The 144,179-nt window shown below is 41.8% G+C and overlaps 1 protein-coding gene across 4 annotated transcripts; it reads left to right on the top strand.

Annotated features, from left to right (window-relative positions):
* The first annotated feature begins 65,285 nt into the window (after positions 1-65,285).
* On the top strand, positions 65,286-139,155 carry HNF4G (hepatocyte nuclear factor 4 gamma). Of its 4 annotated transcripts, none has more exons than XM_069957452.1 (11): positions 65,286-65,484; positions 83,915-83,987; positions 120,183-120,354; positions 121,482-121,576; positions 122,804-122,910; positions 125,452-125,607; positions 131,650-131,737; positions 131,830-131,982; positions 133,233-133,469; positions 135,770-135,892; positions 137,146-139,155. In XM_069957452.1, exons 2-11 carry the CDS (start codon positions 83,975-83,977, stop codon positions 137,262-137,264), a joined length of 1,263 nt encoding a protein of 420 aa, XP_069813553.1. In that variant the 5' UTR covers positions 65,286-65,484; positions 83,915-83,974; the 3' UTR covers positions 137,265-139,155. The 4 variants fall into 4 exon arrangements, with proteins under 4 accessions (XP_069813553.1, XP_069813554.1, XP_069813555.1 ...); XM_069957453.1 differs by lacking the exon at positions 65,286-65,484 and adding an exon at positions 74,178-74,246; XM_069957454.1 differs by lacking the exon at positions 65,286-65,484 and adding an exon at positions 98,657-98,805.
* Positions 139,156-144,179: the final 5,024 nt, after the last annotated feature.

The raw sequence follows: 144,179 nt of genomic DNA, 5'->3' as shown, positions 1-144,179 counted from the left end.
AATCTCAGAATCAGCCGGATAGGTAAAAGCATCCCGAAGTTATTAATGAATAAAGTGACACTGGTCAAATTCATAAAATTTGCTCCGGTCCTTAAGGCCATTTCAGGCCCGGTCCTTAAGGGGTTAAACTGAATAAAGCAACTTAATCAAAGAGAAACAATAAACAGCAGGATATAAATATACCAAAAGAACATAAAAGAGATGTGAGAGACATTTAACTTAATTTATTATCATTGTATATAGCTCTTGTTATTGTTTAGTTGTTTATTTTATGTTTTTTTGTTTTGTTTATTATTGATTTATTTATTCATATTATTACCATTTCCTAATCTTTACTTATTACTTATTATCTATTATTTCCATTACCATTTCTATCATTTCTTATCTCTATTTTTATTACTATTAATTTTTATTTATTATTATTTTTTATTTTTTATTTTATATTTATTAATCTCTATTTTATATTTTTTATATATTTTTTATTTTATTTTTATTTTTATTTATATTTTTAATCAGGTTTGTGTATTTATTACAGTGACTACAATGTATTAAAATATTATGCCAAATACCCAAAAATAAACTAATGTGATTATAGTAATATAAATAGATAATCCAAAAACAAGAATTATTCGTATATATATATATTATTTTATCTATTGAAGAATTGCTATAAATATCAGCATGGAATAAAAATAGAATAGATCACCCCACAGCAGATACATCTATACAATAACCAATGAAAATAACATGCTGATACGCAAGTCCACACATTCCCGTGCAAAAGGTGAATAATAATAACAACAAAAAACACTAAATAAAAAAATAAAAAACTTCAAAATAAAAAATACAAAAACAAAACAAAAAATGAGCCAGAGGCCATAGATACACAAAAGTTACCTATTATGGCAAATAGTGTGAGATCTAAACCATGACCACAGGACACTAGTGTCTGTCCCAGGGCTCCAGGGTGACGTGCGCGCCGCTAGCCACACACCAGGGGTACGGATAAGTCCCGGCATCATAAGGGAATAGGAAGGTGAGGCTAATAAGGAGTACCAACAAAAATATAATAAGATAATATGTATGAGACATTTTAATATACATGATAATAATGTCAAAAAAATGGACATAGAAATAAGTATGGACATAGGACACTGGAAATACCACCTAACCACGAGAGCCGGGAGAGAAAATTATAATGAGAGCTCAAGTGTCTTTTCCTTACTCGACGTATTTAAACAAATAGTTCCCAGGTTATTCGAGTGCACAATGCTAAATTTTTACAGTAATCGAAGTCCAAAATCAAAAAGGATCAGAAAATCATTGTATATAGAGATGGGTCCACATCAACAAGTGGATAATGAATAACCCTGCGGGCCAAAAATATTGATGGTAATGCAGATGGACCTTCAAAAAACAAGTTGTTACTAAATGTTCCCAGCAAGGGATTCCGAGTCAGTGTGAAATAAGGGCATAGGAGGAGAAACCACGGGTTTGCTTCCATAGAAAAATGAGGATCTTGTAGAGACATAAATCCACTTCTGAACCGAATAGCAACTAGCCGGACAAATGGTGATACTAGGAAAAACACACAAAAGAGAAATAAATATACAATCGTGAAATGATGGTGAGTGAATGGGTGAGTGAAGGGCGAGAATAAGAGTGAGGAGAAAAAAGAAAGGAAATAAGTGTGAAAAATGATGATGGGATGCCTGTAGAGAAGTGTGTGTATAAAAGAATAAGAAACAAAATATGAACATGTGAGTGTATAGAAGTGTCGGAGAGTGTCAACGTAAGTGTGTGTGTGTGCAAGTGTAAGGGAGGTGAGATGGACGTGTGGAAAAATAAAAGTGAAAAGTGGCACAGCACGGGGGGGAGGGGCAGTTGCATGTAAAGAAGAAAATATGTGTATAGAATGAAAGAAAAAAAATAATAAATAAAATATAAATAAAAATAAAAATAAAGATAAAAATAAAAGACAATAACAAACAAAATAATAAACAATACATAAAGGATAATGATGTAAATAAAAAAGTAAGGGAATAATAAAAATGTAAATACAGAGCGGATGACATACAATAGAAAATAAATAATTATTTGTAAAACCCGCTGTAGAGTAATTCCTCATTCATGCCCAGAGGTTTCAAGCTGTTCAACTTGTAGATCCACCTAGACTCACTTTGCAGTAGTCGCTTGGTGATGTTACCACCTCTAATCCCTAGATGTACATTGTCCAATCCTATGACCCGCATAGACGTATAGTCACCTTTATGATAGTTCCTGAAATGTTCAGCCACCGATGTCGTGTCCGGTAAGGGTACCACAGATCTGGAGGTTTTCCGGATATTGGAGAGATGATGTTGGATTCTCTTCCTTAATTCCTGGGATGTCTGACCTACATAGATCATAGGACATGAGCACATCAGAGCATAAACCACATCCCGTGTTCGACAATTCGTATAGTTTTTGAGAGTTACATGTTGTCCATCCACGGGATTGATAAATTCCCCTGTAGAGACCATAAGAGGGCATATATTGCATCTCCCACACGGAAAACTACCAACCAAACGGGTCCCTCCACTTGTACAACCGGTTGGGCGTACAAAGTGACTTTTAGTGAGTCGATCTTTGAGGTTTTTCGCCCTCCTGGCTGTAAGTAGGGGTTTGGTCGTTAAGTGTGGAGTCAATCTTTGGTCAGTGAGTAGGATGTTCCAATTCTTCTGTAATATGCCATATACCTCTTGCCATTGATTATTAAAAGGAGTGACAATTCTTACCTTGTTCTCAGCAAAACGTGTCTTGGGAGTGAAGAGTTGTTCCCTCTCCGCACCCCGTGCTCTGCGGTATGCTCGGGAGATGATTCTCCGTGGGTATCCGCGGTTCTCAAAACGATGTGTCAGGTCCCTGGCATGCTCTTGAAAATCCGTATTTAGAGAGCAGTTCCTTTTGACACGGAGAAATTGGCCCATCGGGATTCCGTCCCGTAAATGGCGTGGATGGAAGCTCTGATATTGTAAAAGATTATTGGTTGCTGTGGCCTTACGGTACAAAGATGTCTCAATCCGATTATTGCAAATTCTCAGTTCCAAATCCAGAAAGAAAACTTTTTCCTGTGAAAGGGTAGATGTAAGACAGATGTTATAGTCGTTGTTATTGAGTATGGATATAAACAAGTCACATTCCTCCTTCGTCCCTGTCCACAGGAGGAGAATATCATCAATATACCGGAACCAATTAAGTACCCGGCACTGAAAGTCGCTCATGGGGTACACGTGTGTCCTCTCCCAGAACCCCAAAAAGAGGTTAGCATAGGAGGGCGCACATCGTGCCCCCATGGCTGTGCCAGACACCTGTTTGTAAAAGATGTTATCAAAGATGAAGTAGTTCTGGCGTAGGATGAAATTCAGTAAGTCCAAGATGAAGGTATGGTGTTGTTCCTCCTGGGAGTTTTGGAAATTGAGAAAAGATGCCACTGCACTCACCCCTTGTTGGTGATCAATAATGGTGTACAAAGCTTCAACATCCAAAGTCACCAGCCACGTGTCGTTCGGGACTTCAAGCTCGTCCAGGCGTTCCACCAGATGCATCGAGTCTCTCACAAAGGAAGGGAGTGCTGATCTACTGGGATTTTCACGCACAACCATCTCTAGGGTTTACAGAGAATGGTCCGAAAAAGAAAAAACATCCAGTGAGCGGCAGTTCTGTGGGCGGAAATGCGTTGTTGATGCCAGAGGTCAGAGGAGAATGGGCAGACTGGTTCGAGCTGATAGAAAGGCAACAGTGACTCAAATAGCCAACCGTTACAACCAAGGTAGGCAGAAGAGCATCTCTGAATGCATAGTACGTCCAACTTTGAGGCAGATGGGCTACAGCAGCAGAAGACCACACCGGGTGCCACTCCTTTCAGCTAAGAACAGGAAACTGAGGCTACAATTTGCACAAGCTCATCGAAATTGGACAGTAGAAGATTGGAAAAACGTTGCCTGGTCCGATTAGTCTCGATTTCTGCTGCGACATTCGGATGGTAGGGTCAGAATTTGGCATCAACAACATGAAAGCATGGATCCATCCTGCCTTGTATCAACGGTTCAGGCTGGTGGTGGTGGTGTCATGTTGTGGGGAATATTTTCTTGGCACTCTTTGGGCCCCTTGGTACCAATTGAGCATCGTTGCAATGCCACAGCCTACCTGAGTATTGTTGCTGACCATGTCCATCCCTTTATGACCACATTGTACCCAACATCTGATGGCTACTTTCAGCAGGATAATGCGCCATATCCTAAAGCTAGAATCATCTCAGACTGGTTTCTTGAACATGACAATGAGTTCACTGTATTCAAATGGCCTCCACAGTCACCAGATCTCAATCCAATAGAGCATCTTTGGGATGTGGTGGAACTGGAGATTCGCATCATGGATGTGCAGCCGACAAATCTGCGGCAACTGTGTGATGTCATCATGTCAATATGGACCAAAATCTCTGAGGAATGCTTCCAGCACCTTGTTGAATCTATGCCACCAAGAATTGAGGCAGTTCTGAAGGCAAAAGGGGGTCCAACCCGTTACTAGCATGGTGTACCTAATAAAGTGGCCGGTGAGTGTATATAGTGAGACATCTAGTGAAAGGAGTTCAGAATACACCTTTACAATCCACAGAACACTTTAATAGCAAATACCTTTGTGCCGAATTACATATAACAGAACAGTAATGGCACACCTAATCTGGGACATTGAAGACATACTAAGGTATTTAGATATGAGGGGCAATAGAGAGGAATTGACACCTAATTGTTTAGACTGTAGAGGTCACTGTAGCCCCACACTTATCAGTCAGGGTGTAGAAGTTGAGACAACAATGCTGGGCCAATCCCTCACTAATGTAAAAGTGCACATTGAAGTGCCATACAGGAATGTACTGTAGGAAGAGGTAACTGTAACTGTTTAAGAGGTTTCGACCCATTTTCATCAATATCATATGACACAGAGGTCAAGACGGTGATAAGAGAGGCGAACAGTCAGACTAGATGGGCAGAGGAGGCCAGTCGGGCAACTTGTAAAGGAACCTTTAATTAGTTTGTCCTTTACATTTTCTTTATGTATTTGAAATAGCTGATGCCTTCACATTAAAAATTTGTCCTCTAGACATGGTCCTACTCTAGCATTTTCACACTAGCAATGGCCTCTCCTGGTCTGAATAAGCCTACAACTGGGCAGATAGGAGCCAAATGATCTCTTTTTATAGCAGTCTTGGGACATGGGTGGAGTGCAAGCCAACAGGAGGTATTCCCCCCCCCCCAAAAAAAAAGAAGGAAAAATTGGCAGCACATCTATGACTCTGATCACACTGCAGGTTGCATGCTGCCTGTGGCTTAAGTACAGACAAAAAAACACAAAAAACAGAAGGTGCAACAGCAACCCAGAGGTGCTTAGCAAACTATTTGATCAAACAGAGTGTACCATGTCGCCACTCTTTTGATCAAATAGTTTGCTAAGATCCTCACTTTTTAATATCTACAGAGCAGGTGTATTTGCGGTGAGCCCCTGCACCTGTGGGTTGCTGTTGCACCTTCTGTTTTTTTTGTCTGTACTTAAGCCACAACCAGCGTGCAACCTGCAGTGTGAACAGAGTCATAGATGTGCCGCCAATTTTTCCTTTTTTTCGCATTAAAAATATTATTCCTAATTCCACCATATAATTTTTGTGTTATATAGTGTAATATAATTTCATACAACACATGTCTATATACTAGTAGCACTAATTTAATAAGACATGCTATTTCAGTGGTCTCTAAAATAGATATGGTTGTCCTGATAAATATGAATGTCAATTACATGTAAGACTGAATCATTCTGGATCTCCATGTTCTTCTTGTGCTAAATATTTAGTAAATGCTTTGGTTTGGTATAGTAACAAGAACAAAAAGGGATCTGTGAGTTATGGAACTATTGACTGGTACATTGGTGCAAGTCCGCTGTTATGCAGTCTGTTTATTATGATGTGCACGTGTATAGCCTACACAAAGTCTCAAGCTATATAACCTATATTCATTGAAAGCCAAGGGACTTGGTTTGTATTTTGGTTACCATGGGAATGTTCCCACATAAAGGGTAAGTGTGAGTATGCATAGCCGCCTTCGGGAAGGTGTCTCTTTACTTGCTTGAATAATTCACCAAATTCTGTTTTCTTAGTAGGTTTTACATATGGTGCCCATCTGAAAGGTGTTAAAGGAGATTACACTTTAGCCTGATTAGGCTGTAAACTCTTGCTAAACTAGGTGAAGTGCAGTTGTAATTTTAAGGTGGACATACATTAACGTTTATATACTTTATGAAATATCACATTGCCTAGAAATAGGAAACTTATGCACAGAATCATGTTGTGGAAATAAAAACAATTTTGTATATTTCATTCTTAACCCTTTGAGGACCAGGCCCAAAATGACCCAGTGGACCGCGCAAATTTTGATCTTAGTGTTTTCGTTTTCCCCTCCTCCCCTTCTAAGAGCTCTAGCACTCTCAGTTTTCTATCTACAAGCCATGTAAGTGCTTGTTTGTTACAGGAATAGTTGTACTTTGTAATGGCATCATTCATTTTACCATAACATGTATGATGGAATTCCAAATATATTATTTATGAAGCTATAAATAGGTGAAATCGTAAATAAGAATGCAATATGGTAACGTTTGGGGGGTTCCTGTGTCTACGTAATGCACTATATGGTAACAGCGACATGACACTATTATTCTATAGGTCAGCCGGAACACAACCATATGCAGGTTACACAGATTCTCTAATGTTATATATGTATTTTTTTATGAAATCCTTTTTTTTGGCAATTAAATATTAATAAAATGGGCCTATTGTGACGCTTATAACGGTTTTATTTTTTCACCTACGGGGCTGTATGGGGCGTCATTTTTTCCGCCATGATCTCTAGTTTTTATTAATACCATATTTGTGAAGATCGGACGTTTTGATCACTTTTTATTGATTTTTTTAAATATATAATGTAACATAAAATCAGTAATCTGCGCACTTTTTCCCCTCTTTTCGTGTACGCCGCTAACCGATCACAATGACGCTTGTTATATTTTAATAGATCGGACAATTACGCACGCTACGGTATATTATATGTTTATCTATTTATTTATTTTTATATGTTTTATTTATATAATGGGAAAGGGGGGTGATTTAGACTTTTATTGGGGGAGGGGCTTTGGGGTAGTGTAATAGTGATTTGAACTTTTTTTTTTTACACTTTTGAAGTCCCTTTGGGGGACTTGTACATACAGTACTTTGATTTATACACTGATGAATGCTATGCCATAGGCATAGCATTGATCAGTGTTATCGGCGATCTGCTCATTGAGCCTGCCTGTGCAGGCTCAGTGTAGCAGATCGCCGATCGGACCGCACGGAGGCAGGTGAGAGACCTCCGGCAGTCCGTTTCAACGATCGGGACCCCCGCAGTCACACTGCGGGGGTCCCGATCGGTAAGTGACAGGGGACTCCCCCTGTCACTTACACTTAAACGCCGCGGTCGCGGCGCGATCGCGGCGTTTAAGGGGTTAATGACACGCGGCAGCGCGATCGCTGCAGCGTGTCATTACCGGTGAGGTCCCGGCTGCTCACTGCAGCCGGCCCCCACCTGCTGTGAAGCGCGCTCCGCTCCGGAGCACGCTTCATAGCGGGAGAAACACCCAGGACGTAAGGTTACGTCATGGGTCGTCTGGGGACAGACTTCCATGACGTAACCCTACGTCCAGGGTCGTCTAAGGGTTAAAGATGGCCCCCACATCCTGGACAATTTATAACTACGTAATCCATGAACTATCACAAGCTACTATGCAAATGAGGAACCTGTCCATAGCAAATAATAGCCTAGCTATTGACTATATTGACTCTCCTCTTTGTTCTGACTTCTTACTGCTATATAACCTTGTATAACACTTATAATAAATGAGTTCTGCCTTGACATTGTGTCAGAGTAGTTCTTTATATGAGCAGATAGACAACAGTCTGGTATGGGCTGGGTACCTTCCACAACAATCACTGATGATGAGACTATATGTAAATTCTAAATAAATGGTAAAAAACAACAAACAAATTATGTGTAAGAGAAAACTTGTATTCTCAGGCTATGTTCTGGCCAGGTCACGGAACCAGATGGTACTGTAGTACTGGCTGGATGATCTTTACTGCCACTGAATTCGGATGCAGGCCCATCTGCACAATAATTCCCCGCTGCATACTATGGAGCGAGCAGCCTGAGCCGCATGCTCCATTGTGTGAACTGACAGGGTTTTCTGCGGCCACAATTCATTGAACAGCGGACGCAGAAAACTGACACCTGAGTGTATTCTATGTGTATACACTCCGTCTGGGATTCCTTAGAAGGTACCACTATGTAAGTTCTATAGTAATCATGGCCGTTGTTACAACGGCCATGGTTATTACGAAACTTACGCAGTGGGAGCATAGCCTCATATTGTACACCCTAACCAGTATTTAGTAAAATATCAAGAAGTAAAACAGACCAAGAGGAATATGACTTTTATAGGAATTTATTTGTTGCCTTCTACCTTGGAGATGCAATGTCCCTTAATCCCAGCTACTATAAGTATAAAGATGTTGTGTGGCTGAGGAATCTCTTGAAAATGGTCTAATTCTGTACTTAGGTATGGAGTATACGCTATTTTGATTGTCATACTGCTAAACTCTGGTATACAGAGATATTATGGGCACAGATAGGTTAATATTTCTCTATATTGCTACTCATAGTGGTCACATGGTAAGGATGTAAGGAGTTTGGTCACATGACCTTCTTTCAGGCGGCTTCTACCAGATTTGTGGTCTGAGGGAGGAATCTGCAAGGTTTAACTCTTTTCCTGGATAGAAAAACCCACTGCAAACCAAAATCCAATGCTTTTTCCCCAAAGGGCTCGATCTACCTAGTCAGTCATGCTTTTATAAGAGAAGTATATGCACACCCAGCCTAGTTTTGTCCTGGCTTGACTAGGGAAGTAAAAAAACATTTATTCCTCTCTTCTTTAGTTTACTAAGCCCTGTAGAAAAGCCTTAGGTATGGTAAGTGCCAGCTCCCAGCAACATTTGCCACAAGCAAATAACCAAACGCCTGTTTATTACAGAGCACAAAAATCTTGCTCCAGTTACTACCGTCACCTAACACAGATCTCAGCAAAGAACACCCTTAGAACTCTCCTGCTTACACTTCCAACTCTATTTCCTAACCTTCCTTAGCATATGTCGTTCTCCAGCATACGTCCATCATGTGGGGGTCCTGTACAGCAGAATCTAGCCTAATTGGACTGCATGCACATATCTTCAGAGACTATCATTCAGCCTGGCTGCTTAAAGCATTACTGTCATTTGTACTGACCCTATGACGTGTCATCATATAGTAAAAGGTATAGTGACCACAGCCGATAACAGGCGTGAGACCCTCTGTAATCCAGAGATACAGTCGGGGGTACAGCGTCCAGTGTTTGAGCACTATAAGGAATAATTTCCTAACCCTGTGGCAACCCCAGGTGTCCTCTGTGAAAAAAACATAAGAACCCAACATTCCATTTTAGGGCTAATACTTTTTTTTCTTTTTCATTATTCTTTCTGTCTGCCTCTGCTGTGTGCCATATGCACGGGCAAATAAAAGATACGCTAATGCTTCGTAATTGCTTCGCTATTACGTATTTGACACTTTGCACGTGATAATCTTGTTCGTGAATGTTCGTGAATGTTTGTGAAAAAAATCACGAACAATATATTTTTTTTTTTTTTATGTTTGTGTTCAGGAGTCGAATGGAACATCGGGATGTTCGCTCATCAATAGTTTACAAGGTAGGTTATGATCAAAATAGGTCCCTTGGGGCAAGTACAATTCCTATAGTCCTATAGGTCTCTAGTACCTACACTGATCATGCACCCTGTTTACCTTGGCTCTAAAATCAATGTTCACCAATTTACACTTCATTTATTGTAATAATTAGTATATCAGCATTTGTGACTAGAGATGAGCGAACCTTGAGCATGCTCGAGTCCATCCGAACCCAAACGTTCGGCATTTGATTAGCGGGGGCTGCTGAAGTTGTATAAAGCCCTAAGGTTGTCTGGAAAACATGGATACAGCCAATTACTATATCCATGATTTCCCCACATAGCCTTAGGGCTTTATCCAACTTCAGCAGCCACCGCTAATCAAATGCCGGAAGTTCGGGTTCGGATGGACTCGAGCATGCTCCAGGTTCGCTCATCTCTATTTGTGACTGGTGTTATTTTATCTCTGTTCTAGCTGACATTATGTTCACTACTGTGTATTATATACATTCTGCACCTAGGTTCAATGAAAGAAGTTGTGACATCTGTGGGCACCAGCCCTAAAATCTATCAGGGTTGGATCAGCTCCTTCCTGCAACCCACACTTACATTTGACATTGTTTTATGTTGCTTAGATTAATGTAATCAGTTTCCAGCTCTCTGTAACTCAATGGAAGCTGGCACCTTTCCTTTAGCAGTCCTGCGGTTAATCATTTTTCCATTCATTACACTTGAGAAAAAAGATACCTCGAAAACTAAAAAAAAATTAAAATGCAGATTATTTTGGCTCCTTGAAACAATAGCATGTGGTTCTTAGTCAGCATTCCAGAGCAGGCAAAGAAAACACAACACAGTTACTTGAAACTTCAAGGAATGTTGAACAAGAGCCATATATTGACTTAAGGTGGTTACACGCAGAATGACATTAGAACATGGCTCTATTCAGACCTCGGCATTGTCAGAATATGTACGTTTCTACTTCAGAAGAAAAGCAAGCAAGCTTCCATATGGCCTGCTGATACATTGTTAATATACAGAACATAATCATTTGTGGTTTCACAATAGCACTCTAGTATCAGAGGGAAAAAGTTATTAGTTGTGGAAGACTTAAGTTGAACTTATATTACTTGTTACAACAAATTAAGCAATCAGCATTTAAAATAGGTTTTCCACTTTATTTGTTCCTGATAATTAACTGAACATGGGGTCTTTCTCATTCTGGGACCCCAATGAGCCACTGTAGACCTAGAACAGGTCCTCCAGAGTTATAATCTTTGTAGTTACCATACATCCTTAAAGGGGTACTCCATTTTATTTATTTATTTATTTTTCTTCAGTTCAACTGGTGTTAGGAAGTTATATAAATTTATAATTTACTACTTCTTTTTTTTAAAGCCTTCCAGTACTTATCAGCTGCTCTATGTCCGGCAGGAAGTGGTGTATGCTTTTCAGTCTGAAGATGGGTTCACACTACGGAATCTACGCTGATAAGTTCCGACGGATTCCGTCACTCAAGGTGTCGCGCATATCCACCTGTGCCATAGATACTATTCTATGGCCGAGTGAATTCCGCCGTCCTCTGAAAGAAATGACGTGAAAAAAGCAATGAAATCCGCCGGACCTTATCTGCGCAGATTCCGTAGTGTGAACCTAACCCTGACACAGTGCTCTCTTCTTTCATGTCAGAAATGATCTCAGAACAGTAGCAAATTCCCATAGAAAACCTTTACTGCTCAGGACAGTTCCTGTCACAGACAAAGGTGGCAGCAGAGAGCACTGTGTCAGACTGGAAAGAAGACAAATGGCAGCTGATAAGTACTGGAAGACTTGAGATTTTTAAATAGACATAAATTATGAATCTATGTAACTTTCTGACACCAGTTGATTTGTAATTTTGCTGGAAAATCCCTTTAATACATAGGGAGGTATAGGTTGAAGCTCCTAAACCCCAGTGCATTTAGAACAAGGTTCCTATCCAATTCAATATCATATCCAGAATTAACGTCTACCTACAGAATATGATAGGCCTTTGACTGCTACCTCTGCACCTCCTACAGTTACGCTCCCAATGGTCCAGATGAACCAATTAACTCAGACTTCTGTATTTATCTGGGTTTCCTAAACCAGACTTCCTCCTTAATGCATTTTCTTATTATCCAATAATATAATGTTTATATATCCTTACTGTATTTATATATCCTTACATTTATAAGGTAACCAGACTCCAGTTCAGAGAACGTCTAGAAGTAAGCAAGGGATGCCAAATTTGTGAAATGCATGGCTGGAATATACTTGGTAACAAAGCTATTGTTAGCTGAGCTGTACCATGTGAAACCCTTTGGAATGTAACATCCAGCTATTTGTGTTACTATGAAATGTTTCTCTTGTGAAGAATCTGGCAGACGAAACAAAAAAAAAAACTTTTAAATAAATGAAATGCCATTTCCTGGAACTAGATAGCAGGTTCCTATGAAAGAAAAGCCAATGACTATGAATATAATAAACATAGAGAACCACAGTATGTAAAAAAAAATAGGATTTTTTTTTAAATCTGGAGAGAAATATCAAAATGGCCATGACCATCCATCACCATAAGAAAGTAAACGTAGCTAAACAGAAAGTAGCATTCCTAGCAGTATATAGACCTTGGGGTCCAGCAAATTTCTCTTTGAAATAAATTCTTGTTATTAAGAACATCCTGTTCTCCCAGATTCTTGATTTTGGCCTTGGCATTGTAACCTTTTTCTAAGTGTCTAAAGTGATTTAGTAAAGAAATAGGTCTTGCATGATCACCATTGTAGGGTAGGTCGGGGCTATAAAAAAAAAAACAAAAAAAAACTTTTTTTTACACCACCTCATTAAAACCGAATAGGGGTTGTATTATATCTGTGCACACTCTTGGGTGCAATTAGAACATCAGTAGATCATATTATAATATTAATTGCACACCATGAAACAGTTATCTTGCTTCTTTCTTATTTTCCTATTTAATTCCAATATGTATACACAAAAATTGGCTCCGCAATTAGGCACATGCATTCTTGTACAACAATTCATCCATAGAACATAATAGAACATATACCATAACGGACGTTTCGGTCTAGTACGACCTTTTTCAACTGGTATCTGCAGGGTAAATATATATTGCAATGAGTATACCTTATATTGAAAAAGTTATACAATAGTCATATTTTTGTTACATCATAAACATATTATGGCCCAGAGACAGTTTTTTAAAAATAAATCGAAGTGTATAGATGGTTAGAGTGGCATTACAAAAATATCTCATATTTAACCATGTTTAACATATTTATCATCATTAGTATACAGAGATATTATACAGTTCCTCTATAATAGTTATACTCGTATACTCTTATATCACTATGTCTCAGTTATATGATCCATATGGTGGCTATTCAAGTTAATAATTAAAACACAGTGTCCGCCATGGTTTATTGTACTCACACATTGGTGGGTGGTAGGAATAAAGGAATGCCTGAAAAGAAAAATGAACATAGAAATAAGTCTCCTGTGAATGAATCAGAAGTACAAAGAAGAGAAAGTAAAAGGAAAAGAAGAGTCAAGGATATCTTGATCTGTATAAAAATGGTGTTGTCTTACCATGTGGATTAGATGTAGCAGTCGCGGCCGGAGCCGTCATTCCGGTGCGGCTTCCGGGTTTATGTAGGGCAAAGACGCGGTCACGTGACCCGTAACATGGTCGCATAATGCGCGTCCTGGTGACGTGTGCGTTCCTTTGTGCGTTCCAACTGGTTCTCGGCGCATAACGCGCGTCCTGGTGACATTTGCAAGGAACGATTTGCAAGGAAACTAGATCTCTGAACTCTATATCATCATCCTGTATAATGTTTGTATGTAGAATAACGTTTGTGAATCAAGAGTAATGATGGAAAATGATATATATAAAAAGAATAAAATAATAAAATGTAGTATGTAGATGGTCTGGTGTAATAAAATATTGTAAAAATAAATAATGAAAATTAGAGCAAATTATAGAAAAGTATATGGAGAAGAAGAGGTAAAAGATACCCCAAGACCACATTTAAAGACACCACGTGACTACCAACCCCACCAAGAGGATCCTGGAGGTAAGTATGATAACAGACATCCTGTAGGTAAGTATGACAACAGCCATCCATATGGAAAGTGGACAAAATCTACTCAGGTGGGGACGTATCTGGAGAAGAATTTTGTTTTTTTTTAGAAAAAAATCATAATTATTTCACAAGTTAATATAGAAATAACATTCTCTATTTAAACCTTGTGGTTATAATGTCTGTAACTTGTGAATCCAAAAGGATTCACGCTGTTTTAAAGTTGTTATAAGTTAATTCTATTGCCTCCTCTCCTCGCTGTTATAAGTTAATTCTATTGCCTCCTCTCCTCGGTGGTGGGAGACATGTTCCAGGACCTGATACCGTAGTTGTGCAATGGAGTGACCTTTCTCAATGAAATGCTGAGGGACTGGCAAAAGGGTGTTTTTGCATCTAATAGTAGACTTGTGTTTTGAGAGACGTTCCTTCACTCTCTGAGTAGTTTCACCTACATAGGCTAAGCCACAGGGGCATTTCAACAGATAAACTACAAAGCTCGAGTTGCATGTAAAATAGCCTTTAATGGGTATTTTTTTGCCTGTCTGTGGGTGCATTACATATTCTCCCTTTATTACCGAGGAACAGTTGTTACAAGATAAGCATGGGAAAGTTCCATTTTTCTGAGGCCTAAATACCATCTGCGTTTTGTGAGAACCTAATGTACCAATATCTGCTCTCACAATCTGATCCCGTATGTTGCGGGTACGTTTGTAGCACGTTAATGGCGGTGATTTGAATTCCTCTATCTGTGGAAAATTGGCATGAAGAATATGCCAGTACTTTTTTGTGGCTTTCTGTATCATAGGCATTAGAGGATATGTTGTAACACAGGCTAATCTCTAAGTTGTGTTATCCTTAGGTCTGGATGGCTTATTCAATTTTGTTCTCTCCCTATCCAATATGTGTTGGGGATATCCCCGTTGTCTAAATTTTATTGTCATTTCGTCAAGTCTCTTATCAAGTTTTATTGGATCAGAGACAATCCTTTCCACCCTCTTGTATTGTGATCTCGGTAGAGATCTTTTGTGGGACAGAGATGACAGCTAAGATAATGTAATAGACTATTTCGATCCATCTCCTTCGTAAATAAATCAATGTCCAAATTGCCTGATGCTGTCATGTGTATCTCTGTGTCAAGGAAACTTACTTTTTCAGAGCTGATGTGTTGGGTAAAGGATAGTTCAGGATATATCCCATTTATGTCTTGTATAAAGCTGTGTAGAGTTTCAATTGGACCGTCCCATATACAAAACACATCGTCTATGAATCTTAGCAATGTGTGCGCATGTTTTTGAAAAAGATTGTTCTCCTCAAATGACATCATGTATGCGCTGGCATAAGGTGGTGCCATGTTGGAACCCATAGCCGTCCCTCGTTTCACAGGAGACTTATTTCTCTGTTCATTTTTCATCTTTTCAGGCATTCCTTTATTCCTACCACCCACCAATGTGTGAGTACAATAAACCATGGCGGACACTGTGTTTTAATTATTAACCTGAATAGCCACCATATGGATCATATAACTGAGACATAGTGATATAAGAGTATACGAGTATAACTATTATAAAGGAACTGTATAATATCTCTGTATACTAATGATGATAAATATGTTAAACATGGTTAAATATGAGATATTTTTGTAATGCCACTCTAACCATCTATACACTTTGATTTATTTTTTAAAAACTGTCTCTGGGCCATAATATGTTTATGATGTAACAAAAATATGACTATTGTATAACTTTTTCAATATAAGATATACTTATTGCAATATATATTTACCCTGCAGAAACCAGTTGAAAAAGGTCGTACTAGACGTATAAACGTCCGTTATGGTATATGTTCTATGGATGAATTGTTGTACAAGAATGCATGTGCCTAATTGCGGAGCCAATTTTTGTGTATACATATTTGAATAAAATAAGAAAATAAGAAAGAAGCAAGATAACTGTTTCATGGTGTGCAAATAATATTATAATATGATGTAAAACCGAATAGGGATGACACATTGCGGTCGTCTGCAGCGATGACATAGTTGAATCATGTCGAATTAAGCAATTGTTACGTTATCAATACATTTTATTGTTCCTAAAACCAAGAGTAAAAAATGAACTCTTGGGCTCACACAGCCCAAGGCAACATATACTTGTTGGCTTTAGTGGGCCCTCCAGGTTGGCGCCAGCACCCAGCAAGTCCAGGTCCCCAGGAGGTTGTAGGAATAATGCCAGTAGGTGTTGCAAGAGTTATTCCAGGAGGTTTTTAGAAGTATAACCACCACCAAGTGTTGTACAAGTAATGCTAGGAGTAGTGATGAGCGAATAGTGAGATATTCGAATATTCGATGTTCGTACGAATATCCCGCGAATATTCGAATATTCAATCGAATATTCGATCCCATTAAAGTCTATGGGAACAAGTATTAGATTAGTGAAAAACATCTATTTGACCATTTGGAGGGTAAAACCGGAATCTGGGGGATTTGAACGCTTATCGAATATTTATCGAATATTCGCGGGATATTCGTACGAATATCGAATATTTGAATATCTCACTATTCGATCGAATATCTATTCGATCGAACAGTATTTGCTCATCACTAGTTAGGAGGTGTTGTAAGGGTAATGCCAGGAGGTGTTGCAGGAGTAATGTTAGGGGGTGTTGTAAGGGTAATGCCAGGAGGCATGCAGCAACCTGGGAGTCTTAGATACATGCATGCATGCTGCCCCTGCTGTGTCAGTTCCATTTCCATGGTGTTTCCATCACTTTCTGAGGATTTCAGCTGCACCAGCCACCCTCCCCTATGCCAATTAGGAGGCCCTGAAAAAATTTGCTAGTCTTCCATTCACATTAACCCCTTGCCGCAAAATGACGTTTGAGAAACGGCATGTAAAGCAGGTGGTTCCTGCTACATGACGTTTCCCAAACATCATTCTCTCCCTGCCTCCCCCCGCTGTCCCTAACAACGATCAGGCAGCGGGAGGAGGCTGTGTCACACAGTCTCCTCCCGCTGCCCCTGCCCGGAAGGGAGCCGCCCCCCCCTCCGGGCAGTTAACCCCATAGGCACCATGGTCCGTGGGACCCCAGTGTGTGTGGGGCAGCCTGAGGGAGATTCGCTCCCTCCGACCCCCCCTTCACACCCCGGAGCAGCGCAAGCAGCGGCCGCGGGGTGGGTGGGTGGTTTACCATAGCAACCCAAATGCTGCTTAATGCGTCTGAGCTGCTATGGTATAAGAAGATCAAGACCCTGCTCTGAGGCAGGGGTCTGATCGTATGAATGAGCTGTCAGAGTTCTGATCATGTGCTGTAATGTATTATAGATGTACCTGAAAAAGTTAAAGCACACACATACACAATTACATAAATAAATAAATAAATATACACATTGCCCATCCCCTTTTATAAATAAATCCCTCTAAATGAGATACATATACTGTATTTGGTATCGCCGCTTCCATAATGACCCCGGCTATTAACCTGTTACATTAATTATCCCGTCCGATTAATGCCGGAAAATGAAATAAAACAAAATGTAATCAAAATGACAATTTTTTGTTAATCCCACACCCTAAAAAATATAGATAAAAGCTATCAAAACGTCACAAGTACCCAAAAGGCGTACCACTAAAAACATTAGCTTATGCCGCCAAAAAAAAGCCCTCACATAACTCCATTGTCGAAAAAGTAAAAATATTAATGCTCTTACATTATGCAAGATACAAACAGTTTTCATAGTATAAATGCCATAAACTATAACAAAAGCTATATAAAATGGATATCACTGTAATCATACCGATATGACGAATAAAGATAACATGTCATATGTGACGTATAGTTAACGACATACAAAAAATGGTGAAAAACAGCTGCTAAATTGTGTTTTTTATTCATACCACCTCATAAAAATGTAATAAAAAATGATTAGGGTGCCACATGTAAATCAGAATGGTACCAATGGAAACATCTACTTGTCTTACACAAATATTTTGGTACTGGAAGGCCTCTGTGACATGGTGTAATGGCTAAAAAAAAACTGAAATAAAAAAAGCCCCCAAAATTTACCAGGTCTTTGTCATGTCTGCGGCCTGTGGTTGACTCAGATGACGCACATATGGGGGATTTCTAGAAACACTGGAATAAGGGAAATAAATATTGAGTGGAATTTCTCAGTTAGTATTTGCAGTGTTAGAGGAAAAAAATAATTAAAATAGAATATCTGCCAAAAAAATTAACATTTTAAATTTCCCCTCCAACTTGCTTAAATTTCTGCGAAACACCTAAAGGGTTAATTTACTTATGAAATGTTACTTTAAATACTTTGAGGGGTGCAGTTTTTACAGTGGAGGGATTTATGGGGGTAACTAACATTTTTGCGCAAATGTGTTTTTTTTTTTTTACAAAAAACTACTGAGTGTATCAACCAAACCACAAACATAAAGAGGAATATATCACGAAAAAAACAGTCTCAGAATTACCGTGATAATTAAAAACATCTCAGAGTTATAACTACATAAAGAGAGATAGGTCAGATTTGAAAAATAGGCCCTGGGCATTAAGGCCAAAACAGGCTGAAGAGGCAAAGGGTTAATAGATTTTGTTACTCAGAGTTTGTTACTCAGAGTTCGTTACTCAGTGAATTCCGGCCGCAGAAGGCCCTGTCAGTTCGCACAGTGAAGCGAACGGCTCCGCCTGTTTCCTTCACTGTGGGCTATAGGAAGCTCTGATGCGGGCGCGCGCTTATGCGCCCGCATCAGAGCTCTGCGGCCGGACAGATCATCCGGCCGGAACTTAAGTACCGGCCGCGATGATCCGGGCACAGAGCGGCCGTTCCGTGACCCGGCCAGGGTCACGGAACGGCCGGTCTGATACGACGTGTGAACATAGCCTTATACAGATCTTAGTTATATATCTAAAGGCTGGATTTGCCAAATTTGCCGAAGTTTGGGTTCGTAAGAACCTAAACTATTGGTTTGATTCCCGCTTACTGCAGCCTCGGTAAACAGGGTGGATACAGCCTTACGGACCGCCCGGAAAACTGGGATACAGACATTAGCATAGGCTGTATCCCAGTTTTCCAGGCGGTCCTTACGCTGTATCCACCCTGTTTACGGAGGCTGCAGACAGCGGGAATCAGAAGCTGATAGTTAAGGTTCATACGAACCCGAACTTTGGCAAATTTGCTCATCTCTACTCCCCTCCTGCCTGCACCAGACTTTTTGTTTTTACCAAACTTCTCTTTTAAATAGTTTACAGTGCCCTTTATATGTTTAGTTGTAGTTTGTCTGATAATTAAGAGAGTAGTTAGATAGGCGCTTACTTAATTTTAATTTCGAAAGTGAATATTAGCTGATGGGCATAATTTTACAGTCAGAAGATGTGAAGGTTTTACATTAAGCGCCATATATGCCTAATACACACTTCCTGACTGTATAATCATGCCCATCACCTGATAATCACTTCCATTATTATAATTAAAGGGGAACTCCAGGTAGAGGTTTAAAAATTAAACTTCTACAGAAGCATTACTTACCTGTCTATCCCAGTTTTGAAATTACCAAAAATCCATTTGTTTGGGGGGGTTTTGCTCTGTTTTGTGTTTCTGTTCTTCCTGGTTTGCCATTTCCCAGAATGCAATGCTTTCCCTCATGTGATCATCACAGCCCCCACCCATTACAATCAGTAAAATTAGTGCAGCAGCTGCTTCTGTTCGGTCAGAGATGGTGAATCAGTCAGCGGATTGGGTTATCCAGCCAAGCCCCCTGTGACATCACGCATGCCCCCTGTATGCATCATCAGCAAACACACACAATGTGAGACAGAGGCATGGAAGATTTGTCTTCTGAGGGGGGGGGGGGGGGGGGGAGATAGCAGCAGGAGCAGGAGACAATGTGAATTGGCACAGGGGCCATTTTTTTCACTTCCTGGATTTCTATCAGCTACCAGTGTGGCAGAACCGTGCAGATACAGTAATACATTGTATAGACACATCTATATAACTTTTAATGTACTTTTAATAGAAAACAAGTTTTTCTTATCCGGAGTTCCCCTTTAACATCACTTCCATCTGACTAATTCCTACATTTCTAGACAAGCTATAACCAACAAATCTCAGGAACAGGACATACGAATAAACTGTGAAAAGGTGAGTAATCAGGGCATCCAAAGCTATTTAAAGGAGTTGTTCATCAAATTTTTTTTTTATTTCAAATCAACTGGTGCCAGAAAGTGCCAGAAAGTCTATTAAAAAAAATCTCCAGTCTTCCAGTACTTATCAGCTGCTGTAAATCCTGCAGGAAGTGGTGTATTCTCTCCAGTCTGACACATTGCTCTCTGCTGCCACCTCTGTCCATGTCAGGAACTGTCCAGAGAAGTAGCAAATCTACATAGAAAACCTCTCTTACGCTCCAGACTGGAAAGAACACAACTTCTTGCAGGACATACATCATCTGATAAGTACTGGAACACTGGAGATTTTTTTTTAATAGAAGTAAACTACAAATCTCTGCCACTCTTTGGCACCAGAAAGGAAAAAAAATGGTGAAAAACACCTAATGAAAAAAAAATAAAATAAAAATAAAGTAAATTAATAATAAAATTGGGGGATGGCTACAGGTTCCCTTTAAAGGACAAGTGCCATGAAAAACTTTTTCCCCCCAGTAATTGAAGCACATTACAAAGTTATATAACTGTGTAATATGCTTCAATCACCTATCTGCCTCCCTTCCCTGTCTTTTCCCCCCTCCACCCCCCACCAGGAAGTGTCCTGACTCACACAGACCTGATTACTGTCGTCACCGTCACCAAGCTCTTCTCTCAGCTCCTTCTCCTGTTACACTAGCCTCCCCCCTCCCCTGCCTTGTCAGGTGACAGGCTTGCTCACCTCCGATTGGCTGAACAACTGCAAGCCATAACTTGTCACATCTCACTTGCTTATCTTCCCTCTGACTGACTCCGGCACATAGACAGCTCCCCCCTCCCCTCATACCCTCTCTCCTGCTGCCGTGGACTCTGTAAAGGAGTCATGTCACTAGAGAAGATAAGCTGAGCAAGCAGAGTCACCTGACAAGGAGGGGGAGGCTGGTGTAACAGGACCTAGAGCAGTCCTCCTGCTGATGACTCATCCTCACAAGAAGGAGCTGCCTGGTGACTGTGACGGCAGTAATCAGGTCTGTGTGAGTTAGGACACTTCCTGGTGGGGGGTGGAGGGGGGAAAAGACAGGGAAGGGAGGCAGATAGGTGATTGAAGCATATTACAGAGTTATATAACTTTGTAATGTGCTTCAATTACTGGGAAAAAGTTTTTCATGGCACTTTTCCTTTAAGATGTCGTACCAGATACAGCCCACAAAAGTTGCACTGTTCATATAAAGAAACAGACCTTTTGTTTTTCCTTATCTCAGTCAAATATTTTAAACCATTAAAGAAAAAAAATCAAAAGTATTTCAGGCAGAATCATGAAAAGAGACTAAAAGTCTGAAATTGTGTTACTCTCAATTAATAAGTGTAATGTTTTGCTGAATTGCTACAGGAACTTTTTCAAAATAAACCATGGAAGTTAAACATTTACGATATCATCTAGAAAACACATTGCACTTTCCTCCATTGGGAACACTGAGTTTTCATGCATTTCCTAATCTAAATGATCTAGCCTTATGCAAAATGTGGTGACTGGCTTTGCCGGCAAAGGAAAACATTTTCCTAAATGTCTTTATTAAGAGTTGATTATACTTCCTGTGAGCATTCGGCTCCTCCTGTTCACTTTAGCTGCAGTCTGAAGCTGTTTCGCATGAACTAGAATACGATTCCCAGGAATTGTAGATACTAATGTGACCTTTCAACTTAGGAGTCCCAACTTTCTTTGCTTACTTTGAAAAATGTAACTTGTCTCTTAATGTTGAGATTGTATAAACAGTCTCCTTAATTCCAAGAAATAACTGGGAGTTCATTGCTGAAAATGAAAAGTTTAAAACCGTTTAAAAGAAAAATGGATCTATCTGTAATAAAATGTTAACATTGCATAATATAATAATATATAGTAACATACAGCGGAAACATTGAACATATAAAATACTGGATGTGCAGTGTGGTTGCAGAGTAAGGCCATGTTCACATAAAGTAAGTTTAGAATTAATTACGGCCATTGTTGCCGATTGGTAACAATGTCCGTGATTAATTCAAAACTTATGTGCAAATCCGGAAAATCAAAATTCCCTCCAAATCGGGCTGTCAATACGCTTGTTCTGCAAAGCGAATTCCGGACGATTTGGTAAGGAAATTTGAAAAAAATAAAAATAAAAAAATGGCGGCCGCACATGCTGTCTGGAGCGTCACTGGGCAGGAGAAAGAGATTAACCATAATCCCTAACACCCGTCCAATCAGCTGCAGGCCCCTCTGTGATGTCAGCACCTCCCCCTCTCCCTCTATATAAGGTGGTTCGGTAACGGAGACGGCCAGTTGGCTGTGTGTAGAGCAGAGAGCAGGATGGCAGCAGGCTCACTGGAGTACCCCTTTAAACACAAAAGGAGGTCTCATTCTAACTTGTACCTCTTCATATACACTCACCATGAACACGTACCTTGGTCCTACTTGGTCAATGATTTCAGGTGAACCAGCGAGTACAAATAACCCTAAAGTCTTTTCATCTCCAATGATTAAGAAGATAATGGTGTGGTAAAATGAAAGCCGAGCTTTGATTTGCTGTTATGGGCAAAATAGGACAATCATACTGTAAGACTGCTTGATAAATATTCCCCTAAATGTCTATTTTATCTAAATCTATTGCTCCCTGTTATCAGCCATTACATAGTACTGTTCATCTAGAATAAACAGGTAGAAATTTTAGTGAGTTCCCTGCCCCATGACTACTATTTTATACCCCAAAGCACATATCCCCTTCTATCACCATAGTCAAGTCTAGGGCTGCTATAAAGGGGGATTCTGATTCACTGTAGAGATGATGTATGGTACCACATCTGTGGGGAGGTAGCATTGTTTGTTGCCATGTCCAGGCCCATATAGGCTGCTATAAGGCACAATACATATACAGACCTCTATAGCATCAATACAACCTTACAGCAGCCTATCTGTATCTGGAGACGTGAACAGCCCTGATCACAACCAACTCATAGAGACGTTTCATGCTACTTAACAGTGGAATATCCCTTTAAGATCTCTCTATAGAGCATCCAGTACCAACACAACCTGACAGACTGGCCGCACAGTCCACCCATCCTGTAGGCTGCAGAATAGCCAGACCCCCACCCCTCCTGTAGACATCTTTTGTGTATTCTCTAATTGTTTTCTTCAGGTGGTCCTGGCATCAGTCCCCAGCCGAAACATCTACATGGCCATCAAGATCATCACCAAGAAAGGGGACAGTGAAGAAGTCATCAAGAGAGATCGGCGGATATTCCAAGCGTCCAGAGACTGCCCATTCTTATGCCACCTATAAGCCGCACATGAGTCTCAGGAACGGGCTTGTATCATTATCTGTCCAGTGGCAGCCTCGAGAGATTGTTTAGGATGTGCGGCTACCTAGACTTCGACAATGAGAGGTAAGAAGGAGTTTTTTTTTTCTTTTTTTTTTTTTGGGGGGGGGGGATATTGGTTAAAGAAGGGTGTTATTAACCTTACTTCTTTCAATGAGATTCTACTTCTACACACAGCAGAGATGGTATGTGCCCTCCATGGACAGAACATCGTACATCGGTAAGTAGAATCCCCCCCCCCTTAGTCTGTATTCCCATTTTCCTGTATCACTGGGCAGATTTATAATGCTCTTATTTTATTGCAGAGACCTGAAGCCAGTGAACATCATGCTGGATGCAGACGGCCACATCTGTATAACCGATCTGGGACTGGCCGAAGATAGGGTGACCGCCTCCAGAAACATCAGTGGAAGGAACCAGAGGAGAGGAGAGTAACGCCAACTTACTCCCGGGATGACGTCAATTACATATTACCAAGCAGGACCCGGTAAGATCCTCCTCCTTTGAAGATATTTTACATTAAATTTTCTTTTTAGCTTGGGGTCTCCATCTTTGTCCTTGTCTTCTATCTTTGTAAGTGACCATGTCTCTGCTTCTCCTTAGATGGATAAGAAGATCTAGGCAGTAAAGGAATCCACGACCATCTTTATACACACAGGACACCTATCGCATGTGCTGTTATATAACTGGATGGGTCATTATGAACCATTCCCCTATGATAACAGAAGCTACTGAAGATACATGTTCATCAAACATTTTTCTCTTATGTCTTGGAGGATGGGTCCGTCCCAACTGATATCAGCTTCAATCCTCCTGACCCCTACCTGATGTCTGCTGCTGTGTCCCATTCATGATGGACCTCTGCCATCAGAATACTGCCCCAGGCCCTTGAACATGGAATCCTCCATACCTTGGCAGGCATCTACCATGTACTGCCCCTCTGCAAGGTGCTACCCTACGCACCAGACCATGGGTGCCTAATGGTAAATACGACCCTGCAGGTATACAGGACACTACAGGTATACAGGACCCCAAAACTATACACTACAGGTGCACGGGACCTCCACCAACTATATACTACAGGTATACAGGACCCCAAACTTTACACTACAGGTATACAGGACCCCAAAACTATACACTACAGGTATACAGGACCTCCACCAACTATATACTTCAGGTATACAGGACCTCCACCAACTATATACTACAGGTATACAGGACCCCAAACTATACACTACAGGTATACAGGACCCCAAAACTATACCCTATAGGTATACAGGAACTCCACCAACTATATACTACAGGTATACAGCACCTTCACCAACTCTATACTACAGGTATACAGGACCCCAAAGCTATATACTACAGGTATACAAGACCTCCACCAACTATACATTACAGGTATACAGCACCAACTATATACTACAGGTATACAGGACCTCCGTCAACTATACACTACAGGTATACAGCCCCCCCCAACTACACACTACAGGTATACAGGACCCCCCAACTATACACTATAGGTATACAGCCCCCCCAACTATGCACTACAGATATGCGAGATCCCTAAAAACTATACATTGTGGGTATACAGAACCCCTCCAACTATGCACTACAGGTATACACTAATTTCACTGATTAACTCAGATGAAACAATACCTTTAGCTTGGCCTCCTGGGCACCTTAGAAAAAATCTAATTAACACACTGACACTTTATACCCGGGCTGCGCCGGGTACATTTTCTAGTATATATATATATATATATATATATATATATATATATATATATATATTTATTTATTTATTTTGGTTCTCTTTTTCAGTAATTTGCATATTAAGGGATCTATGTATAGTAACTTCTGGTCAATGACGTCATTTATTTGCTTTCCTAAATAAATTTAAAAATCCATACAGTTAATTTAAAGTGTCTTATTAGATTCATGGTGTTGCTCTAAATTGTGTCTTCGTGCCATTAAAATTTTATAGCTTTTATTACAATGGAATAATTGCAAAGTACCTGAGACTGTTCTAAAGAGAGCAAAAATAAAACTCAGAAAATTTGTAAAAAAAAAAAAAAAAGGAACAGGCTTATGCTGCCATCTAGTGTTTTTCCTGAGCTTTACAGGCTAAGCTTTTTAGTTGTACTATAAGGAAAATATTTCTTGCTTCCTTTCCCTACAGAGCAGCCCACCAATTAGGACCCCCCCTTGCAGGTGGGTAGGTTAGATGGAACATTAACTTTATTAAAAGGGACCCAAAACTTTACTCCTTGTACCAGATGGTCTTATCCAGTGTTTTATTCCAATTTAGGTATTAGTACTTGTGAATATATTTTAAACACTTTTCCACATTTTGAAAATTATTACCTTCTGTCTTTTTTCTGTTTTATTTATTTATATATTTAATTTTTATTTTGCCTGTTTTTTTTTGTTGTTTTTTTTTTGGTTCTGTGCACATATCCAAGTATCATGGATGTCTTTATCTGTGAAAAAGATTTTGTCTACTTCTGAATAAATAAAATAAAATATGATCCTATGTCTTCATTCTGTACAAGTCCAGAGGTTTCAGAAGTTCAGTGGCCAGCTGTGTATCCACCTCCGATTATGAATGATTGAAGTTAGTTTCTCCTCATCTGATGAAGAAGAAAATCACTTCTTAAATAAAATTATCATAGAATTTTAAGGGGACCTATCACTTTCTCAAATAACACATGCTTAGGAAAAATAAAGCATTTCCTTTCACATAATAAATTGATGGCTTGAAGTGAGCCTGAAGTAGGGCTGAAGGCAGCAGCATTGGAGGGTCAGGCATTTTGATATCTCTGAGACTTCCTCTTTCTAAACTGGGAGAGTCCATTTTGTGGCTGTTTATAAATACTTCATGGTGGATATCATTATATTAGTAGAATATAGAGTCCTATATATTATGGAGCGGTAGGAGGAAGTTGGACAATGTACTGTAGGAACAGAGACAATACTGTCCATAGGGAACACTGAGGGTTATCCAACTACACAATCACATGTGGCATACCTGAAAACTTCACCTGAAGGACTACTACCCACAGCTACCCTGACTAATCCACCTATTCTACATTTATAGGTGCTACAAACTGTTCAATGTTGTGCGTTTCAGTGGTTCGGAGACCAAAAATTAAAAATGACAGCAGGTGGTGCACAGAGATCGGAGATGAACCTCTGCCGGATTGGATCTCCAGATTAGAAGAATGGCGTGTAGTGATCTATTCTGTACAGCAAGGGACATCACAGACCAAGCCTAGGGTGTCAGCGGTGTCTACACAAACCATCCCAAGGTACGTTGGTCATGAGCCAGACATCGAGCTACATGTGTTCCTCTCAACTCATGCCACCACTCCTAAAGGCTACCATCTATAGAGATTTTGACTATGGTGTGTGGTGGCAAGATTTAGAGTAGTTGAATCCCTCTTGTCTTCAGTCCAGTTACACTAACAGCTCAAAATTACATTGATTTGGTTGTGGAACCAGTGATATTGTCATTTCTTAGCAGTGTCCCCATGACAAAGCCGGGCTTCGTGTTACCTATGCTATTCATAGCCTAAAGCACTACCATGGCCTGAAGCAACTCCATGAGGCAAATCTGGGGCATCAACTGAACTACTAGCAGAAGATCTCAATGATTTTGACTTATCTATAGTATGTGAAGGTTTGTATGTGTGTGCATCTCTGCATTTGGCACTAGAGTATTTTGTTTTTATTTCTTTATAATGTACATATCATTACCATGTCTATCTGTCCTGTGATTTCCATAATTCCACTATTTTTTCTTCTTAGTATTGCAATTTCAGTGTTGAGAAGTATGGCCCAGATTTATCAATCTGTGCAAAACAGAAACTGGTGCCAACTTCTCAGAGCAACCAATCAAAGCCTAGCTGACATTTTACTAGAGATGAGAGCTGAGAGCTGAGCTGTGATTGGTTGCTGTGGGCAGTTTACACCAATTTCTGTATTACACAGTTTCATAAATCTGGGCCAATTTCTTTAAGAACTTTCTTATCTAGGCAGGGCTTCTTTCACACAAAGGTTCTACTCTTTGTTAATATAGACCAGTTTGTCCTCTGGTCCTCCTCCTAGAAAATAAATCTGAAAAGGAATATGCTGGAACTCCTTAGACCTGGGTTGGTGTGTTTGTGCATCCTTAGAAAATACAGTACTTCAGGGCAGGGCTGTTTCTAGGTCATTTTAACTACAGGGCGAATCTTGCTAAAAGCGCAGCAAAGTTATTCAACCCTTTAAAGAAAAAAATAAAAGTCATTCAGTGACTCACAGGTGACGTCTTCTATGTTCCGAGGCGTCACTTTCCTTTTCCTCTCCATCTGGCCTAGACCACCATGATGATTTCTTACAGCCACAGTTCATCTCTTTTGAACCTGCCAGACAAACATCTCAGGCTCTGCAATTTTACAACAACTTCTACTTTTTTGTGTCATGGGCAGTAAAGGTACGTGGGTTGCCCCCTGTATGTAGGATCCCCTGTTGTGCCCCCATATAGTAATAATGTCTCCTGCTGTGCCTCCATATAGTAATAATGTCTCCTGCTGTACCCCCATATAGTAATAATGTCTCCTGCTGTACCCCCATATAGTAATAATGCCCCCTGCTGTCCCCTCGAAGGTAGGAGACAGGAATGAGGTAGAGAGGAAGTCACATGGTATCCCCGGCCAAAGCTCGATGGCTATTGGGGTTACCATGGAAGCAGGGGACAGTCACGTGACACCAAGCCATTGCATCATCACACCAATAGGACATATAGGACCAAATATACATGAAAATGAGTGAATCAGCAGGCAAGAATACTGAGAGGGGTGACACATCACACAGTTTGCTGTGGACCATAGTTTTCCAGAATAGAGGCAATAACATATTGACTGACTCAGATAAAAAGTTACACTTTGAAGGAAACAACAAGAGAAGGAACTCTGTTCTGGGACACTGCAGTAATATCCCCCCTGTGCTCTGCTTCCTCCATGCTCCCCACCATAGTAATATTCCCCCCTGTGCTCCCCCCTCCCATAGTAATATTCCCTCCTGGGCTCTGCTCCCCATAGTAATATCCCCCCTGTGCTCTGCTCCCCATAGTAATATCCCCCCTGTGCTCTGCTCCCCTCCCCCTGCATTGCTTAACACACACACACACACACACAAAAACTGTATTCTGGAATACGGCGGGTCCCTCTCTCCTCTTCTTCAGCCTGCGAGGAGCAAGCTGCCGCCGCCGCCCCCGCTCACGTCTTCCCACTCCAGCAGGTGCAGTGATATGACGTCATTGCGCCTGCTCAGGGAGAAGATGTTTGCGGCGACCTGCCGGGTGCAGAGTGGTTCGGCAGGGTCAGCGCGGTCTAGGGGAAGGGGGGCGGAGCTGCGTTCGGGCAGGCGGGCGCCAGTCTTGCCCTGTAATCGGTCAGAGGGGCACAGAGGCAGGTGATGGGGAGAGCGAGTGGGCAGCCGGGGGGTGCGCGCAGCTCAGTGGGGCCGGGGGGGTGCCACCAGCGCCCCCTAGCTGACGGCACCCTGTGCGGTCGCCCGGCCCCACCCGCCTCTAGAAGCGGCCTTGCTTCAGTGATATTCCTACACGTTTATCCAGCCATCTGTATGGTGTGTCAGGGGAACCCTTGACACTAGTCCATCAAGATTAAATAATAAAGGGGTATTCCAAGAATAATTTACTTGTTCCCTATCCACAGGATAGGGGACAAGCAAGAGTTCACAGGGGGTCTAACCTTCGAACCCCCAGCGGTCTTCAAATCGCCCCCCCCCCCGCTTCTGTGTTATGAACAGAGACACGCATACGGCATGTGACCTGCGGCTCTATTCATTCCTATGGGGTGCCAGAAAGAGCCGAATAAGCCGGCATAGCGATATACTTGGCTCTCTATCCGGCGGTCTTATAGGAATGAATAGAGCTCTATCGGCTTATTCAGCTCTTCCTAACACCTCCATAGAACTAAATAGAACCGCGGGTCACATGCCGTACCTGGGCATGTATTTATAACACAGAAGCCAAGGGTCAATACGGAGATTACTGAGGGGGTTCAGAGGTCGGATGTGATCTCCTACTTGTCCCCTATACTGTTGATAGGGGACAAGTTAATTATTCTTGCAATATTGCTTTAAGGTTTTAAAATAAAGCTCTGGAATAATGCACACCACTATTCTAAAACTCTCCATTCACTTTCTGTTGGTTGGCCCCAGTGGGATCATGTGACCAAGAAGCGGCTGTATATATAAAGAGTATATTGCAGTGTGGATGTTACAGACTGGAATATCACACAATACCTCATGTAATATATTCCTCTGGGTTATATCTGTGTATGCAATGCCCTTCCACCTTATTACTAATTTGTCCCATATACCTACACACTCTGACACTATTTATTCATGAATTTCTAGAAAGAATAATAGAGGAACAGAACAATACAAAGTTCTTAGAGAGGGTTCTTCAGTATTGTTGAAGTAATTCACAGGGTATGTAAGAGTTTAATAGAAGAGATAATGGGAAAGCTGACAGGTCCCCTTTAAAGTCTTGTTACTGCTGTGTCACACAATGGCTGAATTTATAGGTGTTGACATTATGTTTTATTACAGGTATCACTGTGGAATGTTTGGCCTGAATTTATGTTATGTGTCTGAATTTACAAGTGTTTCTATATATAGCGGCCACAAGGATTGTACACACTCACGCTCAAGTATGCGAAAATCTACTGATATACATGTACATCTGTGGCACTTGGCTAGTGATTGAGCTAGCCGTGATGCCAATTCTGTGGTGTATGGCTAATGATGGTGGTTGTGGTGATACCAGTGCTTGTCCAGCACACAGGTGTGATGTTGGTACCTGTTTTTATATGGCCGGTAGTGTTCCCCAGATGGTCGGTAACCTGCTGAGTTGTAGTGAGTGCCTTGGGCTCTTGTCACGGTAGTCCTGAGTGGCAACTGACCCACCCGGACCGTTGGTACCGCCAACCACAGACAAGGGGAAAAGTTACCCAAGGTGTGCGGCTAGTGTGTATGGGTGCTGGTGCGTATAGAATCTGACAGGGTCCCAGTGATGTAAAAATAGAACAGCTTTACTGTCAAGTTCTTTAATATAACAATACACTTTTACAGAATAGATAAATCTTCACATAGACTTTTAGTGCTTGAGCTTGTGCTTGAGGAGGTACTTGAGAGAAATAAAAGAGGTAGATGTAGTGGTATACTTTATAGTATGATTACTTGTAGTTGTGTTTAGACTGTGGTGTGCTACTGGTTGATAGATGTTATCAGCTTTGTTGTACAGCTCAGCCAAAGATGATATAGTCGTGACGCCAGTGCTAGTCCAGCACACAGATAATGTTGATACTTGCTTTGTGTTGTGGCTGGCTGTAATGTTCCCCAAGTGGTCTGTGACCTGCTAGACTGTAGTGAGTCCCTTGGGCTCTTGTCACGGTAGTCTTGAGTGGCAAGTGACCCACACGGACTATCGGTACCGTCACCCACAGAAGAAAAATAATCCAAGGTCCCAGTGATAGAAAAATATACCAGCTTTACTGTAGTCTCTTAGTAGTACAATACACCTTTGCAGCAGATAGATAAATCTTTACACAGACTTCAGTGCTTGAACTTATTTGTGCTTAGGAGATGCTTGAAGAAGTACAGTAGAGTAGAGGTAGTTGTAGCGGTGCTTGAAGAGTTGAAAGTGTAGCAATTTACTCTACCGGAACTTGAAAGAATACTTTAGTGTGAAAAGTTACTTTAACCCGTGTATAGACTTTAGTCTGACCACCTTCTACCCTACAGAGTCGAGTGACAGTCGTGGTTACTTGGGTGAAGCTAAGCTCTCAGAGGTGTCCCAGTTACCTGCACTGTGAGATAGGATACATAGACCTTCTGGTAGCTTTGTCCTATCCAGGCTAGTTCCTCTTGTGTATCAGGATACTGCCCTGCACTTAGGCTGGTTCATGGCATGGGCCATAGTAGTGTTTAGCACTGCATAGTAGATATAGTATAAGTACTGAAAGAACTAAGTATCTCTAGTTGAATCTGATCACAGGTGTAGACTAGAGTAGACCAGACTAAACTGAACTGACTTGTCCTGGATAGGGGTCCGGGCAGAGGCCAGGCCCTAGCTTGGCTACAGCAGGGATGTATACAAAAAAGGCAAATCAGCTCACCCTGTATACGTAGGTATCAAGCACCATGCAGCATGAAGCACGGAGGAAAGTCGGGCCGACTCCCGATAAAAATCTGACCCTTTGTACAGCAGGGATGTCTGCTCTGTGTCTTCTTCTCCCATGAGAATCTCGGTAAGAACTGACACTACCACTCCTCCCACCAAGTGACTACTTCCTACAGGGCTAAGCAATCTAGCCTGTGAGTGGTTGAAAGGAATGTGTGCAGGAGAAAAAGTGATAGGCTAGAAGTACAGGCTAGAGCATCTACCATAGATCAGCAAATGCACATAGTACACATAAAACAGTAACTCATTCCTAACTTCAGTTGTGAAAACACATAAAAGCATACATATAGAAAATACTGACATCTAGTGGTGAAACTTTAAAGTGCACTCCATTACCACTTAACCTAGAGTAAGAAGCTTTTTTTAGAGGTGTAAACGAGATAAGGAACATCTATGGTGGAACACCTCAAGACTTTTGTTTGATGACCTTGTGCTCTACAGTTGCGAGCTACCCGTCCTTTCAGGGTACTACAAGCCCCAGTCATGATTATCTGGGTGTAGCTAAGTATCTGGGGGGGGGGGTCCCAGTTACCTGCTCTGTGAGATAGGATACGTATACCTTCTTTACAGTAACTTAGTCCCATCCAGGCTAATTCCTCTTGCCACTGCCCTACTCTGTGTAGATGTGTTCTCGGCATGGGTTAGGGTGGTCCTTGGTTACCTCTCACTTTAAAGTGCCTAGCACTGCATACTGAATGTGATAAAAGTAATAAAAGAACTGATTGTCTCTAGCTGTATCTATGCACACGCTCTCTCTAGACTAGACTCAACTGTCAACTGAACTGACCTGCTCACTTCCTCCCACACGGAGCTAATTCCTCCTACAGGGGGTGAGTGTGTGGAGAACAGGGATAGGTAGAAAAAGAGAAAGCACCTTCCATAGGTTAGCACTGAACACATGGTACAACGATAAACATTAACCTAATACTGACTTCAGCTGTGCATAGAAGAACATAGGCATATAGAAAACACTGACACCTCATCACCACTTTAACCTGGAGTAAGAACTTTGCAACAGGTGCATAAAGCACTTAACAGTGGGACGCCACATATCTATCTATCTATCTATCTATCTATCTATCTATCTATCTATCTATCTATCTATGTAGAAGATATTTCAGCAGCACTCCAGGATCAAAGTATGGTGCCAGCAGATCAAAGTAAATATGTAGCAGATAGTCCACAGCACTCAAAATGGTATTGTGCAAAAAAGTAGTGTTTTATTCCATCAAAAAATCTTTAGCAAATCAGTGCAACACACTAAATACCAAGGCGCAAAGTTTCAGCAAACAAACTTGGCTTGAAGATGGCGAAGTTTGTTTGCTGAAAAGTTGCGCCTTGGTGCTCTGTGTGTTGCACTGATTTGTTTAAGATTTTTTTATGGAATAAAACACTACTTTTTATATCTCCTATCTATTGATTCCTCCATTACACAACACATTGCAAAATCTAAGGTTTAGGCTACTTTTTGGCACAATCAACAGAATAGTTTTTATGCTTATGTACCACTTCACCTAGGTCATCTCAAGGTTATCTAACTCTGTCAACTACTATAGCAATATAAATATAACAGACTAAATAGTTTGTGTATACACGTCCTGTCATGTGACCTTCGATGCTATATTATAGTATAGTATGCTAAGTAAATGTGTTCATACAGTATGTGTAAAGGACAGTAAGGGCCCTATTACACCAATAGATTATCTGACAGATTTTTTTGAGCCAAAGTCAGGAATGGACTATAAACAGAGAACAGGTAATAAAGGAAAGACTAAGATTTCTCCTCTTTTCAAATCTATTCCTGGCTTTGGCTTAAAAAAATCTGTCAGATAATCTGTTGGTGTAATACAGCCCTAAGCCCATACACAGAAATCTAATGTCACTAGCATGGAAGCGCCAAATCAAGCAGAATAATAACACAGCTGCATCAGGTTAGAACACGTTGTACAGTTGTAAGTATTATTTTTTAAATAAACTTCCCCTTTCAAAAATTCAGAATTTATATCATAACAATTCAGGACATCTGGTTTATTGGTTCCCGGTGCACTGAATCGTCTCATTTACATGTGAAGAGAAATAAAGTTTTATCAGTAATGGAGCAGCAGAGCTTCTAAATAAAGCTATGACCGCAGTCCCTGTTTCCTGCCCTAGAATCTAGCAGAAGTTTAGATCCAACTTATAGCTGGCTCAACTTCCAGGCAAGGCATGAGCAAAACTGGTATATTTGAGTTTTTTATCTATATTTTTTCAAAACACTATCAATTTTTAAGACTACAGAAGTCCATTTGGCCACTAAGCCTAATAATAAGCTGACACTTTCTGTCCTTTAGAGAAATTTTTTTACTGCTATTAAAAATATTTTTCTTTCCATTGGTGCCAGAAAGTGCAAGAGATTTGTAATTTACTTTTATATATATATATATATATATATATATATATATATATATATATATAATCGCAATTCTTCCAGTAGAGAGGTTTTCTATGGGGATTTGCTACTGCTCTGGACAGTTAATGTCACAGACAGAGGTGGCAGCAGAGAGAACTGTGTCAGACTGGGAAGAATACACAACTTCCTTTAGGACATACAGCAGCTGATAAGTAGTTGAAGACTTGAAATTTTTTTAATAGCAGTAAACTGCAAATCTTTTTGGTGAACTAACCCTGTTATGTTTGTATGTGCAACTTTTTTTCTTCTCCAAGTTCCTGCCAGCCTGGCTATGGCCTGCTAGAGCAAAGAAGGGGTAAACTACTAAAGGCTAGGCGTCCACCTGTTCACCCTGCTGGGGATTATCTCTCTTAAGTCTCTCAAGTCTTTTCAGCTTCCACAAAGGCTATTCAAAGGGTGATTAGAGAAGTCACTGTAACGGTCCTATTACACCAACAGATTATCTGACAGATTTTTTAAAGCCAAATTGATTTAAAAAAAAAAAGAGGAGAAATCTCAGTTTTTCCTTTATTACCTGTTCTCTGTTTATAGTCCATCGCTGGCTTTGGCAGGAATATATAAACTGAGATAATCTGTTGTGGTAATAGGGCCCTAAGCTTATGTACCCTGTTGCCAGTTGATGGTTCCTTTTGGGGATAAGTCAAGGAGCCGGCTCTGCCCAGTCGTTCAAACCTGGGTACCTGTACTACTGGATCTGGCACTCTGTGATCTCTTTCAGCACTGAAAGATAACTAATGACTGTGAGTATGGGTATTCCTCTATATTCAAGTCACAAAACATGAGCCAAGGTTGTTAGAATCCCCAAAGCACAGTGTAGGGCTTATCTGAAGGGGCCCCCTCCTAGAAGTCCCCCTAGCCTCAACTACAAGTGTTACCCTTTCAAGTAACTATCGGAAACTTTCCACAACTTTCAAGTACTCTACTTTAGTATGTCTGCTACTGTAGGACTTCCTTTATCACTTAAAGTGACTCTGTACCCACAAGCTGCCCCCCCCCTAAACCACTTGTACCTTCGGATAGCAGCTTTTAATCCAAGATCTGTCCTGGGGTTTGTTCGGCAGGTGATGCAGTTATTGTCCTAAAAAACAACTTTTAAACTTGCAGCCCGTGCCCAACGGCCGGGGCTTAGAATGCCTATGCATTAGGCTAGCACACCCTCTTTGTACCTCCTCCCCATCCTTCTCATCATTAGGAATGCTCAAAGCAGATTGTCTCCTATTGATCAGCTTTGAGAACACGGCACATGGGCTGGATTGTTAAGGCACCTGTGCAATGTTCACTGCAGCGGAATAAGAAAAATCCTGCCAGTGGCATTCCTAATAATGAAGAGGGTGGGGAGGAGGGATGGAGGGGTGGTGCAAGATGAGGGCACAGATACTCTAGGCCACAGTCGTTTGGCACAGGGCTGCAAGTTTAAAAGTTGTTTTTTAGGACAATAACTGCATCACCTGCGGAACAGACCCCAGGACAAATCATGGATTAAAAGCAGCTATCCGAAGGTACAAGTGGTTTTGAGTGGGGGGACAGATTGTGGGTACAAAGTCGTTTTAAAGGGAACTTGTTTGCAACTGCTACTCTCAAGCGCATATTGGACTTTGTAACCTGGTCATTGAAAAACTACTCTATCTTTAAGAAGCTGCCAAGCAAATGTGGTCCCTGTTAAAGTTATCCTGGACTCAATTGCACCATCACACCACTGACCACCGCTGACCACCACAGAAAGTCACTTTCGCCTTGAAGCTGTGTCCATTACGTACCCGGCTCTTCCATCTGCAACGTTAGGGCCCGGCTGAGCGATTGCCTATATATATATATATATATATATATATATATATATATATATATATATATGTCCACAATAGAGCGCACTCCCAGTTCCAGTGCTGGAGTGCCTAGCAACGGAGATTGGATTAAATCTCCAACTAAATAAATCCAAGAATTTTGCGGCACATCCATATAGTTAAAAAAGTTGTGGTATTTATTGGTACATCAAAAAGCAAGTGCAACGTTTCAGTCTCATCTCGAGACCTTTTTCAAGCAAATACAAACAGTAACTCATATCCTTTTATAGTGTGTGGCAAATCATGATTAACAGGTGATTACAAGTGAAAAAGAGTGATACAAATCTGGTGCAAAAAATAGTGATAAATAAGGTTCTATATACTGAACAAATTATTATGAGATGTGATTACATATGATACACTCAGTGTGTTACACATTCATATGTGTAAAAGTATGGTATTTAAAAACAGACTGCGGAGATGGCTTCCACTTGTCACTGCTCGATCAGTAAGAGCAAAAAAAACAGGCATAAATAGCATATACACAGTAAGTGCCCAGTCTTGAATATCTGTATCATAGACTGTCCTGGAAAAGTCACTGTGAGATAATTCTCAGGGAAAGTCCGTTGTCAGAACGTCAGATTGTAAGAACGTCAGATTGTAAGAAAAACTGCATTGGTCCGTAGACGTCTGAATAGTGTTCAGTCAGGTCAGAGGGGTAAATCTCGGAACTCCTTCCTTTGAGTAGCAGGTTATCCGGCTTGAGAGCCAATGCGCCCCCGAACTTCAAAGGCACATAGCACTCATTACAACGTGTATCTCAACTAAGACCACAATGTGCCTCAGGAGATACCCGGTGAGGTCGCCCAAACCTATATGCTAAAAATTGATCACCCCTCCACCCACATAATATAGAACTGCAGAACGGCTGAATCCCTTGCTCAATGTGAACATGTTCCTACTGACTTCAGCAGTGATTTGCGGTAAGCCTCCTCCGCCGTGTTCCATAATATCTGTAATAAAAGAAAAAGAGAAAGGATATAAGTAAAAAGGTATAACAGAGCTACTAAGGCAAGTATTATGAGGTTGCTGGACACACTCCCACTATACAGCAAGTTATCATTTGTACATTTTAGTTGTTATTTTAAATTCAACATTAAGGCCATTGGGCTGGAGTGTATTTTATTTATGAATCCAGAGTAATTCCCTCTTTTTCAGCATAGTGATTCTGTCCCCTCCCCTCTTACGAGAAGGAATATGATCAATAATCATGAATTGTAAATCTTTCTCGCAGTGTCCCTTCTCTGTAAAATGTTTAGGAACAGAAAAGTCTTTTTTCTGGCTACGGATGGAATATCTGTGCTGGTTTAACCGTGTACGCATGTCCCAGGTTGTCTCACCCACGTATAAAAGCTTACATGGGCACCACAGCACGTAGATAACCCAGCTGGAAGTGCAGGTAAGATAAAATTTGATATTATAAGTCCTCCCCGTACCGGGATGTATGAACTGAGTGCCTTTCTGCATGTATGTGCAGCTCACACATTGTCTACATGGGAAACAACCTTTATTTTTAACCATTAAGAATGAATGTCCCTTTCTGCTGTCCTGTTTTGAAACATCACTCCTTACCAGTTTATCCCTGAGGTTCTTGTTTCTCCGATATGACATTAACGGTGGAGTCTGAAAATCAGGAATCATGTGAAAACTATTTTTAATGACACACCAGTGTCGTCTGATCACATCAGCTATTTTAGGAGATGAGTCACTATAGGTTGACACAAACGGGATTCTTCTAGAGGTTTCCCTGGGTATGTCAGTATGTTGACCAGTGTCACCCAGTATCTTGTTTTTGTGTCTTTCTAGTAATTGTTGGGGATAACCCCTACTCCTAAACTCACTAATCATGGTTTTGATTGTTTTTTGTAGTCTCTCAGATGAATCTGTGATCCTCTGTGCCCTCAACATCTGGCTGTACGGTAGACTCCGTACCATTGGACGTGGATGACAACTGTTGAAATGTAAGCACATATTCACATCTGTCTGTTTTCTGTAAATGTCAGTTTGTATATAATGGTCAGAAACTGAGATATTGACATCCAAAAAGTGGATTATGTCCCTTAAGTATGTGAGCGTAAATTTTATACTGTCTTCAATACTGTTCAAAAAGTTGTGAAGTTCAGATAATTCTTGTTCATTACCCATCCATATACAGCAAATATCATCTATGAATCACCACTACCCCAGCACTTGGCTGAACTGGTGGGATCCATAGATGTGTTGTTCCTCCATCATTGCCACAAAAGCATTAGCAAAAGTGGGGGCTACATTAGCCCCCATTGCCACGCCCCTCTTCTGAATATACAGTACATCATCAAAAGAAAAGTAGTTATTCACCAACACCAGCTCTAGTAACGTCAAAATGAAGCTGTGTGTGTCAATAGGTATGTCAAGTTTGTGTAGGTTATCCTGTATGGCTTTCATGCCACTGCTATGTGGAATTGCAGTATATAGGCTCACAATGTCAAATGTGGCTAATATAGCACCATCAGGTATAGTAAGTCTTTTCAATACGTGCAGGATAGGTAGAAGCCAGCTCACCGAAATGCTGCTGCGCCCGGTCCACACTCCAACAGGTGCTTGTGATTAGTCTCCAACGATACAGAGGACCAGCGTGTTGCAGGTGAATAGAAAACTTTTATTCAGACCCATAAGACCACAGATACATCAGTAGTGTTCACACACAGATGTCAACGTGTTTCTGATGCTATCGCATCCTTAATTATGACAATTGTACCTCAGTATGGAGCTGGATTTTAAACCCTAAGCTCCTCCTCTTTCTGATGTCAGCACATAATTGGTTACACATGTTATATGGGTAAAGTGAATTAGAACCAACATAAACAGTTAAAAAACAATGGGATACTTAATTCTAAGTGCCATTATTTACACTATATACATAGGGCTGGGTTACATAACATACATTTATCCATCCTTTAACAACATTGGATTCACTACGCATAGGAAATCCTAAGAGGTCACTCACGTCTAAATCTAATAGTGTAATAGCAACTCCGGTCTCAGATTTAATCCTTTAGGAGAGCAGGTTTCAAGCTGGGAAATCCAGAAGGCTTCCCTCTGTTGCAGCCTGCTCCTTCTGTCACCTCCCCTTGGTAGTGATGTGATCCTTTCAATCGCATGAAACCGCAAGGAATCAATGTTACCCTCGTGGTTGTCAACAAAGTGTTTAGACGCACCAGACAAATTTCTAGTAGTACTATGGTTCACATCGTATATATGCTCCAATATGCGTGTGCGAAGACGCCTGGTTGTGCAACCCACGTACATTAAGTCGCATATTGTACAGCATATCACATATACCACAAAGTCACTGTCACAGTTCAAAAATTGTTTAATAGCAAATTTTTGCTTATTCCCACTGTCACTGTGACATTTGGCTTGTGTGGCATACCGACACACACTGCATCTCCCGCACCTATAAAACCCTTTACATGAAAGCCATGTTTGTGAGGGAATATTGGTTCTCGGCACTGAGGGTGATAGAATATACCCTAGAGTCCTTGCACGTCGTGAGACAATGTTACATTCTTCTTTTAAAATCTCGTCTAGCACTGAGTCCGCCCGCAAGATATAGAGATTTTTGAGAATAATGTTTTTACACTGTTGAATTGTGGACTATATCTTGTGACTAGTGTTGGTTTGTTTTTTGTCCTGTCATGTTCCTGTTCATTATTCCTTTTTGTTATCATGTTGTTTCTGTTTTTACTGTCTGCTTTACTTCTGGCCCTTCGCAGGATCCATTCAGGATAGCCCCGGTGACGGAGCCTATCCCGACTGATGCTGCATTCTCTGTCATATGCATCATGTGTACTGCAATTACGTCTCATACGTATCATCTCCCCAACTGGGATTGATTTGATCGTATGGGGCGGGTGGCTACTATGAGCATGTAAAGTAATGTTTCCCGAAATGGGTTTCCTATGAGTTCTAGTAACCACCATTTCTTTTGGAATTCCCTCCAGTATGAGATCAAGAAATACAATCTGATTCTCATGGTGCACATAAGTGAATTTTAGTGACCACGGATTGGAGTTGGCATACTCCATGAACTGTGGTATGGCAGGTACAGGACCCCTCCAGACAACCAGCAGGTCGTCTATGTACCTGCCATACCACACAATGAACTCTGCAAATGGGTTGCTATGTGTATAAATGTACTTCTCTTCCCAATAGGCCATGGCTAGATTTGCCATGGAAGGTGAATGCTTGGCTCCCATGGAAACTCCGGCCAGCTGTAAGTAATATACATCATAACACTGAAAATAATTATGTGTCATTAGGAACCATGCCACCGATTTGATGAATAACTGAAAATTTTCATCATAGAGACTATGTCTCCTCAGATGGTGATCTAGTGCCTCCATTGCTAGGTTATGTGGTATCTTGGTGTATAATGACACCACATCCATACCCAACCAATGGAGGTCACTGTCCTGCAGAACAGCCCCCGTGTCCTTGAGGTAACTGGGGGTACGCTGGACCAGCGGCTGCAATAGATCATCTAACCAAGATGACAGACGCTCTCCCAGCGATCCCCTGCGTGACACAATGGGTCTCATCGGTGGTTGATTGAGACCCTTGTGGGTTTTGGGGAGACCGTACAGTGCAGGAGTAATCAGATCTTTTGGGCACAGAAATTCACTTTCTCTATCGTTAAGTACCCCTAGTGCTACCCCTTTCTAGCAGAAGTTCTTTTAACTCTGACTCAAACCTGGGTAATAGATTTGCAGTCAGAGGTAAATATGTGGCGACATCATTGACCAGCGCTAGCATCTGCTGCTTGTACACAGCTACATCCATCACAACTATCACACCACCTTTATCGGATTTCTTAATGACCACTTGGTCCATAGTTTTTAATTCTTGTATGGCAATTTTTTGTTTGGTGGTGAGATTGTTGCGATGGTGTGCAGATGAGGTTTCAGATAAAGCTTTCAGTTCGTGTATGACCCTGTCCTGGAAAAGCTCCATGGATGGAATTCTATCCTGAACAGGGTAATAACCAGGATTAGACATTTGATAGTTAGCATGGCGTCCTAACACATGTTCTCTGGAATCATTACTATCTAAGTCCAATAAATCAACGAGTGCCAGCTGCTCACTAAACTTGATATTACAAAATTCATTTGCAACATATTTTGCACCCACATGTTTATTAGAATTTTTCGACTCATTTTGCTCACCAAAAAAGTGTTTTTTTACTGTCAAGTCCCGTACAAACTTATTGACGTCTAATACAGTGGAAAATAAATCAAAATCTTTGACAGGAGCAAAATTCAGACCTAGCGATAGTACTTGCGTTTGTTCTGGAGACAATTCAACGCTAGAAAGATTAAGTACACTCACAGTCTCTACTTGCGGCGCTCCACCTGATCCTTGGCTTGTCTCTGTAGTGCGGCTCTTGTGCTTACGCCCCCCCCTCCTGCGGCGTTTTTTGTTGCTTTGCGTTTTTTTTTTTTTTTTTATAATAGGACGGGGCTGGCGTGACTTCCACACAATCTGTATCCGTCTGATCATTGCTGGTATCCAGTTCTGTGGAAGTGAAGCTCACATGTGCCTGGGAGCGAGTGGGAGTAGTGGAACCTGATGCACTTTTTTTCTTTTTCAGAATGGGCCTTGGTTTGGGCTTTTCACGGTCCCATCTCCCCCACTCGTAAACCTGCTCATGTTTGTAATCATAGGAATCACGTTGGTATTTACTTTTCTTTAAACGTGCAATAATGTCCTCCAATTCCTCGATGCGTTTATTAACCTGGTTCAGCATAGCATCATAGTCGGTGAGTGCGTTATATTTGACTAAAGCGTCTTTCAATTGTTCAAGCTCCACTTGTGTGCTCTCATGCTTCTCTTTCTCATATTTGATAATCAGTCGCATGAGATCCAACGAGCACCTTGTCAGTAAAGCATTCTACTCGCACACAAAGATCTCTGAGAAGACTGTGGTGGGGATTTTTTTGATCCTCAATCCACGAGGGATCATATCCCTTTCCAAGTAGGTTTCCAACATTGTATAATCTTAGTCTTTTCACCTTTTGTAAAAAATCACCTGTATCCTTAATATAGGATCTAGTGTCTGTGGCTAGAGGTCTGAGAATCCTGTCCAAAAAGATAGAGGCATGATATACTACAGAGTCCTTGCTGGAAACAATGGGTCTCCCTGGGAGGTTCTGCAAGCATAAGAGGGGAGGGGACAGAATCACTATGCTGAAAAAGAGGGAATTACTCTGGATCCATAAACTAAATACACTTCAGCCCAATGGCCTTAATGTTGCATTTAAAATAACAACAAAAATGTACAAATGATGGCTTGCTGTATAGTGGGAGTGTGTCCAGCAACCTCATAATACTTGCCTTAGTAGCTCTGTTATACCTTTTTACTTATATCCTTTCTCTTTTTCTTTTATTACAGATATTATGGAACACGGCGGAGGAGGCTTACCGCAAATCACTGCTGAAGTCAGTAGGAACATGTTCACATTGAGCAAGGGATTCAGCCGTTCTGCAGTTCTATATTATGTGGGTGGAGGGGTGATCAATTTTTAGCATATAGGTTTGGGCAACCTCACCGGGTATCTCCTGAGGCACATTGTGGTCTTAGTTGAGATACGCTTTGTAATGAGTGCTATGTGCCTTTGAAGTTCGGGGGCACATGGCTCTCAAGCCGGATAACCTGCTACTCAAAGGAAGGAGTTCCGAGATTTATCCCTCTGACCTGACTGAACACTATTCAGACGTCTACAGACCAATGCAGTTTTTCTTACAATCTGACGTTCTTACAATCTGACGTTCTGACAACGGACTTTCCCTGAGGATTATCTCAAAGTGACTTTTCCAGGACAGTCTATGATACAGATATTCAAGAATGGGCACTTACTGTGTATATGCTATTTATGCCTGTTTTTTTGCTTTTACTGATCGAGCAGTGACAAGTGGAAGCCATCTCTGCCGTCTGTTTTTAAATACCATACTTTTACACATATGAATGTATAACACACTGAGTGTATCATATGTAATCACATCTCATAATAATTTGTTCAGTATATAAAACCTTATTTATCACTATTTTTTGCACCAGATTTGTATCACTCTTTTTCACTTGTAATCACCTGTTAATCATGATTTGCCACACACTATAAAAGGATATGAGTTACTGTTTGTATTTGCTTGAGAAAGGTCTTGAGATGAGACTGAAACGTTGCACTTGCGTTTTGATGTACCAATAAATACCACAACTTTTTTCACTATACGGATGTGCCGCAAAATTCTTGGGATTTATATATATATGTGTGTATTTTTTTTCTTTATTTGTTTTTTCATTGAGTGCTATGAACAGAATTTTTTTTTTCCATTAACATGAAAATCGGCATAAAAAAACATAGCAAAACACTTCCTCCCCTCTCTTCCCTCTCTGCTTATCTGTTACATATCAGCCCACAGGAACCGAGGAACCTAGCAAAACTAACAATTATTGTTTTAGGGTTTCCATTAATTTAAATGGAAGTGGAATCCAGGCAGAAAACAGCTATACAATCTGTACAACAAATCAGTAGAAATTGCTGGGAAAAATGCCTAAAGTGAATAGTTAGAATAGTTAACAAGTGATTTCAGCACACTCTATGGAATCATGTATAGAAATAAAAAGACCATTTTGCAAAGGTTTTCATTGTCGAGAAGGGTGTGTTGAGCAAACAAGAATACTACCCAGAGATAGTTGCTATGGACACCTAATACATTTTTGCACAATACCTTTAAGGCTGCAGCTGATAAGGCAGAAGTTTTATTGCACACATCATAAATGACAATAAACGGAATATTTCTCAGATGTTGTTGTCTAATGCTCCAGTGCACAGGTTTAGGGGATGGTGGTATTAGCAGACAGCGCGGTCATGTGATCTTTTGTTGCTTTCATCAGTGTAAATTATCTCTGATCTTATCAGGATATTCCAAACCTTACTGTAGCTAGAAGGTCATATGTGGTTATAAACAGTATACTCAATCTAGAGTATAATAGCTGTAAAAAGAATATTAACATCATATGCTCCATTGAGTTATACCAGAGGTCAACTAAAAGGGATCTGGGTCCTGATGCAGTTAGTGTCATGGATCCTTTATCACCTTTAAGTGGCTAGAATTTTTTTATTTTTTTTGGGAGGGGGGTGGGGGTGGTTGTCCTTACATCAAACTGGCAGTGCAGAGCGGATACTGTATGCGTGATGGTGGTAATGGGACACAGTGCCTATTGACGTCACCAAAGAGGTTACTCCAGAAGTGTTATATGCCTGTGCTGGCTGCCAGTAAAGTTTAGCAGGATTAGCTGTCAATTATAGGACAGACAGGAAGGCAAACATATACTTAAGATAAAGAGATGGATATATAGATGGATGTCTATAGATAAATATCCGATTATGAAATATGAGGTGTGAAAAGTACCTGATATAATAAGATATGATAAACAAAATGAATCTGAAATTGAAAAAAAAAAAAAAAAACAATGTGTAATATGTTATTTATGTATGAAGTCACATACAGATGTGTCCTTTCTTAAAGTTTTTTTTTTTCATTTTGTCTTATATGATTGATGGCCTAAATGAAGCCCATTATTTCAAGCCCCACTCACTGTGTAGTATAGTGACTATATCTATTGATATGTATTGATGGTCATCAATAAATACCTATTGATGGTTATTAATCATTCTAGCCTAGAAAACACCTTTGAATTATCTCTATACAGTTGTGCCTTGGATTACGAGCATAATTCGTTCCGGGACCGCGCTTGTAATCCAAATTCACACTTAAACCAAAGCAAATTTTCCCAAAAGAAATCATAGAAATGCAGACAATTGGTTCCCCACCCCAAAAATAATGATTTACTATTCTGACATGTCATAACATGTAAAACAGATGAAACAAACAATCAGAAACAGCAGAATATGTGATATTATAAGTTACTGTACAGTAATGGAGAGGATGGGAAACACAAGGACTGACAGAGACAGCAGGGAGTATGAAGGAATGAGCAGGGCAGATGTGGGCACATACATGCTGCACTCTCTGTCCGGGGAGAGAGGGGTTACAGCTATGAACAGATTACCTCCACAGTCCTGTCCCCTGATGTAAGCCTCAGCCTGAAGTGGATCTGCTATGATTTGGAAGGTGAGGGAGACTTCTTGGGTCAGAGTACAGTGCTGTAGACCCCGCTATGCAGACCATGCCCCTCCTCCACTTACACTCCCATCCACTACAGGGAGCTCTTAAACCAAAGCAATGCTCTTAAACCAAGTCACAATTTTGAAAAACTGTAAGCTCTTAAACCAAAAGGCTCTTAAACCAAGTTACTCGGAAACCAAGGTACCACTGTACTTGACATTTTCGGAGATGTTTCGTTTGAGATTACCAAATTTTTACAACATGGTTTGGTGACACAATGTTTGTCTATCTGTTCACCCAGTGATTACTATAGGCCCTATTCCACCAACAGATCTGACGACAGATTATTTGCCAAAGATTTGAAGCCAAACCCAGGAGTAGATTTTAAAAGAAGAGAGATGTCAGTCTTTCCTTTATGACCTGATCTCTGTTTATAGTCTGTTCCTGGGTTTGGCTTCAAATCTTTGGCAGATAATCTGTCGTCAGATCTGTTGGTGGAATAGGGCCCTATGTAGATGAATCCTTAAAGTTTTTGATCAAACTAGAGATAGGCTATGTTCACACAACCTTAGATTTCAGTAAAGAATGGATGCTGATTGCAATGTAATAAGCATCTGTTCTTTACTGCAAGGGCAGCATTGCATTGAAGTCAATGCAATGTCGCCCGCTGTGTTCACACATAGTTATGGTAAAATAATACACCTGCCCATTATTTCCAGACACTGTGTCCGGACATCATAGCTGTTCACGCAATGTAACGTGCAGTGGCGACCGCACATTACATTGAATTGAATGGTTAATTGATTTGCGGCACACCTGACAGTGCCTGCAAATCAATATTAAAAAAAGAACGTTCCTGCAGCCGATACAGAGGTATCGGCTGCATAAACCCCATGAATGCAGCGTCCATTGCAATGCCAAGGACACTGTTAAACCAAGTGTGAACATAGCCATAGGGTAAGTGAGAACACATATGTATATAAATATTTATACTTTTATAAAAGATAAATATAACAATTGGACATTTGTGTTGTATATTACATTTATGTTTTAAGTACTTGACCCTTTTTGATTATTTGATCACATTATACAAGCCCATGTATCTCTGATTCCAAATACTTTTACATAAATTAATTGTGTAAGCAAAAACAAGAAACTTTGTAATATATCTTGCTACAGAAAAACACATCTTCCTCCCTTCTTCTTAGACTTCTGTGGGCAAGTGTATCATGATTTCTTCAAGCTGAAAATCCATTTTCCCTCACCAAGATAGATTTTATCAGTTGATTTTAAGTGAGTTAACACGGTGGCGGTGAGTAGGGGAAAGGGGTAGAGGAGTCTGGTGGAGTTACTTTACTGTAATAAGTTTCTTGTTTTTTTCACTGGTGATATTGATCAATGGAAAGTTTTTTTTTTTTTTTTCATAATCGGATAATCGGAAGTACAATGTAAGACTTGACAGTTGTGGTTGCACGGCCTCAGTGGATCAATCTTGTTTTCCCATCACATCTCACAGACACTTGATTGGATAAATGAAGATTATTCAAGGCCAGTCCAATTCCTAGAGTAGTTTGCCATGTTTCTCACACAATTTCTGAACACTTCTAGGCACATTAACCTGTTGAAAGAGGCCCCAGCCATAAGGTAATATCATTGCCATGAGAGAGTGTGTTTAGTCTGTACCTATGTTTAAGTAGGTTGTAAGTGTCAACGAAACATCCACATGACTGCTAGAACATTTGTATTTTTTGGCACAACGATAGTCAGAGCTAGTGATGAGCGAATGCTGTTCGATCTAATAGATATTCGATCGAATAGTGAGATATTCGAATATTCAATATTCGTACGAATATCCCGCGAATATTCGACAAATATTCGATAAGCGTTCAAATCCCCCAGCTTCTGGTTTTACCATCCAAATGGTCAAATGGATGTTTTTCACTAATCGAATACGATATCGAATATTCGAATATCTCACTATTCGCTCATCACTAGTCAGAGCATCACTTTGTCTCTATCATCTTGTCTTTTTTATCCTGGTACTATCTCTACCTCAGGTAAGTGACACACTTGAGCCGACCTCTACACTTTATGTAAAAGAAAATATGATTTAGCAGGCTAGGCCATGTTAAGATATTACTCATTAGTCTATTTTGGATGTTCTTAAGCCCATGATAGGGGTCATGATGGGCACTCTGATCTGCATCTACGCAGACCCATGTGCAACAAACTAGGATACATTTCCCTTGACTGAACCGGAAGAACTCAACCAGAAGGACTAGCCTTTCCTCTTTGGGTCTTCAGACCCCATGGCCTTCTGACAATTTAACCATTGTCCTTCAAAGGACTACTTTTGGTAGTTACTAACACTGCACTATATAAACATGTTATAATCCTTTTAGGATTATACATAAAAGGATCACACTCCAATTAGGCTAAACTCCATGTCCAGGGATCAAAATGACAAAAAGTGCAACAGGAACCCACAGGTGCAAGATCTTACCGTATATACTCCTCCCAGTGTACACACGATAAACACCTGCTCTGTAGATATTGAAAAATAAGGATCTTAGCAAACTATTTAACCCCTTAGTGACCGCCGATACGGCTTTTTACGGCGGTCACTAAGGGTCCTTATTCTGCTGCCATCAGCTTTTTACGGCGATGGCAGAGAATAAGGCTGCGGGTCCGGGAAGGCCCCCACCCCATCCCCCCAGCTACTGGAGGTAGCTGAGGGGTTGGGGCAGTGTGTGGGGTCCGTCTCGCCCCCCCTTACCGACGATCGCCGCTATTAACGTTATAGCGGCGGCCGTCGGTAAAGGGGATTACCGGTGCCGCCGCCGCTGCCTTTCATCTGCCTTTTATTAAATAAGTGTCCCCGAGACCTCACATCAGCCCCCCCTAGTAGGGTGATCACCCGGTGGCCATCATTTCCAAGATGGCCACCGCCATCGCTGTGAACAGACTAATGTCTGTTCACAGCAATGGAAAAGTTAAAATGAATGAAAGCCCCATGCTCTCCGCCACCGGAGGTAGCGGAGAGCATGGGGCAGTGATGGGGGACCCCTCTGTGGGGTCCCGGTACAAGCGATCAGCGGTATATAGTATATACCGCTGATCGCTTGTGCCACGTGCATCCCAGCACTTTTTATCCCCTGTCACCATGAATGATTGGTGACAGGGGATAAAAAGTGATGTGTCCTGTACCCCAAGTTGCCCCCCACCCCCCCCTCTCACCCCCCCTTCCCCATATACGTTACCTGATCCTGGAGCTCCTTCCTTCTCGGCGTCCTGGCTGGTTATGAAGTGCGCATGCGCTCCACAACCAGCCAACTCTGAAAATTTAAAGTGACAGAGACCAATTTGGTCTCTGTCACTGAACTATGATTACTGTGATAGAAAATATCACAGTAATTATAGTAATACAGTGAAAATGAATGTATAAAGTACAAAAAGTGACAAACATACAAAAAAATAAAACACACACTTTTTATTATAGTAATAATTGCAGTTTACTCCCAAGTTACCCCTAACCCCCGCCAGATTACCAGTAACCACTGCACGTTGCCCATAACAACTGCACGTTGCCCGTAACCACCGCACGTTGCCGTAACCACCGCACGTTGCCCGTAACCACCGCACGTTGCCCGTAACCACAGCACATTGCCCTTAACCACCCCAAATTGCCAGTGACCCCTTCCAGATTGCCCGTAACCACCCCAAATTACATGTACCCACCCCAGATTACCTATAAGAACTTTAGTTTATCTGTAACAATCCCAGATTGTCTGTAACCCTTCCAGGTTGCACATAACCCCCCCAGGTTGCCCGTAATCACGCCAGATTACATGTAACCCCCCAGATTGCACGTAACCACCGCACGTTGCCTCTGACCACCGCACCTTGCCTCTGACCACCGCACGTTGCCTCCGACCACCACACGTCGCCTCTGACCACGCCACGATGCCTCTGACCACCACACCTTGCCTCTGACCACCGCACGTTGCCTCCGACTGCCACACATCGCCTCTGACTACCACACATCGTCTCTGACCATGCCACGTCGCCTCTGACCACCACACGGCGCCTCTGACCACGCCATGACGCCTCTGACCACGCCACATTGCCTCTGACCACCCCAAATTGCCAATGACCCCCTCCAGATTGCGGTGCCCATGCCAGATTACAGGTACCCACCCCAGATTGCCTATAAGAACTTTAGTTTATCCGTAACTAACCCACATTGCCAGTAACCACCCCACGTTGCCCGTAACCACCCCAGATTGTCTGTAAGCACTGCAGGTTGCCTGTAACCACCCCACGTTGCCCGTATCCACCCCAGATTGTCTGTAAGCACTGAGGTTGCCCGTAACCAACCCACGTTGCCCGTAACCGCTCCAGATTGTCTGTAAGCACTGCAGGTTGCCCGTAACCACCCCACGTTGCCCGTATCCACCCCAGATTGTCTGTAAGCACTGCAGGTTGCCCGTAACCACCCCACATTGCCTGTAACCACCCCAGGTTGCCGTAACCACAGCACGTCGCCTCTGACCACTGCACGTCGCCTCTGACCATGCCACGTCGCCTCTGACCACGCCACGTCATCTCTGACCACGCCACGTCGCCTCTGACCATGCCACGTCACCTCTGACCACCGCAGGTTGCCTCTTACCACTGCAGGTTGCCTCTGACCATCGCAGGTTGCCCAGATTGTCTGTAAGCACTGCTGGTTGCCCGTAACCACCACACGTTGCCCATAACCACCACACGTTGCCCGTAACCACCCCACGTTGCCTGTAACCACCCCAGGTTGCCGTAACCACAGCAGGTTGCCGTTGACCACCCCATGTTGTCCGTAACCACCCCACATTACCTGTAACCACCTCAGGTTGCCCATACCCACCCCAGACTGTCCGTAACCACCCCACATTACCTGTAATCTCATTTTTTTATTTTATTTTAGTAACTGCGCTATTCTGATAACCATTACTAGCTGCGGTTTTGCTCCAGTAAATTGGCACGCCTTTCCTTTTGAGCCCTGCTGTGTGCCCATACAGTGGTTTATGCCCACATATGAGGTACCTTTTTACTCAGAAGAACCTGCGTTACAGATTTAGCAGTACGTTTTCTCTCCTGTTCCTCGTCAAATTGAGAAATTTCAAACTAAACGAACATATTCTTGGAAAAATTCGAGTTTTTCATTTTTACTGGCCAATTTTGAATACTTTCCTCTAATACCTGTGGGGTAAAAATGGTCACCACACCCCAAGATTAATTCTTTGAGAGGTGCACTTTGCAAAATGGGGTGACTTTTGGGGGGAATCTATTCTGCTGACACTACAGGGGCACTGCAAACGCACCTGGCGCTCAGAAACTTCTTCAGAAAAATCTGCACTGAAAATGCTAATTGGCGCTCCTTCCCTTCTGAGCCCAGCTGTGTGCCCATGCAGTGGTTTATGCTCACATATGGGGTACCGTTCTACTCAGGAGAACCTGCGTTACATAGATTGGGGAGACATTTCTCTCCTGTTCCTCGTGAAATTGAGAAATTTCAAACTAAAAGAACATATTATTGGAAAAATTTGAGTTTTTCATTTTTACTGTCTACTTTTAAATACTTTCCTCTAATACCTGTGGGGTCAAAATGCTCACCACACCCCAAAATGAATTCTTTGAGGGGTGTACTTTCCTAAATGGAGTGACTTATTGGGAGATTTTACTCTGCTGGCACTACAGGGGCACTGCAAACGCACCTGGCGCTCAGAAACTTCTTCAGCAAAATCTGCATTGAAAAAGCTAATTGGCGCTCCTTTCCTTCTGAGCCCTCCTGTGTGCCCATACAGTGGTTTATGCCCATATATGAGGTACCTTTTCACTCAGGAGAACCTGATTTACGAATTTTGGGGTACTTCTTTTTTCTTGTTCCTCGTGAAATTGAGAAATTTCAAACTAAATGAACATATTATTGGAAGAATTTGAGTTTTTCATTTTTACTGTCTTCTTTTGAATACTTTCCTGTAATACCTGTGCGGTCAAAATGGTCACCACACACCAAGATGAATTCTTTGAGGGGTACCCTTTCCAAAATGGGGTGACTTATGGGGGGGGGTTCTCTCTGCTGACACTACAGGGGCTCTGCAAACGCACCTGGCGCTCAGAAACTTCTTCAGCAAAATCTGCATTGGAAAAGCTAATTGGCGCTCCCTTCCTTCTGAGCCCAGCTGTGTGCCCATACAGTGGTTTACACCCACATATGGGGTACCGTTGTACTCAAGAGAACTTGCGTTACAAATTTTGGGGTGCTTTTTCTCTCATGATCCTTTTGAAAATGAGAAACTTTAATCTAAACGTACATAATATTGGAAAATTTTAATTTTCCATTTTTTTACTGCCTAATTGTGAATACTTTCCTCCAGCCCCTGTAGGGTTAAAATGCTCATTATACCCCTAGATTAATTCTTTAAGGTGTGTCGTTTCCAAAATGGGGTCACTTATGGGGGTTTTCAGGATACCATACTTCTAAATCCATTTAAAAAAAGAACTGGTCCCTAAAAAAATCAGTTTTGGAAACTTTCACAAAAATGTGATAATTTGCTGATAAATTTCTAAGCCCTAACACCCTAAAAAAGTAAAATATGTTTACCAAATTATGCCAGAATAAAGAAGACATATTGGTGATGTGACTTAGTAACTAATTTATGTGATATGACTTTCTTTTTTTAGAAGCAGAGAATTTCAGAAGTTCATAAAATGCAATTTTTTTTAATTTTTCATGATATTTTGGTGTTTTTCACAAAAAAACACACAAAGTAGTGACCAAATTTTTCCACTAACATAAAGTGCCATATGTGACAAAAACAATCTCAGAATCGCTAGCATATGTTAAAGCATCACTGAGCTATAAGAGCATAAAGTGAGACAGGTCAGATTTTGAAAAATTAGCCTGGTCATTAACCTCTTAAGGACATAGGACGTACCGGTACGTCCTATGTCCTCACTTGCACTTCAAAGCGGGGCCGCGCGGCGGCCCCGCTTTGAAGTGCCGCGATCCCGGGTGCCGCGTGTAGCCCGGGACCGCCGCTATTAGCGGGCACGGTTTGATCGCCGTGCCCGCTAATTAGCTAATCGGAGGCAGCTGTCAACTTTGATTACCGGAGGCAACGTTTCCCTGGTGTCTAGTGGGGGAGATCGCTCCTCCGGGACGTTGTCCCGGAGGAGCGATCTCCGTTACTGATGCCGGCCGAGGACGTGTCCAAGATGGCGCCGTCCTCGGCTCGGCACTCGTTCGTTTTCGGCTGCAGCAGCTGAAAGCAAACGAGTGCCGATCTCATGGATCTCTGCAGCATATCTATGCTGCAGAGATCTCAATGAGAGATCAAAGTATATATACTAGAAGTCCCCCAGGGGGGCTTCTAGTATATGTGTAAAAAAAAAAAAAAAGTGTTGTTAATAGTAAAAAGCCCCCTCCCCTAATAAAAGTCTGAATCACCCCCCTTTTCCCAGGTTTTAAATAAAAGTAAACAAATAAATAAATAAATAAACATGTTTGCTATCGCCGCGTGCGTAATCGCCCGAACTATTAATTAATCACATTCCTGATCTCGTACGGTAAACGGCGTCAGCGCAAAAAAATCCCAAAGTGCAAAATTGCGCATTTTTGGTCGCATCAAATCCAGAAAAAATGTAATATAAAGCGATCAAAAAGTTGTATATGCGCAATCAAGGTACCGATAGAAAGAACATATCATGGCGCAAAAAATGACACCTCGCACAGCCCCATAGACCAAAGGATAAAAGCGCTATAAGCCTGGGAATGGAGCGATTTTAAGGCACGTATATTGGTTAACAACGGTTTGAATTTTTTACAGGCCATCAGATACAATATAAGTTATACATGTTATATATCGTTTTAATCGTAACGACTTGAGGAACATGCATAACAAGTCAGTTTTACCACAGGGCGAATGGCGTAAAAACACATTTCCCCCAAATAAAAGAAATGCGTTTTTTTTTTCAATTTCACCACACTTTGAATTTTTTTCTGGTTTTGCAGTGTACTTTATGCAAAAATTCTGCCTGTAATTGCAAAGTACAATTAGTGAAGCAAAAAATAAGGGGTCATGTGGGTTTCTAGGTGGAAAAATGCAAGTGCTATGACCTTTTAAACACAAGGAGGAAAAACCAAAAACGTAAAAACGAAAATGGGCCATGTCCTTAAAGGGTTAAGGCCCAAACTAGCTCCAGCACGAAGGGTTAACCAAACAGAGTGTACTATGTCACCACGTTAAAGTGTCCTCAGAGGCATGGTCCCTAGTCTAGCATTTTCACACGAGCAAAGGCCTCTCCTTGGCTGAATAAGCCTACAACTGGGCAGAAAGGATCCAAATGATCTCTTTTTATAGCACCCTTGGGACATGGATGGAGTGCAAGCCAAATGGAGGTAGCCACACACCCCACATTCAACAGAAAAAAAAGAAAAAATGCACTTCACCCATGTCCCAAGGGTGCTATAACAAAAAGAAAATACATTTGAATTCTTTTTGCCCAGTTGTAGGCTTGTTCAGCCCAGGAGAGACCATTGCAAGTGTGAAAATGCTAGAGTAGGGACCATGTCTCTGAGGATGCCTAAAACGTGTACACTCTGTTTGATCAAATAGTTTGCTAAGATCCTCATTTTTCAATATCTACAGAGCAGTATTTTATCGTGTGTACACTGGGAGGAGTATATACGGTAAGATCTTGCACCTGTGGGTTGCTGTTGCATTTTTTGTATTTTTGTCTGTAATTAAGCCACAAGCAGCATGCAACCTGTAGTGTGAACAGAGGCATAGAGGTGCTGCCAATTTTTTCTTTTTTTTTTTTCTTTTTTTTTTCTGTCCAGGGATCTGTTTGGCTTTCTGTGGTTTGAGAAAGGAACAATAGTACTTACAAGACAATTCTGCAGATCTGTCACAAAATACCCGGAGTTACACATTCAGAAGCACAATCACCAACGTGGAAGCTGATCAGTACCATCTCTGACCAGAGGTCTAAAAGAGGACAGCAATGCCAGGGGGCCCTAGAGCAATTTCTCCAACCCTGGTCCTGAAGTAGAAAAATAATATAGAATTTTATCCTCACAGCATGAACTAGAACAATTTTAACTCACTTCACATGACTTTGGAAAGAGTCGACTTAGAGGCTCTCAGAGTCAGCACACTAGAGCTTGCATGTAGCTTGTTCTTCTTGCAGACACTTCTGGGACTTGCTAAGCTTAGGAATAATTAAAGGAACTACTTCACATAGCTGAAAGAAGCTGAGCTACCAGACATGCAAACTGGCCAGAAATTAGGCCTAAACTTCTCTAGAATTACTTAAGTCCACCCTTTTATAGACTAGCAGGGATAAGACTAGGAGCTGCTCTAATTGGTTAAGAGACATGAGGTGATTAGACTTAGGGACTGCTCCTAGCTAGATAACCCCTTTAATGCTAATAAGAATTGAATTTCACAGCAACAAACTTGCAGGGTGAAATCCGCTGCCATACGATATATATGAAAGTACCCTAGAGTCAGATACTGAATAGAGATGAGCGAACCGGTTCGGCCGGTAGGGGATCCGGTTCGGATTTTTTCCAAAAGTCCGAGTCCGGTCGGATTCAAACTTTTTGGAAGTCCGCTCAATTTTTTTTTCTTGCTTTCTAAAATAGCAGCCGCACCACGCAGTCTGCAGAGAGAGAAGAAGGAGTCTGTTACCGCACACAGCTCGTCAGTAACACAACGCTGCGGCTGCTGCTGCTGTACGCTGCTGTACTGACTATCGAGAAGATATTTACAAAAGCAAAGACCGCAAGATTATTAGGAAAGCGGAGAGGAGAAACAAATAGTGATTGAGAGAGAAAAATAGAGAGGGTGAAAGATAGATAGATTAAGCATAGGAGAGCAAAGGGTGCACAGAAGAAAAACGTGCTCTACTGATATGTAAGTACTATACTGTCACCCTTGTGAGAGTGTTTATGACATAGGTGTTATCCTGAGGCACAAATATACCTTGTGCATTTGTGAAGAATAAAACTCTAAAAAAAGGGCTCTACAGATATTCCAAGTACAATAGTTGGCTCCTTGTGAGAGTTTATATGACATAGGTGTTCTCCTAAGACACAAATATACCTCGTGCATTTGTGGACAATAAAAGTCTAAAAAAAAAAAGGGCTCTACAGATATTCCAAGTGCAATAGTTGGCTCCTTATGAGAGTGTATATGACATACGTGTTCTCCTAAGACACAAATATACCTCGTGCATTTGTGGACAATAAATGTCTAAAAAAAGAGCTCTACAGATATTCCAAGTACAATAGTTGGCTCCTTGTGAGAGTGTATATGACATACAAGTTCTCCTAAGACACAAATAATTTGAATATAAAGTCATGGCACAACGGCAGCAGGAAACCTTAACAAAGCGTTTCAGGCAGAGGGCAGGGCAGAAAGTCTGGCTCAAGGGGCAGAAGAGGAGGTAGCGCAGGAAGAGGGTCCAGTGGCAGGCCCGAGCTTCCTTTGTCACACCAGGGTCGTGTCCACATGTCTAATTCCACAGTCCTGGAGTGGCTGGCTCACACTTCGACGTCCACAAGGATGAGTAGTGAGACAGCAAGCCAGGTATCTGTGGGTACCTCGGACACGACACTGACTTGGCACCGGCACGCAGCAATTCCCCCACCTGCTCCATCTGACATCATCAGCAACATCCAGCTAACTTTTGAACCGCCGCCTGCAAGGGAACTATTGGCGTCTATGAGCAGCCAACTGCCCTTTGATGACGCTGAGCACGTGGGGGAACAGACAGGGGCCAATCAAGTGGAGGGCATAGCTGTGTGGGAGGCCATATCAGAGCAGGCCCATGATAGGCCTGGCAGGAGAGCAGGAGAGCAGTAGGCAGTAGACGAGAGAGGGCTGGGCAGGAGCCTGATGAGGATGATAGCATCATTCTGGAACCGGATGATGCTACATCGGATGTTACATGGGATCCTCGGCAGGAGTTTGCTAATTAAACGGATTCGTCAACCGGAAATGCGTCCGCCAGCAGGCCCGGCACAACTAAGAAGCAGACAGGCAGCAGTAGTCAACTAACAAGTCGGAAGCGAAGCCGGGACAAGCAGATGACCACTGGGGAAACCTCCCCCACTGCAGGTCCTAATATCGGCAGCACCCGCCTGCCAGTACTAGACTGTACACCTCACCTGTATAGCAGTTTTTTTTTAACCCTTTAAGGACGGGGCCAATTTTAATTTTTGGGTTTTCAGTTTTTCCTCCTTGTGTTTAAAAGGCCATAGCACTTGCATTTTTTCACCTAAAAACCCACATGAGCCCTTATTTTTTGCGTCACTAATTGTACTTTGCATTGACAGGCTGAATTTTTGCATAAAGTATACTGCGAAACCAGAAAAAAATTTAAAGTGAGGTGAAATTGAAAAAAAAAAAAAGCATTTCTTTTATTTGGGGGGAATGTGTTTTTACGCCATTTGCCCTGGGGTAAAACTGACTTGTTATGCATGTTCCTCAAGTCGTTACAATTAAAACGATATATAACATGTATAACTTATATTGTATCTGATGGCCGGTAAAAAATTCAAACCATTGTTAGCAAGTATACGTTTCTTAAAATCGCTCTATTCCCAGGCTTATAACGCTTTTATCCTTTGGTCTATGGGGCTGTATGAGGTGTCATTTTTTGTGCCATGATGTTTACTTTCTATTGGTACCTTGATTGCACATATACGGCATTTTGATCGCTTTTTATTACATTTTTTCTGGATTTGATGCAACAAAAAATGCGCAATTTTGCACTTTGGGATTTTTTTGCGCTTATGCCATTTACCGTGCAAGATCAGGAATGTGATTAATTAATAGTTCGGGCGATTACGCACGCGGCGATACCAAACATGTTTATTTTTTTATTTACTTTTATTTAAAATCTTTGAAAAGGGGGGTGATTCAGACTTTTATTAGGGGAGGGGGCTTTTTACTTGTAACAATACTTTTTTTTTTTTTTTTTACACATATACTAGAAGCCCCCCTGGGGGACTTCTAGTATATACAATTTGATCTCTCATTGAGATCTTTGCTGTATAGTTATACAGCAAAGATCAATTAGATCGGCACTCGTTTGTTTTTGGCTGCTGCACCAGCGCCATGGCTGCCCATATGAAGCGCCACCACCTTTCCGCCTGGGAGAAACGGGGTGATAGAGGGGTCAAAGCAGGCTCAGGCAGACCCGTGGTCAAAAGCAGCAGGAAGCAGCAGTAGTCAGGGGGGCCTTTCACAGAGTCAGACCTCCTCTGTGGAAGGGAGTGTGGCTTCACTCCCTTCTTCAGCTGGTGGCCGCTGTGTTGGTAGCAGTAGGTAGCCTGGCATCATGGAGTCCCTATACCGGAGGCAGACATATGCACCCAGCAATCCCGCAGGAGTCAAGCTGAACGCCCACCTGGCTGATTCCACGCCATCTTAAAGTTGGGACGATGGTGACTGACAAGGAGGTATGAGGCACGTCCCGTGTATGGCACATGTTTTAAACCTAATAGTTACACACTTTCTAAAGTCTTCATCCCATTTACAGACTGTGCTGTCAATGGCTCGAAAGCTGTGTAACCATTTCAGCCATTCAAATCGCTCTCACCACATCCTCCTCGACCTGCAGCAGAGGAATGGTCTTCCCAACCATCGTCTCATTTGCGATGTAGCCACGCGGTGGAACTCTACCCTCCACATGCTGGACTGGCTCTATGAGCAGAGGAAGGCCTTGACTGATTTCCTCTTGATTCTGGCGGACACGGCGACCCCCCTGTGCAACCTGGAGCTCGGGCAGTGGCAGCTCATGCGTGACACCTGCCGCTTGCTACGTCCCTTTGAGGAGGCCACCTTTCTGGTCAGTGGGCAAGACACAGGACTGAGCGCCATCATACCCATGCTTCATGTACTGGAGCTGATGCTGATGTGACTCACTGGCGAGGGGGAACAGGTCTTGCCACTGTTGCAGCCTGGGTCACTGGAGGAAGGCTTGGCGGAGGAGGACGCAGAGGAAGTTTATTCGCGGGATATTCGTATGAATATCGAATATTTGAATATCTCACTATTCGATCGAATATCTATTCGATCGAACAGTATTCGCTCATCACTTGCTGTGTGAATTCATTCATTCTTCCCAACGGGAGAAATTAATTATTATAGAAGAGGAGCCTGGTGCACAGTTAGTGGCAGCCTTTCTCATTCACTCCATTCCCACCAGGGCCACACCAGCAGCGCTGCCTCCTCCACATCCTCCTCTAGCAGCTTGGGTGGCATGAGCGTGAGCAGCGGCACCAGTCTGAGCCTGATGTCCATGATGCATGCTTTCATGCAGCCACAGGTTGGGGTAACAGGGGCACCCGCACAGCAGCAGGACATGGCGGCACACCTCAAACAGCAAGTCCAGGTGTTTTTGGACTCTACGTTGCCACCTAACGTCCCTGAACTCCTGGACTACTGGGTGGGAAAATTAGATGTCTGGCCACAACTCGCTAAATTTGCTTTGGACATACTCTCCTGTCCGGCCAGCAGTTTGCCATCCGAGCGAGTTTTCAGTGCAGCAGGTCATATTGTCAGTCCCAGGGGAAATAGATTGTCCTGTGATAGTGTGGAGCATCTGACTTTCAAAGAATGCCACATGGATAGATAAGGACTTTGTGACACCTGCTCCTGATACAACAGAGTAGGATTTGGCCCTGTTGTCACCAAGATGTAGGACCTTTTCTGCTTCTATTATGGCCTATATGTGAACTAGATCTTACTGGTCATTCCACCATTCCTGTTGCTGCTGCTGCCCCGCTACCTCTCGCCTGTCCATGGACCTCATTATTCTGCTTCTGCTGCTCATGTCACCCCATTCCAACTGCTACTCCTGCCCTGGCCTCCATGTTGACTACTGCGGCTCCTACCCTGGCCTCCATATTGGCTACTGCTGGGCCTTCACTGGCCTCAATGTTGAATACTGCCGCTCCTGCCCTGGCCTCCATGTTGGCTACTGCTGGGCCTTCATTGGCCTCCATGTTGATTACTGCTGTGCCTGCCCTTGCCTCCATGTTGGCTACTGCTGGGCCTTAACTGGCATCCATGCTGACTACTGCTGCTCCTGCCCTTGCCTCCATTTTGGCTACTGCTGGGCCTTAACTGGTATCCATGTTGAATAATGCTGGGCCTAAACTGGCATCCATGTTAACTACTGCTGTGCCTGCCCTTGCCTCCATGTTGGCTACTGCTGGGCCTTAACTGGCATCCATGTTGACTACTGCTGGGCCTTCACTGGCATCCATGTTGACTACTGCTGTGCCTGCCCTTGTCTCCATGTTGGCTACTGCTGGGCCTTAACTGGCATCCATGTTGACTACTGCTGGGCCTTAATGGGCATCCATGTTGATTACTGTTGGGCCTTAACTGGCATCCATGTTTACTACTGCTGTACCTGCCCTTGCCTCCATGTTGGCTACTGCTGGGCCTTAACTAGCATCCATGTTGACTACTGCTGTGCCTTCCCTTGCTTCCATGTTGGCTACTGCTGGGCCTTAACTGGCATCCATGTTGACTACTGCTGGGCCTTAGTTGGCATCCATGTTGACTACTCCTGGGCCTGCCCTTGCCTCCATGTTGGCTACTACTGGGCCTGCCTGGCCTCCATGTTGGCTACTGCGGATCCTGCCTGCCCTCCATGTTGGCTACTGCTGCTCCTGCCTGGCCTCCATGTTGGCTACTGCTGCTCCTACTTGGCCTCCATGTTGGCTACTGCTGATCCTACCTGCCCTCCATGTTGGCTACTGCTGATCCTGCCTGGCCTCAATATTGGCTACTGCTGCTCCTGCTCCTGCCTGTCCTCCATGTTGGCTACTGCTGATCCTACCTGCCCTCCATGTTGGCTACTGTTGATCTTGTCTGGCCTCCATGTTGGCTACTGCTGCTCCTGCCTGGCCTCCATGTTGGCTACTGCTGATCCTGCCTGCCCTCCATGTTGGCTACTGCTGATCTTATCTGGCCTCTATGTTGGCTACTGCTGATCCTGCCTGCCCTCCATGTTAGTTATTGCTGATCGTGCCTGGCCTCCATGTTGGCTACTACTGCGTCTGCCTGGCCTCCATGCTGGCTACTGCTGATCCTGCCTGGCCTCCATGTTGGCTACTGCTGATCCTGCCTCGCCTCCAAGTTGGCTACTGCTGATCCTGCCTGCCCTCCATGTTGGCTACTGCTGATCCTGTCTGGCCTCCATGTTGGCTACTGCTGATCCTGCCTGCCCTCCATGTTGGCTACTGCTGCTCCTTTCTGGCCTCCATGTTGGCTACTGCTGATTCTGCCTGCCCTCCATGTTGGCTACTACTGATCCTGCCTCGCCTCCAAGTTGGCTACTGCTGATCCTGCCTGCCCTCCATGTTGGCTACTGCTAATCCTGTCTGGCCTCCATGTTGGCTACTGCTGATCCTGCTTGCCCTCCATGTTGGCTACTGCTGCTCCTTTCTGGCCTCCATGTTGGCTACTGCTGATCCTGCCTGCCCTCCATGTTGGCTACTGCTGATCTTGTCTGGCCTCCCTGTTGGCTACTGCTTCTCCTGCCTGGCCTCCATGTTGGCTAATGCTGCTTCTGACTGTCCTCCATGTGTGCTCCTGCTGCTCCTGCTTGGCCTTCACATTGGCTACTGCTGCTCCTGCCTGGCCTCCATGTTGGCTACTGCTGATCCTGCCTGGCCTCCATGTTGGCTACTGCTGATACTGCCTGCCCTCCATGTGGGCTACTGCTGATCCTATCTGGCCTCCATGTTGGCTACTGATGATCCTGCCTGCCCTCCATGTTGGCTACTGCTGATCCTTCCTTGCCTTCATGTTGGCTGCTGCTGCTCCTGCCTGGCCTCCATGTTGGCTACTGCTGATCCTGCCTGGCCTCCATGTTGGCTACTGCTGATCCTGCCTGCCCTCCATGTTGGCTACTGCTGATGCTTCCTGGCCTCCATGACGGCTACTGCTGATCCTGCCTGGCCTCCATGTAGGCTACGGCTGCTCCTGCCTGGCCTCCATGTTGGCTACTGCTGATCCTGCCTGCCCTTCATTTTGACTACTGCTGATCCTTTCTGGCCTCCATGTTGGCTACTGCTGATCCTGCCTGCCCTCCATGTTGGCTACTGCTGCTCCTGTCTGGCCTCCAAGGAGGCTACTGCTGATCCTGCCTGCCCTCCCTGTTGGCTCCTGCCGCTCCTGCCTGCCCTCCATGTTGGCTCCTGCCTGCCCTCCATGTTGGCTACTGCTGATCCTGCCTACCCTCCATGTTGACTACTGCTGCTCCTGCCTGGCCTCCATTTTGGCTCCTGCTGCTCCTGCCTGGACTCCATGTTGGCTACTGCTGCTCCTGCCTGGCCTCCATGTTAGCTACTGCTGATCCTGCCTGCGCTCCATGTTAGCTACTGCTGATCCTGTCTGCCCTCCATGTTGGCTACTGCTGATCCTATCTGGCCTTCATGTTGGATACTGCTGATCCTGCCTGCCCTCCATGTTGGCTACTGCTGATCCTTCCTGGCCTCCATGTTGACTACTGCTGCTCCTGCCTGGCCTCCATGTTGGCTACTGCTGATCCTGCCTGTCCTCCATGTTGACTACTGCTGCTCCTTCCTGGCCCCCATGTTGGCTACTGCTGCTCCTGCTTGGCCTCCATGTTGGCTACTGCTTCTCCTGCCTGCCCTCCATGTTGGCTACTGCTACTCCTGTCTGGCCTCCATGGAGGCTACTGCTGATCCTGCCTGGCCTCCATGCTGGCTCCTGATGCTCCTGCCTGGCCTCCATGTTGGCTAATGCTGATCCTGCCTGCCCTCCATGTTGTCTACTGCTGCTCCTGCCTGGCCTCCATTTTGGCTCCTGCTGCTCCTGCCTGGACTACATGTTGGCTACTGCTGCTCCTGCCTGGCTTCCATGTTGGCTACTGCTGATCCTGCCTGCCCTCCATGTTGGCTACTGCTGATCCTGTCTGGCCTCCATGTTGGCTACTGCTGATCCTGCCTGCCCTCCATGTTGGCTACTGCTGATCCTATCTGCCCTCCATGTTGGCTACTGCTGATGCTATCTGGCCTCCATGTTGGCTACTGCTGCTCCTGCGGGCCCTCCATGTTGGCTACTGCTGATCCTGCCTGTCCTCCATGTTGACTACTGCTGCTCCTGCCTGGCCTCCATGTTGGCTACTGCTGATCCTATCTGGCCTCCATGTTGGCTACTGCTGATCCTGCCTGCCCTCCATGTTGGCTACTGCTTATCCTTCCTGGCCTCCATGTTGGCTACTGCTGCTCCATCCTGGCCTCCATGTTGGCTACTGCTGATTCTGCCTGCCCTCCATGTTGGCTACTGCTGCTCCTGTGTGGCCTCCATGGAGGCTACTGCTGATCCTGCCTGGCCTCCATGTTGGCTACTGCTGATCCTGCCTGCCCTTCATGTTGGCTACTGCTGATCCTGCCTCGCCTCCAAGTTGGCTACTGCTGATCCTGCCTGCCCTCCATGTTGACTACTGCTGCTCCTGTGTGGCCTCCATTTTGGCTCCTGCTGCTCCTGCCTGGACTCCATGTTGGCTACTGCTGCTCCTGCCTGGCCTCCATGTTGGCTACTGCTGCTCCTACTTGGCCTCCATGTTGGCTACTGCTGATCCTACCTGCCCTCCATGTTGGCTACTGCTGATCCTGCCTGGCCTCAATATTGGCTACTGCTGCTCCTGCTCCTGCCTGTCCTCCATGTTGGCTACTGCTGATCCTACCTGCCCTCCATGTTGGCTACTGCTTATCCTTCCTGGCCTCCATGTTGGCTACTGCTGATCCTATTTGGCCTCCATGTTGGCTACTGCTGATCCTGCCTGCCCTCCATGTTGGCTACTGCTTATCCTTCCTGGCCTCCATGTTGGCTACTGCTGCTCCATCCTGGCCTCCATGTTGGCTACTGCTGATCCTGCCTGTCCTCCATGTTGACTACTGCAGATCCTGCCTGGCCTCCATGTTGGCTCCTGCTGCTCCTGCCTGGCCTCCATGTTGACTACTGATGATCCTGTACTGGCCTCCAATGACTATTGCTGGGCCTCCACTGGCCTCCACTGGCCTCCAATGACTACTGCTGCTCCTTCACTGCATTTGTGACCTTTTTCCTGCATAGACCCTGTAATGGTGAGTTTCCTGCATAGACCCTGTGATGGTAAATTTCCTGCATAGACCCTGTAATAGTGAGTTTCCTGCATAGACCCTGTAATGGTGAGTTTCCTGCATAGACCCTGTAATGGTGAATTTCCTGCATAGACCCTGTAATGGTAAGTTTCCTGCATAGACCCTGTAATGGTAAGTTTCCTGCATAGACCCTGTAATGGTAAATATTGAAGTCTAAAAAAAAAATGACTTTGAGATATTGAAAAGATAATGATGTTACTGACATGTAGAGCCCTAAATTCAACCAAATACACTACCCCCATATCATATAGATGCTTTAAAGGGAACCAATCACGCCGAAATTGCCCCCATTGATAAGGAAGCGTGCTGGTACATCAGCCAGCACGCTTCCCAAACATCCCCCTGTCCCCTCCGTCCCCTCTTTTGTTAGCCCGTAATCTTACTTTTGTGATGTCCCGCGCCATATGCTAATCAGCCCCAAGTAGTCAAGGTGGGCTGAACTAGTCAAGGTGGGCTGTACTAGTCACGGTCCTGGGCGCTGTAATCACGCCCAGAGGGGCGTGATTCAAAGACCTTCGCTCCGCCGACGTCATCTCTGGCCCGCGTTCACGTCGGCAGCGCGCCGCGTCTTTCGCGTGCCGCGCATGAGCAGTACGGCGGGAGAAGACGCTGACGTACTGCGCGTGCGCGGTGTGCGGAAGACGTCGGCGGCGCTTGCGTTCCAACGCCGACGTCTTCCGCACGCCGCGCATGCGCAGTACGTCAGCATCTTCTCCCGCCGTACTGCGCAGGCGAAAGACGCGGCGCGCCGACGACGTGAGCGCGGGCCAGAGATGACGTCGGCGGAGCGAAGGTCTTTGAATCACGCCCCTCTGGGCGTGATTACAGCGCCCAGGACCGTGACTAGTACAGCCCACCTTGACTAGTTCAGCCCACCTTGACTATTTGGGGCTGATTAGCATACGGCGCGGGACATCACAAAAGTAAGATTACGGGCTAACAGAAGAGGGGACGGAGGGGACAGGGGGATGTTTGGGAAGCGTGCTGGCTGATGTACCAGCACGCTTCCTTATTAATTGGGGCAATTTCGGCGTGATTGGTTCCCTTTAAACTATGAAATCCTAAGAAATACGAAATTCGGTCGAATTTTTAAAAGTTCGCTCATCTCTTATACTGAAACATGTTCTTATTTTCTAATCTGTTTCTTTTCTGTGTCAATTTTTTAGTACATGAGTTGTTTTTCACAGTATTTTGAGATATGCTGCACAGCAAGTTTCATGAACAGAGACAGAATATTTGGGATCATTTATATGGGTATGCTCTAGGCATGCTCTGTGACCTGTGCACAATCCATTGTACAGGGAGGGGAAGGATGAGCTGTGAGCTTTTGTGAATGGTGTCTTATCTATATACTGATGTCACCTTTTACTGTAATTCTATGTGTGATAATAAGGAGGAGACTGCTGGAAAGAAAGCCATAAAAGCTTCTATATTCCAGAATAATGTTCAAATATAGTCATTGAGAAATTAGCAAAAAAACACACACAAAATTCAAAAATTCAAAATTCAAAAAGCACCTGGTCCTGTTTGTTTCAAAACTTTATCCATGTAGCATCAGCATATGCCACAGCTCTGTGCGTGTGTGTGTGTGTATATATATATATATATATATATATATATATATATATATATGTAATCTCCATGTTTAAAATAATTTATAAATTATTATTATTATTATTATTATTATTATTATTAGTGTAATATAATAATCATGTGTACACTATATCCTTGCAAATATAATTTTCCACATCATTTCAAACCCAATTACCCAGCCTTTTAATGATCTCTATACCAGTTTCCTAAAAGAACGATTGTGCAATCCTGGTAGCTTTCATTTTTCCCCGTGGTTTACTACAGTAGTTACTGTTTAACATCCCCACCCACGTTTTTAGTTTGTTTAGTAAATCGATCTGATGGTAGGCAGCCCTGTCGCCATTGAGTAAAGGTAATATTCTATAGCATATGGTAGAAACGCATCCAGAGATAGCAGCCTGTTTAGGTAATTTCACTCAGAAAAGCTGACACCATTCTTCCTCACCTTGTGAAGAAACTAAATTGTGAACATGAAGTGTTCGTGATCAGAAGACAATCTTAAAAGGTTAGTGAAAAGGAAGGCATCTAAAAGGATAAAAGCAAAACAAAATAACCGCATGCATATAGATGATTAGATCTTTCTCAGAATTCTATTAGTGTTTATTTTAACTAGATAGCTTAATGTTCCTTATAGCGAGATTGTACGTCACATGATTTCTGTGACACTGATCTGTCCGACACTTGCTAGCTTCCTGGCATTTGCTCGCTTTGTTTGTAAGCCCTTTATATATTGTGGCCTTTGCCCTAAATAGCTATTGTTAATATATTATATAAAAACTCAACAAAAATTAAAACATTTTAAAAATCAAATAAAACTTATGACCTGTATATATTTATAAAAATTGATTATGTAGAAAACAAAATATGCTGAAAAATGTGAATTTCATTCTGTGATTTAAATTACCAGTGATTTAAACCTGCCGGACAATTCCAATATATACGAATTTGTATAGACTGTAATATATTGACCATTACCAAGCTTGGCACATATGGATAAGCTTTTCAATAGCTTTCATCGAAAATCTATCTATCTATCTATCTATCTATCTATCTATCTATCTATCTATCTATCTATCTATACAATAGTGGACAATGTGAAAGATTTTTCAAATAGAAAGTAGTATGTATAATTTTCCTGGACCATAGTGAAACAAAGGTTCAGATTTTTTATCTAAAATGTTTTATATACTCCCATATATTTATTTGCTACTTTTTCTATGAGTCTAAGCCAACTCCCTACTTCCGCAGAATCAGAAACACCCTTCAATAGAATGTTTACACTTTTTTTTTTTTTTTTTAAGCTTAGTATATAGGTTATCTGTATCAACAGTGCTTACAATAGGAATGCTACAGGGATTAGATGTATATACATTACTGTTCAGGTTGTATGATTATTGTACATATTTATAATATGTGCAAAATAGAAGAGACACTGGGATGTTTATATGTAAAGGTTTATATGTCAGGTGAGGTTGACTCACATTGTAGAAGAATGACACATTAGAGGGAAGTGTGAAAGGACATTGGAAAATTAGGACATCTGCGGAGGCCTTTAGACAATAATATTTTATTGGGGTTCCTCCTAACTATTTTGTGTGATGACAATACCTTAGAGGAAGTAAGATACAGATAACAATGTGCTCTGCAGCTATTGCCCCAGTCACTGGCCCTCCAAAAATTGGCAAATACAAAAATAACAATACAATGCAGGAATGTGGTACCACTATAGAGTGCCCAAAATTTATCACCATGCAATACCAAAACAGTGGCATGCAATGACTAAATAACTAACATACAAATAAAATGCTCACATAGATACAGTAATATGCAGTGTCTACATAATGACATCATAGTGTCCAAATACTTCAAAATACAGTCTAAATCAGTGCTTCTCAAACTGTGAGGCGGGCCTCACCAGTGAGGCGCCCCCCTAGTTGTTAGTGAGGCCCGGCTGATGAGTCAGTATTCACAAAAGTGACTATAAGCTGCACAGGTCTTTCCCTAAATGCAACAATCTTTGGTTAAGGAACATTATTGACTCATTTTGTGCTTATTTAATGTTGCACAGAGGTTAGGAGACAAATGAAGGGTAGACTGAGCAATAGTTTTTATCTTTGCATGGACTTCCATCACAGATGGTGAGGCCCAGCATCTTCTTGGTCAGTCTGGTGAGGCCCCGGCATCATTTAGTCTATTAGGTGAGGCTCCAATAGAAAAAGTTTGAGAAGCACTGGTCCAAATAATATACAGTATCGTATAGTATCGTAACAAAACATATACTTACCTCCCTGGCTCTCGCCATCACTGTCGTTTTCACAAAGCCACTCCAGATGCACAGAACTTCCTGGGTTTGGGGTTGGTAAGTGGTATTGCCCAATTAAAGGCCTGAGACATGGCAGCAGCCAATGATTAGTTTTATTACTATGTGACAACCCCAAACACAGCAAGTGCTTTGCACAGAACCGACTCTGTGAGAATGGTGGTGGTAGCGGTAGCAAGGGAGGTGAGTATATTTTTTTATGTTTTTCACCTGACTGAGCACAATTTTGGAGAAAACTTTATTTTTGTAATAGCCTATTTACTATTTTTATTGATAGTACAAGCGATTAAATTCTCTGATAACTGGTCCTCAAGAACCAATCTCACAGATTTTGGCTGTGTGTTTGTTTACATTACACCTGTCCATACTGGTGACTGTATTGATGCGCTATGTACATAGTGTCTCTATATACACAGCTCAACTCTACAGTCTCCTGCACAGACAGTCAGCAGGTCAACAATTAATTTTTTCCCAGTCGTCATTGTCCCTCTATATCATAGGAAACAAGGACTATTATAGAATGTGACCATGCCATGTGTTGCTCCAATCTATGTGCCATTTAGAGTTACAGAATATACATCACCTTTTACAGAACTAGAAGACAAAGAACTCAGCACTATGGTTAGAGAAGAATAATGATGAGAACATTTCTCATTTGATATATTAAATTCAGCAGGTGACAATGGTTACCTGTAAATTATCCTTAGTACTCAAACAGTGATCCGAACGTATAACAAAATGTAAGTGAAACTGTTATCTTTTCTCTACCCCACCCCCAGGCCTCTGCTGATTCTGGTATCATAGTGTTCTTTATGCTGATATTCTTGCATCCTTCTATTCCGGCAACTATATATTGATTTATGCAAAAACCATCTCTTTTCATTGGTGGACAGTGTTATGGAGCAGGGTGTATCGGCCACTGCACTCTTTGTTCAGTTTTGGCCCATCGTTGAAAATCACACCTCTTGATTGCATAACTGGGCCCAGCAGAAAGCGCAATTTTTAACAATAGACCAGGCGGGATGGACACTATCCACTGGTAATAACAGGATGCCCCCCCCCCAAAAAAAAAAAAAAACAACAACAAAAAAATATATAAAAAAAAAACACAGACTTAGGCATGATGTATTTATGGCTGTTTCTGGGTTTGCCAGGTTATTTATATATATACGGTACTTTTTTTCCTTTTTGTGATATGGATTGTGGATGCGCAATAGAATGGACTGTGTGAATAGCCCAATAGAAATCAAAGGGAAATAAGTTGGATGCAGATCCGTAATCACAGACAACTTTGCGGGACCTAAGACTGCTTGATAAATCTCTGCCAATGTGAGCATAGGGAAATCTGATGGGTTGTTATGGAGGCTGAGAGCCTAAAGGAGCTCCTGTCAGCAACTTTTAAAAACTCATGTAATTAAATTTTTTGTTCATCCAACCTGACCAATAAATCTGGTGTACATCAAAATGATACCAATGAATGCTAAAAATACAGCTGTACTGACAGTAAAAAACAAAAAAAAAAAAAAACAAGGGTGATGGCTTTTAATAAAATAGAAACAAATTATTTTGAAAAAATATTATTAAATAAATAAATAAATAAATAAATAAAAAAACAAGCATTTCCACCCTCATGACTCTTACTCAAGATAGCATTGGGTCTTCCCTATAGTTTAACAAACAAGCATCCATCCTTCCATAATACACACATATAGAGGAAGACCAGTCAAGTTAGAGAGACAGCCTCCTAGACACATCATTTAGGTCCAAGGTTCAGATTTAAACTATGTTTATATGTAGCATTTCAGAAACAAATATAGTTATTACTACTGCTGTTTCCTACTGACTGAAGAAGGGGCAACCCATGTATAATCTACTCTACAACTACAAGAGATCAAAACAGACCCTAATGGTGCGTTTACACAGGCAGATTTATCTGACAGATTTTTTAAGCCAAATCCAGGAACAGACCATAAACAGGGAACAGGTCATATAGGAAAGACTGGGATCTATCCTCTTTTCAAATCCATTCCTGTTTTTGGCTTCCAAAATCTGTCAGATAAATCTGCCTGTGTAAACGCACCATAACTTTACAATTGAAAGATTAGACAGGATGGGGGAACTTCAGTCCACTAAGCAATGATTCCTGAATTCCTCTTCAGACATTACAAAAAGGCATATGCTACATAGTTTCCACTTAGGGCCCTTTTACACGGAAAGATTATCTGACAGATTATCTGCCAAAGATTTGAAGCCAAAACCAGGAATGGATTTGAAAAGAGGAGAAATCTCAGGCTTTCCTTTATTACCTGATCTCTGTTTATAGTCCATTCCTGGCTTTGGCTTCAAATCTTTGGCAGATAATCTGTCAGATAATCTTTCAGTGTAAAAGGGCCCTTATACTGATTGATGATATCTGGGGTCTAATGGTTTGATTCTAGTTCTTTACCAAGAACTAATGATTTTTCTACACTCATAGTTTTCGATAGTAATAAGGTCAGTTCAAATTACTTCCAAAACCCTGTTTTTATTTCACTCAAACTCCACTTTACACAATGTACTGCACTGGGTAAATTTTCAGACACTGAAAATAAGACTTAGGCTGGGTTCACACTGGGTTTTTTGCAATTTGTTTGTTTCATCCGTTTTATGCAAAAAAGGATGAAAAAAACTGATGCTTTTGTGTTTATCCATTGATTTTCTTGATTAAAAAAAAAGAAAACAGATCAAAAAATAGATCAAAACATGGTCGACTACGTTTTTGTGTACACTAAAACAATGGATGCATTGTGATCCATTTTTGGTCCTTTTTTTAACAAAGGAAATCAATGAAAAACGGATCAAAACAGATGCACACAAACGCATCTGTTTTTGCAAAAACGGATAGAAAAATGAATTGCAAAATGTAGTGTGAGCCCAGCCTTATGTTTAGAATTCTATAAACTCAGGGTCCTATGGAATATGAGGGTCATTGCCTTAAATTCTTTTCTCATTGTCCAAGTGGAGCCTCCTACAGTGTACTACCCTAACCAGCTGGTTTTTTTTCTCCATGTGCTATAGATGGTGATCATACAAGTTTATATAACAGAAAATAAAATTGGAGGCTTTTTAAAGGTGATCAATGTCTGAATTGATAATGTCAACTTTGAACTGCAGTGCACCATGGTCTAACCAAAAGACCCCACTCTGTCATCTGCCAGTGATTTTCACTGGTGACACTGCGGATATCTAGGTGGTAGCCCTCTTCTATTCAAATGTATTCCAGCATATCCTTGGATATGGTCTTCACTTCACAGTGATTCAGGTGATTCAGATCCTGTGGCTGGGAGGCAGATACAGATGATGTGGATGGGGGCCCGGGAGTCCTTAAAGTGAAAAAAATCACATTGTGTTATGGTGCGTTTACACAGGCAGATTTATCTGACAGATTTTGGAAGCCAAAACCAGGAATGGATTTGAAAAAAGGAGAAATCTCAGTCTTTCCTTTATGACCCGTTCCCTGTTTATGGTCTGTTCCTGGCTTTGGCTTAAAAAATCTGTCAGATAAATCTGCCTGTGTAAACGCACCATTAGATCTAGTAATCATGGAGGTCAGTGTAACCCTTGTTAACCACTGTTTTCTATGCAGCCGATCCACTGTTCTGGTCAGTGTCAGACTGGGGTATCCGGGGCCCACCAGAGGAATTGATTCTGGGGGCCCACCAATGAATGACCAGTGAAAAACAATATGTCGTCAGTATTTGTGCAGGTTCTGAAGCTGGAAGCCCACCGTAGGATCCTCTGGTTCTAGTAGAGCTTGAATCAGGTTATGTCCTTCTCACCTGTTCAGACTTCAGTGTACTCTTGGCCTTGATTTAGTGTGTTTATTTCTTTTGCACCAGTCTAAACTCTGTCTGATTTCAGCCCTTGCTGTGTGGTGATTAACAGGTTCTACCACACCCGTCTGGTTTCTTCTTCTAGCCTCTTTCGGGGCTGAAGATAGTTTAGACTGTGCTCTGTGTGGTCTGGATGCTAGAGGGCTGGTTCAATCACGCCCTGGACTTGAACTCTGACATCTCATGAGAAGTTCACTTGTGCTCTTGGACATTGCTTGCGATTGTCTTTTGTAACTTGAGCTGGCATATTGGATTGTTTTGATGGGAATTCTGAATTCTGTCCTCCTGACCTCCGGTTTGCCTGCTTTTCTTGTACTGTTCTGGTCCTAGGGTCGGGCTGTCAAGTAGGTATAGACAGTCTTGGAGGGCTCACGCTGTTTGTCTTTGTCTTCCATCCAGGTCTTCGGTTCCTTTACACAGGTACTGGTTAACATCCACATGGAAATAAAGAGGTGCACCATCCTGCTAGTACCCTCAACAAAAAAGAAGGGACTGTAGAATTGGAATTTTAGTCCTTACTTTACCTACAGGCTTTTATTGTGGGTAGAATGTGTAAAACATTTGTATTTTTATTTACTCAGTACACATGTAAGCATGAACCAAGCTCACAAATAGAAAAAGCTCTGATTGTCAAAAAGAGAAACAAAGAAAAACAAATATTATAATTGTTAGTGGGTGGAAATTAACATGATAGGGATGGAGGTTACGGGAACCTATGAGCAGTTAATAAAATATCTCCCTAATGATGTGGCTACATGAAGGGGCAATAAAATCCATTTCCTCTTAGCAACAACAAAAAGTCAGTGTTGTCAGAAAATAAATTGAAATTAAACATAGGAAGCAAAGACAGATGACATATAGCTTTCTTGGAGAAGCTCTGCTGTCATGTCAGACAGTTACGTGCTAGGAATCAGAACCACAAGACATGATACAGAGAAGGTGTTAATGAAAAATGCAGAGATGTATGTCTAGCTGTCACTGTCACAGTAGGGGAGGTATATAAGGTTATAGGAAATTACAGCAATAAGTGTCCTTATAAATTTACTGTATATAGATTTTTGCATAAAAAGCCATCTATACAGTTCATTGGTTGCTTGTAATTCATACATTTTTCTCCATCTGTGAAAACGATTCTGTGTACTTTTATAGTCCTACAGTATATGCAAATACCCCACCCAAGGCAAAATAGCTCATTGGTGGCCTTAGTTTGGCACCCAGTATTTGAGCCATAAGGATCACCAGCCAAGCTATATCCCAGGGTGGATGTATGGAACACAATGGTGAAACACAGTATTATATTAATAATTGTATTTATAGTGCCAACATATTCTGCAGCACTTTACCATTGTACTCATTAAGGCTATGTTCACACTACGTAAAAGTACGGTCTTTGTTGCCATTCAATGAATTGCGGCCATAGAAAGACCTGTCAGTTCACACAATGAAGCGAGAGGCTCCGGCCGCTTGCTTAATTGTGTGCTGTGGGAGGTTCTGATGCGGGCACGCGCTGATGTGCCCGCATCAGAACCCTGCGACCGGCAAGATCATCCGGCCCGTACTTAAGTACCGGCTGGGATGATCCAGGCAGAGACCGGACGTTCCGTGACCTAGATTACAGATTACCCTGCATCCCGTATGTATGAGTAGCTACCAATCTACCTGTACTTACAACTATAGCGGAGCAAAGAAATAACATTACAAAGACATAGACATTAGGGTATGTTAAAGGGGTTGTCCAGCGCTACAAAAACATGGCCACTTTCCCCCCTCTCTTGTCTCCTGTTCAGGTGTGGTTTGCAATTACTTTAATTGAACTGAGTTTGAAACCCCACCCAATCTGGAGACGAGAGGGGGGAAAGTGGCCATGTTTTTTTTAAGCACTGGACAACCCCTTTAACACTGAGTAAATGTGTCTGCATTCCACGACGGAACTCTCCGAGGTGGAATCCCATCTGCCTCAGTGTGCCATAGCCTGTCCATGAGAGTGCTCGCGTGCCTCCGCTCCGCGACTCTCTGCGCAAAGAATTGAAATGTCACGCAAGACCTCTAATAGACAGGCTATGCCTTTCTGAGGCAGGCGGGAGTTCCGCCGTGGAATGCCGACACATTTACTCAGTGTGAACATACCCTTACATAGCAAATAACCTAATGACTTCATATTTTGTGGTATCTTCTATACCCTCAGGACAATTCAGAGCAGGGACCTAAAGAGGTACTCCGGGATTTATTTATTTATTTCAAATCAACTGGTGTCAGAAAATTATACAGGTTTGTAATTTACACCTATTTAACAATATCCAGTCTTCCAGTACTTATCAGCTGCTGTATGCCCTACAGGAAGTGGTGTATTTTTTGCAGTCAGACACAGTGCTCTCTGCTGTGACCTCTGTCTGTGACAAGAACTCCAAAGCAGGAAAGGTTTTCTATAGGGATTTGCTGCTGCTCTGGACAGTTCCTCTCAGGGACAGAGGTGGCGTCAGAGAACACTGTCTGAGACTGTAAATAATATACCACTTCCTGCAGGGCATACAGCAGCTGATAAATACTGGAAGACTTGAGATTTTTAAATAGAAGTAATAACTTTCTTACACCGGTTGATTTAAAAGAAGAACATTTTGCTGGAGCAACCCTTTAATACTAATGTCTGCTGCACCATAATGTGAATGTTTTTATTTGCTTAATGTTTATTATTAGGGTACGTTATTGTCATATTATTTAGACAGTGCAGTAGTATTTGATTTTTGCATTGTATAACACTTAAAGGAGTACTCTGGTGATTTTTTTTTAAAAAAACAACTGGTTTCAGAAATTTGTACAGATTTGTAAATTATTTATTTTTAAAAAAACCTCAGTAGAAAACCTTTCCTGCTCTGGACAGTTTCTGTGATGGACATAGAACACTGTGTTAAAAACATTTTTTTTCACCGGAGTACCCCTTTACATGAAAAAATAAGTCAGGGGTCAAAATATGGGGATTATTTAAAACAAACATTTTTTTTTCTTTTATTCATACAAAACAGAACAAAAACTACCCAAAGTTGGTATCATTGGAGTCATACTGGCAGGTACAATAAGGTTAGCATGTCAGCCTCACTATACAAACTTATTGAAATTATTATTTTTTTTTCCTGGGCTTGTAATACATTATATGATAAAATAAAAGGCACCAGTAAAAGTATAATAATTTTTTCAAAAAAAACAAACAAACAAAAAAAAAAAACAGTATAACTGGGGTGGGGCTACTCGGTCATCCATCAGCCCCCCTGGCGACATCACGGGGAGGGTGCATTACAACACCGGAAAGAGGCAGGAAGAGGGCACTTACTGTCACAGCCCTGGTTATACTATGCACTGCATTTTAATTAGGCTGGGTTCACACTATGTATATTTCAGTCAGTATTGTGGTCCTCATATTGCAACCAAAATCAGGAGTGGATTAAAAACACAGAAAGGATCTGTTCACACAATGTTGAAATTGAGTGGATGGCCGCCATATAACAGTAAATAACGGCCATTATTTCAATATAACAGCCGTTGTTCTAAAATAACAGCAAATATTTGCCATTAAATGGCGGCCATCCACTCAATTTCAACATTGTGTGAACAGAGCCTTTCTGTGTTTTCAATCCACACCTGGTTTTGGTTGCAATATGAGGACCACAATACTGACTGAAATATACGTAGTGTGAACCCAGTTAGTAAGTTAGGCTTGTTTTTAGGCTTGCTGTTCCCACACCGTCTTTTTCAGGCAAAAAACTGATGTTTTTGGATAATGACGGATGTTAAAAATGGGTGTCAGCCCTAGCATGTCGAAGGTAAAATACAGATTACTTTTTATTTTCATGGCAACTGGTAAAATGCACAGGAAAAGCAGCTCCAAAATCAGCACCACTTGATGTGGATTTTTTGCTGGAATTATCCACAGAAAACTGACAAGTGGGGATATACTATGAAGTTTCTAAGGCCATAATGTTTTCAAAATATTTCAAGGGGTAGGACATTAATGACAATAAATTGTTATTTAGGATTAAAAAAAAAATTAGAACTCATCTCCATACACTTCAATGAAACTTGTCTGCAATACCACAAACAAACTGAGGACAGTAAAGGAGCTGTTTTCTGTATTATCCCTTTACATTTGGAAATTTACTCTGGACAATCATTAACATAGAACACGATTTAAACTATATATATCTTTATCAATACAGCTGAAACTGAGCCATATTCAAGTGGGAACACGAGGGTATATGCACATATATCACTGATGGTATATAACTTAACAGGACGAGCAATGTAAGCACAAATGCAAGGCCAAGGCAAAAGAAAAAAATGTAGATTTCTTTCGGATTTTGTTTGCTTACTTCCTCCAAAGGTTTGGTCCATATAAAGCTTGTTGACTCACCATAAATTAAAGTCAGGGTGTGTTTATTGTATACATTCTATGTGCCACTTCCCCTCCCGCAGTCACACACCTCTTAGTAAACACGCAGCACAACCTACAATCTCCAAACTGCATTCCTGTATATATATATATATATATATATATATATATATATATATATGGGTTGTCCAGCAAAAATCTTTTCTTTCAAATCAACTGGTGTCAGAAAGTTATATAGATTTGCAGTTAACTTCTATTAAAAATTCTCAAGTCTTCCCATACTTATTAGCTACTGCAGGAAATGTTTCATTTTCAGTCTGACACAGTGCTCTCTGCTGCCATCTCTAGCCGAGACAGGAACTCTGTCTCGGTTTTCTATGAATCCCCATAAAAACCTCTCCTGCTCTAGACAGTTCCTGTCTCGGCCAGAGATGTCAGCAGAGAGCACTGTGTCAGACTGAAAATAAAACAACATTTCCTGCAGGACATATAGTAGCTAATAAGTATGGAAAGACCTGAGATTTTCTAATAGAACTTTCTGACACCAGTTGATTTGAATGAAAAAGATTTTTGCTGGACAACCCCTTTAAGGATTCAACCCACAACAACCCAAGCAATCTCTTATATTGAGTGTCTAATGAGAGATGATTGAACATACTGTATATATCTAATTGTTATTGTATCATAGGATGTGATAGCCGGATAAACAGCAGTTAGAATTCTTGCGCTAGAACAACCAGATATGTTTTATTCACGTAATATATTCCCTTCCACAATGGTGAATTGATTCTTTGTAGGCTCCAGTTTATTATGTTCTCAAGTTCATTGATCTCTGCAGTGCTTAAACAAGCTCTTATTGGTTTTCGTTTACTGTTTAGTTACATATTTTAGAATAACATTCCAGTCACCTGTGTCCTATTTACTCCAGAGTGGAAAACGCAACTGAATAGGAAAAAGAAAATAAAAAGTCTCCTATCTTTTTTACTCCCTCACCCCTCTCTTTACACTCATTCTTTTCCCATTCTCTTTTACATAAATGTATTCTCTCTCAGGGCCGTATCACACGGCCCATCATTAATAACGATGTCCGTACAGCCCTTGCTGTATATAGTAAACAATAAAGTATATACTTTACCTCTGTCCTTCTAGCTTTCCTCGCTCACTGCAGCCAATGCTAGCACTGCTTAAAGCGACTCTGTACCCACAATCTGACCCCCCCCCAAACCACTTGTACCTTCGAATAGCTGCTTTTAATCCAAGATCTGTCCTGGGGTCCGTTCGGGAGGTGATGTGGTTATTGTCCTAATAAACAACTTTTAAACTTGCAGCCCCATGCCCAACAACTGGGACTTAAAATATCTGTGCCCTAACCTTGCACCACCTCTCCGTCCCTCCTTCCCACCCTCATCATCATTAGTAATGCTATTGGAACATTTTCTCCTGCCTGAACACTGCACAGGTGCCTTAACGATCGAACCCATGTTCAGTTTTCACACATCTGATGCATAGGAGACAATCTGCTTGGAGCATTCCTAGTGATGAAGAGGGTGGAGAGGGGGGACAGAGAGATTGTGGAAGACTAATGCATAGACATTCTAAGTTCCGGCCATTGGGCATGGGGCTTCAAGTTTAAAAGTTGTTTTTAAGGACAATAACTGCATCACCTGCCAAAAGGACCCCAGGACAGATCTTAGATTAAAAGCAGCTATCCGAAGGTACAAGCAGTTTGGGGGGGGGGGCAGATTGTGGGTACAGAGTGGCTTTAAGCTGGCTCTGAAGTCACAGGCCATTTAGCCAATCAGTGGCGAGACGGGACAGTGCAGCGGCTAGTGATTGGCTGAGCGGCCTGGCACTGCAAAGATGGCTTCAGATGTGCCAGCAACGGCTGCGGTGAGCGGGGTGAAGCTAAGAGGACTATGGGGAGCCTATAGCAGTAAGTATAATTTTCATTATTTTTCTTCAGACATTCTTCAGCAGGAGGCCAATGATTTTTAAGCATGTTAAAAGACGACAATTAGCTGATGAACGTTTCTTCGGCTGATCGTTGTCTTTATTAAACGTAGTGATAATCTGCCGAATCAGCCTGATTTAGCATATTATCGCTGGCTATAGTCACACACCTATAGTGTAGTCCGCGGCCGCTGGTCCGCACTACGAACTACGATTAAGCATCCGTAGTGCTCTGTGCTTCATGGAGCTCTACGTTCACACTTCAGTACCCTAGCGATCCGTGCAGCAAAAAACGGTCCGCATTACATGTCCATTTTTTTTGTGGCACAGATCACGGCCCCGTAAACACGTACAAATATGTCAACTGGGCCATTGAATAACATTGGCTTTATGTTCTGTCCGCAATTGCGTGCCCACAATTGCGTACAGATCAACGGACGTGTGAATATAGCCTCTCTCTTTCCTTTTCTTCTTCCAATTACTTTTTCTCAATCTCAATTTCTATCTCACTCTACCTACTTATCTATGTCTCTTTCTATAACTTCTCCCTGTAACTCAGTCACATTTTTTTTATTTACATTCTCTCTCCCCCTATTATCTATCTATCTATCTATCTATCTATCTATCTATCTATGTTCTATCTATCTATCTATCTATCTATCTTTCTATCTATATCCTATCTATCTATCTCTCTAGCTATTTGTCTGTCTGTCTATTAAAAAAAATTGCTGCAGCACTCAGAAAAATACATTTAGATGGGGCCAGCAGTCCACACCTACCGTAGCTCCAATGTGTGAACTAATACAGCAAAAAAAAAAAAAAGACAGCTGCACTTCAATGTCAGTTGCTTAGAAAAAGTTTCTTTTGATGAACTGAAATGTTACACATTTGGATTTGGGTATAATGGGAGAAGTTCTGCAGTCTAGTTTTTATTTCTCTATCTACCTATATAATAATAATAATAATAATAATAATAATAATAATAATAATAATAATAATAATAATAATAATCATCATCATCATCATAATAATCATAATAATAATATGAGCCGGATGAAGTGTGTAGTCACGTAAAAATTGCCGTCACTCATTATCTGTGAAACGCACTGTGTTTCCCTGTCTAATCTCTGAATAAAGCATTGTTTTAATTTATTGGTGAGTGCCGTGATAAGAACTCTTTTTTGGTTGTTATACTGGTGAGACTATATTCACACTGAGCACTGAGGTTGTCGAAACGTCGCACCAATGAATTATTGCTGTGCACCTGTTCTTTATATGATTTTTTGCACAAAATAAATTTGGATTTTTTCACCTGAATGGAAGTGCTGCGGAATATTTTTACTTTGTTAATCACATGGTCCGGAGTCAAGACCTATCTGCTGGCACCCGCCCACATCATTTAAAAGAGTACTGCTTCATGATTTGAACTCTATCTATCTATCTATCTATCTATCTATCTTGAAAATGCCTGTGTGAGACGGGAGAATCTATCTATCAGGCTCTGTCTATATGTCTCTACCTATATATCTCTAGTGATCCCTCTTCCCATACAATGATATGATATTTTAGCAGTAAGGCAGGCTGTATAGTAACCATTATATATGCAGCATCATTGATTCCACCATTATCAGTGAATAGTTGATGCAATTTCTAGTTCAGGGTAACTAAAGTATCTGAAGACAACCACAGCGAAATGAGTGTCATATCCTTATGACTAGGCCAAATATAGGCATTCAATATTTCTGGTTCATGGTGAGTTACTAAAAGTAAAAGTCTTGACAATCATATTGTAAATAGCAGCAGCTTATAGATTTACACAGTTCTTTCTATTGAAGTCTAGCCAATAAAACTGAACGGCAATCTATATTGGATTTTTATCCTTCATGCTCAACAGTTCATGGTACTGAATGCTTGATATGACCTTATGTTATATTCCTAGTATTGTATTTCTGTTTTCTAAAATATGTGGTCTTTCATTTGCATGATCAAGTATTTTGTCACCCAACTACCTGTTTATAATGGCTTTCCTGGATATAATAAAATAGGCATATATACAGACCCTTGGGGCATGCATCATTAGGGCAGTTAATTTACCTGTAACAGCTTAAATTGATAACTTGGTTTACCATGGGAACCTATGTCTTTGTAAAGAATAAAGGGAAAGGAAGCACCTGGACCCTTTTATTGTACTGATAAGCATGGGTCCTCCTACCTATTATAATAATCACATTGTGTCATGATTATGTGTCATGCTACTGATTGTACACTTTCTTAAAGGGGTTGTCCAGCAGAAATCTTTTTCTTTCAAATCAACTGATATCAGAAAGTTATATAGATTTGTAATTTACTTCAATTAAAAAATCTCAAGCCTTCCCATACTTATTAGCTACTGTATGTCCTGCAGGAAATGTTGTTTTATTGTTAGTCTAACACAGTGCTCTCTGCTGACATCTCTGGCCGAGACAGGAACTGTACAGAGCAGGAGAGGTTTTCTATGGGGATGCATAGAAAACCGAGACAACGTTCCTGTCTCGGCCAGAGATGTCAACAGAGAGCAGTAACCCCTTAAAAATAATGACTAAATAATGACTGACCTTGTGCATCTGGGTATGCAATAGTGTGCCATATGTCATGAAAAAAATATATAATTTTATTATTGTTGTTGTTGTTATTATTATTATTAATAATAATAATAATAATAATAATAATAATAACAACAACTGCAACAACTTAAATACAGCTCTCAGCATTTAAGGAGAAGTCCGGCGAAAATTATTTTTTTATATGTTATTACTTATAGAAAGTTATACAATTTTCTAATGTACATTAATTATGGGAAATGCTCATATACTGCTATTTCCCTTAATTTAGTGTATCAGGAAGTGTTAGAATTATCTCTGAAGCAGTGACGTCACGACCAACGGTGTAATTCCTATGGAGTGTCCAGCAGGGGGCGCTCTATATATAGAAGTCAATGAGTACCATTGACTTCTATATCTAGTGCGCCCCTGCTGGACACTCCATAGGAATTACAGTGTATGTAATGTAATGCACTGTACTGTTGTGACTTTATGAATACATTTATGGAATACTTTGGGGAGCAAGTGTCCTTGCTCCCCAAAGTATCCCATAAATGTATTCAATAAATACATTTGCAGGGCACTGAGCAGGGAGGGAGAGAGGTGCCATCTACCTCCCCCCTCCTTGCTCGGTGCTGGGAACATATACAAAGCACTACTCCCCCATTATCTGCAGATAATGGGGGAGTAGTACCTGTGCTATCCCTATCACCGCCCGCGCCGCCGCCGCTCACACAGGGGCTGCTATTCATGCCCCCCGCCGCTCCCCCTCCTCCACCTCCTCCTCCTCCTCCCCCTCCTCCCGGCATCAAACTTACGATTCCCCGCTGCCCGCGCCGCTCCTAACTACCCGCCCGCTCGCTCGCCCGCCCCGTTCCTGGCCGCCGCTCTCTGCTCATGACGGCTGCGTCAGCCCGCCCCCACCCCGGCCGGGGACACCAGGAAGCGCCGTGCTCCCGGCCGGGGTGGGGGTGGGCTGACGCGGCCGACATGAGCAGAGAGCGGCGGCCAGGAACGGGGCGGGCGAGCGAGCGAGCGGGCGGGTAGTTAGGAGCGGCGCGGGCGGCGGGGAATCAGCGGCGCGATGAATAGCAGCCCCTGTGTGAGCGGCGGCGGCGCGGGCGGTGATAGGGATAGCACAGGTACTACTCCCCCATTATCTGCAGATAATGGGGGAGTAGTACTTTGTATATGTTCCCAGCACCGAGCAGGGAGGGGGGAGGTAGATGGCACCTCTCTCCCTCCCTGCTCGGTGCCCTGCAAATGTATTCATTGAATACATTTATGGGATACTTTGGGGAGCAAGGACACTTGCTCCCCAAAGTATTCGATAAATGTATTCATAAAGTCACAACAGTACAGTGCATTACATTACATTACATTACATACACTGTAATTCCTATGGAGTGTCCAGCAGGGGCGCACTATATATAGAAGTCAATGGTACTCATTGACTTCTATATATAGAGCGCCCCCTGCTGGACACTCCATAGGAATTACACCGTTGGTCGTGACGTCACTGCTTCAGAGATAATTCTAACACTTCCTGATACACTAAATTAAGGGAAATAGCAGTATATGAGCATTTCCCATAATTAATGTACATTAGAAAATTGTATAACTTTCCATAAGTAATAACATATAAAAAAATAATTTTCGCCGGACTTCTCCTTTAACAAATAAAGGTTGATGGTGAGACATGCTGTAAAATGTACACATTGTCTATGTTAATATAGTAACACAACAGCCTATAACAGTTTATGCAATATTAAGAGATGAGTGAATTGTGCTACAAATGGTACAAAAAAGTATATATAGTTTGTAATTTGGGAAAATGGCCTACAGAAGAAGGGATTTTGAATAAAGTCAGGAGTCCCTGTTTCTGTAGAGTAAGCATTAAAGCCTGTATGACGTGCTGCTTAGGGCAGGGCACCTAATCCAGATAATGTGTGTTGTCATCCTTTACACGGGCCGATTATTGGCAACAAGTGTAACTAGAAACTCTTCTGTGGCCGTGTAAAAGTGACACCGATAAGCAGAGAATAGGAAAAATGTCTGATCCTCAGCGGCTGATCAGGTCTTTAGAGCAAGCTTTTAAAATTATTGTTGCCGGCCACACATCATCCTGTGTGAACAGAGGATCTGGGTCCAGCAATGATAAAAAAAAAGTATGCAAAAGTACTGCACCATCACATGTTTTTCAACATCAGTGGGCTAGCCAGACCTTCCTCCAGGAAGTAACAACCAAGCCAAATGCGTTCTACAATCAAGAAAACCACCTCAGTAAGGTATCCATCCACAGACAGCTGTTTCAGGGTATTTGCCCCTCATCAGTGTGGAGTAGGAATCTGGCTAGTGTGAGAAAAGCCTAGGAAGTGCATTTAAGAGAATGATGGTTGACCTTAGGGAGATCAACCAAAACACCGCAGAGACACCATTACGTGTTTCTCAATGTCAGTGATTCTAGGAACATTGCCCCCTGGGAAATCAAATATGCAAAAGTACTGAGGAGACACCATCACGTGTTTCTCAACGTCAGTGGGCTAGCCAGACCTTCCTCCGGGAAGGAACAACCAAGCCAAAGGCATTTTCCAGTCAAGGAAACCACCTCAGCAAGGTATCCATCCACAGCGGTTTCGGGGTATTTGCCCCTCATCAGTGTGGAGTAGAAATCTGGCAAGTGGGAGCAAAGCCTAGTAAATGCATTCAAGAGAATGATGGATGACCTTTGATTTGCCAGGGGACAATGTTCCTAGAATCACTGATGTTGAGAAACACATGTCTCAGCAGTGTTTTGGTTGATCTCTCTGAGGTCAACCATCATTCTGTTGAAAAAAAAAAAACTGACAACACAGATATGTAAATATTGGGGTCTGGGATGAGTATCTATCTGTGCTGTCAGTTTAAAGATCACAAGCAACAGTCTATACATACCAGCCACATTGCTTGTGATCTTACGTCTTCTCCAGTCCTCCAGTTTGGTCCCAGCTGTATCTTGAGGCTCTGCCTCCTCTGGTTGTAAATGATTCTGAAGGAGGCGGGGCCTGAAGATTCAGCTGGTGGCTGGACTGGAGGACTAGAGGAGAGGTGCTGGATCACAAGCAGTGTGGCTGGTATGTATAGACTGCTGCTTGAGATCTTTAAACTAACATCACAAATATATACATATCCCAGACCCTAATATACATATCTGTGCTGTCAGTTTTCTGGGCTGCGCAAACAATACAAGGATTGTTAGTGCAGCCTGGGGCTCTTGGTTTGTCATGTTGTGTAAAATCACTGCAAACAAGTGCCGATTGGTGCTCATTGGTGGCCCCCGTGTTAGAAAAATCACCTAGTGTAAAAGGACCCTTAGGTAAGCAAGACACAAACATTATGTTAGGGGAGTGATGGAAAATCACTGCCTGACCCCTTTGTTCTGGGAGAGATAAACTGCTACCAGAGCTGTACTGTTGTGGCTTACCTCTCCGCACAGAAAGTGCAGGATTGTTCATCTGACAGGTATTGAAGGTGTATGCTCACTACTCTATTTGCTGGGCTAAGCATTTTGCACACAGGACAGTAACAGTTAACTGAACAGTGAGGCAAAACTGCATGTCTCGCCACTTAGTATACAGGAGCAGTGATCCCCACTTTTTGACAGGAGTCCTGCTCTTGAAAAAATCCAGATCAGGTGTTAAATCGGATTCAGGTCCAATGCTACTTGTAGTTTACCTATGGTTACAAAAAGAGAGGAAGATTTAATTGATTGCTATTACTGCTAGAGTATAGGAGACATTGAAAGAACACTCCAACTCACTGTATGCTGATATAATCTGTTTTCATCCATGCAGTGATCACAGAGCTGAGAGGACCATGAAGCATGACACCTGAGGACCTGCTGGAAATACCAAATGCTGAAACCAGGTAAACTATCCTGAGCTTAGGTAAATTACCCGAAATTTTGCAACACTCTGTAATTATTGTGTAAAGCCGCCCCTTACAAAAAGTCGCTAAATCCGATCTGTCAGACCAATATGCTGCCATATGTAAGAGCAACTTCTTAGAGCTACAGGTCTGTACTGCTAGATCAGCTGATCTTCAAAGCTATAGACGGATATGGTAATGTACACTTAGGATAGCTTCACGGATCTGCAGCAGATTTCACGCTGTGAATTCGCGGAGAAATCCGCTGCGGATCCATTGTCAGTCATTTTCTATTAGAATACATAATCCAGGCGGGACTGATAGTGTGCAGACGCCTGGTGCCCTCATAGCAAGCCGGAGCGTGGGTACAGTATGCTTTGGCTGGAGGGGGGTTAACTTACATACACGCAGCGGGATGTCAATTCTCATAGAAAATAACTGGCAATGGATCCGCATGGAATTTCGCTGCAAATTTGCAGTGTGAAATCCTCTACTGATCTGTTTCGTAAGAAGCTACCCTAAGGGGGATTTATCAAACTGGTGTAAAGTTAGAACTGGCACAGTTGCCCCTAGCAACCAATCAGATTCCACCTTTCATTTCTCACAGACTCTTTGGAAAATGAAAGGTGGAATCTGATTGGTTGCTAGGGGCAACTGAGCCAGTTTCACTTTACACCATGATTGATAAATCTCCCCCTTGATGTGTGTGCATAGAAATGACTGCCCTGTCTTGTGGTTTTCCTGTAGCAAACTGAGCAAGAGTTGTGAGTGGAAGGCCCCTTCTATTGCATCTATATATCTGATAGTCTACATGGACTGCAGCTTTCAAAAGGGGCCAGCCTCTAAGCAATTACTTAATCTATTTTCTCTAATATCAGTTTTCATGGCCAATCCTAAACTCGAGTTGAGCAAGAATTTATAAGCAAGTTTCCTTCCTTTCTTCATCATGGTACAGAGAGTCAGGTTGTATGTAACTTATCCATACTGGGCAATCTAAACTGCATATTAAAGGAGAACTCTGGGCAGCCTTGTAAATAAAAAAAATCTTCCAGTTCTTACCTATGTTCCCTCCATCACTCTTCATGTGGTTTTACAGTCTCGCTCTTCTGATGAAGTTTTCTGTTTGCTTGTGTGTGTGTGTGTGTGTGTGGGGGGGGGGGGGGGGGGGGTTGCAGAGGGAGTAGGAGACTGAGTGGATTGCAGGGGGGCAGTTTTCTTCACTTACGGAAAGTGATTCAACTACCATTGTGGCAGAACTACATAAACATGATAAATTATATAGAGACATCTATATTACTTTTAATGTATTTTTTGATAGAAAATAATTTTTCCTGCCTGGAGTTCCCCTTTAAGCCCTGAGGCTTAAATCTAACGCTCACTGTGAGCTTCTATAGTCTCTCTGAAGTCTCTCAGGTAGCTTAGGTTTCTCTCTAGCCACTAACCCCTTCCTTCTCCATACACCGTCTGATACATATGATATCCATTATGGATGCAACAACATCGATTTCCCCATTAGTCAATAGTTGATTCAATATCTAGATCAGGAAAACTAGAGTATCTGAAGATAACCAGAGCCAAATGAGGATCATGCCCTATAGGTTTATGGTGACTAACTAAAAAATTAAACCCTCAAAAATTAGATTGTAGTGAGCACCAGCTTATAGATTTACTTGGTTCTTTCTATTGAGGTCTAGAAAATAAAATTGAACTGCAAGGTATATTGGATTTTTATCCTTCATACCCGTTTGTGGTAGAGAATGTTAGAGAAGCCCTTATATTATATTCTTAGTATGGTATTTTTGTTTTGTATCATGTTATTCTGTTACCTGTTTATAATGGCCATGCTGAGTATACTAATATAGATATATTATAGTCTGTCTTGCCTATCAGGACAGATTTAAGCTATTTTTCAGAGTAAATAATGCATTTTGGAGGGGTACGGGGCGTGTTGAAACGACTGTGGCCATTTAAAGGGTTACTCCAGCAAAAATCTTTTTCTTTTAGATGAACTGGTGTCAGAAAGTTATACAGATTTGTACTTTACTTCAATTCTAAAATCTCAAGTCTTCCAGTACTTATCAACTCCTGTTTGTTCTGCAGAAAGTGGTGTATTCTTTCCAATCTAACACAGTGCTCTCTGCTGACATCTCTGTCTGAGACAGGAACTGTCCAGAGCAGTAGCAAATCCCCTTAGAAAACCTCTCCTGCTTTGCAAAGTTCCTGACATGGACAGAGGTGTCAGCAGAGAGTATTGTGTCAGACTGAAAAGAATACACCACTTTCTGCAGTACATACAGCAGCTGATAAGTACTGGAAGAGTTGAGATTTTTAAACTGAAGTAACTTAAAGATCTTTCTGAAACCAATTGATTTGAAAGAAAAAGATTTTCACCCTTTAAGGCTCATACTGTCTGCATCATTAAAGGTTTAGCTATCAATGCAATGCCAGGAGTTTAGTTCCAATAAAATAATATGTAGCAGGATGTATGAATTATCATATTCCCAACCAAGAAATGAGCACATGTATTCATAATAGTCTGGGGACATTTAGTGGAGTCTATTTCATGCTGGGCCATCACCACTTCTACTCACACCAATTGTATTTTCCAAGATACCTGCTAACACATGGAGATCACAATATTAATGCTTAAAGTGTTACTCGAATGTGCGACATTATTTGGCATTTCTTCTTTTCATGTCATTAACACAGCTGTCATCAATGCTCAACGTCCAGGCTGAAGGGAATGTAAATGTTACGGGAATTTGCAGATTGTTCCATATTGTAATCACCTCCGAATACTAGCATGCAATGTCACACCTATAAAGTCACACTCCGTCTTCTAGCGTATAATGTCAGTCCAATGGAGACATATGGTTTAACAGGAACATCATGTTAATGCCTATGCCCTATGGTTCATAGACATGCATTTTTTTTAGCTTTACAGTACAATCCTTTGTTATCCTATGTTATATTGAAGAGTACTCAGCTGGTTTTAATGAAGGTCTACTTACCTGCAGTAGGTCTGTGCTAAGGAGAAGGTTCAAGCTGAATGGAAATTATTCACATGAGTTATCATTGAGGACCTCGAGAACAGACGCCCCCGAGTGCCCCTTGTGAATGGAGTAGTGGTGCGCTTGTGAGGCCACCAATTTATTTACTGCTATGATGCTGACAGTGTGCTCTCCATCAATTCTATAGATAGTGAATGAAAGGAGGGGCTATACAAGTGCATTGCTCCTCCATTTTTTTAAGGGGGAATCAGGGGCCACTAGATAAAAAAAAGATCCTTAGATCACGGTCTATTCTGCCAAAGGGGATGGACTGACATTAGAGATGAGCAAATAGTGAAATATTTAATAATTCAAAATTCGCTTCGAATAGCTCCCGATATTCATATATTTGAACGAATATCGAATCCCATTATAGTCTATGAAAAAAAAAATACTTGGGACCTGGAAATCAATATTGACCAAGTGCACAATGAAACCTCAGGAAATGATGCCAACACCTCTGGATGCATATGGGACAGGAGGGGAAGCATGCCTGGGTGCATCTAACACTAGTGATGAGCGAACATCCCAATTTTCCCAAGTGTACGCCGAAGATTCATGAACAAATTCTAAGTGTAAAGTAGAAGCGTGCGTTTCGGTCTAGTGGTACGCACTTGTGTACGTATCAGGTCAGGTGCAGTGTAAAATATCTAATAACGAAAATAAACGATACCTACAAATTAGCAGTAGCAAGATAACAGATATTATCATAGTGTACAGCCGCATCCCGGATATATAATTGTTTTTTACAACAATAAAATTAAAGGGCTTTTCAACGCCTTTACAGGACACAGACTGTGCTAATCAGTAGTAGCAAGATAACAGGTATTATCACACACACACAGTATACAGCCGTATACCGGATATATAATTGGTTTTTAAAATAATAGTGATGAGCGAATACTGTTCGATCGAATAGATATTCGATCGAATAGTATGGTATTCCATAGTATTGAATATTATTGAATAGTACGCCGAATATTCGATAAATATTTAATAAGCGTTCAAATCTCCCTTTCCTTTTCCTGAGGTGTCATTGTAGACTGTGAAAATCCAAGTGGTCGAATAGATGTTTTTCAATAATCGAATACTTGTTCCCATAGACTTTAATGGGATCGAATAATCGATCGAACGTTTTAATATCTGGGAGATATTCGTACCAATGTGTGAATATTTCACTATTCGCTCATCACTATAAAATAATAAAATTAAAGGGCTAGTCAACGCCTTTACAGGACACAGACTGCGCAAATCAGTAGTAGCAAGATAACAGCTATTGTCACACAGTATCCAGCCGTATATACTATAAGTAGTTGTCTGAACAAACTGCCTGTCTCACAACAGCTTCTACATATATGGTTTTTATACTTTTAGCCCTAACTAGGGCTTTAGGGGTCCCTCCCTACCTAACTTCACCTAAAAGCCTTCTCTCCATGGTATAAAGTCTGTGTCTCTCTAGCTCCTACCAGCAAGTAACACAAATCTGAAATCACTATTCTTATATTCAGGAGGTGACGTAGTTTAGCCAGCCAATCACAGTTAGAGGTTTTTACTTAAAGTATTGCCTATTCCTAGTGCCTGTCCCTCCCCCCTGCATGTTTATTGGCTGAAATAAAGCTCCAGGGGATGTGGAAGGGCGAATCAAATTTTTACTGCGTTATTGTTCGAATATTCAAACGCAATATGGTACTATTCGATCGAAAACTATTCGCTCATTACTAATTGACATTATGTGTGCACACTGCCACCCCCTTCTGCTTTCAGACCCTCTGTGATCATACATGTATCCCCCCTATCCTGGTATAGGGGATGGGGATTGTATATTTTACATCATATAAAGTGTTACATTTTCTTTTGACTTGTCGCTAGGTTGTTGTCTTTAATAGTCATTGCATGTTGGCTTGGAGAAATACAATGTAAAGAAAGTAACAAATGCGCTCTGAAAGCTGACAAATATGGAAAAATTATCACTCCTAAAACATTTATTTAACATGACACGAGTTTTATTACATTATAATACTTAGAAATCTTTATGACTTGTGTTATGATTTTACTGCTGCTAATACTTTCTTGGGAAGGCAATGCATATTATATCTCATCCAGTAGGTGGCACCACATGTTTTGCCATACCTTTCTGGCTGTTTACCAGAAGAACATCAGTTGTGGCTGTATTTGCTCTTTGTAGGGGAGTTAATCATTATGTAGTCAATGGCAGTGGTGTAAAGGCTGTAAAAGCAACAGTTGTACCAAGGTCTTATGTCATATGGCTTATCATAGAAAGGGGTCCCTGCTACCAAATTGGCATTGGGGCCAAATAATCTCTCGTGCTACCCATTGTAGCTCTAAACCGCCGCGGTCCCAGGTGCAGCTCGTAGCCCGGGACCGCTGCTATTAGTGGGCACGGTCCAATCGCCATGCCCGCTAATTAAGTAATCGGATGCAGCTGTCAAAGTTGACAGCTGCATCCAATTACTTACTGCAGCCCATCCCTGGTGTCTAGTGGGGTGGATCGCCCACACCCCCCACGGGACGTTGTCCCGGAGGAATGATCCACACATCCGGCTCGGGCCGGGGTCTGCTCGGCACTCAATTGCTTCCGGCTGCAGCAGTAAAGTGTCATTTTTTATACCCCGCCCCCAATAAAAGTTTGAATCACACCCCTTTTCCCATGTTATAAATAAAAATAAATAAATAAAAAATAAATAAACATGTTTGTTATCGTCGCGTGTGTAATCGCCCGAACTATTAATTTATTCCATTCCCGATCTCGCACGGTAAATGGCGTAAGCGCAAAAAATCCCAAAGTGCAAAATTGCACATTTTTGGTCACATCAAATCCAGAAAAATTGTAATAAAAAGTGATCAAAAAGTCGCACATGCACAATCAAGGTACTGATAGAAAGAACACATCATGGTGCAAAAAATGACACCTGACACAGCCCCATAGACCAAAGGATAAAAGCGCTATAAGCAAGGAACTTATATTTGTTAACAATGGTTTGAATTTTTTACCAGCCAACACATAATATAAAAGTTATACATGTTACGTATCGTTGTAATTGTAATGACTTGAGGAACATATATAACAAGTCAGTTTTACCCCAGGGCGAGCGGCCTAAAAAGAAAAAACACTCCAAATAAAAGAAAAGCATTTTTTTTTCCAATTTCACCACACATTGAAGTACTTTATGAAAAAATTAAGTCTGTCTTTGCAAAGTACAATTAGTGGCGCAAAAAATAAGGGCCCATTTGGGTCTGTAGATGAAAAAATGCAACTGCTATGGCCTTTTAAACACAAGGAGGAAAAAATTAAAACGCAAAAATTTAAATTGGCCCTGTCCTCTAAGGGTTAACAGCATAAACCATATAAATCTGGTTCATTCTAAGACAGCCTAGTCTAAGATTACTCTGTCTTTTTTAGACAATTTTTATCTCCTCCACTGTCTTGTAATATAAGCATTTTGTAGACAGTGGCTCATACTGTATTTAAAAGGGGAATTCTGACTTGTATTATTAGTTTAAAAATGTGCTCAGCCTGGAGCACAACAATTACACTTACTCCTCTCTCTTCTACTTTTCCCAGAGACAATCCTGTTTCAAGGTGCTTCCTGAACTGCTTGCTCAGCCAATCAGTGAGGTGAGGTGAGACTGCAGCCAGTGATTGGCTGGGCAGGCAGTGAACTTGCCACCTCAAACAGAAGAAGTACTGTAGTAGATGGAGTGGCACTGGGTGACCCACAAGAAAAGTAATTTGTAATGCATACACTAGGGTAAGTACATTTGCAGAACAAAAAAAAAACATTCAAAATACATCTGAGTATGCGCCCAAATTTTTTACACAGATGTAAAGGGTAAATTTGGCAGTTTTCATACCTTTTTTTATATCATACGTCATGGGGCTTGTTCCAGTAAAAAGTGATCTTTTATCATCTGCGGATTGTGCTATGTGGGTGGGGCTTTACAGCTGAAGTGCCAATTAGCCTCGCCCACAATGCCACCATTGGCCCCTCCCCTGTGATATTATCGGCACATAGGCCCCGCCCCTAAACAGCTATTGGAACAGGCCAGCCTAAAGGTCTAGGCCCCACCCCTTCTAGGTCAGCCCATACCAATGGCCGCTGAAGGGGCAGGGCCTATGCGCCAATTACATTACTGGGCGTGGCCAATGGTAGCATTGTGGGCATGGCTAAGTGCCGCTTAGGTCCTGAAGCCCTGCCCAGATAGCACAATCCACAGATCACCTTTTACTGGAACAAGCCCCATGACGTATGGTATAAAATAAGGTATGAAAACTGCTGAATTTACCCTTTACACCTGTGTAGAGAAGTCAGAATGCAAAAAAGGGGGTGACAGTGTCACTTTGAGCCATGCCTTTTCTGCTGAGCCACTGCCATTTCCTCTAAACTACACCCTTTATCTAGCAAGGTACAAAGAGTGTCTAAAACAGTTCAGAAATGTAATAAAGTTATGATTCTCCACTGGGACCTGCAGGTAAGGGGAGTATAAGTGTACTAAAAGCACTCCACACAAACAATATAGTAGTGCAGTACAATGACTGTGGGGAAACTGTAATAATCTCCCTTAATGTGGCCAATAAATGGAACTTTTGGCTTGGCACTTGCATTGTACCACTGTTTACATAGTACAGTACCATGCCCTTTTCTCGTAGTTGCAGGTTATGTTCTTTGATTAACACAGATTACAATGCTGCTGATCCCATAAATGAGACTAGTAAAATGCATGCTTCTAATTGCAACAAAGAACTATTGGAAGGTAAAGATGGATGGTTCCTGGCGATACCAGGTACAAAGGTCCTGTCATTAAGAAGCAAGTCTAAATAAACAGGCTGCAATATGATCACTTTATTGCTTTGTGTTCAATTTAGGCTCTTTTATGACTCTACTAATGGGTGTAGGATTAGCTCTGCAAAAGCACTGGGAATATGACAATGTAGCACATGAAATGTTGGTCAGCATATTCTTTAGATTCTGATGCAAATCAAGTAACAAATAGAACTAATAATAATTAAAAAAAATATATATGTTGGTGCCTCCACTGACCCCTTCAATGCAGCACCATTAAAATGATTGTCCAGGAGTAGGCTATTGATTTTACTGATACTTGTATAGATGATGGAAGGAATGGTGCTGCATGCAGTTCTGTGAAAATGAAGGACACGGCACTAAAGTCGAAGAGAACCCATTATAAATTTATTGTGTCCTTCAAGCTCTGTTGGTGTCTATTGTGGGACAGATCTTACCAAGACCCACTACGATCCAGAGATACATCCAGGAAGAAAGTGCATCAGTGTGCTCCACTCCTCGCGGGCTGAACATCAGACTCCTTTGCTTTCTAGACCATAATAATGATAAAGAGTCAGATTTGATTGACAGCCCGGGGAGAGACTTGTGCTGCCTGTTCTCTTCCCCGATGATCCCCTCTGGATTGCAACAGGTCTCAGCAGTAAGACCCGCTGTGATCAATAACTTTTGACACTTTTAAGGTGCCTATATAAATTATACTTAAAGTCGGTCAAATCTGCCGGCCCAAACTTATTTTTCTCAGAGAGATAAGTCAGCTAAAGAGCTGGCTGCAGCTTACCCTTCCCCTCCCCATAGGAAACAGGACAGTAACTGGTCACTTATTGAATTCATATGACCCCCTTTACTCCTCACCAATGAAGGAGTTTATCACATGATGATAAAAAAAAAAATATATATGTTGGTATCTCTGCTGACCCCTTCAATTCAGCACCATTTAAGTAAATTGAAAATGAAGGACACTGCAATGAAATCCAACAGACACCATTATAAGTTATGTCCATTGGGCTCTGCTGGTGTCTATCATGAGACAGACTTTGCACTCTATGACAGAATAGAATAGTGTACTCGATGATGCAAGTGTAAACTCTGAGCTACAATACCAGACTTTACAACCCCAGTGCTACCCCTTTGACCCCTTACCTTATTACAATTTTAGTGGCATGTTTCCTTTTTTTCAACCCCACCTTTTAAGAGTTCTAACTTTTCATTTTTATTTTTTATTGCTGGAGGACACTGACCAGCTGCTATGCTGTCCTATTCACTGTTCTGCTGTGCTCCATGCTCGCCTGGGGCTGCTTGTTTCTTCCGGGATCTTTTTCCTCCTTCTGCTGCAATGGTGGTTCGGGTCACTAGAAGTGATGAGCAAATACTGTTCGATCGAATAGATATTCGATCTAATAGTGAGATATTCGAATATTCAATATTTGTACGAATATCCCCCGAATATTCGAGAAATATTCAATAAGCGTTCAAATCCCCCAGCTTCCGGTTTTACCATCCAAATGGTCAAATAGATGTTTTTCACTAATCGAATACTTGTTCCCATAGACTTTAATGGGATCTAATATTCGATCGATCTGCTCTGGATTTATAGAGGCTGCTTGTCTCCACTTGATACTGCTGTCTGCCAATCACCTGTACTGTTGTCTGCTGTCACCTGCACATATTTAAACCAGCTCCAGAAGCCCCTCCCCTGCCTGAGCATTGTTGGAGTCTAGCATTCGGAGAGAACCTCCTGCCCTGAACCCTTGCCTGTCTGATTATAATACCATTCTCATCCCTCTTACTCCGCTGACGACCAAGCCAAGGACCTAGATTTCTGACCACATATACTTGACCTGTTCACCAGTGCTTTTCACCGACCCTGTCTGGTTTCTGGGGACCAGCTGCTGCTCACACCGGGACAACACTTGTGGAGTGACCTGCTTTTCTTTAGCCATAGAAGTCTAACTTTCGCATCCTGGAGCAGGATAAAGAGTAAAGACCTAGAGGGCATCTAGACTCCGCTCCCTGCTGTGGCCCAAAGCCAAACAATTGAGCAGCACAACAGGTCCACACTCACTGTCTTTTACACTTTGAAAGAATAAAAAGCTTTAGCTGTGTGGACCATATATTTTTTATTTTACCTTCAATAGACTTGTGGGAGTGCTTTTGTTTTATAGGGATAATCTGAGCCGTAATCTTTATTGGTGCTATTTGAGGTAGATATGGCTTTTTGAACACTTTTTAATCTAATTATATGAGATGCAAAGTGGCAAAAAAACAACAACTCTTGTATTGTTTCTTCATGGCACTCACCAGGCGGTACAATGATATTTGGATGATATTAACTGTTGTTTTTTTTATATGACAAATGTCAAATGTTTTTTTTTATATGGACCTGCTGTGCATAGGAAAGGCTCAGTTCTTTACTTCTTGCCCAATAGTGGAAGACACATGTATGTTAAATGTCAGTAAAGGTTTAACAAAGAAAGTAACTACTGGAAAAAACAACCAGTGATCCTGCATTAGCTTTATCTTTCTAGTCTATAAAGCTGGGAATAGCATGTGACTTGTGAGAAAATAAAGATTTCTGGAATAATTACCATAGTATTGTTTCACAGGTGAGGCTTGATCTCATAAGTACATGGAGAATTAGGCTATGTTCAAATACTTTATGAACTGTGGTTTCAATTATGAAATAGCCTAGGCCAAACTATACCCTGGGGTGTAAAATAGCCTAGGCCAAACTATACCCTGGTGTGTAAAATAGCCTAGGCCAAACTATACCCCGGTGTGTAAAATACCCTCGGCCAAACTATACCACGGGATGTAAAATAGCCTAGGCCAGAGTAAACACCGGTGTGTAAAATAGCCAAGGCCAAACTATACCCTGGGGTGTAAAATAGCTTAGGCCAAACTATACCCTGGGAGGTAAAATAGCCTAGGCCAGAGTATACACTGGTGTGTAAAATAGCCAAGGCCAAACTACACCCTGGGGTGTAAAATAGCCAGGGCCAGAGTATACCCCCATGTGTAAAATAGCTGAAGTAAAACGATACCCGGCTGTATAAAATAGCATAGGACAAACTATACCCAGTTGGGTAAAATAGCCTAGGCCAAACTATACTCTGGGGTGTAAAATAGGCTAGACCAAACTATACCCATTCAGGCTAGAATATATCCATGCAATGTTGAACCTGGGTATAGTCTGGCCCAGACCGCAGTATGCTCCAGGGGATAAACTCTATACTTTGGGGTGTAAAACAGCCTAGGCCATACTATATCCCTCCGGGCAATAATGTTATTACTTCACTGGTTTTCTTACCTCTGGTCCAGACCACAGTATACTTTGGTGGATCAACTCTATACCTGGGAGTGTAAAATAGCTGAGCCATATTATACGCCTTGGTGCTCCTCAAAATTTTACAGTTTGCACAAAAATCATCATTAAAGTGCCTTGATCAATCTCACACAATTTATTGCAAAAGATATGCCTAAACAGCTTGGCTAAAAAGCTACGCTAGTGAAGGATTTTGCACAAAAACTGAAAATTTGCACAAGATAAGTCTAATGAAAAAAATAGTTAATAGAAAACCATGCCCTCTCCTAGTGCAAAATTTTAAAAAAGGCGCAGGCAGGGGAAACTGATGGAAAATACAGCAAAATCCTTAATAAACCCATAATAATAATAAGTGCAAAAAATCTCATCAGCCCAAAAAATTGTGCAAACGCAATGATAAATGCCCCCTATGTGTTTAGACTTTTAAGATTTACATCAGTAAGCTTCTCACTAAACATAGCAGACAAAGCTGAATCCCCAATAAAATGTTAAAACCTTAAAGTGCCACTGTCGTTATAACTTTCAAAATCTAAAGTAGATGTGAAATAAAGAAAGTTTGCAATGTATAGTCATTATTTTTTTGTTGTTATCATGCTGTAAAACAAAGCTGAACTTACCAGAAATCCAGGTCCAGTCTCCTGAAGGCAGATTTTTAGACTAAACACAGGAAGTCTGACCAGTACAAAGAGTCACAGCTCAATGTGTACATCCATCACATGACTGCCTTCTCTCTGTGAGCGCTCAGATGGCCTGGGATACACAGGACTTCCTGTTTTCTGACTGTTTCCTGTTTTTTGAGGGGAAAAAAGTCAGAAAACAGGAAGTGCTGTGTTTTCCATGATAACAAAATAATAATAATAATAATAATAATAATAATAGTAATGTAAATGTAAATTGCAAACTTGCTTTATATCATATCTACTGTTGATTTATATTTTGAAAGTTATAACGACAGTGACACTTTAAGTAATTCTTGTGTATATCACTCAATGCTGCTGATTTCATGGGGTTATAATATGGCCTGAGGGGGTATGAATTAGCCTAGGCCAAAATATACCCAGGGTATAATGTAGCCTTGGACACTTTAATCCCCAGTATAGTCTGGACTTGGGGTAGACTGTACCCTGGCTTAAAACATTGGACTTACCAAATGTATTTATTGTGTATATTTGTTTTTGTTTTGTTTTTCTGCAAAGAGGGCTTGATCTTATCTTCAGAATAGGTCTTGTTTTTGTAGTTACACAGTATGCCCCTGCACTGTAGTCAGTGTCGGACTGGGGTACCTGGGGCCCCCCAGACAAAATGATCCTTGGGGCCCACCAATAAAGAACCAGTGAGACACGACATGCTGACGTCCTTTCATGGAATCATTTGTATCTGTGACAAATCCCTTCATTTATACAGCTGGGGAACAGGGGAACACACGGGTGGCAGGGGGAGCATCCGGGGGGCAGGGGAACACACGGGTGGCAGGGGGATCATCCGGGGGGCAGGGGAACACACAGGCGGCATGGGGAGCATCCAGGGGTCAGGGGAACACACAGCAGCAGGGGGAGAGGCAGGCTGAGCAGGTCCCCACAATGCAGGGCCGGCGTGAGCTTACGGCACAGACAACCTGTCATGCAGGCCGGAAGCTCACAGCTGCAGCCCCGCAGTGCCCAAACTTCTCCCCTGCTTCTGACGTCATTGCGCTGGTGCCGAGCAGGAGAGGAGTTTGGGCACTGCAGGACTGCAGCTGTGAGCTTCCAGCCTGTGTAACAGGCTGTCTGTGCCGGAAGCTCATGGCGGCACCCGCAGAGCACCGCCCTAGGCACCTAGGTGCCTAGTGGTAAATACGGCCCTGTGCAGGGGGGACAGCTGGGGGTGACTGGGGCAGGAGGGCAGCTGGGGGTAACAGGGGCAGGGGGAGCAGCTGGGGGTCACTGAGGGAGCAGCTGGGGGTCACAGAGGGAGCAGCTGAGGGTTAAAGGAGCAGGGGGAGCAGCTGGGGGTAACAGAGGGAGCAGTGGTGGATGACAGGGACAAGGGGGAGCAGTGGGGGGGTCACAAAGGGATCAGCTGGGGGTCTTAGAGGGAGCAGCTGGGGGTTAAAGGAGCAGGGGGAGCAGCTGGGGGTAACAGAGGGAGCAGTTGTGGGTGACAGGGGCAGGATCAGAAGCTGGGGGGCAAGGGGAGCAGCTGGGGGTCACAGGAGACAGGGGATCAGCTGGGGGTCACAGGGGGTAGAGGGAGCAGCTGGGGGTCACAGAGGATGGGGGAGCAGCTGGGGGTCACAGAGGATGGGGGAGCAGCTGGGGGTCACAGAGGATGGGGGAGCAGCTGGGAGTCACAAAGGATGGGGGACCAGTTGGGTGTCACATAGGATAGGGGAGCAGCTGGGGATCACAGAGAATGGGGAGCAGCTGGGGGTTAGAGGGGGCAGGGGGAGAAGCTGGGGGTCACAGAGGATGATTGAGTAGCTCAGGGTCACAGAGGATGGGGGAGCAGCTGGGGGTCACAGAGGATGGGGAAGCAGCTGGGGATCACAGGGGGCAGGGGAAGCAGCTGGGGGTCACAGGGGGCAGGGGAGCAGCTGGGGGTCACAGGGGGAGCAGCTGGGGGTCACAGAGAATGGGGGAGCAGCTGGGGGTCACAGGGGACGGAGGAAGGAGCTGGGAGTTACAGGGGGCAGGGGCAGCAGCCGAGCATCACAGAGGGCAGGGGGAGCAGCTGGGCATTACAGGGGGCAGGGGGAGCAGCCGGGCAACACAGGGGGAAGGGGGAGCAGCCGGGCGTCGCAGGGGTCACGGGGAGCAGCCGGGGGTGGCAGGGGCCGCAGTGACCCCCGCATCGACTCACATCTCGGAGGGTGAGGAGGCCGCAGGACAGGCTGCAGGACCATGTGACTGGGTGCTGTTATCCGACATCCCGTGCGTATGAGTGACCTCGGCACATCACTCGTGCGTTCTGTGCGCCGGTGCACAGAGCAGCCACAAGAATGATTGACACAGCGAGGAGCCAACTGCTTCTGCTCCTGGCTGGGTCAATCACAGTCCTGCTTTGGAGGAACTGTATGCGCTCTTAGGTAGCACGAGTGCATACAGTTTCAAACAGCGACACTGGTCCTGGGGGGAGCGCCTTAACACTGATGCTGTCATCTGACTGGGTAAGTGAGGGCCCAGTCAGGTGACAGCATTCATAAAGCGGCAGCACTACATCACTGTCTGGGGGCCCTGCCACCCCACAGTCAGTGTACTGCGTGCATGGGGGGCCAGGGCCTACTGGAGGATTCTCCAGTCCTCCGGTGGCCAAGTCTGACACTGACTGTAGTCCCAATATATATGGTAGTTAGCAGCCATACTGTATGTCTTTTGCTGTACTCTGTAATTGTTCCTTCATGTTGTATACATCCTCTCTGCAGTAAGGCCCTCCATACTGTATACCTCCCTCCCCCCTCAGTAATTGTTAACTTTGTTGTATTCATCTCTTCTTCAGGTAGTCCCAAGCCTACTCCAAAAAGCCAGCAAAATGAAGCTAGGTCTTATTTTCGGAGAAACATTGTAGATATATATATATATTCCCTCTTAGAATAAGAAAAAGAATAAAGAAAAACACAATTGACAAAAATCCTGTGGCAGTAAAAGGTAACATGTAATTCATTGCTTACTCCAAATATAAATGTCAAAAGTTTAATTTGCTTGTGGTTTGATAAATCTGGACTTTTTTATTTGAGGAATAATCTTGAAAAAACAAAAGCATTCTAATTCATTGTATATATTTTTTTCCTGGTGGTTTAAGTAGTAAAAGGAAGTTAAGGGAGTTTCCTTCTAATGACCAGTTATTGTTTGTTAATTATTTGGGGTACTCTTTGTGAGAAATTTGTTAAGGGAATCTATTACATTGAGCGAGCAGTTTAATTTGCCAGCAAGATAGGGAGGCGCTAAGCAGAATAAGGCTATGTTCACACAACGTCAAAAATAGAGAAAAGGCGCCCGATTTTGATATTTAAAAAAACATCAGTTTTTGCAGCGATTTAACTGACTGCAATGGCAATGCATTTAAATCAATGGGAAGACAAGCGAAGACAAACGTTTTTACCGCGGACGTCAAAATAATGAACATGATCATTATTTTCGGACGTCTTTTGCAAACAGCGGATGTTTTTTATTAGTTGTTCACACACAGTTTTTCTTTTGTCACCGTTCTTTCTCAGTTTTTACCATTAAATTCAATGGACTTTTCTATTAAGCCACATCCAAAGGCCAATTAGTAACACAAACTAGTATAATGTACAAACACCAGTCATTGCACTAAGGGGAGGCCAGGCTGCTGAATGACGTCCGTTATTTTAGACTTAAAATGACGGACGTCATTTTAAATGGAGCTGAAAAAACATTGTTTGAGCTTAGCTTTACATGTACTTTGGTGAGAATTTTTATTTTTTTTTTTCCATGTACATTTCGGCTTACTCTTGACTTAATGTAATGATGAGTAGGCCCGTGGATATTTGGGCACGCTGGGTTTGATGAAAATATAGACAAGTTTGCCGACTTTTACCTGAACTTTTGCACAGACCTGAACCCCATTGAAGTCAAAGGGGACACAAACTTTGGGCCAAAAAAATAGCTGTAAAATGGGGGTAGAAAGTAGTCGAGGGCTACACATGCAACTAAAATGTGGGTAAGAACAAGGTTATTGCCCTAGCAATAATGAGGTAAGAAAAGTTTTTAAAATAATAATATTAAAGAAATATAAAAGAAAAAAGGAATAAATAAAAATTAAATTAAATTAACTGAACAAATAAATAATATTGAAAAAGACACTGATGTCCAGGTGAAGAAAAAAGAAGAGGAGTAGGTGGAGGTGGCAGTGGAAGGTAGAAAATGAGGAGGAGACAATAGCCAACACTGTAGATTTGCACATAGGCTCCTTAATCTGGCACCGGGACCGACAAGTCGTTTGGGATCCACACTAGAGATGAGCGAACCGGGTTCGGGTCCATCCAAACCCGAACGATCAACATTTGATTAGCGGGGGCTGCTGAAGTTGGATAAAGCTCTAAGGTTGTCTGCAAAACATGGATACAACCAATGACTATATCCATGTTTTCTACATAGCCTTAGGGCTTTATCCAACTTCAGCAGCCACCACTAATCAAATGCCGAAAGTTCGGGTTCAGATGGACTCGAGCATGCTCCAGGTTCACTCATCTCTAATCCACACCTTGGTAATTTTTAGGAATGTCACTTTGTTAGCTGTGGATAGGCAGACCCAATTGTTGGTAATGATGATAACCCCTGCAGTGCTAAATACCCTTCCAAAGAGCACACTTGCTGCAGGGCAGGCCGGCAAAGGGGCGAGTTCTAGCAAGGTGTCAATTTTGGAAACCCAGAAATTGAATGGGGAGAAGCCATCATTCTGAACCGGGAGATGTGTTGACACACACTTAACAACCATGTCCTTTTATTTCTGCTTCATGCTTATACCTGTCATATCTGCTGCTGATGGTGCATTTTGTGGAGCACTGAGGAAGGTGTTCCATGTAGTGGCCATGTTGGTCCCCAAGCTGTGGTGGCAACCTTCTCAGCCTGTTACTCCCCTTGAGCCCTCTCTGTCAGATGGCAATTCTTCTCATATATGCAAGACTGCCCTGAGTCAAGGACATGCTGTCCCCGGTGAGAGGTGGCTCCTCTTGCTCCTCTGCTTCCTCCCATTTGTGCTTCACATCTGCCCATAAGCTACTCTGGGTGTCAACCTGCTGTAACATACCTCCTCCTCTTCGTCTTCCTCCTCCAAAACTGTCTCCTGGCTGGACCGATGTGTGAATGGGTGAACTGACAACTGGGACAATGGACCTTCCTTCTTCTCCTCCGCCTCCTCCTGTGCCACCATGACATCTTCCATCATAGCCTGAAGTGTTATGATGCATAAGGTGGGGATGGTAGCGCTTATGATGGTGTCTTTAGTGCTGACCATATTTGTGGAGCACTAAAAGCATTTAAAGACTGCACAAATGTCTCGCATTGTGGCGCACTCCTTTAGTGAAGTGCTTTTTGTTCCAGGCTGCGACTCACCTGTGTGTGTTGCAGCTGAAACTCGGCTATAGCCTGCTGCTGCTTGCTGACTTTTTTCAGCATATGCAAGGTGGAATAACAGCGTGGGGGGTTTGTGGATGGGGGGGCGGGTGAAAGTGTGCAGCATGGACAGGCACCTAAAGCACACACACGGGATGCACACGGACAGCACATCTGGCATATCAGGGTAATGCGCCAGTAAGCTCTGCACCACCAAGTGCTACCATATTTTGCCAGTTGTCAGACACTACCTTGCCAGGTCTCAGCAGTAGCAACCACTGGTCTGTCTGCAGCTCTATGCCCGTTTACAGTTCCTGTGCAGTGTGGAGTTTGTCCCCCAGACAGGTCGGTTTGAGCACAGCCTGCTGTCCCTTCCCCCAAGCTGTGCTAAAAATCGGTGGTGCAGGGGCTACAACGCCGGGTGAGAATGTGGCAGAGGTGAAAACAGAGTAGTAGTAGTAGAAAGAAACAGGTGACAAGAATTACCCTCCAGTTATCCTTGGGAAATGGCAAGCCTGTGCCACTGTGATTGGGGGAGGGGCTTTGTTCATATTTAAAAAAAAAAAAAAAAATTTCATTTTTTTTTATTTTTTTTTTACACTTTATAAGTCCCTCTAGGGAACTATTTAAGCAATCTTTAAATTACTTACACTGATCAATGCTCTGCCATTGCATATTATTTATCAGTGTTATCTGTAATCCTCTCTTAGAGTCTGACTGAGGTAGACTTTATTAGAGGATCCCCAATCAGACTGCACAGAGGTAAGTATGACAGTAAGGGAAAATGATGGGGACCCAGGGTAGCTCCTAATGAAGGTAACTAAAAGTATCATTGTGATGTATGATGCCATCAGTCCCAATGAGAAATGAGCGAATAGTGAAATATCCGAAAATTTGAAATTCGATTTGAATAGCCCCCAATATTTGTATATTCGATCAAATAGCGAATCCCATTATTGTCTATAGGAGAAAAAATATTCGGGACTTTGAAATCAATATTCAACCACTTGGAGGTCACCAAGTCCACAATGGCACCTCAGGAAATGATGCCAAAACGGAATACATCTGGGACACCAGGGGAAGCATGCCTGGGTGCATCTAACTTTTGGGGGTCCCTTACACGGGACGATTATTGTTTGCTAACCATTGTTCACTAATCATTCGCTAATTGTTCGCTTTAATTCCACATTCATTCGCTCAAGTTACGCATTTGTTCACTACTCGTTCACTGTAATTGCACATTGTTCATTGCTTTGCTGGGATCAGATGGGGTAAATGATCATAGTAACGGTCGCAATAACGATCGGAACTAACAACTATAGTTCTGTGTAATATGGTGAACGATTTCAGGTTAACGATAAACAATCTTGTTTGCAATCGTTTGTCCGTAAACATTAAAAATCGCTTCGTCTAATAGGACTCTGAACACACTGTCTCAAAACACCTTCTAAATCTCAGCTTATTATACTTTCAGCCCTAACAAGGGCTTTTGGGGGTCCCTTCCTACCTAACTTTACCTACAAGCTATTTCTCCCTGGTGTACAGTCTGTCCCTCTTTAGCTCCAACCAGCAAGTGACACGAATGTGGAATCCCCTATTCAAATACTCAGGAGGTGACATAGTTTAGCCAGCCAATCACAATCAAAGTCCTGCCTTCTCCTAGTGCCTGTACCCCCCCCCCCCCCCCGCATGTTTATTGGCTGGAAAAAAGCGCTAGGAGGGCGGGAGGGCAAATCATTTTTTTACTGCGTTTTCGTTCGAATATTCGAACAAAAACTAATAGCTCGAATAAAAGTAGTATTCGATCGAATACTATTCGCTCATCACTAGTCCTAACCATTACAATGCAATGCAGCCCAGTTAGAGGGGTACTCCAGAGGGGGGAAAAAAGTTCTTGTCCCCTTTAGGAACTGTCCAGAGCAAGAGCGGTTCCCTATGGGGATATGCCACTACTCTGCTCTATGGACATCTCCTTAGGGTTTTTTCATCATAAAACTAGCGGATGTTTTTTTTTTTTTTTTTTTTTTTTTCATTTTTCTTAGCTAAAAATATACATGAAAATAAAAACGTGCGAAGCAAGGTATTTTAGCTTTCTTATCTCAGCTATCAGTTTTCAGCATGCTACCATACAAGGTATCCTAGATAAAGCTATACAGTATGTATGTGTGTATTTGAATAAGGCTGCACGTACTGTAATTACTGAAGATTTTGCCTCCTTTGTGTCAATTAGGTTTAACGCTGATATTAGAGGGTTTGTATCTAGCAATGCTTTGTAGACTGGTTATATTTTAACATTGTGTTGTTAAGTTGTTAATGTAGTACTACTGATTAAATAATCAATAGATATTTGGTTAAAGTAGGGAATGAGCACAAATACCTGGCTCGCCAACTCATCTGTTTAATTACATGTCACATGGAAGCTGTGCAGGTTTTGTGGATGATTGAATCCAGGCTTCATGGTACATGTTATTACATACAAAAGCCACATCATGTACAACGTCAGCAAATGAGTATCACTGCAGCTACCAAAACAGGAGCTGAAGGACTTAATGCAATTAAATGTAAATTGGTGATATATGTATATATATATATATATATATATATATATATATATACTGTATATATATATATATATATATATATATATATATATACTGTATATATATATATATATATATATATATATATATATATATTAAGAGCTCCCTGTACTGGGTGGAAGGGGGAGTGGGGGAGGGGGATGGTCTGCATAGCGGGGTCTACAGCCCTGTACTCTGACCCAGGAAGTCTCCCCCACCTTCCAAATCATAACAGATCCCCTTCAGGCTGGGGCTTACATCAGGGGACAGGACTGTGGAGGTAATCTCTCTATAGCTGTAACCCCTCTGTCCCCGGACAGAGAGCGCTGTATGTATGTGCCCACATCTGCCCTGCTCATTCCTTCATGCTCCCTGCAATCTCTGTCAGTCATTGTGTTTCCCATCCTCTCCATTCCTGTACAGTAACTTATAATGTGACATATTTAGCTGTTTCTAAATGTATGTTTCATTTGTTTTACATGTTATTCAGAATAAAAAAACATTATTTTGGGGTGTGGAATCAATTGTCTGCATTTAAATTATTTCTTATGGTAAAATTTGCTTTGGTTTAAGAGTGATTTGGATTACAAGTACGGTCCCAGGACAAATTATGTCCGTAATCCAAGGCACCACTGTATATTTATATAGCGGCTGCTGGAGACTAAGGGACCTCACATGGAGCGCTGGTTGCTGGACACTAAGCGACCTCAAATGGAGCAGCTGCTGGACACTAAGGGACCTCACATGAAGCGCTGGCTGCTGGACACTAAGGGACCTCACATGGAGCGGCTGCTGGACACTAAGGGACCTCACATGGAGCGGCGGCTGCTGGACACTAAGGGACCTCAAATGGAGCAGCTGCTGGACACTAAGGGACCTCACATGGAGCGCTGGCTGCTGGACACTAAGGGACCTCACATGGAGCAGCTGCTGGACACTAAGGGACCTCACATGGAGCAGCTGCTGGACACTAAGGGACCTCACATGGAGCGCTGGCTGCTGGACACTAAGGGACCTCAAATGGAGCAGCTGCTGGACACTAAGGGACCTCACATGGAGCGCTGGCTGCTGGACACTAAGGGACCTCACATGGAGCGGCTGCTGGACACTAAGGGACCTCACATCGAGCGGCTGCTGGACACTAAGGGACCTCACATGGAGCGCTGGCTGCTGGAGACTAAGACCTCATATGGAGCGCTGGCTGCTGGAGGCTAACGGATCTCACATGGAGCGGCGGCAGCTGGAGACTAAGGGACCTCACATTGAGTAGTGGCTTCTGGAGACTAAGGGACCTCACATTGAGTAGTGGCTTCTGGAGACTAAGGGACCACACATGGATCGGCAGCTGCTAAAGACTAAGGGACATCACATGGAGCGGCTGCTTGAGACTAATGAACCTCAAATGGAGCGGACACTGCTAAAGACTGAGGAACTTCACATGGAGTGGCTGCTGGAGACTAGGGGGCCGATTCGGCTGATTATCGTTCCATGTAATAGTACCAGGGCCGGCGTCAGCACTCGGCTGACTAGGGCAAGTGCCGGGGCCCACAGCGCCTCTAGGGGCCTGGTCCCGTTTAATGCTACCCTTTTTTTTCTGTCAGAAAAAAAAAGTGTATTAACAGAGGGAAATGGGCCCCCAGAGGCCCAAATAGGACAGCTGGGGGGCGTCGGTACGTACTGGAGTCCCGGGCACTTGTTTCTCTCCACAAATCCTCCCTGCAGCTGTTGAGTAGATGCTGCACCTATGGGGGATGAAGGGCCTTTCATGATGTCACTGGTCATGTGATCGGACTCTTGATGGAGGGCAGGTAGGCTCTGGAAACTAATAGTGTGTATAGTGTAAAACTGTATGTACTGGGGCTTCTAGTTTTCTGTGTACAGGTTCTGCTGTGGTATATATAACAAGAACATACTGAGACCTCTAGGCTCAGCATGTCCATGTGTTATATATATCACTGCAGGAGCTGTATATAAGAGAACTATAAGCACCAGCATGTCCATGTGTTATAAATATCACTGCATGAGCTGTATATAGGAGAACTATAAGCATCAGCATGTTCATGTGTTATATATATCACTGCAGGAGCTGTATATAGGAGAACTAGAAGCCCAGCATGTCCATGTGTTTATATATAATCCCTGCAAGAGCTGTATTTAGGAGAACTATAAGCATCAGCATGTCCATGTGTTATATATTTCACTGCAGGAGCTGTACATAGGAGAACTATAAGCCTCAGCATGTCTATGTGTTATATATATCACTGTAGGAGCTGTATATGGGGGAACTATAAGCCCCAGCATGTACATGTTTTATAAATATCACTGCAGGAGCTGTATATAGGAGAACTAAAAGCCCCAATATGTCCATGTTAAATACACATAGCAGGAGCTGTATACAGGTGAACTAGAGGCTCTAGTTCTCCAAATATACAGCTCCTGCAGTGATATATATACAACAAGACCATGCAGAGACCTCTAGTTCTCCTGTATGCAGCACCTGCAGTGATATATATAACATATGGACATGCTGGCACTTCTAGTTCTCCTATATACAGCTTGTATACAGCTCCTGCTATGTGTATTTAACATGGACATACTGGGGCTTCTAGTTCTACTGTATAAAGCTCCTGTCTGTGATATATACAACATGGACATGCTGGTGCTTCTAGTTTTCTCCTGTATATAGCTTCTGCAAAGTGACACCCACAGAGATCAGAAGATACAGGAGGAAAAATATATGCAGCAGCCGCAAATCTTTCCTCTCCTGTCTCTCCATGATTTGTTCCTCAAAGGGGCCCACCAAGGCTCTGTCGCCCAAGGGCCCACAAAAACCTGGAGCCGGCCCTGAATAGTACCCCAAGTTAATTGCCCTCAGTTGATACAAAACCTACATGATGAACAGGTGTATTTCCTCGTGTGAATGTGCAAAGGACTGAGACTTCCTGTGTTTGGTCTCTTTTTATGAACAGAGAAAAGACCGAATATCAGCGTGGAGGGGAAAAGTTTGTGAGGTCATCACTAATACTCAGCACAAGGGTATGTTCCTACGTAGTAAGACACCGGCCGTTCCATGACCCGACCGGGTCAAGGAATGGACGGTGTCAGAGAAGATCATCCTGGACGGTACTGCAGTACTGGCTGGATGATCTTCACTGCCGTTGAATTCGGATGCAGCCGCACGCTCCATTGTGTGCTCTGAGAGGTTCTCTGTGGCTGCTATTCACTCAGTTTCTTGCGGCGCCGCTAGGGATCCCGGCCGGAGTGTATACCATGTGTGTACACTCTGGCCGGGATTCCTGAGAAAGCAGCACTACGTAAGCTCCGTAGTAATCACGTCTGTTTGCCGTGATTATTCCGAAACTTGTGTAGTGTGAACATAGCCTTAGAGGATACTTAGAAACATTATCCTGTGAATTAAATGGTAGTTTCCCAACAGCGGAAGAGCTAGGAGAACACTGTTAGTAAATTATCCAACTGGGAAATTCCTGTTTCCTCGGAACTACCACCTAAAAACTATTCAGAAATGTATTTAAAAAAAAAGTTTGAATTCTGTAAAAACTTCCTCGAAGAAGTAACCTTGATTTTATTAGTATGGCATTGGCTTGTTTTCTACTTGATTTCTGGGCATGATTAGCTCTAATAAAGAATAGTACAAGTTTAATAGTCCTTTAGATAAGATAGACAAAGCCAGTGTGTTATCTGTAAAGACTGATAAGAGCATATATTTTATTATGTATAAGTAGGCATGTTCGAACAAATAACTATCTTTATTGTATAAACTATTTGCATTAGTACAAAGTTATTTGTACTACTTGTACAGAATTGAAAAAAAAAAAAAAAGAAGTGCAATTATCATTAGATGAGAACCATTGCCAGATGGGAACACTTTATATTACTCTTAGGTCTGAAATATCTCAGTATTAATAGTCAATGCTGAGGGGTTTTCTGGGAGGGAAAAAGAAAAACATACTCACCCTCCTGCTGCCCTACCATTCTCACAGAGACCAACTATTGGTGTTGATGTCGGCACAATGAATTGCCTGTTATCCAATCACTAATGCGGACAGTGATTGGCTAAGAAGGGAATTCCTTGTGCCAATCCTGATCGCAGGAAGTGCTAGTGAGTGGGGCCAAGACCCATAAGAACAGTAGTGGCTAAAGGCCCTATTACACAAGACGATTAACGTGCGAAAAATCCGTATATCGTTTGAAATTTAAACGATAATCGTTCTGTGTAAAAATCGTTCATATGTTGTTGATCGTTGATTTAGATCTGAACCTAAAATTATTGTTAATCATTCTCTAATCGCTGTAATTCCACGTTCGTTCGCTCAAGTTCCGCATTTGTTTACTAATTGTTCAATGTAATTGCACATTGTTCATTTTATAATTTCCTAAAGGGGTTATCCGGTGCTACAAAAACATGGCCACTTTCTTCCAGAGACAGCACCACTCTTGTCTCCAGTTCAGCTGCGGTTTGCCATTAAGCCCCATTTACTTCAATGGAAATAAGTTGCAAAACACCACCCAAATTGGAGACAAGAGTGGTGCTGTCTCTGGAAGAAAGTGGCCATGTTTTTGTAGCACTTGATATCTCCTTTAACTCTGCTTGTAAGGAGGAAGCAGGATAATGAAAAAAACTTTGCCCCCCCCCCAAAAAAAAAAAAAAAAAATTAAAAATTAATAAATAAAAATAAATATCATAGTGATGTTTGTGCCATAATGATAGCTTATACCCATCCACAAGGTTGACTGATCAGTAGGGATATTCCAGCAATCACAAGGTCAGGAAGGTCCCATGATCATTTTTTTGAAGGGAGTAATAGTTAAATATGGAAGATAGCTGTGTACAATAATCACTTATCTCTGAGTACTTGAGGACAGCACTTGGCCTAGTCAGCACTGTAGGAGTTTACCATTTGCTGTATGTGGCATGAAGATGATGAGTCTGAGGAGTGAAGAACCTCATAAAAAACACTTTTTTTTTCCATTTTCCCCAATGTCTTTTGTCAGGCTTATTAACTATGTAACTATGTACTATCCACAGGGGTGAACATTGGGGACTTAGGGGGTAGGGTCAGTCGTAGGCCTTGGAGATGGGAAAGGGCCTACCCGAGGATATCTACTATTATTATAATTAGGGTATCATAAGCTTAGAGTTATGCTTATTCATATCTAATAGTGAGCAATGTTTTATTAAGCTACAAACCCACTTGGCGGGTCTGCAGCGAGTCCCCTCGCTGCGTATTTGCAGTGAGACTCGCTGCAGATCCCGGCCCTATACTTTTAATGGCAGACAAACACGCAGCAGGGATGTACATCCCTGCTGCGAGTTTGTCTGCAGCCCACCCCATTAACCCCCCGGCCGCCAGAGCTGATACTTCACCTGATCCCGGCTCCGACGGTTCCCGATGTCTTCAGCAAGCCGGAGCGGGGACCAGGTGAAGTATATGCTCCAGCCAGCCGCCCGCAGCCCCGGCCGCCCGATCGCCCCCCCGCAGCACCGATCGCACGCCCCCCCGCAGCACGGACTGCACGCCCCCCCGCAGCACCGATCGCACGCCCCCCGCAGCACTGATCGCTTGCACGCTCCCCTGCAGCCCTGGCCGCTCGATCGCCCCCCGGCAGCACCGATCGCCCCCCTGCAGCCCCCATCGGGGGGGGGGGGGCGATTGAGCGGCCGGGGCTGCAGGGGGGCGTGCAAGCGATCGGTGCTGCGGGGGGGCGTGCGATCGGGCGCCGGGGCTGCGGGCGGCTGGCTGGAGCATATACTTCACCTGGTCCCCGCTCCGGCTTGCTGAAGACATCGGGAACCGCTGGAGCCGGGATCAGGTGAAGTATCAGCTCCGCCGGCCGGGGGGTTAATGGGGTGGGCTGCAGACAAACTCGCAGCAGGGATGTACATCCCTGCTGCGTGTTTGTCTGCCATGAAAAGTATAGGGCCGGGATCTGCAGCGAGTCTCGCTGCAAATACGCAGCAAGGGGACTCGCTGCAGACCCGCCAAGTGGGTTTGTAGCCTTACAGAATATTTAATTCATTATTCCTTTTGGAAGTCATGTTGGCCTTTTGCACATAATTGTGATTCTCACGATGATTGTTGATAAATGATCATCCACCTTTTGTGTGCACAGGTTATTCTTTACAATGTGAAGTATAAATTCAAGATAAACCTAGATAAGTTTCTTAGACTTGATGTAGATGTGTCACTTGCAAGGTATCCTTTAGGTTTGCCTACATTGAAAGAAAAAAAAAGGGAGAAAAAACATGACAAACATAGTTCTGATAAGAATATTCCAATGAGCATTCCAAGACTATCACAACTATTACCTCAAACCACCATAAAAAAGGAGGTGAAGGTAGAAAATATCACGCAGAAGCTTTCTTACAGCTCCTCCTTCTGCCGAGATTTCATTTCTAAGATTTGTCTCCTACTGCTCATGAGGAATAGGGAATGGATCTTACGACTTGAAGTTTGTCAGTCTTTTAGTTTTCTAAACCAGAATGAAGATGACTAGCTCAGTAATGGACATGGAAATGGCTAACTATAGTGATGTATTAGACCCAACCTATACGTCTCTGGAGTTTGAAAACATGCAACTCCTTTACAGTGGTGGGGGTAAGATGATTTCTTCGTATTATCTTGTATTTATTTCTTATATTTCCACTGATTTATGGTGTTTTCTAGTTTTTTTATTAGGATTTTTTTTATACATGTTACTTGTATATTTTATACATAGTACAAGATGGATAAATTATTACAAACTGCATATTAAAAGTAAATATAATACTATTATAAATATTTTCCCTTGGTTTGATGTAAATCTCTAGATCGAGTCATAACAGATAGGATTGATCTGTTTTCGAATACATTCTCAAAAATTCTGAATGATCCCAAACTTTTTAAGGGTTCTTACAGTTTTTGTCAGGGAAACAATGTTTTTTTGACAGCAAGATTAGCCTTGAGCTTATAAGTAAGGCTCAACTTATAATACTGAAATTATGGAATGTAAATTTTCTTGGTCAGAAACTGTTTATTAATCATAAAGACTCAGATACATTTAAAAAGTGGTTACTTAGAGTGGTTGTCTGGGAAGATACAACTTATGGCCTATTCTGTTTAGGCCCCCAATAACTATGTGGTAGATTGGGATAGTCACTGCAGCTAGAAACCTACTGTAAGCTCTGTACAGTGTGCAGAGGTGCTCGCATTTACTTCAATAGAGCTGCAGTAACCTTGTATTGCCACTACACTGCCACAGCTTTGTACATTGTGAATGTGGTTGTGCCAAATAGCTTATCGGCATGGATGCAGTGTGCCTGCCCCTCTCCCTCCCAATTATCTATTGGTAACCTATACAGAGGATAGGCCATCGGTCACATTGGGCTGGAAAACCACTTTCAATAGCACCAGGTTTAAGTCTTAATCTACAATATTTTACAATAGTTATCCCATGACAATTTTTTTTCTTGTTTTCCTTCAACATTAGCTACATTCCTTAGGTAGCAATCAATAGACCACAGGAGTAAATTCTCTACAGCAGCACTACAGACCTTATTACATGGAGCAATAATCTGCTTAATCAGGCCAATTCAACAGATTATCTCTACTTGTAATAAAGACAATGATCAGCCGAAGATCATCGCCTCACAGCTGATGAATATGTAAATAAAATAATAAACTTTATACATACCTGTCTGCACTCCTTGGTGTTCTTCTCACTTCTGCCCAAAGCCACCACTGGAACTTCTGAACCAGTCTCTACTCGAATAGAGCCATGGGTCACATGCCTTACCCATGGCTGTATTCATAAAAAAGAAGCTGGGGGCCCTGATACAGAGATCGGCAGGGGGTATGGAGGTCGTGGACCCCCACAATCTCTTACTTTTTCCCTATCCTGTGTTAATTTTTCCCAGACAACCTCTTTAAGGCAAAGGTTACATGGACATCGCTAACATATATAGCCCTTGCTGCGTGATTATCAAGCCCTAACAATAGGTTCAGTATGTAAGTAAGATCGGCATTCACATTGGTGATCAGGTTGTTTAATATGGCCCTAAGATGCACAGGACAGCATTGATGCTGTACCCAGGGTCACTCTAAACAACCAGAGTTCCAGAGGATCCTGTGGTGAGACCAGATTCTACATAATAACGGGCTCACAATGTCCAGGACATCATTGGGAGCAGACTTTATAGACTTAAAGTATAGGCCTTGTTTGATTCCTATAACCTACTTATTGGTAATATGCCCTATGTACATAATAAAAACAACAATCAGGTGCTGCCCACATTCTGCATGGATTGTATCAAATACTCTGGTAATCTAAAGGCTCCACTATGTTGGTCACTAGGGATGGTCCGAACCGAGTTCGGTTCGGGTTCCTACGAACCCGAACCCTCGGTAATGATTCCTGCTGTCTGCCCGATCCGTGCTGCGGGCGGATCCAGCGGGAGGACCGCCTGGAAAACTGGGATAAAGCCATAGCCATAGACAGCGGGAATCTGCTGCCGAGCGTTCGGGTTCATACAAACCCGAACCTCGGCAGGTTCGGACCATCCCTATTGGTCACAAACAAATCTTCAGACTAGATCCTTTTATATGAGGTGGAAAATTATTATGAACTCTTGTAAAGAAACGTAAATGGGCAGAGTGCTGCTGTAGTCTCTCTGTCAGCGCCAAGAAATAATATGCCATAAATTAAATAGAATCGTTAAAAGGGATTTATTATTTTATATTATTTATTTTTTAGCAGTTTTATTGGTAATAGGTAAAAAAAAAATCTGAGATAAAGACGGTGCATTATACTGGTCTGGACCAATGCCAAAATAAATCATTAACTTTGCATCGCTTTATTATAACACTGTATCTACTTGATAACATTTATGTGTGCGCTTAGCATTTTTTTCCTTTTCTTTTCTTTTTATTAAAACTTACTGTACTCCCCCCCCCCTATATGTTTGTTTTCTACTGTTTTACATAGTTAATTAAATCTACATTTATTGAAGCCATGTTCACACTCTTTTTTTTTTAATAATAAATAACGGCCATAATTTGATACTCATCAATAATTTCTATTAAAGTCTATAGTAACAAGGGTCTTAGTTTACACAATGCATAGAATAACGTTGTTCACAGTGACCATTAAATTAAAGCGACTCTGTACCCACAATCTGCCCCCCCCCAAAACCACTTGTACCTTCGGATAACTGCTTTAAAATCAAGATCGGTCCTGGGGTCCGTTCGGTAGGTGATGCAGTTATTGTCCTAAAAAACAACTTTCAAACTTGCAGCTCCGTGCCCAACGGCCGGGGCTTGGAATGTCTATGCATTAGGCTGGCACAACCTCTCTGTCCCTCCTCCCTGCCCTCCTCATCATTAGGAATGCTCCAGGCAGATTGTCTTGTATTCATCAGCTGTGTGAAAACTGAACATGGGCTGGATCGTTAAAACACCTGTGCAATGTTCAGACAGAAGAAAATGTTCCAGTGGCATTCCTAATGATGAAGAGGGTGGGGAGGAGGAGGTTTGGTGCCAGCCTAATGCATAGACATTCTAAGCCCCGGCCGTTGTGCACGGGGCTGCAGGTTTAAAAGTTGTTTTTTAGGACATTAACTGCATCACCTGTCGAACGGACCCCAGGACAGATCTTGGATTAAAAGCAGCTATCCAAAGGTACAAGTGGTTTGGGGGGGTCAGATTGTGGGTACAGAGTCACTTTAATGTTTAGGACATTTATTGGTGACCATTATTTGGAAAACAACGGCTGTGATTTTAAATTGTTGACACATAGATTTTTTATTTTTTTTACTTTCCTTTCACGGTCAGGGTATGTGCACACTGTGAAATCCGGGCAAACCACTCGCTGCGGATTCTGCAGCTTGCCCCTGCTTGCGTGGCCTGTGGCATAGACTCGAGCGAGCTGTGGAATCGGTGATGGGTGGACAGTCCGGATTTCTCAGTGTGCACATAGCCTCAAAAAAGCCACACCCAATAGGGTGTTAAAAGGCGGCCATCTTGAACGTAAACTTGAATAATGTGCCAATTGCTGTCATTGTAATGTTATTGTATGTTAAACAACGGCCGTTATTTAATACTCAAAACAACAGTCTATATTTTGAGTATTAAATAATAGCATTCGAAAATTGTTGTGTGAAAAAAGTCTTAGTCTATGTTTACACACTTTTCAGGCCACTTAACGGACATCTTTTAAAGACCCATTAATGGACATTATTATTCAATTAATGGTCGTCATTCTAAAATAATAGCCGTCGTCTGGCTTCAAAATAATGACTATGAGCCTTCGTGCGGCAGAGAATATGGCCTTTCTGAAGAGAATATAGAATGCACTCTTTGATTGTTTTTAATCCACTCCTGGTTTTAGTTTAAAAATAGTGACTAAAAGACTGACGGAAATAGAATGTGTGAACATAGCCTAAAGCTGTTTTTTTTTTCAATTTCTTATTTTAAGTTTTAGCCTATGTTTACACACAGTACTAATAATACCAAAGTTAAAACAAGGAGTAAAAAACAAGGAACATAATAATGCGCTCCATTAAGGTCTATAGGAAATTGGCCAGCAGTGCACACACCGTATAGAATAACGGCTGTAATTAAGTACAGGTGTACAAAAATTAACATGCTCTTCATGTACAGTATCACCTGCTTTTGCAAACAGCCATTTTTTTCACCCATTCACAATTTTTTTTAAAATTTTTTACTCAAAGTTACAGTCGCGTTTTGCTCTTATTTTACTGTGTGTGAACATAGCCATATACCTCTCTGAATTACATTTGTTACTTTTCTCATGTTACAATCTACTATAAAACTATATGCACAAAATGACCGCTTCATACCTCTGAGACATGTGATACCTACTGTATACTTTTTACAACAGTCTCTAATCTTTTATACTGAAGCAACATGGGCCAACAAGTTTTTGTATCAAACCTTTGGAGACCATGCAAGGGCACAGGGCATTGGCAAGATAGTTGGCATATGCTAAAAATACAACTTCTATACTATTATGCTAGGTTCAGTGTATCCAGTGGATAGGGTAAAAATACATTTTTCCCAGACAACCTTTTTAATCATTATTGTTGAGGGGCCCTGTCACATATTTTACCCTGGGGCCCATTGGCTTCAAAATACATCTCTGTCCATATAAAAAAAAATCAGTAGGATCTTACACAGTTTAAGGCTATGTTCACACTACCTAAAACTACGTCCGTAGTTCTCGCGGCAGAACTACGGCCGTAGTTTTGAGGAGTTGAACATAGCCTTATTTGTAATGGGATCCCGGCCGGAGCATACACACATAGTATACACTCCGGCCGGGATCCCATGCGGCGCCGTAAAAAACTGACAGGTCAGTTTTCTGCGGCTGGAATTCAGTCCGGAATTCCGGCCGCAGAAAGACCTGTCAGTTTACACAGTGAAGCAAGCGGAAAGATCACCCGGCCGTTCCGTGACCCGGCCGGGGTCACGGAACGGCCGGGTGTTCACGTAATGTGAACATAGCCAAACATGTTTTTGCCATTTTGTCCACGCCTACATTTGGATTAGTACATTTATTTGACTGTATGTTTTCTTGTGTTGCATCACATTACAGTATTTCAGTATCACTATTTATACTTTCTGGGCTGATCTTTACTTTATTGGCGGATATCATATTACTCCCTAATTGTGTTACACCTGGCTGTTGATCAATGATGTGGATCAATGAAGAAAAAAGCTAGACATGATCGCGCATCCAAAAATGCTTACAACTGATTATCTGCTTCTCAGCAAAATTTTAAGTCTAACATCAGGAGTTAGTAACATTTTGATCAAAAGGCGTAAGTCCACACACCACGTCAAAGTTCCTGATAACGTGTGGGTCCCTAACTTAAAAATGGCGCAGCCCCACGTGGCGTATGATGTTAAACATCTGTCATATTTTTATATCATGTAAGGAATATTTTTCAATCTGTGTTACAGAACGATAACAGTAACAATAACAGTATATGATGGCAAAGCTGAACCTGTCACATGACAGAATACAACTAAGCATTATAAGCAATATTGACTATATCAGGGGATGGTTCCCATCATGGTGTCCAGCATTTTATTAGAAAAAACAGAATGCTGCAGTATAGGGAGGCTCCTAACAGATCCTCCAATGCTCCAATGCTGAACATAGCTGTGGTAATGTGGCACGCGACTCTGAGCCCCTTTATCCTACAGCATTCCTGGTGATTGATAAGCTTTGCTGGTAACGTTTCAATATGTTTTTTATTGAAAGATTTTCAAAGATTTTTTAACAAGTCAGAAGAGCGAGAATATATGCAGGTAGAGAGGAACAGGCAATATAAACGCAAGGACAATACGCAGTATACAAGAAATGTACAATTAGTGACAAAGGAAAAACATACAATAACATGGAGAGATCATCATATAACAGATATAAGTGAAATCGCATAAACCCTCGGTCGTATGCTATATAAAACTTAAGAAATGCAAACTAGTGACCCAGGTATAAATAGCAGGTAGATTATAACGAGGAGCTATAATAAACTGCTATATACTAAAAACAGGAGAGAACATAAACAGAAGTATACTATCATAAGTAGCATATGAACTAAACCCTACTGTGCAGTTAAACCACAAGAACAAACACACCAAGGAGAGTAAAACGAAAGGAATGGTAGGGCACAAAGTCCGGCCTAATCAGAGACCCAAGAAGTTTTATCCGGAAACCAAAGTTCTTAATGCAACATCCAAGTATTCAGTAGCCGTTGGCCCTCTTCTGGGCTAGTGATGCAGTGCAAAGAGTCTCAGTATGTGACCAAAAGATGTGCGGTGTTAATCCATTTGTATGGAATATCTCTTTCTCTTAGAGTTCTGGTAACATGAGAGAAGGATCTGCGGTGTTGCAAAGTCTCTGGGGAGAGATCGGTATAGACCTCAATATTTTGGTAAGCGCCTAAAAGTTGTTTCTTGTTCCTTGTCGCCGCCACAAACTCAGCTTTAGCACCTAGAGAATGGACACGAACAATTACATCCCGTGGTGCAGAAGAAGAAAGGTGCGGAGGACGGGGAATTCGCTTCACCCAATTGATGTTTAAATGGTGTGACGGACAGCCCGGCAGGACGCTATGCATCAGTTGCTGAATATACGCTGGCAGCTCGGCAGGGGTGAAAGATTCTAAAACGTTGCGCAGCTTAATGTTGTTGCGCCTCATATGATCATACAGCGTCATAAGTCTATGTCGCAGCGCTTTAGTCTCATCCTCCAACCTCTTGCAATTATCCAACAGATTGTTGTGCAGTCCGACAACCTCACTCAACCCAACGAAGAAAAGGATACTAGAATCATATCAATACTTGAAAGAAGCGAGTCTCTTAATGACACCATTACATCTTTGACAAAGGATACAGACAGCTGAGGTACAGTCTTAAACACAGAGTCAAGATGATGGTCAGTGTCCCTTTTCAAATGTGCCAAAGGGTGGGAAAGTGGAGAGGTAACAGCATGATAGTTGGGCAAGAGGAGTCCCGAGCATAATGGAAGTGCTGATGATATAGCAGACTCTGGAAGAGGACCAGACAATTGAGGGTTAACTTGTTCAGGGATCTGGCTGCGACTGCTACAGATAAATACCGGAGCCGTGGGAGAGAGAACGCTCTGTGCATGGGAAGTCCCGGTGTCAAGAGAAACTTGAGATGAAGTATCTGGTTCTGCAGCGTGACACAACTTCAAGGCTGTAGGATGCTCGTTCATGAACAATATAGGGAGACATAAGTTAGAGAGAGATCGCACTTGCAATTGTTGGCCGTCTTCTCCCGCCGAGTGCAGCATACAGGATTGATCCTCCATCACTCTTAGTCTCTGTCTCCTCCGTTTCGCAGCTTTAGATGAAAAGTGGCCAGCGGAGAAGTCCTCCTGGGATTGATTTACTGAAGCCAACTCCGGAGGGGCCTCCCACGCCTCCCCGGGGTCTGCAAAAGAAGCTCTCACGAAGGAGTCCGGGAGAGTGTCGGCGCCATGTTGGAAAGTCGCGGCCGACGGGATAGAGGCTTGAGCCTTTCTCCAGGCGACCGCCGCTGCTCTCCGGGAGGTTGTCCGCATCTGTACAGGGTTAGCAGTCGGTAGAGAGGTCCCCAGAGACAAATCTCCAAGAATAAAGCAGGATAAATGCTATGATTAAGCTGTATGGATGGAGCTCTGCTAGGACGCGTCCGGTCTCTTCAGCTGCAGGCCATGCCCCAAGCTTTGCTGGTAACGTTAGTTAGCTTACATACATGGAAGGGTGTGCTGATATGAGTATATGATCATCATGCTCATCTGCACAACAATTATGTTTTACTTAAAGGGGTTGTCTGATGTTTAAAACTTTTTTATATATTGCTGCTGGTGCACATAAAACAATAAACACCCTATGCTTACCTCTCCACACTCCACCCGGTGTCCTCATCTGGTGTTGCCGATGTCTTCTACTGACTGCAAACCTCTACTTCCGAGACAAACTTGTCTTGAGAGTGATAGCCTGCTTAACCAATCACTGACTGAGATGGGACTACGCCGTGGCCAGTGATTGGCTGAGTGGGCTTTCTTTCCTAAGACAAATTTGCTTTGGAAGTGGAGGCTCGGCAGTTACCAGTGACACCAGAAGAGGTCGGAGCACGAAGAGGTAAGCATACTGTAGGGTGTTTATTCTTTTATATATACCAGCAGCAGTATATAAAAAATACCAAACACCAGACAACCACTTTAAGGCCATGTTCATTAGTAAAACAATAGCCGCTGTTAACTTACAGTACATGATTGCATTACAGTTTATAGAACAACGTAGTGTATACACCCTGTATAAGGCCATTGCCCTCTGGGACTGCACAAAATAATTGACAGGTCTGTTTTGTATGGCTGCGGTTAAGTGAATAGAGACTGTAAAAAATAGCCTCAGCTCACAGTGTAAAGTACAGCTCCCAGCCGTACTTTACACTGTGGTCTATGGCAAATTGGAATGCGGGCACACCCGAATGTGCCCGCATTCCAATTAAAATCAAGTGATGTTCATCTGGCCGATACTGCAGTCAGACATTGGCCGTTGTTTGACATGGCTGTGTCAAACAACAGCTGATGTTCTCACAATATATGAACCTGGCCTAAGGCCTTATTTACAGGAGTCTTTAATACAGGGCCAATAGAATTGTGTGGAAACATACTATTCTTCTAATTTTACACAAATGTTTATTCTGAAAGATTTAGCAAAATGCCTGGTGATTTTATTTTGGCTAGAAAATTTACAGACTTTACTTGTGTGATATTGTCCTAAAGGTCACAAAAATTATATACTGTATATTATGAGATTTTACCTGAATTGAATCTGTCAGCTGCTGTTCACGTTCAGTACTGCTGACACTGTTAGCTGTTAGGACTATGAGACACATGCAGTAGCAAATTATAATAGGTCCGTTTTGGGCGGTAGCTGGGGCCCTGAGCTCCTGGGGGGCCCATGGCCTCTCAAACAGACTTATACTTTCAGGGGTGTATTGTCTCCTGGCTACAGTTCTGCCATGATTTGCATAAAATTGCTGCTTTTTTACATCAATTTTGCATAATCAGGGCAAAACTGCAGCCAGGAGACAATTCAGTTACACTAGAGAACATACTGAAGGACCTTATCATGTGACAATGATGTCACCACAGGTCCTTTACAGTCTGCACTGTAAGGAGGAAAAAGGAGGAAAAACACTAAATTTAGTACTGCCATAGTTACTGTGGGGTGGGGGGCCCAAGTTTGATCAACAGCCCGGAGCCTATGGTTAAGTTAATCCACCCCTGGGTCACACATGGTACCTTGGCCACAAGTAGGAGTAATGGTGCATTTACACAGACAGATTTATCTGACAGATTTTTGAAGCCAAAACCAGGAACAGACTATAAACAGGGAACAGGTCATATAGGAAAGACTGAGATTTCTTCTCTTCTCAAATCCATTCCTGGCTTTGGCTTTCAAAATCTGTCAGATAAATCTGTCTGTGTAAACGCACCATAAGGAAGGGGAGGGGAGCAGGGAAGTGTTAAAGCCTTTAGGACTTTTTTCTTCTTTCTGGAAGCACAGCTGGATATATGACAGGTACCTCGTGTCTCCTTGACCTAACAGCGAACTAACAGTGTCAGCAGTGCATTCAAGTTTTTTTTTTTTTTAATAGGTTTCCAAATTTTGCCTCGAACTTAGATTCATAAAAATTATATTCAAACTATTCTGCCAGTTGGTCTTTTAGCTATACTGGAGTGCTGGTTCTGTATTGCTCACGCATCCTTTATTGTTGTTTTTAACACATTGCATTAATTAATGTCTTCTGTATCTCACCCATACTTTAGATAGTTCTCCTGGAGAATCAGTCATCATGAACGGAATTGATAATGGTATCAACAGCCTTTGTGCAATTTGTGGAGATAGGGCTACAGGGAAGCATTATGGTGCATCCAGCTGTGATGGTTGCAAAGGATTCTTCAGGCGAAGCATCAGGAAAAGCCACGTGTACTCTTGCAGGTATTTTAGATGCAAAATAGTTTGTGAGAATCATTTTTAGAACCATATACAATCAGATAATCTGTAGGAACTATTGTGTGTGCATAACATTAAAATGAACCTCAGGGATCATACACATGGCCCCTCTCCAAGTTATACTCTAATGTCAGTGCACCCCAAAGAAGCCTTTATGATACATGGTTTACTCATTGTTGGATTTCTCACTAATCTAACAGAGAAAAAATAGTTTCATACCTGGAAATTTCTATACCTATAGAACCTAATGAACCTCTACTGTAGCACATAGGGGCCTTTGGTAGGGTTGCAGGACATCTGGGCACTGCTATATAGGTTCTGTGCTCACCAGGGATACAGCCATATCCATAGGCTGTATCCCAGTTCTCCAGGCGGTCCTTCGGCTGTATCCACCCTCTCCACGAAGCGGGCAGACAGCGGCAGTCAGAAGCCGAGAGTTCAGGTTCATACGGACCCGAACCTCGGCAGGTTCGTTCATCTTTAGTACTTACATCTAATAATATAGAGGCATTAAAGGAGTTTTCTCGTCACCCAATTTTTTGTTAGGTTAAAGGGGACGTAAAAGAAAGCAATTTTGCAAATGCTTTGCATTAGCAGACTTTTTTTTCGTAGTTTGGCCCCATTGTGTCCCTGTAGTGTTGACAGCTCATTGCCTAGGTTCCCGACCACCACTCTCTGAGACATCATGAGGTGGCCTGGATCCTCAGGAGAAGTAAGTATATTTTCACCGTTCGCTTCTGTGTTTTTAACTGAACTTCCACACACCTTCAGGGGTAATCCACAGTCCCTGGAGACGTGTATAAACTCAGCAAAAGACACCGTAAAACAGAGCTGATTCAGGGGTGCTGAGATGAATCAGGGGAGATGAGAAAAACCCTTTAAGTAACATTAAATATGGTATTGTATAATACTATTCTTAAGTTATATCATTTTAATCACCTTTAATTTTGCATGGATGTTTTTCAAGTCCTATGAACTGAGTTGTAGAACAGTCATTAACATGGATGTGATGCAGATTGTTTAAATTTTCACCCAGACTTCATTGCAGAAAATGCATCAAAATCTAGAATTCACCCAAACATATGTATTACATCACTTATTGAATTCTCTAGGTTTAGCAGACAATGCATTGTTGACAAGGATAAAAGAAACCAGTGCAGATACTGTCGACTAAAAAAGTGTTTTAGAGCGGGAATGAAAAAAGAAGGTATTTTTCTTATTTATTCTTTTATTGTATACATTATATACTATTCTATAGATTTTCTTAATATAAAGTAGAAAACTATCATTTGCGACTCTAACCATCTAAAATACCAGTGAAGAGGAGTTGTATATTATACATGACATCTAGATATGGTACATTATAAAATACACATACCTGAGATTTATGTAAATATACTGTACATGCATATATAGGTTAAATTATAACTTATATACTATAACGTTCCAGAGGGCAACAGTTGCCCAAAGCATTGCATGGATTTATTGCATGTTATAGGAGGAAAGTATTTTTTTTTTTTAAAACGGTGCAACACATGTTTATGGCTATTCCTAATATTGTAGCCTAAAGCATTACTGTTGACTGTCAGTTTTGATCAGTTGGGGTCTCAGAGCTGAGACCAAAACCAATTTTAATATATAGCCAGGAGAGGCCTATCTCCTGCAATGAAGAAGATTGCAGGCTGGCTGGGGATTATTGACCTTACTTGGCCTATTACCAATCGTTCAGGCCGATAATCGTTCAGTGTAATAGCACATGTTGAAAGGTACAAGGCACAATGTTGGCTGATCACGCTCTTGCAACAGGGCTTTAATCTGTGTAATAAGAGTGGAAGCAACCGACCACTGCTGATCAATGGGCTGCCCAAACGATCTAAGGATTGGTCGGGTGGCCCCTCTCGCTGTAACTTGCTCACTGTCTGTGTGTGTAATAGCACAGTGCAGCAAGTGGGAAATAAGGGGAAACGAGTGCTGAGCTGACAGCATCAGGCTATGTAATACGGCCCTAAAACGCTGTCTAGCTGTATCTCCAGACTAGTGGCGGTCAACGGCAGACATTGATAAGTCTGTGTGACATCAGAAATGGAGATCAGACAGCATGAACTGTTTATTTAATCACCAAGAGCATACAGCAATGTTTCAACCGCATGGGATCTTTGTCATGACCAGTGATGCTTTAAGTAAATTGAGAAATTGCCGTATGTTCTTATATTTTACCTGGGAAACAAATTTACACTGAAAATGTCTCCATAAAATACTGGATCTCTTCTCTGAGAGAGATTACCCCTTAGACATCTCTGTGGCCATTCGGTACCCTGCAGTGTACTCATGAGGGGCAAGTGTCCTGTAACAACTGTCTACAGATGGGTGACTTTCCCTTTTGGGGGAATCTGATTTGACTAGACCTACATTTTCTCTCATTTTATTTCACCAGCTGTTCAAAACGAACGAGACAGGATAAGTACAAGAAAAAATGTGTTTGATGGAAGCAGCATCCCCTCCATTAACACGTTGTCACAAGCTGAGGCTCTGTCTCGTCAGGTAAGAGAGAGCATCAGTTTAGAAGTCAGATCATATGTCTTATAGTCAAATATTTCCACTAATGATTTCCAAAATGTTTGTTATACATGGTAATTATCTATCTATCTATCTATCTATCTATCTATCTATCTATCTATCTGTCTCCTATCTATCTATCTATCTATCTATCTATCTATCTATCTATCTATCTATCTCCTATCTATCTCCTATCTATCTATCTATCTATCTATCTATCTATCTATCTATCTATCTGGTTAATCTGGCACTTCTCTGCCCTTATATAAAACATAATAAACATCTCATTGTTACCTTTCCCCATTCCCCTGATTTCCTCCTTTGGCATCTCTGGGTCTCCCGCTTACCGCAGCCTCTGTCACTTTCGAGATGTCAGCAGTAAGAGCCGCTCATCCAATCACTGGCTGCGGTGCTGTCCCATCTCAGTCACTGATTAACTGAGATGGCTGTTGCTGTCAAAACCAGTTCTTTTTGGAAGTAGGAATGGCAATGATCAGCGGGGGGACCCAGAGACACTGCAGGAGGACACCAGGGGAACATGGCATAGCAGTGATCAGTGAACACAATCTATTGCATGTAAGTAAAAGTCCCATAGGGGGACTAAAAATGAGTATAAAAAAATAAATAAATAAAAGTTTTTTAAAATGCCCCAAAGCCCCCTCTCCCAATAAAAGTCTAAATCACCCCCCCTTCTCCTTTTATAAATAAAAAATGCATAAATGATAAAATTAATTAACATATTATACACCATAGCGTGCGTAATTGTCCGATCTATTTAAATAAACCAATATTATTTCCGCACGTTAAATGGTGTGAACAAAAAGCGTAAAAAAAAGCAAGGATTGTTAATTTTTTATTATATTTTATATACAAAAAAAAATATAAAAAATGACCAATAAGTCCCATCTACACAAATGAATAACAAAAACGCAAAGCGGGCACCACAAATACCATAAATGATGAAAAGAGGGGGTGCTACTGTGTACTTTATAATCCGAGACCAATAAACCAAAACAAGAAAGACAGAGGAATTGTTAGGAATATGACTTTGCGCTCCTCGGTCAATGCTGGGCGGTCGAGGAAGCGCTGAGCTTGTCTGTGTTTTTCTTTTTTTACTCTGTCTGAATTGTGTTGTATTTGCCAGCCACACCTGCTTTTCCTGGCAGACTCCTGGCAGTGCAGGGGTTACTGCTCTGCTTGATCTTCTCAGCTGAACTTGCTGCTGGGATCAGGGCTGGTCCAATCATCTGCTGGACTTAGTCTCTGATCCTAGATAAAAAGCAGCAAGTTTCTCCCTTCCCTGCTGACTATTAGAGTTCACTCGCCTGCTCAGCTCCCTGTTTAGTTACTCTGAACTCTGTATTCTGGACCATCTGCATCTGACCTCGACTATTCTCCTGTTTGCTGTTTTTGTACTTCGCCGCCTGACTGTTGCTGACCTGGTTTGTCTGACACCTCTTATTGTGTTTTGTTTGTCTGTCCGTGCTCTGTGTGTCGCACCTATTCAGTGTAGGGACCGACTCCGTGGTTGTCCGGGCCGTTTAGGGCCGTCCGTGGCAAATAGGCAGGGTCAGTGGGTGGGGTCAGCTCAGGGCTCACTGTCCGTGTCTTGTCAGACTGCCTTTGCCGTACTGACCATAACAGGAATATAGGGTATATAAACCACAGTACACACCAATATAAATTTAAAATAGCTTTATTAACCCGGCTAACAAAAAACTGATAAAAACAATTAAAATAGTGCACATGGCATCAGCCTAATATACAGGCTGCCCTACACTACTACAAGTCCTGCTACATGCAGGACTTTAAACAGGAGGACTATAGGGCAGACAATCAGAAAAGTACATCTCAAAATACAATATATCATTAAGGGTCATGAGACAATGAAACATATAGTCAGGGCAAATTCCACCTGCCAAACAAGGTCCCCATGTAGTAGTGGAGAGAAAACTCCACCAAGAAATTCCCTATTACAAAGTACACCTGTTCCTGAAAAAAACAAGACCTCACATGGCCCAGTAGCTGGAAACAAAGCTTTATAGCTCTTAGATAACGAGGAGGAAAAAACGCAAAAATGGAAATTGGCGCGGTCCATAAGGCCATTTTAGGCTCTGTCCGAAAGGGGGTAAAAGAGATATACAAAGATTAGTTTGAAAAAAATACAATAGGTTTCTGCTAGACATATTAGAACTCTTGTGGTATTATTATTATTTTATTTTAAAAATATTTCATTTTATTGTTCACCAACATAAATTGCATTATTAATGCTAACTTAAAATACTCAGATCTAGCAATGGCCCTGGTTATATTTTGTATGCTTAGCGCACTCCATTGAGTAGCAGGATTTGACCATTTGCATGCATGTTGTAAGAGAAATCCATAATGGCAACAGAGTTTTTCAATTATTTGGATGATTGCTTCTGTGGGTTTTGTTTAAAAACTGTGTTGGCCAAAGGTAATTTCTTATGTGAATTCTATTTTAATATAGTCTATTCATTTTCTTTCTCTTTTCAACACGGTTAGATCACTACCTCAAGTTCTGGTACAAGTACTGACATAAATACAAAGAAAATTGCTAGTGTTAGTGATATTTGTGAATCCATGAAGCAGCAACTGCTGGTCTTGGTGGAGTGGGCAAAATACATCCCTGCCTTCTGTGAGCTTCCTCTGGATGATCAGGTAAAAAGCAAAAAAAAAAAAAAATACATTGGATATAGCTGGCATTGTGAATCAACAAACAAACAAATTTAAACAAACAGCAAAAAAATCTGAGAATCTTCACACAACCTCTTTTTTTTGGCCATTTTGTGGCAGTTTTTTTTTTTTTTTTAAGGCTGTCATTTTGACGTGGCATTTTTATACAAATGATGGTCGCCATTTGCATAAAACAGACAAGTTTTGGGGTCAAAATGACAGCCTTAAAAAGAAGACATAGGGGGATATTTACTAATAAATATAAAAACACTATTTTGTCAAAGATGTTTTGGCATAATTTCCAATTTAATGTGTTAAGTCAAATTTATGTAAATTGTCTAATAGCATAGTAAATGTGTCTGAAAAATAATGGTCTTTTAATTAGTCTAATAAATTCACCTAGTTCGAAGCAAACGTAGCGATGCGCCAATATATGCGACTTTTTAAAAAATTGAGCAGTTAATAAATTTAGCTAAAAAAATAATTCTGGCGCACTTTCGATCTAATTAACAACAAAAAATCTATTTCAAAAAGTCGCATCTAATTTGCATAGTCTTGTCTAAAAAAGTTTCATAAATTCATATTAGATTTATTTTGGGCACAAACTAGATATATTAGACTAAAAACAGGCGCAATTAGTTTGATAAATATCCCCCATTGTGTGCACAAAGCCAAAAACTTGTAGCATTTCATTGATTCCCATATTTTAAGTACACTTGGAATGTGACTGGTTAATCTATACTGAATATTATATTGGCTAATAAGAGTTCAGGCAGGTGGGAAGACTATACACAATAGTTTTTGTAAATATCAAAAATTTACAAATATCTATGCGGCTATGTTCACACTTGGTTCAATGGAAGTTGTTAACCTGCCATCTGCCAGGCTGCATTTAGGATGTTCCTGCAGCCAATACCTCTGTATCGAGTGCAGATACATAATTTTTTCCCCGTAAATCAATTAACCATTCACTTCAATGTAATGAACGGCTGCCGCACATTACATTGTGTGAACAGCTCTTATTTTCAGATGCCGTTCTTTACTGAAATATTATGTTGTGGGAACATAGCCTGTCAGTGCATACTGATCATATATCTATGCTGTCACATATTTTATATCATAGAAACATGGGCATACATTTCCAAATATTCAATTTTGTTATTGCACTAACCCCTAGACGACCCTGGACGTACAGTTACGTCATGGAAGTCTGTCACCAGACGACCCTGGACGTAACTGTAAGTCCTGGGTGGTTCTCCCGCTATGAAGCACGCTCCGCTTTATAGGAGGTGGGGGCCGGCTGCAGTGAGCAGCCGGGACTTCACCGGTAATGACACGCTGCAACGATCGCGCTGCCAAGGTCATTAACTCCTTAAACGCCGCAGCGTTTAAGTGTATGTGACAGGGGGAGTCCCCTGTCTGATCAGGACCCTCACAATGTGACTGCGGGGGTCACAATTATTGAAACGGACCACTGGAGGTCTCTCACCTGCCTCCGTGCGGCCCGATCGGCGATCTGCTACACTGAGCCTGCACAGGCAGGCTCAATGAGCAGATCGCCGATCACACTGATCAATGCTATGCCTATAGCATAGCATTGTACAGTGTGAGCAATCAAAGTAATGTATGCACAAGTTCAAAACACTATTACACTACCCCAAAGCCCCTCCCCCAATAAAAGCTGAAATAACCCCCCATATCCCATTATATAAATAAAATATATAAAATAAATAAATAGATAAACAACTAATATACCGTAGCGTGTGTAATTGTCCGATCTATTAAAATATAACAAGCGTCATTGCAAACGGCGTACACGGAAAGAGGGAAAAAAGTGCGCGGATTACTGATTTTATATTACAATATATGTTTAAAAAAATCAATAACAAGTGATCAAAACGTCCGATCTTCACAAATATGGTATTAATAAAAACTAGAGATCATGGAGGAAAAAATTACACCCCATACAGCCCCGTAGGTGAAAAAATAAAACCGTTATAAGCGTCACAATAGGGCCATTTTATTAATAATTAATTGCCAAAAAAAAGGACTTCATAAAAAAAAATATTTATAACATTAGAGAATCTGTGTAAACCTGCATATGGTTGTGTTCGGACTGACCTATAGAATAATAGTGTCATGTCGCTGTTACCATATAGTGCATTACGTAGACACAGGAACCCCCCAAACGTTACCATATTGCATTCTTTTTTACGATTTCACCTATTTATATCTTCATAAATAATATATTTGGAATTCCAGCATACATGTTATGGTAAAATGAATGACGCCATTACACAGTACAACTATTCCTGTAAAAAACAAGCACTTACATGGCTTGTAGAAAGAAAACTGAAAGTGCTAGAGCTCTTAGAAGGGGGAGGAGGGAAAAAAGGAAACACTAAGATCAAAATTTGCGTGGTCCACTGGGTCATTTTGGGCCTGGTCCTCAAAGGGTTAAAAACAAACAAACAAACAAAACAACAGGGTAACACCAGCAAGACATCCACACATGGGAAATGTAATTGTAACAACGGCAATGTAATTTATTGCACTACACCCATTATAACCAACAAGTGTCTCAAAAATTTATATTGAATACTCAAACATTTATTATTTTTCTTAAGGGACATCATTTTGTAATAAACAAATACTGTATAATAACAATTGCACTTACAGGCTGGGTTCACACGCTGTAACTGTGCGGCTGTATTTTTTATGCGGCTGTAAATGTGCGGGTGAAACTCCGGCCGTGGGAAAAAATAGACATGCGGCTCAAAACATACGGTCATTTACTTGGAAATCTGGTTCAACTAAAAATAACAAATAAAATGTTAAGAAAGTGATGGAAACACCTCTGGATGCATCTGGGAAAGCAGAGAACACAGTTTACATGAATCGCTATTACCGGGGTTTGCGATCCTCTGCACTATAGCCGATGTGTCTCATGGTTAATATATTGAATTAATAAAACACATTTTCTGTCTAATAAAGTCCCTTTTATTGTTCAATAATTAAATGTAAACGATTCCATCATTTTGCAATTAAATATACTGTTAAAAAAAATAGATATATAAATAAATGTATATTTATCTATATATTTATTTTTTGACAGTATATTTAATTGCACAATGATGGATTCGTTAGAATTAAATTATTGACCAACGAAACTGAATTTATTTAAACGAAAATGTGTTTTCTTAATTAAATATTAATTAGTACAGGAAGCTCTATAAGCCGGTAATTCATATGCCGGCAATAGAGCATTCTGTACTAATCATCACTTAACTTTAATGAAAACATCAAATGTTTCTTCTAATTCTGTTATCACAATAGCATTATTAGAAGAAACATTTAGAATTATATGTGCGCTCAGCTGATTGGCTGATCGGCTGAGCGCACATATAATTAGCGGGTCCGCAGCACAGTGACTTCATTGTGCTGCGGACCAGCGAAGAGGACACATCGGGGTGAGTATAGAGCTCTCCCCACCCCCTCCCCAGCACTGCACCCCTCCCAGCAAGGAAGGGGGGGTCACTTAACCCCTTCCTTGCTGGGATGGGTGCAGTCTGACATCAGTCTGGCCCCCAGGGGGTTAAGGGGGATGCAATACATCCTCCCTTAACCCCTTGGGGGTCAGACTGTAAGCAGCGATCTGTAAAGATGCTGCATACTGTAAGGAGCACAACACCGCTCACAATGATGGGTGTTGTGCTCCTGTTTGTGTGTTTTTTGTGTGTTTCTCCCTTTTTGTTTTTCAGATGTCGGTATCCTGGGGATTACGTCGGATTCCGTGGACTACGTCGATGACCAGCGTTTTTTTAATGTTTTTTTTAATAAAATGGTCAATGAGGGGTGTGGGGGTGTTTTTATTTGAATAAAAAAATTTGTAAACTTGTGTCTTGTCTTTATTTCTTTACTTTATAGACTTAGTAGTGGAAGCCGTCTAATAGACGGAATCCATTACTAAGTCGGGGCCTAGTGTTAGCCGGTATAAAATGGCTAACACTAACCCCCTATTATTACCCCAGTACCCAATGCCACCAGGGGTACTGGGAAGAGCCGGGTGCCAGTGGTCCCAGAGCGTCAAAATTGGCGCTCCTGGACCGGGCGGCAGCAGGCTGGTAAGATTTAGGCTGGGGAGGGCCTAAACCAATGGCTCTTCCCACCCTGGTGTTACCAGGCTGCTGTCGTTTGGTTTTTAACCCGGCTGGTTATAAAAATAGGGGGGACCCTATGCGTTTTTTTTTTATTATTTATTTATTAAAAAAAAACAAACGCATAGGGTCCCCCCTATTTTTATAACCAGCCGGGTTAAAAACCAAGCGACAGCAGCCTGGTAACACCAGGGTGGGAAGAGCCATTGGTTTAGGCCCTCCCCAGCCTAAATCTTACCAGCCTGCTGCCGCCCGGTCCAGGAGCGCCAATTTTGACGCTCCGGGACCACTGGCACCCGGCTCTTCCCAGTACCCCTGGTGGCATTGGGTACTGGGGTAATAATGGGGGGTTAGTGTTAGCCATTTTATACCGGCTAACACTAGGCCCCGACTTAGTAATGGATTCCGTCTATTAGACGGCTTCCACTACTAAGTCTATAAAGTAAAGAAATAAAGACAAGACACAAGTTTACAAATTTTTTTATTCAAATAAAAACACCCCCACACCCCTCATTGACCATTTTATTAAAAAAAACATTAAAAAAACGCTGGTCATCGACGTAGTCCATGGAATCCGACGTAATCCCCAGGATACCGATATCTGAAAAACAAAAAGGGAGAAACACACAAAAACACACAAACAGGAGCACAACACCCATCATTGTGAGCGGTGTTGTGCTCCTTACAGTATGCAGCATCTTTACAGATCGCTGCTTACAGTCTGGCCCCCAAGGGGTTAAGGGAGGATGTATTGCATCCCCCTTAACCCCTTGGGGGCCAGACTGATGTCAGACTGCACCCATCCCAGCAAGGAAGGGGTTAAGTGACCCCCCTTCCTTGCTGGGAGGGGTGCAGTGCCGGGGAGGGGGTGTGGAGATCTGTATACTCACCCCGATGTGTCCTCTTCGCTAGTCCGCAGCACAATGAAGTGACTGTACTGCGGACCGGCTTATTATATGTGCGCTCAGCCGAACAGCCAATCAGCTGAGCGCACATATAATTCTAAATGTTTCTTCTAATAATGCTATTGTGATAACATAATTAGAAGAAACATTTGATGTTTTCATTAAAGTAAAGTGATGATTAGTACAGAATGCTCTATTGCCGGCATATGAATTAACGGCTTATAGAGCTTCCTGTACTAATTAATATTTAATTAAAAAAACACATTTTCGTTGAAATAAATTCAGTTTCGTTGGTCAATAATTTATTTCTAACGAATCCATCATTGTGCAATTCAATATACTGTCAAAAAATAAATATATAGATAAATATACATTTATTTATATATCTATTTTTTTTAACAGTATATTTAATTGCAAAATGATGGATTCGTTAGAAATAAATTATTGATCAACGAAAGTGTCTTGATTACAAAGAAAATGTGTTTGATTAATTTAATATATTAACTATTAGAGGCTTCGGCATTCGGCATCATTGCCGGCTATTTTTGAAGTACTCCGTACGGACCGCCTGTCAATCCACGGCCGCATATTCAGCCGCAAACAATGGTCTTGTTCATTTTTTACGGGTCCGTTTACGATAGGGCCGTAGATTCATACATAGTGTGCACTGTGCAGCCGCATATCCTATACTTCCAAGCATACACACGAACCACCAAAAATACCGCCGCACAATTACAGCCGCAAATACAGCCGCACTCTTACAACGTGTGAACCGAGCCACAGGCTATATTGCCACAATGTAAAAATAAGGGCAAATAACGGCCATTGTTGCACAACAACAGCCGTTATTTGCCTTTATTTTTACATTGTGGGGACATAGCCATATACTGTAAACAAAAAATTAACATCCAGACTGTATATAAACCCTGTAAATATCTTTTTTTTTTTTTTTTTTTTTTTTGAAGGTGGCGTTATTAAGGGCACATGCTGGAGAACATCTTTTGCTTGGCATAACAAAACGTTCAATGGTTTTCAAAGATATCTTACTGTTAGGTAATGTTACTGTTTTTGTTTATTGTTTAAAAAAAATGTATAAAGTCAGACCTATTATGTATATGATAAAGCATTTTGACTTTCTATTACAGGCAATAACTATGTCATCCATCGAAACTGCAGCGAGATGGAAATAAGCCGAGTGGCTAACAGAATTCTGGATGAACTTATCCAGCCCTTCCAGGATATCCAGATAGATGATAATGAATATGCTTGCTTAAAAGCTATAGTATTTTTTGATCCAGGTAAAACATTGGAAATCAAGGTGTATGTTAGTGAAATATTTTTGTCTACAACAATGTCTGTGAACTTAGCAAAGGCTCTATGTATACTTTACGTAACACATAGTTCAGGGCTTCAGTCATAGATTCAGTCATCTACAGTATGTCACTACATAGTGAGCTATTGTGGAGGGCTGTCTCACAATGATTGGTTGACAGGAGGAGCTGAAAGAGGGAAAAGGAGGAGCATCTTGAGCTCAGTAAACAGTACTCTAAAGAAAAAAAGACAAATTTGGTCAGCTCTCCTAAAACACCATTCACACTCGGCAGGAGCATGTTGCTATGGCTGAAATTGCAAACACACAAAAACACAGAAAAATGCAACAGCTCACTGCAATAGCAAGATACAGACCCACTACAGACATGAAAATAGTTAATAGCAGCCCTCCCAATTGCAAAAAAGAATTTCCACAAAAATAATGAGGCTCTTGGTTACTATTTGCAAACAGTGTAAACTACCCCACCACGATAAGGTGGCCTCATATCGGGACAGACCCTACACTGTACTATGGCCTCTCCATGGCATGTAACACGCCATGGAGAGGCCATAGTACAGTGTAGGGTCTGCCCCGATATGAGGCCACCTTATCGTGGTGGGGTAGTTTACACTGTTTGCAAATAATTACTCTAAGCCAGCCAGCAAAAGGCTTTGGGGGACATTTATGAATGCTGCATCACTGGCGTACGCCAGAGAGAAGGTGCAGATTTGCCCCTTGTCCCTGGCATATGCCAACCGTATCATCTGCTCACCAGGGAGGGTGCACCAAGGTGGAGAGGAGGCATGATTTACCAAAAGGCTCACAGAAGTAAATCATGGCAGAAATCTACACCTGCTCAGAAGGCTGAATAGGAGGCCATTGAAGAATTCCTTGTGTTTCCCATTGACTTTAATGGGGTTAGTTACTACAACATTATGAAATACTCGACTTGAGTACTGAGCATTCCAGCAGTTTAGTACTAGCTCATGTTTTAAACATCGGTTCGGACAGATGATCTAAACCGGGCGTGGGGAACCTTTGGCCCTCCCGTTGTTGCAAAACTACAATTCCCATCATGCCTTACATCCCATCATTCTTTGGTTGTCCAGTCATGATGGTTAAAAACTGGGGGGGGGGGGAGCGGCAAGCTACCGTGACTATAGCTACAGGTTTGTGAATATTATTAAATCATATTTTAGACTCTGGTAAGCTAACCAAAACGTTTTTGATTCACAGATGCTAAAGGACTCAGTGACCCAATGAAGATTAAAAATATGCGCTATCAAGTACAGATCGGTTTGGAGGACTACATCAATGATAGGCAATATGATTCTAGAGGACGATTTGGGGAACTTCTGTTACTGTTGCCTACTCTTCAGAGTATAACCTGGCAAATGATTGAACAAATTCAGTTTGTAAAATGGTTTGGAATGGTTAAGATTGACAATCTTCTCCAAGAAATGTTATTAGGGGGTAAGATATTTTTATAATATTTCTTTTAATACAAATATGTTTATTGATAATCAACTCTGTCTTTCAAATAGGAGTTTAGCAATGCTCACTTATAGTGTTTCCATTCATCTTTTGTTTGGTCTTTTTTCAAACAAAATCAGGAGTGGAACTGACAGGGCAAAATTATAATGGAAAGATTTGCACAGTATGGCCATGTTCACACAGTGTTTAACAGTGTTAAACTGCCCGCCGCCGGGCTGCATTCAGCACGTTCCTGCAACCGATACCTCTGTATCAGCTGCAGAAAATCCTTTTTGTAACATTGACTTGTGGGTACCGTCGGGTGTGCCCTCAAATCAATTGTCCATTCACTAATCACAGAGTGCAGCTGCCACAGCACATTACATTGTGTGAACAGCTATTATTTCTGGACGCTTTTCATTGCACAACGTCCTGAAATAATAGGCAGGTACATTATTCTAAAGAACGGGCGTTAAAATAATAATGTGTGAACACAGCGGGCGGCATTGCACTGACCTCAACACAGTGCTGCCTGTGCAGTATAGAACGGATGCTAATTCCATTGAAATCAGCGTCCGTTCTTTGCATAAAAAGAACTTAGTGTGAACATAGCCTTTCTGTTTTTTAATCCACTCCTAGTTTTGGTTAGGGGAAAAAAATGACCAAAAGACTAACAGAAATACTATGAGTGAACAGAGCCAGTGTTTACAAAAAAAGATATTGAGTTATATTGATAGGCTGTGTTCACAAATTGTCTTTTTAGGTAAAGTAACAGCTGCTGTTTTATATTGACCGACGTAACTAATGATCATGAACATTACTGACGGCCGTGAATGTTAAATAACGGCAGATAATTTAAAAACATAAAAAGACGTTATGTGAACATAGTCATAAAATGTCATTGTGACAATTCCCAAGCGTGTTAATAATTTACCAGTTACATCTAACTTTACAATTACAGCTAGTCTAATAGATAACTGCAAAAAAATATTTATTTGGGAGAACTTTAGCCAAACTGTTGGGTGGTTTCCATAGTTCTGATTTTGTTAAACTTAATGCAATAAACTTTAATTTTCCTTAAAAAGGACCAGTCGTTTTTCCCAGTCTGATATAGTAAATACCTGCATTTCATAATAAATAATAAATTATATAATAATAATTATTTTTTAATTTTCTTTGCGATAGCCCATGTGCTGTCTAGGTAGTCTGCAGCTAGGAAGTCTTTATATAAAGCTACAGTTTCACCGGCTGGTGAACTATCCCTACGAGACCATACACTGTATAAGGCTATGTTCCCATGGTGTGTGAGACCGGCCGTTCCGTGACCCGGCCGGGTCACAGAACGGCCGATCTCTGCAAAGATCATCCCGGCCTGTACTGCGGTAACGGCCGGATGATCTTTCCGGCTGCAGTGTTATGATGCGGGCGCATCAGCGCGTGCCCGCATCAGACCTCCTCATAGCACACAATGAAGCAAGCAGCTGGAGCCGCTCACTTCATTGTGTTAACTTACAGGGCTTTCTGCGGCCGCTATTCACTGAGTTGCGGCCACAGAAAACTGACATGTCAGTTCTTTGCGGCGCCCTGTGCACTATAGGGACATATCAGCAGGTTAGATGCTGTTAGTCTCCCTTTAAATACATTTTCCAGGATCACAATATTAATGACCTATCTCTGGGACAGGCTGTAAGCTAGGGAATGTATTAACTAGATTTATTTTTATTGGTTAGAGACAAATACATGTTCGTTTTTTTTTTTCTTTTTTAATTTATTTTATTTTTAGCACATTATTTTATTTTTAGTATATTATTAAAAGAGCAGCCATATAGCTTGATCTGTTTAAACAGCAATTAGTGACGTGCTTCACAGCAAGACTCATGGACATAGACAAAAGGAACATATTTGTATAAGATCCATTTGTAAGCATGCTCTGTAACCTCTGTGACCTGTACAGAGGTCATTCCACAGGGTAGGAGAGGCCTGAGATATGTCTATTGTCTTTCCTATCTACTGGTGTCACTTGTTGCTGTAATTCTATACACATCCCTTTCCAGCAGCCCCCTTTTTATCTTGACAGGCAAATCAGGAAGTTTTAGCTTGTTTTTGAGCCTAGTGGCTAGAATAAAAACTGCGTGATTTCAACATTTTTTTTAAATAATATAGATAGTAGAATAGAATTTTTTTTTTTTTTTAAATACCTTTAACATAAAACTGGATTTAATTTTCAGATGACACATTGTTAAAAAAAAAGTATTTATATATCCCCCCCCCCTTTTTTTTTTTATTATGCCTACTTAAAGGTTCGGCGGCTGAGTCTAATCACATGCATCATCTGACACATCCCCATTTATCTCAAGACCCTATAGTGGGACAGACCCTCCTTGTCAGTTCCATGTCTGCATCTCTGCACCCAGAACAGATCGGTAAGTATTTATCAAGGTACAATCAGATTAAACAGGACCAACAGGTCTTAGGTTGCAGCATACAACAAAACTCTATGGCTACTATTTCTTTCTTAATTTCTTTTAAATTACAGTCAGAATGAGATTTGTTGAAGGATGATATCTGAGTGACAATGGCCTCTATAAATATCAGCTGAATTAAATTTACAATTAAGGACAAATTTTGTGGATTTTGAATGAGGCCTAAAAAATAAGAAGGTTAAATCGGTGGGGGTAGTGGAGAAAGAAATGTGGAAATTAGGTCCCAAAGAACTAGATATTATTGAGATCTCGAGCTGTGTCTGAGGGACTATGTTCCATACAGGTCAGTGGAGGGAGGCAGGAGAAGTGAGCTGTTGTAACTAGGGAGTTACTAAGACCCAGATAATCCACGAAATTGGGAAATATAGCTGCTTCCTGGTCAGATAATCATACTGGTGCCGACCCAAAGAAAGTAAAAGGATCAGAACTGCAGAAAAATGAAGACATAGGTTAGGAAGGGTTAAAATGATACATGAGAGCAGCTTTTTTTTTTTTTTTTTTTTTTTTTTTTTGGGGGGGGGGGGGGGGATAATTACTTCTAAAAAGGGTAAATAATAGGTTCCTAAGATGTGAGTACGAGACAGTGTAACTGTATATTTTTAATTTTTATACTTATTGTTGTATTTTTTTATTTTTTTTTGCAGAAATCAATAGTCCAGGCGATTTTAAGAAACGTTGTAATTGGGTTTATTAGCCAAATATGCCATTATCTGCATTTAAAAAGCCTTTTCCCAGGTCCCCCCCCCTCCCTCCTCTTTTCCATCCACTGCAAAAAATCAGGAAATTGTGACTTGTTGCATCAGACATACCCAGTCTGTTCTAGGGAGAGGGGAGGGAGGAGGGAGTTAGCCGACAGCAGAAAGCTGAGAACAAAGGGATTACAGGAATGAAGCTGGGTGACAGCTATAATCAGAGCTCAGAGAGTTCAGTGGTGACTGTCAGAGGAGATAAAGGGCGAGGAATTTGTAGATTAACTCTTTGTTGTACTGGTGTTTTATTTAGCTCTCTCCATAGGAGAACAATGAAGACAGGGGGGAGAGTTTCAAACAGTTTTTTCATGATAAAAATGCATTTTTCGGCTAATAAACCTAATTACAAAGTTTCTTAAAATTGTCTGGACTATTGATTTCTGCAAAAAAGAATTTCACGACAGTGACATATATATTAAATTATTTCCTATATTTCTCTTCTAGCTACTCCTGAAACACCTTTACCTTCCCCTCCACAAGGCTCAGGACAAGAACAGTATAAGATATCTACAAACCATGCAACAGTTATCACACATCAGTCTATCTTGAAACAAAAGCCTTGACCTTATGTTCTTGTGTAAGATAAAAGATGTCGGGACATTTATGGACACTGCCAGTTTGACCTTTATGGTGATTTTTGGGCTCATGGTGGCACTTAAAAAAAAGTTTCAGAAACTCAATACTTATCATTTGCAAATCTCAAGATCATCTTATAATTTCAGTGCATATTCTATTATGATATCAGGTGCTGAAAATCATAGACACCAGACACAGGAATATATTGTAGTATTGCTATTGTGCTACATTGACAAATACTTTGTATATGACATATAATTTATGTTTATGTGTTTAATGTGTTACTTTTTGTGTTGTATTACACATCTTTTTAGATCTATTATATTCTTTTAGATAAGGGATAGGGAATCTTTGGTGCTCCAAATCTACTACTCCCATCATGCCTGGACAGCCAAAGCTTTATCTTAAGCTGTCCGGGCATGATGGGAATAGTAGTTTTGCAACAGCTGGAGGGCCAAAGGATCCTGATACCTGTTCTAGATCATACTAATTAATCATCCAACAAAGTTGTAGTGACATGTCACTAAAGCAGAGACATAAAATGGCTCTCCTTCACCTTGGGCAAACAATAAGTCCAGTGCCCTAGCCATGATTATTAAAGGGAATCGGTCACTATGTATATGCTGCCTTAAAGCAAATGTACCATCAAGTACATTCAATTTAAGTGTTGCACATGAATAGAATGTCACCAGCGCGGGGAAGCCAATGCCTGTCCTTTTTTTGAACTACAGCCCAGTTCCCGCACACAGCGCCGGTTTATCATCAAGCATCGGCCCGGGCTGAAGCACTGGAGGCAGGCCGGCCAGCCCCTAGTGGGAGGAAGCCCCAGCTCTTCGTTGACTTGGCTCCATTGATTCTGATGGAGCTGTGTCATAGAGGGGCCCAGTCCATTAGCCCGGGCCGATACTCAATAATAAACCGCTGCTGTGCATGGGAAAAAAAGGACTGTGCCATCTGCTTCCCCGTGTCGGTGCCGTTCTATTCATGTACAACACTTAAAGCAAATGTACCTGATGGTACGTTCGCCTCAAATGGGGGCAGCATAAACTAGTGACAGAAGTGCTGAACAGATCAATATATTACTCACATCATTCTGTTCAGCTGTTCTCCTAATATGCGGGAGAATAGGATTCTTGCCACACCCCTCCCCTGCCCTCCAGCTGCTGATTGACAGTTGCTGCCTATACACAGCATGGATAGATAACTGCCAATCAGCTACAGATAACTGCCAATCAGCTACTGCTTCTCATGAATCTCTGGGACTACTGGGCTCATGCACATAATGAACAATGTAAGTAATACATCATTCTGTTCAGCTTCTCTGTCACTAGTTTGTGCTACCCTTAGATAGGACAGCAGAAACCGATTGACAAAGTCTCTTTAAATAGGCTTATTGTGACACCTACTACATGAAGACACATGTCTCAGTATTCAGCATTCCAGATACACCCCTACATTGATACATGCAAGTTTATTTCTGTCAGCAGATATATTAACATTAGTGTGAGGCATATCTTCATGTATTTTCCATTTATGTATATGCGTTTATAGTAAAGCTATTATTACTTTTTTTTATTATATTTGTTATTATTGTATAATAAAGTTAATAATTCAGTCAGCAATATTTGTTCACACTGGATGGAAATGCCAATGTTTACAGTACACTAGTACATTCGACACTGTGATACTATTTAATTTTTCACCTATTCACCTTTTTCAAAGCTTGTTTACTTGTATAAAAATAGCAGCATAATCTAAAAGAAAATTATAAAAAAAAAAAAAAGATAAAAGTTTTAAGAAAGCTATTTCTGTCTTCTAAGGAGATATTCTTATATAATAATCCACCAGGTATGATAACTATAATAATGTTTAATTATTTTATATGTAATAAATTACTTTTAAAGTCAATTTTTTTTGTATTATTGCTTACAATATAGTGTTTGTTCATGAATGCTTGAAGTACAATATATTAATTTAGGAAAGAGCCATGTTCCAGTTCCTTGCATTATATCAGGGGGTGAACACTCATAGATTTTTAAGGGGTACTCCAGCAAAAAAAAACAAAAAAACAACAACTCAGTGTCAGCAAAAGCAAATGTAAATTATTTCTATTAAAAATTGCCAGTCTTCCAGTACTAATCAGCTGCTGCATGTCCTGCATGATGTTGTATCCTTTCCAGTCTAGAGAGCAGGTGAGTTTTTATATGGGGATTTGCTACTGTTCTCGTTAGTTCCTGTCACAGACAGAGGTGGCAGCAGAGAGCAATGTGCCAGACTGGAAAGAATACACCACTTCCTGCAGGTTATATATCAGCTGATAAGTACTGGAAGAAAGAATTTTTTTTTTTAATAGAAGTATATTACAAATCTCTAGCACTTTCTGACACCAGTGGATTTGAAAGAAAAATAATTCACCGGAGTACCCTTTTAAGGGGAACCTGATGCTACTTTCATGCTGCCTTAACCATAAGTCATCAGTGCAGTCTTGGTGGCTTCCCTCTGCCCCATTGACCATGATTGATAGATCTTTCCCTATACCCAAAGAGAAAGAGATCTATCAATCAAAGCCATGCACTGATGGCTTTCTGGAGTCCCTGGTGGAGTGCTTCAATGATGCCCCCTTTACATACCAGTATGCGACAATACCCTATAGATTTTTTTTCTCAACATTTATTTTTCTTATTTTTCTCCCTATAGAAATAGAGACTAGAAAATCTCATATTTTCATGTATTCATATTTTCTTAACTTTTTTTTGCATGATATCATAGAAAAATCTAAACATTTTAGATCTGAAAGCCTTAATTACACAATGACATGTTTGTAATGTGAACATTCGAGGATCTCAAGGATCAAAGTATCCCATTAGATTTGTCACTTGATGTTCTTTGCATAGTGTGCTGGGTCAGCCATTGTTATCTTCGTTACTGTTATTATCTACAGTATAAAAATAGAATGCTTGTCACTGAATGTTTAAGCTGAAGTTATACATGGCCTTTACTAAAGCTGAAGCCTTTGACATGAGTATTGTCTCAGAAATGTTCTTCAAGATACTGACTAATACACTTGTTGGAATGTAAGGTATTATCAAATGACATTGTAAGACATGGCATAATGTACAAATTGCAGAACTATCTATCTATCTATCTATCTATGCAAACTGTTGCCTGTTGTTTTCAGTCCTGTCTGGTGTACATCCTTTAACAGACTTCCTGCTTCTTTGTATAGGACACTCTAGCTAGGAATTCAGCCAACTCTATCTCCCTCACACTACACTTTCTTGACTATAATCCTTTCCACATAATAGGAGGAAAATAGAGTTAGCTACACTCCTGACTAGAGGGTCTTCTACTCAGGGACATGAAGTCCTTTACAGCATGTACAACAGACAGAATGTTAAGCTGAGGACAAAAGGTCTGCATCACCTCTCTCCGCCTGTCTACTTTTTTGGCACCCCTGGCACAAGAACAGGTATGGGCCAGGGTACGCGGGTTATAAGAAGGATCTCAGGAACAAAACCTTTGCCTGGAACAGAAGTCCCCAATAACGCCCAGGCAAAGAGGGACAGGCAGAAATAGATGAAATAGGCGCAGGTAGGGACATGGATTGCCTGAGGTGGAATTAAAGCAGTGAGCAAAAAGAAACGCAGACATTGGGGGGAGTTCAGCTGCCAGAGAACCAAGACCGGTGTGGAAGGCCGAAGAGGACCGATACCGATATGGCTAACACCCCCACGCCGTCCCTACCTACTTGCAGTACAGGTCCTAACTGACCGTCCGCAACTGGGCGTCAGTCCCTGCACTCAAATGAGTGCAAAACACGGATAAACAAAATACAGAACACAAAATAGGTAGTACAAACAGGCCAAAGAGAATATTAAACAAGCAAGGTACAAAAGCCAGAGATAGTAACAGAGAGGGAAAAAAAGGTACAAAGACAGTAGACAAGGCAAAGTCACAAAGACACACAGAAGGACAGGACCAAGAAGGCAGCTAGGAACAGAGGACCAAACCAATGGAGGACGAAAGTCAGAGATTCAACAAGGTAAACAAAGAACCAAAAGCCAAAGATAGTAGCAAGTTGAACTGAGGACAAAGCAAGGAACACTGAGGACTAAGCGAGGTAAACTGAGGACTAAGCAAGGTACACGAAGGACTAAACGAGGCACGGGACCAAAAGATAAAGAATGGTAAGAAACAGGCAAGAGGGTTAGGGAATACAGATAGCTTGGTAAAACGCTGGATCAATCTAAACAGACAAGCTGGACAAAGCTATCAAGAGCCCAGACTGAAGGGAGAGAGGCACCTATAAGGGAAACCAAGTCCCGAATGCAAAGCTTATAGGTTAAGCAGGAGAAACACAGAAAGCCAGAGGTGAAGAGGCCTGTCCATCAAAACACAGCAGAGACAATTAGTGAGAAAGCCACAGCAAGGTACAGTAAGTGCAGGGAGAACTAAGAAACATGGAACAGATCACAGAAGACATTAGCAAAGAACATAATAAAACCAGGGATGGACTTAAGGCCAAAAGTGCAGTCTTTGGCGCAGAGGCCGAATCGTTGCCGCAGAGGGTACAATCATGACAAAGTATTGCTTTAACTACAGTATAATGCATTATGTCTGTTTGTAAACTATTTTCAGGCGTTTCATGTAGCTGCTATATGGGTAAATGATTGAACATCTGCTTGCAGCTTCTGGCTTTGTAACATCCCACATTGGGAACTGATGTCAAACATGCCTGTCCATGACCTTCTTAACTTTTCTATTGTTACTAGTCTACTTTACCTGTCTCATTTCCATATTTTAATTTATAGACTCCACATTTGCCACCGTAATAGCTATTCTCTATCATTTATCATAACATAGGTTAAAAATACGCTACATAATTTTGTAGAGTTTTGTATTGGACCTTTGTAAAAGGACTTTAATAAACTTACATTTTAGTTTGGTATTCTTTAATTTTCACTGAAGAATATGAATGGTCAAAAAGTTTTTTTTATTTTATCTCTTTGGGGTTTCTTGTTTACTTAGTTTAGAGCTGGTATAAAGGAAACAGTAGAGTTGCTACAGCCATTCTCAGTCTTAACTTTTTTTTTTTTCCAAGTTATCATTATTTCTAAGCCTTCACACTGTTGGAGGCGCCTTGAAAGCTGCAAGTGAAAACCTAGAAGGCTTAAATTACGCAAAGAAAACATTTTTTGTTGTGTCTCCATAGTGGGCAGTCTAACCTAATAATCATAATTTGTGCCATTTCCATTATCAGAGAAGAATAACTGTTGCATTTTAACACTGCCGCGCTTAGACATCAATAAGCATGGAGATGTTAAGTTCAACATTTACTCAGGAGGTGTTCTCATGCAATTAATTCTGCACTCTTTTATGGATGTACTATGTTAGGGATCATTATCTCGAAAAGTAAAGATGGCCAGTTAAGAATTACTTTAAAATTTAAGACCCAGCTGTAGGAGCTGTAATGATATCTTTAAGGAAGCCTTTATTCGTGTTTCCCGGGGAGAGAAAACAAAGCGATATGCATAGTGCTTTCAGAGACCGTACATTCCTGTGGCAGGTTAAAAACCCCAAGTGTTACAGTAATACACTGGCAGCCAAGTGTTACTTTCCTGCTTCCTTCTACTATAAGATATCTGCCAAATAAATGAAGAAAAGGATTGTTATATCCTTCTGTATCCACAAGCAAAAAAAGAAGAAGCAAACAAATTACTTCAGAGACTGTCAGCCTTTTTTTTTTTGGATACAGGGACTAAACAATGTTCATGGCATTGGACTCAAATGGTATTTTATCTCATAGTTTTCAATTTTTTTGGCTGTTTAAATAGTTCAAAATCTTTAAAATACAAAAAAAAATAAGTTTTACAAAATTATAAAGTTTCAGTAAGGCTGGGTTCACACTGCATTTTTTTTTCTTAATTTTTTTTTTTTTTGCAAAAAAAAAAAATGCATTAGCGTGCATCTGTTTTAATCCACTCTCCACTGACTTCCATAAAAAAAAAAAAAATCCAAACAGATTTTTTTTTTAACGGGCACAAAAGCATGTTTTGTGTTCTAAAAAAAATAACTGATCCGTTTTGTTTATTTTTATTTCTATTTTTATGGAAGTCAATGGGAAAACCAATATAAGTAGGTGCACACAAATCCATCTGTTTTTTGCAAAAAAAAAAAAAAAAAGGGAAAAAAAAAAACACTAAGTGAACCAAGCCTTACCCAAATTTTATCTATATTTTGTATAAATATTTTCAGATGGAATTTTTTTATTTATTTTAACCTCTTAAGGACCGGGCCAATTTTGTTTTTTGCGTTTTTGTTTTTTCCTCCTTGTGCTTAAAAGGCCATAGCACTTGCAATTTTTCACCTAGAAACCCACATGAGCCCTTATTTTTTGCGCAACTAATTGTACTTTGCAATGACAGGCTGAACTTTGTTTATTTGGGGATATTTGTTTTTAAGCTGTTCGACCTGGGGTAAAACTGACTTGTTATATATGTCGTCAAGTCGTTACAATTACAACGATATGTAACATGTATAACTTTTCTTTTATGTGATGGCTTGTAAAAAATTCAAACCATTGTTAACAAATATATGTTCCTTAAAATTGCTAGTTTGGGCGATTACGCACGTGGCGATCACAAACATGTTTATTTATTTATTTTTATTTATAACATAGGAAAAGGGGGGTGATTCTGACTTTTATTAATACAACACTTTTTTTTTTATGGCTGCATAAGTTAATCGGATGCAGCTGTCAACTTTGACAGCTGCATCTGATTACCTGATTAGCGGGCACGGTCAGATTGCCGTGGTCCCGCAACATGTGGCACCCAGGACCGTGGCGGTTCAGAAAAGGGGTATCCGCGCGGCCCCGCTCTGAACTCCCTTACCGACCGCAG

Source organism: Dendropsophus ebraccatus, chromosome 2 (genome assembly GCF_027789765.1).
Source record: "Dendropsophus ebraccatus isolate aDenEbr1 chromosome 2, aDenEbr1.pat, whole genome shotgun sequence".
NCBI lineage: Eukaryota > Metazoa > Chordata > Amphibia > Anura > Hylidae > Dendropsophus > Dendropsophus ebraccatus.
Note: the sequence above shows the minus strand (reverse complement) of the source record. Positions and strands in the feature narration are given on the sequence as shown.

Coding starts and splice junctions, on each gene's coding strand:
- HNF4G (XM_069957451.1), top strand. CDS start 110,317: ATGAAGATGACTAGCTCAGTAATGGACATGGAAATGGCTAACTATAGT. Junction 110,432..120,182: donor ACTCCTTTACAGTGGTGGGG/GTAAGATGATTT, acceptor CCCATACTTTAG/ATAGTTCTCCTGGAGAATCA. Junction 122,911..125,451: donor CTGAGGCTCTGTCTCGTCAG/GTAAGAGAGAGC, acceptor CAACACGGTTAG/ATCACTACCTCAAGTTCTGG.